This window comes from Heteronotia binoei, chromosome 8 (assembly GCF_032191835.1).
Source record: "Heteronotia binoei isolate CCM8104 ecotype False Entrance Well chromosome 8, APGP_CSIRO_Hbin_v1, whole genome shotgun sequence".
Taxonomy (NCBI): domain Eukaryota; kingdom Metazoa; phylum Chordata; class Lepidosauria; order Squamata; family Gekkonidae; genus Heteronotia; species Heteronotia binoei.
Window position 1 is genome coordinate 99,018,593 of NC_083230.1, and position 144,179 is coordinate 99,162,771.

General features: G+C 42.8%; 1 protein-coding gene across 1 annotated transcript; it reads left to right on the top strand.

The window, feature by feature from the left end:
* Positions 1-32,458: 32,458 nt before the first annotated feature.
* On the top strand, positions 32,459-117,582 carry SYT10 (synaptotagmin 10). Its single transcript, XM_060245695.1, has 7 exons — positions 32,459-32,594; positions 64,125-64,497; positions 86,834-87,398; positions 108,129-108,249; positions 110,794-110,965; positions 112,876-113,005; positions 116,164-117,582. The coding sequence occupies exons 1-7, from the start codon at positions 32,459-32,461 to the stop codon at positions 116,233-116,235; spliced, it is 1,569 nt and encodes a 522-aa protein (XP_060101678.1). The 3' UTR covers positions 116,236-117,582.
* The last annotated feature ends 26,597 nt before the right edge of the window (positions 117,583-144,179 follow it).

Consider the following 144,179-nt stretch of genomic DNA (forward strand, 5'->3'; position numbering starts at 1 on the left):
CCTCGCACTCCACCACTCGCTCAATAACACCCTTGTTGCCACCAATGGCAACAGCTTTCTGACCCACACTTAGGCTTACCTCCTGCCTACTGCTGGCCCCATCACTTTCCTAACCCCTTCTCAGCAATCAAGATGGGCCCCTGCCAATCTGACCCATCCTCTAACCATGCCAATAGCACCCCACAAAAAACAGCCATCTACTGTGGACATACTGGCCATTTCCTGTATCACTCCCATGCGTCCTTCCCACCCCTAAATGGGGCCCAGATTCAGCCTGCACCAACACACCTACAGGGCACTGTGGACCCTTCTGCTCACATTGCTCTGCCATGGCTTCCCAACACTAACCTAGAGCCTGGGGGAGACATCCAGTGCCCACTCTTCTGGTTGGGGTGCCATATGACTGATTGCTGTCATGACCCCTCACCGATGACAAGCCCTCTGGTAACACAGCCCCACTCCCAAGTTCTCTCCATCCACCTCAAGGGCATGTACCAACTTGCAGGGCCCCTTCTATCTCTCTGGTCCATGCCATTATGGAGAGAGGGGCAGCTGAAGCCTCTCAGGGTGCCACAGTAGGTTGGGGAGTGAACACACAGGCAGGGGGAAGGGAGAGAGAATACTTGGCCTCCACCACACATCACATCAACACTTCTAGGTCATGGGTAGATGTACTGGCATGCCAAGGGTGTGGGGGTTATTGAGAGAAAGAGCTGGTTGGGGGTGGGTTGTATTAGGATGGGGGAGTGGGAAGTGGTGGGGTTGGAAGACACCAAGGGTGAGGGGGAGTGAATGAATTGACGTGAATGGGTGGGAAGACATCAATGGTGGGGGGGGCCTCATCCAGATCCTCTTTCTAGAGCCCATTGCATTTTGCCCGACAACAGGCCTTATTCCTAGTCAGTAATAAAGACAAATCACAATTAGGAACTGCTTAGAGGAAAGCAAATTTCGTTTGGATGAGAGATGTGCTCCATAGTTTACTGAACAATGTACAGCAGCCAAAGAAAAGTCCCTTTTATGCCAATTTAAAGGGACCCAAAAAAATCCCTGCTCAGCCCTGTAAAACAACTAGCTAATCTCACTTATTCAAAAAGCTAGGATGAATAGGTCAGTTTGTGGAAATGTCTACAAGGAAAAATCAAAGCTGACCTATAAAGCTGCCTGCCTTTGGCTGGGATGCAGAACTCAGAAGGTTCAGCCCTGGTCCTATAGGAGCTGCACATTCCCAGTCACAAAGAGAGGCAGGCACAATTGACAAACAATACTCTGTGAGCACGGAATGAGTTTATCTTCTCAGATGAACTGCTGAAATGATTCTAGTAGCACTGCCTTGGCAAATTCTGGAAGATTTTAAGGCTGATGCCCAGAGAAGATGGAGTTTGAGAAGAATGTGACATCATTTTTGAGCAACGTTCTAAGAATTTCTCCTAAACTCCCTGGTAAAGACACAGAGGCATGAGGAAATTTCTAGAGCATCACTATGGAGGCCATTTTGTGGACATTTTTTTTCCCCATTCAGTTTCTCAAGGGCAGGGGATTAAAGCTGGAGGGGTGGGGTTATCTTCAGCAGGAGGGCAAACGGTAAGCCAAGATTCCAACAAGCTATGAGTAATTGGCAAAGGTATAACAAATTGCTAACATGGTAAGTGTATATACATGAGAGCTGCTGTATTTTAAGAAATCAGATGCATGTTTTTCAGATCAATTGCCCAGCACTTATTGCATTCTGGAGTCAACAGCATACTAGTACAGGCAGCCAGTCTTCTCTTCGTTTCATAGACACTAGATGAGGTTGTGGTACGTAAATCTGTTATCATATTTCTTCATTTTTCAATTTTATTTTAATTAGATTAAACAGGGTTTTTTTAAAAAAAATACATTTACCACTTACCTATTCTATTTACATTTCTAAGGTATAGATCAAATCTACCAAAAAAAAAGAAGCCACAAGAACAAAGAAAAGGGAAAGGAAGAAGAGAAAGAGAAAAAGCAGGACTTGCTATGCAACAAAAGATATGTTTCTAATCTCTAATTCTCTAAACTCTAATTTGGTATTTGCTCTCAGATGCTAGGACATTGTATGCGCAGTTGTGGAAGCAAGAAAAAATACCAGAGAAATGGGATTGGATTGTGAAAGTTTTATCATGGAGCGAGATGGACAAATTAACAAGAACTTTAAGAGACTATGATTTGGATGTGTTTTAAAAGGAGTGGAAGAAATTTAGAGGATATATAGAGAAAGAGTGGAATGTAAAAAGACATTGGACAATTTTTTAACGTGAATATGAGAAAAGAAAGAAATTGAACTTTGATTGGTTAAGGGTACCTTTATAACTGAACTTAAGTATATAACCTTGGCGGGAGTCTAGTAACGGAGGGAGGGGGGATTGGAAAATATCATATGGGTTAGAGATAGTAATGATATAATCAGAATTTGCTACCATATGTTATCAATAAAATTGTTTAAAACCAAGAGCTTGGTGGAGAATGACATTAAAACTGAAGAAATAAGAAAAGAGCAAACAGAAATGGAAAAAGTTCTGCTTGGAGACAACGAAAAATTAATTTCAAAATTATATAAATTACTTTTAAAATGGTCTACAGAAGATGAAGTAGTGAAATCGCAAATGATTAAGTGGGCAATTAATGTAAATAAAGAAATACAGATGGAAACTTGGAATATTTGTGGAAGAACTCTATGAAGCTTTCGACGTGTCATAGTATTAAAGAGAACTGTTTTAAAATGATGTATAGATGGTATATGACTCCTAAGAAATTGGCAAAGATGAATAATAAGATGCCAGACAGATGTTGGAAATGTAAAAAATATGAAGGTTCTTTCCACCATATGTGGTGAACTTGTGAAAGAGCAAAAAAGTATTGGCAGATGATTCAACAAGAAATTTCTAGGATCTTGGGATATGAATTTAAGAACGTCGCAGAGACTTTTCTGTTGGGATTACAAATGGAAAAATTTCCAAAAGAAGATAGAACTATAATTTGGTACTTGCTTTCAGTTGCTAGGACATTATATGCGCGTTGTGGAAGCAAGAAAAAATACCAGAGAAATGGGATTGGATTGTAAAAGTTATGACATGGAGTGAAATGGACAAATTAACAAGAATTTTAAGAGACTATGATTTAGAAATTTTTAAGATGGAGTGGAAAAAGTGTTGGAACTCAGTCCTAAAAATGGCTGACTGACTCCATCTTAGTAATAGTAATGTTGTTTCTGCAATGTCATGCTGAGTCATGCTGCATCATGATCCAGCTGTTACCTGTTACTGAGGTAAGGTGGGATGACCTCACCTGTAATTAGGCTTTGTGCAGACTCACAGAGCTGATGCAACCTTCTGGTAAGATTGCATGATTGGTACGTGTACTTAGGGAAGCTCAGTGAGCCTGCTCAGTCTGCCTGTAAGGATTGTGGGTACTGTGCGGCCCACTGTCTGGGTGGCAGCAGACACTGCTGGTGTTGGATCCTAGGCTACTGTGCTTGGATCGTGCTGTGTATACTTACTGCTGTATACTGTTATCTACTGAAGTGTGTACTGATTACTGTGTATGACCTTGGCCTGGCAACGACTCTGAATATTGGATACTATCCTGGTAAATATATCTGCCATTGAATACAGCTGTTTCTCTTGTCTATTAATTCCTGTGTTTTGCCTGTCCCTCTCCTTCAGCTCTTCTGCTCCGTGCAAAATACTCTAACATTGGTTCTGGGCCCAGAGCTCCCGGTGCTCCCAGTGTTTCTAGAGGTGCTGCTGTTCTGAAGACAGAGGAGGCAACACAGTGTTTTGGAAGAGACGGAGGCAGACTGCCAAGTTGCCCAGGTGTCCAGTGATAAGTAGCAGAGATGGAAGCTGCAAATGTTGTTTCCTTCTCTGGGCTCAGCATTACTAAGCTGAACGGGACTAACTATGCTACGTGGTCCCAGAAGGTCAGTCTGTTATTAAAGCACCAAGAGCTGTGGGAGGTGGTGGCTGCTCCTTTACGGGGGTTGTTGGCAGCTGCTGAAGACAGAAAAGCTGTAGACCTTTTGCGTAAAAAGGATGTTAAGGCTTTGTCTTTAATAGGTCTTTCTCTAGACGACTCCCAGCTGGTGCATATAGCAGGACTGGAGACGGCTAATGACTGCTGGAATGCTTTGAAGGAAATTTACGTCCGAGGAACTGTTGGTTCTCAGATTCATTTGGTGAGGAAGCTTCTGCATACCAGGCTGGCAGCTAATGCAGATATGTTATCTCATATAGAGTCTATGCGTAGGATGTTTCTAGAGCTAAGAGAGCATAACCAAATGTTTTCTGAATCACAGGAGGTGTGCATACTTTTAAGTTCCTTAGATGCATCATATGACGCTGTGATAACGAGCCTGGAGGGTTTGCCTGAGACAGGGTTGACCATGAACGTCGTAACTGGACGGCTTCTTGATGAATATGGCAAGAGACAGTCCAATTCCTCTCTACGTGCAGAGAGAAAGCCTGTCTGTAAGCCAGAGAGGGGCAGTGGATTTACTGTTAAGGAGGATCCTGACTGTCAAACAGGTAATGTAATGGCTGTAAGGAAGAAATGCTTCCGGTGTGGCTCATCTAGACATTTGTTTAGGAATTGTCAAGGCCAGAAAGGGAAAGAGAGACGGTCTGGAATGAGGTCTGCTGATAAGAGTGGTAATGTGCATCTCGTTACTACTGGTAAGTCAACTAATCACACTCAATCTTTCCTAATTGACAGCGGAGCGTCGGAGAACCTCTGTAGAGAGAGGAGTTTGTTTACTTCTTACACACCTGTTGATAACCAGTCTGTTGTTTTAGCAGATGGAGTTAAGGCAACTGTTTTTGGCAGAGGGAAAGTGTTCCTGCCAAGCCTAAGGAAGGAGCTTCAAATGGGTTTTGTTCCTTCACTTAAGATGAATCTGCTGTCTGCGTCTGCTCTGTGCAGGGAAGGTTTCAAACTGCAATTTGACACCTCGTGCTGTGAGCTGAGGACCAGTGATGGTGTGTGTGTCAAGGCAATGCTGAAGGAAGATTTATACTTCTTGCATACCAAGGTACAAACGTGTAATAACGTCTGTGTGAATAAACCAGTGCATGATAATTGCTGTCATCTTTTACACAGGAAATTAGGCCATGCTGGTTTTCCTGCTCTAAAGAAGACTGTGGAACAGGCAGAAGGCCTTAGACTTAAACCTTGCAAGGAATTTCTTGACTGTGAAATCTGCAAGCTTGTGAAGTCTACAAAAGCTCCTGTGCGTACTCCAAGTAAATTTACTAGTAAGAAACCTCTTGACCTAGTGTTCTTAGACCTGATAGGGCCCTTTAAGGAGTCAGTGGGCGGGGCCAAATATGTCTTAAGTATAGAAGATCACTATTCAAGGTATGGTTTTGTTTACCTGTTGAAAGCTAAAACTGAAACCTTTCAAAATGTGCAGAATTGGCTAAGGTTTGTTAAGAAAAAAACTGGAAATGTGCCTGCATGCATTATTTCTGACCGAGGCTCTGAGTTTGTTAATAAACGTTTTCAAAGTTTATTTGCAGAGCTTGGGATTGAGCACAGATCGACTGCTCCGTACAGACCTACCCATAATGCTTTTTGTGAGAGAAGAGGCCGTACATTGCAAGACATGTGCCAGTGTATGTTACGTAATGCAGATATGCCCTGGAGATTTTGGGCAGAGGCTATGTGCTGTGCCAACTACAACCTGAACAGAGTTTGGTGTTCATCTACTGGCAAAATACCAGCAAGCCTATGGCATGACAAGGTAACTAACTTGGCAAATTTGCATGTATTTGGAGTTACAGCTTTTGTTCATATTCCTCAACAGCTCAGACGTAAAGGCCAACTGAAGGCTAGACGTATGAGGTTTCTCGGGTATGAGAGGAACGGGAGCTGTTATCGTTTTGGCACACTCGACAGTCGTGAGGTGGTGATTAGTGCTTCAGCCACGTTTCTGGAGAGATCAGAGGGCTGGGATCGTTGCACCCAATCGCCAGCGTTCTGTCCTGAGGATGACCAAGGAATCCGGTTACAAGTCAGCTCGATGCCTAGCAACCCAGAGGAGGGAGAGGCGGCTGAGTTAACCCCAAAAGAAGAGATGCCTGACGAGGAGGAGACGGATATGATGCCTACTCGTGAGGAATCATCCGGGAGGAATGTGCCAACTGATGAGCCTGCATTGAGGAGATCTACACGTGAAAGAAGAGCTCCTGAGAGATTTAGTCCTGTAATGTCTGCTATACATGAGCCTGAGAAATATACTGACATTTTCTCTTTGTCCAAGGAAGAGCAGTGTAACTGGAAGGCTGCTATGGACGATGAACTTTCTTCCCTGAAACGTTTAAATGTTTATGTTGAGACTGATACTGTACCTGCTGGTGTAAAACCCATAGGCAGTAGATGGGTATACAAGGTGAAAACAGACCAGTCTGGGGGGAAAAAGTATAAGGCGAGGCTTGTAGCACAAGGTTGCAGACAGACTAATGAGACTTATGACGAAGTGTTTGCTCCAACGTTAAAGAGCAGTTCACTTCTGACTGCGTTAACTGTGGCAGCCAGAGAAAAACTCCATTTTACCCATTTGGATGTCTGTGTGGCATACCTAAATGCTAATTTGGAGCACCAAATTTATTTAAAGAGACCAGAGGGTATTCCTGGTACTGGAAAGGGATACTGGTTGCTTAATAAGAGCTTGTATGGTCTAAAGCAAAGTGGTCATCAATGGTCAAAATGCCTAGTGGGTACACTTAAACAGCTAGGGTTTACCCAGAGCATTGCTGATCCATGTGTGTTTACCAAGGGAAGTGGTGAAACAAGATGTATTGTTCTTACTTTTGTGGATGACTTCGGGATTCTAACCAAGACGAAGAAACAAACTGATGATATTGTTTCAGCCTTAAGTAAGAAGTTTAAACTGAGAAATCTTGGTACTGTACAGACCTATGTGGGTGTAGATATTGCAAAAACTACACAAGGTTTTAAACTGTCACAAAAACCTAAAATCATAGATTTGTTGGACAAGTACAAGATGACTGATTGCAAAACTGTTTCAACCCCTATGGTGACTGGCTTTGTAAATGATGTTACAGATAGCCCACCATGTAATGTTGAAATGTACAGGTCATTAATTGGTAGTCTGAGCTATATCAGTAATTGGACACGGCCAGACATATCAGTAGCCTGTAATCTGTTGGCAAGAGCTACCCAGAACCCTAAGCAGAATCACTGGATTGCTGCTAAGCGAGTGTTGAGATATTTAAAGAACACTGCTGACTGGTGTCTTTATATCGAACCTAGGGGGGAGCTAGCACTGAAAGTGTATACAGATGCAAGTTTTGCAAGTGACTGTGAAACCAGAAAGTCAACAACAGGTCTTTCCATATATTTGGGAGAGGTATTAGTATGCTGGAAGACACAAAAGCAGCGTGTGGTTGCCTTGTCCACCACAGAAGCAGAGTTCTGTGCCCTTTCTACCGCTTGTACTGAGGTAGAATGGTTTAGACAGCTACTAAAGGACCTGCATATAGAGGCAGAGAAGCCTGTTGAAGTTCTGGAAGACAATCAAGCTGTGATTGAGATTGCAAAAGCGGAAGGAGTAAAGACAAGGAATAGATACACTGACATAAGGTACCAGAATGTCAGATCATGTATCATGGAAGGGTTGATAAACATAAGGTATTGTGATACTGGCCACAATACAGCAGATATGTTTACCAAACCCCAGACTATGGAAAAGCATAATGAGCACTGTAAAAGGCTCGGATTGAGAAACGAACAGAACTATTAAGAGGAGAATGTTGGAACTCAGTCCTAAAAATGGCTGACTGACTCCATCTTAGTAATAGTAATGTTGTTTCTGCAATGTCATGCTGAGTCATGCTGCATCATGATCCAGCTGTTACCTGTTACTGAGGTAAGGTGGGATGACCTCACCTGTAATTAGGCTTTGTGCAGACTCACAGAGCTGATGCAACCTTCTGGTAAGATTGCATGATTGGTACGTGTACTTAGGGAAGCTCAGTGAGCCTGCTCAGTCTGCCTGTAAGGATTGTGGGTACTGTGCGGCCCACTGTCTGGGTGGCAGCAGACACTGCTGGTGTTGGATCCTAGGCTACTGTGCTTGGATCGTGCTGTGTATACTTACTGCTGTATACTGTTATCTACTGAAGTGTGTACTGATTACTGTGTATGACCTTGGCCTGGCAACGACTCTGAATATTGGATACTATCCTGGTAAATATATCTACCATTGAATACAGCTGTTTCTCTTGTCTATTAATTCCTGTGTTTTGCCTGTCCCTCTCCTTCAGCTCTTCTGCTGCGTGCAAAATACTCTAACAAAAAGTTCAGAAGATATGTAGAAAAAGAGTGGAAAATAAAAGAACATTGGACAATTTTTGATAATGATTAAGTCTTAGAAAAAAGAAGAATACTAATTTTTGTTTTTATTAGTTAAGGGTACCTTTAAACTTTAGTACTTTAAGTAAATAACACCGGTGGGGGTTAAGTAACGGGGGGAGGGGTGGGTAGAAAGTAATATATGGGATAGATAAAAAGTTATTAATGATGCAAGAAATATAATTTGTTACCAAATAAAATTGTTTTAACCAAAAAAAAAGTTTTGTATGCATGCACACTTCATCACTTCATACTTCATCACTTAGTTTGCATGCACACAAAAGCTTATACCCAGAATTAAATGTTGTTGGTCTTAAAAGTGCCACAGGGCTCAAATATTATTCTATTACTTTATATCAACATAACTACCTACCTGGATCTACACTACAAATAACCAAGTCACACTGCCATAAGAGGTGCCCACATGGTACATTGGTACTGATATGGGTTCTATATATTTTCTATACAGGACAAACAGAAAGGGGGGGTAGATCAGAAGAAAATGTTAAATGTCCCTCTCATCAAGTGCTGCTTACCTACAATTATTACACTTTTTTAAAAAAGAAGGGCTTATTTGACCCTTCAAAAGAACTTTCTCCCCTGCATTCCATGCATGAACACGTTCCCTATGAAGAAAGGTTAAAACGCTTGGGGCTCTTTAGCTTGGAGAAACGTTGACTGCGGGGTGACATGATAGAGGTTTACAAGATAATGCATGGGATGGAGAAAGTAGAGAAAGAAGTACTTTTCACCCTTTCTCACAATACAAGAACTTGTGGGCATTCGATGAAATTGCTGAGCAGTCAGGTTAAAACGGATAAAAGAAAGTACTTCTTCACCCAAAGGGTGATTAACATGTGGAATTCATTGCCACAGGAGGTGGTGGCAACTATAAGCATAGACAGCTTCAAGAGGGGGTTAGATAAAAATATGGAGCAGAGGTCCATCAGTGGCTATTAGCCACAGTGTGTATATATATGTGTGTGTGTGTGTGTGTGTGTGTATAATATATATATAATTTTTTTGGCCACTGTGTGACACAGAGTGTTGGACTGGATGGGCCATTGGCCTGATCCAACATGGCTTCTCTTATGATCTTATAATGCATTACTGGAATTATCTCCATTGCCACCTTTTTTTCTAAGAGATTTAAAAGAAAAAGAAAACAGAAAGATTTCCTTCAGTAAGAGAGAAGTGCAAATATAGTGTTATTCCCCTGAGAAATGTTGTGCTCTTTCCAAGTGTGTACTTTTCAGATGTGGCACATAGATAACATAATAAGATTTTTTTTTTTCTTGACTCAAAGACTGCAGCATCTTTAAGAGACAATACTCCTCAGTCACCGTGAGAATGTAATTGAAAAGAGCCTCAAGCTTCTGTCACTAAGTGATAGAGCACCAGGGAAAGTCTTCAATGGACAATACACAAGAGTTTCAGGTGCTGAGAGGAGCTGGCCAACCTGTTCTGCCACCAAAGCTTCATATTCACAGTTGTCACGAATCAGAGTACACTTCACAGTCTCCTGTTCCTAATCAACCAGGATCAAAGAGCTACCACTTGATTTTATGCATCTCATCTCCTTTATGCAAATACTTTCAAATTTATCTGCCTTCAGGAAAAGACATTGATTTGTATTCCCTAAGGAAGACAGGAAACATAAAGCAACTGGATTAAATGCCAGTGTGGTGTAGAAGTCCTGAGTGTTATAGTGGGATCTGGAAGATCCAGGTTCGAATCCCCTTTCTGCCATGGAATCTCGTTGAGTGACTCTTGGCCTAGCTAGGCTATCTCACAGAGTTGTTGTAATAAAATGGAGGAGAGGAAAACAACTTTGAGTCCTTGTTGAGGGTTAAAAAAAAAAGGTAAAGGTAGTCCCCTGTGCAAGCACCAGTCATTTTTGACTCTGGGGTGATGTTGCTTTCACAATGTTTTCACATCAGACTTTTTACGCGGTGGTTTGCCATTGCCTTCTCCAGTCATCTACACTTTCCCCCCAGCAAGCTGGGTACTCATTTTACCAACCCTGGAAGGATGGAAGTCTGAGTCAACCTGGAGCCGGCTACCTGAACCAGCTTGCACTGGGATCGAACTCAGGTCATGAGCAGAGGGCTCTGACTGCAGTACTGCAGCTTTACCACTGTGCACCACGAGGCTCTTGTTGAGGGTATGAATGTAGTAAATAAAATAAAATTTATGGTTGAACTTGATCATCAAAGCACTATCTCTGATTTTTAAGAGTTGGTTGCTGCTAACAGGCAGCCTCTAATGGATACCAATTTTGTGGGTAAGCCTACCATGGCTTCAAACTTGGGCAGTGTTACCTACAGCTTTGTTCATCCTTACTAGCACATCAAAACTGTGCTGAGAGGTATAAAGCCTTCCCTTCCCTTCCCCCTAGTATCTAAGGGATTTGGTTGATGCTGCTCAGTACCATTCAGCTTCCCAACCCGACAACCAATCCAGCCAATGATGGACTGGCTTCAGAAGTGCTGTGGCTCAGTGGAAGAGCCCCTGTTTGGTGTCCAGAAGGTTCCAGTTCAATCCCCAACATGTCCAGTTGAAAGTACCAGGTGGTAGACCAGGAGGAAACCTCCTCCGGAGACTCTGAATAGACAACACTGACTTTGAATGACCAATGGTCTGATTCAGTATAAGGTAGCTTCATGAGGACAGTTCTTTGTCCATAAATGCCTCAAGATGCTCACCAATTAGTCCTACTTATGATGTAGGCATCAGCAGAGCTACTCCTGCATACTGAATTATGGCCTAATCAGTCAGTCCCAAAACCTTTTATAGACATCCCACCTACATGTCAACTCACTGTGTACCACCACTTCCAAGACTCATCTTAAAATCTTCCCAGTGCAGTTTGGGTATCACTCTGCATACGTTTCATTTTGCACATTTTGTCACTTCACTGCCTGCTGCCTTTGTTAGATAAAAAGCATAGAAATGCAACCTGACAATGCATTTGCCTTAATAAATCATTTTCTATGTATTTAGAGAAAAATCTGTAGCAATCATTGTGCTTTGTATTAACTTTCTTGGTTGTGCTTTATAATAGTACAAAGCTACAAATCTGAGACACAAATATGTCATTCAAAAATGGCAATGAATTGTATTGAGCCATGTGTTTTTCTAATATAGAAGAGCAGCTACTGCATGGCTTTTCCCATCCAAAGAGGACCACTTCAAAAATCCATTATGAATGGGAAAAGGATCACCTACTTGGGTTCAAAGAAAACAATTATTTCCTATATGTGATTGTGAACTGTTAGCAAAGCAATTATATTCTAATAAAAGAAGTGGAGCTGGAGAATGATGCTAGGCAATTCTGTGAAATGCCACATTCAATCTGCCCTTAGAAATAAGAGAGAAATTTAGAGTCATTTTATGCTATCACCTTGCATTTCTGTTCATGTCCCAAACGGTCCCTCAAGTAGGCACGTCCTCGGCCATATAGGGCTTTAAAGGTGATAACCAGCACTTTGTAATGGACTCGGTACACCACTGGCAGCCAGTGCTTGTTCAAGGCCCTAAATGCCAGTGTTTAAAAAATAGTCCGTCAAAGCCCAGTTGATCAAAGGGAAAGCTACAAGTAATTTTTTTTTTCTGTGAGAGCTCTTATTTTGGGTTTTAACAAATGATGCCTCTCTTGACTCAATGCTCTATTCTTAGCAGTAATAATATCTTCTCAATATCCTTCAACTACTAAGCAAGCTATTCACTTGTACGTGAAAACCATGAGTCCCAGAACAATTCTTCCTCAGCTGCAAGAACTGATGATCAGATAAGCTGTTCCATATATATCAAGGGTGGGAGTGATATTTCAGACACTGGTTCCTCTCTATAGGTTACTTTCTACACTAAAACCATAGAATCATAGAGTCATAAAGTTGGTTTCTCTGACTCTATGATTCTAGTGTAGAAAGTCAGTTTGGGGATAGAGTTAAACCAGGATTAAAGCTCTAGTGCGAAATCGGCCTTAGAGATTCATGGATCATCTTGGCACACACTGCACAAAAATCATAATAAATATAAATAATTTTACCCTTGATGTTGATCAACAAGAAAATTGAGCTCAGTATCTGTAGTTCTATGTTGTGTAAAGATGTCAATGACACACACATGGGGGGCAGGACTTGATTTAAAGTTATTAAACTCAGACATGGATTGAACTCCCCTGATCTGATCTGAACATTCTGGTTCAAACAGTGACAGTGCAGTTCTAAACAGAGTTACACCCTTCTAAATCCATTTTGGATTACAAGGTAAAACTAGACCCATCATTTCCCACTTTCTTTACTCTTGAATGGGAAGAGTTGCTTGTATTTTTTTCTACTTCCAGGATTAAGGAGATGTTGGGTTGGGGTACTTTATACCAGGAAAAAGAGCAGGTGCTTGTGTTTTTACATGAAATTATAGACATGGAAATGTCTCAGATCCTGAATCAGTTGTTCTGTCGAATATCAATAATCTGGTCACTGATCAATTGCCAGCCTCCAGGTGGGGCCTGGAGATCTCCTGCTTTTACAACTGATCTTAAGGTTGTACTCTATGGTATTATACCATACTGAAATCCCTCTCCCCCCACCCCCCCTACTTTCCTCAGGCTGCACCCTCATATCTACTAGCAGGCCTCGGATTCAGTGGGAGCTCACAGGAGCACAGCTCCTGAACCTTTCTGAGAGTTCCTCCTCCTCCTTCTGAGAGTTCCACCTCCTTGTCCATTGAATAGTAGGTGCAGTTGCATAGCAGGTGCAGATGAGTTCCACCACCTATTTTTCTGCAAAATGACCCCTGTTTACTAGTATTTCCTAAAGCAGAGCTGGCAACCCTAGATCAGTGAAGGGAAATGGTGTAGAGAAAACAGTGTAGGTACATGACTTCCCTCAGGCTATGGTCCCATTTGGAATCAGATCCCCAAACAGCTGATTTTTAAAGACAAATTCTGGGAATTTCATTCACAAAACTGATCTGGTTAGCCCCTCAGGCAAAAAGAACTCATTGCTACATTGAGTCAGAAAGCCTGCAATGAGCCTGAGAAATGGTGCAATAAACAGTAGAAAAAAACACGAAGTACAGAAATACCAACTGAGATGATCCCAGCTGGCAGGAGCTCTTCCAGCTGGACAGCGTCTCCCTCATGCCCACATTTTCTGATGCTGACCTGCTCTCTCCGGTATTTTCTCCTGCTCACTACCTGGGAAGACAAAACCAGACAATGCACATATGATGCTGCTGACTCTGAATGACTTTTTCCTCTCACTGTCCCAACCTCTCTTACTGTCAGGGAAATTGAAAGCAATCAGGAAGACACCAGAATGACTATCGAATCAGAAGGCTTCCACCTCCTCCAGAATGTCAAAAATAATGTTGACTAGAATTAGAAATCTCTCAGATATTTGTGGCTATGGGTCAGGCCAGACTTCCATAAGTAAATTTCCAAATGCACATTCTTAACTGACAGGTTGTCTATCCTGAATGTTCTAAATATGAAGAGGAAGGTTGTTATGTCTGTGCCTTAAAGTATGTACTTCCTGCTGGATCATTGGAGCCAGGAAAGCAGAGCTTGGGGACTGTATAACAATGGGTAGTGGGATCCAAATACCTGCCACTCTACACCAATCACAGACCCCTGCCTGTTTGAATGAACCAATGGCAAGCTAGCATGGGGGATTAGAGTTGTATATAGGTTTGGCTCACAGGCCCTTAGTCAGTCTTTTGTGGAAGCAGCCATCACCATGCTGTCCCTAATAAAGAACTGTCCTCACTATGATCTTGTCTCTGCAATGCTTTAAACCCACCATGTAATAAAGGTGCAAAAGAAAACAAGTAAAATGCTAACGAGAAAGTATATTTTTTAGTCCAAGTTGGTAGCTCTGCAAAAGATGGATCAGTATAGGATTTCTAAGTCCATGTTGAAAGCTTTATACTTTGTAAGCTTTATGCTTCATTCAGAGGGGGTATATACACTTGTACACTGAACAGATCTACAGGGAGAAGCTTGTACACCATAATGCCATTTAATACACTTTCTTTTCTCACATTGTTTTGGTCTAGAATTTGTTCTGAGTGCCCTCTGCTGAAATGTATGATGAATCTGTTAATTATTTAGTACCCAAAAGTGCAATCCTTACAAAATATATTAGTGTTGATATTTGGAAGCTGATCATTAAAAGGTGGAGAAAAACGATTTGCTAATAAAATGTGCAATGTTTGAAGCGTGCTGCTAATGCTTTCAAATCATAGCCTATATTTGATGTGAATTGGTTAAGATTTATCTTTCAACTCCAATGGCATGTGTTCAACCCAAGTTGTGTTACATTTAAGTAAAACTAATACCCTAATTTTAACACGTTGAAGGCTTGTTTTTGTTCTTCCAAAACCATTGCAGTGAAATTTGGATGGCCAGAACTATGAAGACAGATCCAATCAAGCTGGTCATTCTTCTCCTATCACTACCCTCTCTCCTAGATAGACAATAAGGATAAGACCTTTAAGAGTAATATGGCTAGATCTGCAAAACTGCAGGGGTCTGTATTGCTGTGGGAACCTAGGAAGCTTTTTAAGGTGTCCTCAGGGGAAATGCCAGTGTTGTTCTTCGAAACTAGGGGCGTTAAACATGCAGCCTGTGGACCACATCCATGCCCTGCAGGGCTGGTATCCTGCTCATGAGCAACTGGCTGTCTCCTCCTTCTTCTTCCCAGCTGCCACTGCTCCTGCATCACCAGGCATCTTTGAGGGAGAAGGAAAAAGAGAGTGCATGCACATGCAGCAGAGAAATACTTCCTTCTGCTTCCTTCACAGGAGCAACTCTTTTCCAAGCCCCTCTTCCCTCCTTTAGGGAGGAAGAAGGAAAAAGACAGTGCATATCTGTGCACTACAGAAAAGCTCTCTCTTCTCTCTCATGCTTCCTTTACTGGAGCTGCTGTTGAGTTACCAAGCCTGTCTTCCCTCATTTGGAGAAGGAGGAAGGGAGATGGAAGAAAAGAGAGAGAGAGAGAGCACAGGAAAATACACTTCCATGGCCTGGAAAGTTTTATTTTATTAGGACCAACAAAGTTTTATTCCAGGTATAAACTTTCCTGTGCATGCACACTTCTTTAGAGGGGAAGGGAAACTCTTGACAAGCCCTGCTCTGCTGTTTACTTTGAGATCTGATCACACACACAAAGGAAGGGGGGCAGGAAAGAGATGCATCTGTGGTAAGGGGAATTAAAGAGAAATTACTTTGGCTAATTCTGAAAATATTAAGAGTAGATTTCTATGTTCCTATCTGGGATTTTATTTTCTTTCAGAAAAACCCTGATTAGGAATTATACTTGGATTGGATTCCATTGTTTAATGACTGGAAGTAGATGGCTAACAATTTAAAAATACACTTATGGTTCCGTATATTCCAGTTCAACATGTGATCTCCCTCTCTCCACTCCCACCTCACTGGCTGCCTTTCTTCACATTAAACCCCCCCCCACACACACACACACACACTTTTTAAACTTTTTATTATCATCACTAGCAGTGAGTGGATTTGGTCCAATCTGAAAGCAACAAATTATTTTACTTGGAGAAATTCCCCCTTCCAGTTCTAACAGATTAAAAATAATAAAAGAAATCAAACAACACAGTTTGCAATCTTTATTAGTGGGAGATAGCAAGAGTCCAGTAGCACCTTAACAAAATTTGAGGCAAGGCATGAGCTTTCATAGTATAATAATAATAATAATAATAATAATAATAATAATAATAATAATAATAATAATAATAATAATAATAATAATAATAATAATAATAATAATAATAATAATAATAATAATAATAACTTTTTAATTGTATCCCGCCCTCGCCGCACAAGCAGGCTCAGGGCGGCTCACAACATGTAAGTGCAATACAATATAATAAAATCATATAAAACAATAAAATTATCTTAATCAGTGTACAGTTACATTTAAAATTAACATTAAGGTGCTAAACACCTAGTTTCTTTAAATGAAACTAAGTCCTCAGGGCCAGATGAACTGCATCCAAGGGTACTAAAAGAGCTTGCTTATGTAATTTCTGAGCCTCTGGCCATTATTTTTGAGAATTCTTGGAGAATAGGTGAAGTGCCAGAAGATTGGAAGCAGGTTGTCCCCATCTTCAAGAAGGGGGAAAAGGAGGATCTGGGTAACTACCAACCCATCAGCTTGACGTCCATACCTGAAAAAGTTTTAGAATAAATCATCAAACAGTCAGTCCTGGAACATTTAAAAAGGATGACTGTGATTACTAAAAGCCATTATGGGTTTCTCAAGAACATGTCATGTCAGACTAAGCTGATTTTTTTTTTTAGAAAGTTACTACCTTGCTGAATCAGGGGAAAGCTGCAGACATAGTTTATCTTGGTTTCAGTAAGGCTTTTTATAAGGTTCCACATACTATCCTTGTTGACAAGTTGATAAAATTCCTCTGGTCTTCTTGAACAAAATTGTTTATTCCAGTTTGTTTGTGGAGTATCAAAACTGCTATGCCTCTGCAAAAGACAGTAGAGTAAACTTGAGGACAGGGCCAGCTCTATAATGAGGCATGGTAATGCAATGGACTCAGGCAGTGGATTTTGGGAGGCTACAGCCTCTGCCTCTTCTGTTACCACCATCTTTTCCTCACCTCCCTCTGGCCTTTGGTCACTGCCTCTGCCAGCCAACACTAGAGCAGTTATCACTTTCCTCATCTTGATTTCCTAGGCAAATTGAAAAACATTGAAGTAAACTGTATGTACACAACAGAACTTCCCAGTCCCAATAATTCAGGAAGCCCTACTGAGCATGTATGCTTTGCCATTAAGAAGGAGTGTTCACTTCTCTGGCTACAAGTGGAAGTAAGTGGATATTGGTAGGGGCACTTAGGTGGTATCCCTTGTTGAGCCACCACTGCATAAGCCTGCGTAAGCCTGATTGATACTGAAAAATAAAAACATTATTTTTAAAAAAATTGATTGGATCAGGGGAAGTTCAGCTGCATTTTGTGTCCTGAGACATCTTTGTGTATATTTTGCCACCTTTCTAATGCACAATGAAAATCCAGTCAGTATTTATTGTACTTATCACAATAAAGCCAGCAGCCTGCTGTACAACACAAACTCTGGTTGTTTACAGGTTGTTATTCATTAATTTAGGCAAGATACACACACCCAGTGAATAACATTAAACCATAAGCCACCTCATTTGCCTTGTAAGACAAGGCCTTTAAAACCCAGGCCTCTTGTTTCCTGCAAAAACCCTGAGCTGTGCTAATGAAAAGAATGGTGGTTGCTCCAACAGAATGACATTTCTGTTTGTGGAGGAAGATGTGCGATTTCCACCAATTCCACCTCCCATTGCAGCCCCCCACTTTGTCTTCTGTGCTGTCCACTGATCCCCAAGAAACAAACCGGGGGTGGGGGAGATGTAGTGGGCTTCAGCAGAAAGGGGAAGCAGAAAAGTCCTGCTTCACAAAGTCCAAGGATGGTTGGATACACACCATTACATACAATATTACATAAATACAGTATGTCAAAATAACAGCACACTTTTCTACCTGGGATGAAACCAATGCAACAATGAGCATAGGCCTTCTTTAGCATAATCCCCTTTCTTGTACCAGTCTCTGTGCCACATGGTGCATGGTTCTTGATGGCTTCTTGACTCTGCATCTGCTCTCATGAAGCATGTAAAACTGCTCGGGGAAGGAGAAGGCAGCAAAATCATCTCTGTAAACTGTCTCCTCCATTCATGGGACTGTGAATGCAATCCAGGATTTCTTCAATCAGTTGGCCCTGTTTGAACAGTATGACCAATTTCGCACTCACCTTACTCCACTCTCACATCCATCTTCTCTGCACGGCGTCCTCCCGATTTCCCACTATTTGTGCCGGGGTTGCAGCAAACATTGCAGTTTTTGTGTAGCAAACGGAAACCGCTAAAAACCAGTTTCTGTTTGCTGCACAAAAACCGCGATGTTTGCTGCAGCCCCAATGCAAATAGTGGGAAATCGGGAGGATGCTGTGCAGAGAAGACAGACGTGAGGGCGGAATAAGGTGAGTGCAAAATTGGTCATGTTTCTCTAGCACCTCTTTGGGGTTAGTTCACATTTAAACTACATTTATCTTCTCCTGTTTGAAATAGATTCATACATATAGCTGCATAGATATTTTATTTTTATTAATATAGGGTGATCCTTAGTATTGGTGAGTTGTGTCCAGATTTGTCAAATTCTGCTTTTGTGTGCCATTTTTGTAATGTTCCCTTTTGCTCACAAATCAGGAATAGTCATTCAGGTTCCTGCTCTTATGTTTAACATCCACCTAGCATGATGTTCAGGGATGGCAGCAACTGTTTCGAGGTCTGGGGAGCTTATGCCTCCTGCTATTTTGACAGACAAAACTAAAGAGTAGGAACCCCATGAGATTAGACCAATGCACACATATATTTGGGGGGGGGGGCATTGTAATGTATATGATAAATGCACACAATCTTGAGTCCCCCTCAAAAGGAGAAAAGTATGAGACAACTATATGTACACACACACACTTAGATACAGACTGTAGCTGGAAATCCCTTTTCTAATGTAAAAATTGTTAATAGGATGCAGGGTTCCAAAATCCTCTTCAAACACAACACTGAAGTGCAGATTTGCATTGTTTCCATGCAACGAGTTATGCATAGGTGTTCCAGTTCCAGATTTAGAAATTCCAGGATATCTTTTGGGTGGAGCCTGAGAAGAGCTGGGTTTGGAGGGCCATAGGCCAATGCCTATTTAGCCTAATTGTTAATCCAGCCCTGCTAATCTCTGTAGCCTAGAGATCAGATGCAAAAGCAGGAGATCTCCAGTCTCCACCTGGAGGTTGGAAACCTTTGCTATATATGAAATTCACTGAAAGAGAAAAGGCTTGGGAAAATAATTTATAATTTAGAAGTGGTATGTGGACAAAGGTTTACTCACCCCTCCAATCCCCTTACAATTTTTCTATATCATCCATTTCATAATAGCTCTCTATTAAAAGAGAGAGAGAAAGCATTACAAGCATTTCCATGCACTATAAAGACAACAAAAGGGCTATTTACTTAATTGGGCTATGGTGATCTAGCTAGTGCCTTCCTTCCTTCCTTCCTTCCTTCCTTCCTTCCTTCCTTCCTTCCTTCCTTCCTTCCTTCCTTCCTTCCTTCCTTCCCTCCCTCCCTCCTTCCTTTGGAAGCCCCCAAAAGCTGTTCAGTGGTACAACAGAAAATGGTGGTTGTAGGAAGCTGAGGCAAGGGAAATGGTGCCAATGGAGACTCCCCCTTCAAAAATCTGTGCCTTCCCATCCACATGGCATACAAAGGCACTTCGATATTTTCTAAAAGTTTCTATCAATGCAGGTTTGGAAAAGATCGCATCAACACAGGGAAACCCAGAAAGTAGGCTTGCTTGTGGCCATTCCGCACCCAACCTTTCAGTTTGGATGCCAACCAGATCATATTCCCTGTGTAAAGTATACTTGGCCTATCCATGCTCAAAGATTTAGCTTTCTATCCATTATCAAAATACCCTGTAGTGTTGTGTCCCCATGGCTGAGCAAAAGCCAAAATATCTTTATGCAGAAGTGCATTTCCAGATTGCAATTAATGAGTAAAGATAAAACCCTTTCAAATTCCCATCTTAAAACCAAGCCTGACATAGGCAGGCTTAACTCCCACTGACACCACCATGGTTTTAGTTGATGAAGTCAAGCTATATCTGGCCACTGCCATATGCAGAATGCCCGACAGTGTGGTAGTGGAGATAATTAAGCAATAATGTCAGTGGACCAGAATAATGTCGTAGAATAATGGTCTCCTGCTGCTCTGAAAATGTTGAAGTGCAGTTCATTTATCAAGAAGAAATGTCAAGGCAAAAAGAATGGGTTTTTAAAGCATGCCACTTTAATCCTTTCTTTTTGACAATGGTCCATGTTCATTATCTACATTTCTATCATGCAGAAATGGAGAAAGATGCTTAATAATTTAATTCCACTGATAAAAAGGCAATTTTTTTCAACATATTGTTCACCTGTGGGTTGTTTCTTTTTTATTCCAACCCATAAAGTTACACCAATATAAAAGAGCACACAAGTGAAACTCTTCATCATCCCAAAGCCTCTCTGTTGAAATCAAAGCAAATCAGGGAGAAGGATGGGTGATAAGAATGATGGGGAAATATCAACAGTATTGTCTTCCTAAAATCCAACCCAATATTTCTAGGGTTTTTCATTTTAAAAATTCAGCAGCATTCTTATCAAGGAGAGAGTTGGCCAAGTTAGAGTCATGAATGGGCTGTCTTAGAGAAGATTCTAGTCTGTAGATTTCTCAATAACGGCACCTTACTGGTGGAACCAGCTGCCGGAGGAGGTGCGGGCCCTGCGGGACCTAGGGCAGTTCCGCAGGGCCTGTAAGACAGCCCTCTTCCGGCAGGCCTATAACATCTAACTGACAATGAGAACATCTTCTGGATGGAACAAAAATGCATCTACAGACCGCTGGTTTTATCCCTATTTTGTTTTATCAATTATGGTTTTAACTTATTTGTAAATGTTTTCAAACCAAATCTATGTAAATTATAATGTTGTAAGCCGCCCTGAGACACTTCGGTGAGAAGGGCGGGATATAAGTCCAAATATAAATAAATAAATAAATAAATAGATTTCTAATCTAAATATTCTAGTCTGTCTGCCTTTACCATGCCTTTATTATGAGTCATAAATGGTTACTGGGAACTATGATCTCTGGCCTTATTATGAGTCACAAGTTTTTACCAGGAACTATGTTTAGTGTGTCACCATTTCTCCCAGAGCACATTCAAGAGCAATCCTGAGTAGGTCTACTCCGAATCCTACTCAGATGTATTCATTGGGGCTTACTACTGGGAAAGTATGTCCAATCAGCAATTGAATGCAAGTGCACTAAACAGTGGGGTAGTCATTCTCCAAGTAGCTTTCCTCCAATCTAGGGAGCCGTTCTCCAATTTAAGTGGCTCTTCAAGAACCACTGAGGTTGTGGGAAAGCTCCTTAGACAGAAGAAAGGCCTAAAACTTGAGTCAAATGGGAAGGCAAGGTATAAATATTTTAATAAATAAACTTTGCTTGGTGGAATGGTAGAATGGGGTAGGATCCATCCCACTATGCCACATATAATAAAAGTGTATAATATCAACAACAAATAAGGATTACAAAATTAGAGAACCAGTGCAACAGTATGGTGTATATGACAAATAAAGCAATGAAAATTACCTTTAAAATGTACAGATATTAATTTGACCCTATTCTCTCCATAAAGAGAATACAGAACAATTCCATTTTATACATTGTGTGGAATGTGCCAGCTAGGCTGTTAATCCCTCAGTAGTGGTATATGTCACTCCACCCCCGGCTCCCATTTTCCCCTACTGTTCTGAGCCATGGGGGAAGTAATTTTTTTTTTAATTGTCATTGAACCTATGGCATGAAGCCACTTCAGGGAAAAACTCCAAACATTATGTGAAACCTCTATAGGAATTGCCAAAAACTCTATGGTATTCTATCTCCATGCTAAACACTCTATGGTTTCTGGCAATTCCTAGAGTGGAATCATGCCACCCCCTTTTTAGAATATCCAGCATAACTAAGAGTTTTGGGGAACTCAGAATCTTGCATATAGTTTTGCTTTAGGATTTTGCTTTGCTACCTGCAACTTTATTATAGGGCTTAGCTGAGGTCTAATTACACAATACACTGGGAATTCTGGGTATTTGTATTTTCAGAACAGGACAAACAGTACTCCCTGAGCCATTTTTTATCAGTAAACTGATAGAAGCCCACTCCCCTCATGTTACGGCCTTTTGACCCTCACGCACCTGTTGAGTTTCTAGCTACACTAGGAGTGCCATATCCAATGTCCTGTGCAGTACAATTCTGAGCATCATTGCACCCTTCTAAGCCCAATAACCTCTATGGACTTAGAAGAAACTAACTGTGTTTAGAATTGCACCGTCAGTTTATTAACTGGTTAAGCATTAAGATGGTAGAATGTGTAGAGACCGAACTATACTTTACTGCCATATGATATTTGTTTTGCAACAGACCGTGTAATCATGCATTATATTTTTATATGTCTCTTTTATTTCCTTAGTCTTTTCATACACGTATTACCTTCATTGGGCTTTAATAAGCCAGTAACTTGTTTCATTTCGACAATTGGGCCTGTGTGTTTCTGCTGGTTAAGCGGTGCCTGCTGAGATGATAAAGGACCCCGATTTTCACAGCCGACTCCTGAGGATATTAACTTCATGGTGAATTATTGGGTGATCTCTTATTTGCAGACCTTTTGAATGTGCTGCTGTATCCATGTGATAAGGAAGGAAAAGTGATGCTGATTTGCGAACAAATTTCATTTGGCCTACTGAGAACAGAGCACGATGTAAGCTAGCAAGTTTCAGTTTTCTTTGGAAAGAGGGAAAAAGGACTAAAGATCTAGAGATTCAAAACTCAGCCACAGAAACCAATCCAACATAAATGCATCAGCCTCATCAGACATGTGTCTCTTTCATTTCTTAGAATGGCAAACAAAATGGCAAACTTGACATGGTGCAGAATTGTCACAAGATTCAAGTCAATCCACTGTTTCATTAAGCTGGTGAAAAGAACCAGTTCACAATGTCAACACCTTTTCAACCTACATATTCTTTCCTATTAGGCAATGTGAAAACTGAAGGGAAACAAGGGAATTTTAGGGCTGTTGCTTGTAATACCTGCTCAAATGTCACACAGTCTCCACTTCAAGAGATGAGAAATTCCATTGGCAATTGTTTCTGAGTTGTTCTCTTTTGGAGGAGAGACCACTGGAGCTTTATGGCATTGTGCCTGCCACTATGTGTGGCACTTAGAAAACAGTTTTAAAAAATGGGATCAGTTTACATTTAAGGTATGTCTAATCTAGGTAAAACTATCTTGAATATGACCTTTAGAAAAAATGTTTTGCTGGATCAGACCAGTGTCTATATAATCCAACATTCTTTGCAAGAGTGCCAACAACCAGAATGCTGGTAGGTGGCTGCAACAGACAACAGGGATATGCATGCTGAGAGGCAGTGCATGCGAGTGACATCTCATGGAACTGCAAGTGAGTGACAGCTCATGGAACTCACTCTGATTGGTGAACTGCTTCTGTCAAAAAAGGGTGGCAGTTAGACAGCTGTAGAAAGCAGTTACAGAGCTGAAGGAATTGGAGAGTGACTGGAAAAGAAAGTGGTGGTCTTTGTGATGCTCTCTAGTATGTGACAAGAGATACAAAGCGGTTTGATTCAGAGCCCATGTGGGGTAGCTTTGAATAGTGGAAACTCTGGTGGGAGGCTGTCCCCAGGAGTTAAGAACAGTCTGTGTGTGTAAAACACAGAATCACATCTTGAGAAGGAAAACAATTTCCTGTATTAAGCTTAGTGTCCAAGGGAGAAAAGTCAGTCTGGCAGATCAGGCTTTGGCAAAGTTTTGAGTGAAAGCCTCTCAAGAGGTGTTAAAGGGAAGTTAGTAACAATCTTGCCAGAGAAGACCTTAGTTTATAACCAAAGAGACAAGGCAGGGAACACTCAAGATTGTATGATTAGAAAGTGAGAAAGGTAACTGGAAATCTAGAACAGTTAAAGATAAACCTTTAACTTTGAGGATATCTTTAACGAAAGTTAAACCAACTGAAGGGTAACATTGTATCTTATTTATTTATTTATTATTTATTTATTTATTTATTACATTTGACTTATATCCCGCCCTCTCCGCAAGCGGACTCAGGGCGGCTCACAGTATCTTGTGAAGTCAGTAACCTCAGGCATAGTCCTGTGTTGTTTTAACTGTCTGCCTACATCTTCTAAATCCCAAAAACCTATGTAAATATCCCATCCCTTCCCTGCCAGTCTGTTTAAATAACCAAAAACTTGTTTTAAATTGCTACCTGTGCCTACTGTGCCATTTTCTGAAAGGTAAATTTTGACACCTGAAGCAACGACAGGGTGATTATTTTAGTGGAGGTGCTTATTAAAGCAGTCACGCTTGTCACAGTGACCTATCAGAAATGTTTCAGGATTTCAGTGATTGGCCATGATCCAATATCTGCTTATTCCTTTTCCGGGTAAACATCAGCTTACTTTGGCACTCAGAAATAAGAGAATGCCCTGGAACAGCTCTCCCTGGGACTGCGTGTTCTAAGCAAAGATCAATGATAGCAAGCAATTTGCTTTTCAGAGAAATCTGAATACCATTACTGTCCTTCTTATCAAGGATTCACTGGATACACTTTGAAGGAAACTGAGGTAGTGTACTATGATTTCATAAATCATAATGATACACATTTACATATAACTGAAAGCTAAATCACAAGCTGAACTACAAATTTCCTTAACCTTATTCTGCTAGCATTCTAGCACTTAGCAATTGTTTCCCATAGCCTTGAGAGTTTTCTTTAAAAAGAAAATAAAAATCAAACAATTTTTAAAAATCTTATGTTAATCATACATACTGCTACTAAACAATGAGAGACACTACAGAGAGTCTGACATGTCACAGATTGAAAAGGACCCGGAGCTAATCAAATCTAATGCCTAACTCACCAGGAAAGCATACGTTTTACATGTGTAAATTTCCAGATTCCATCCTCAATATTTCCATTTAGAGATTTCTGGTAACATGGCTGAGGTTGCCGAAGGATACAAACCTATGCACAGTTGCCTGAAATAGGGTTGCCAGCTCCCAGGTGCCAGCAGGGGATCCCCTGGTTTTGAAGGCTCCTCTCTGCCATGGACCAGCTGGCTGGTGGGGGAAAACCCTCCCCAAAACAGGGATATCACCAATGCAATGACATCACCTGGACATGACGTCATTGCATTGAGGATGTTATGTGGGGGATACTGATCTTGGGCAAATTCTATGGTTTAAGCTCAAAAGAGTCTGCCCAAAACCCAGAGTATCCCCCCACATGACATCCCCAATGTGATGATATCCCTTCTGAGTGACATCATAATGTTAGGGATGTTGCACAACGTCTCCACCCACCCCTGGAATGGTCTCCAAATCCCCCCGCCAGATGGGCGAGGGGACCTGGCAATGCTATCCCTTGAACCCTAGAATTGTTTCTTTTATTATTATTAATTAGAATAATCTTGAAAATTGGATGTTTTGTTATTATCATAATTAGAGCAGCCAGATCTCCAGCTACAATGGGAGACCTCCTGCTGGCAGCCCCTTCTTCCCACCACTGCTTGGAATGGTGTGGGAGAAAAAATTTAAAAAATAATCAGCATCATGTATGGCATAATGTGCTTGCGGAGTGGGCAGCATATAAATCTAAAGTAAATAAATAATGTCACTTCTGGAGAAACCTAGAAGTGACATCATGTCACTCTAGGAACCACTAGAAATTTGTTAGTATAGGTGTAGAGCCAGTTTGGTGTAGTGGTTATGTGTGTGGACACTTATCTGGAAGAACCAGGTTTGATTCCCCACTCCTCCACACTTAACAGCTGCTGGAACGGCCTTGAGTTAGCCATAGCTATCGCAGGAGTTGTCCTTGAAAGGGCAGCTTCTGGGAGAGCCCTCTCAACCCCACCTACCTCACAGGGTGTCTGCTGTGGGGGGAGAAGATATAGGAGATTGTAAGCCGCTCTGAGTCTCTGATTCAGAGAGAAGGGCAGGGTATAAATCTGCAGTCATCTTCATCTTCTTCTTCCTTGGAGGGATGTCCTCCTTGAATTTAGTTCAGTTTGTATGGGAAGCTATGAAGGTATTAGAGGAGAGGCTTCCATTGAAAGTATTAATAAACAGTAACAAAATTAAGTTATAAAAATGAACTAGCAATAATTAAAGAAGCAATAATTAAACAAAACCATATGAAGCAATCCAATAAGAATGCAGTAGATTAAAGAAATGAAACAAACTCCTATGCAGAATAATAATAACAACAATAACAACAACATGGCATAATATGGCATTGTATGTGGTATAGCCAGGAGATCAGAAGTTCCAATCTTTCCATGCTCAGAAGCTATGAACTCTCAAATAAAGCCTTAAACTTTGTATCAAATGAAGTCTGGTTGATTTGAAGTTCCATTGTCTGACAGATTGGAACTTATACAATTTTGCAGGTGAGGCATTACTTTAAGGAATTGCACATCAAAGGTTTCTAAACAACCCTGCATTCCCAGGCATTCTTAGCATAAAGTGATACATTTCACATGGTCACTTTCTCTTATCTCCTAGTGGTCCTTGATCTCACAGGGATGGCTAGACCGCCTTCCCTGGAGGCATTTTATCTTCAAAGGGAAGTTGCTTTTGTTAGTTCCAGGGATAGGAATTCACACCAATGTTAGTAACAACTATGACTCTCACATCTGCTCTAAGAAGTGGACTTTGCCCACAGCTTCTAAGGCTTATGTGGCAGCTTTGCATTCTACACCTCTGGATGCGTGTTAGCCAGAATTCTGCTCCTTGTGTGCCCAGTCTTGGCCGCTGCAGTGGAAGAAGCCAGGCCACCATGTTTCCAGCCGGTTTCCATGAACCAAAGGCTAACACCACCAGAATCCATCTTGCTTTCCTGACTCCATATCCAACAGCTGCTTCAGCTTTTGCATAAGCTTATCCAAGCATACCCAGCCAGACCACTCAAGCCTTTGTCTAACGAAACCCAGAACAAAGACGGGTGCCAGGAAGAAGATAAGGAAGAGGAAGACCATCTCCTGCATGAGCCAAGTCTTTTGTCTAAACCGGGTGATACCTAGGCCAGTATTTGATTCTCTATTATCACCTTTTCAGATAAGCCCATTTAATCTTAAGTGTTCCCCACCCAGTAATCACTTCTATTCATTTTCCCAACTGTCACCCCATGGCCTGCTCTAATCAGGAAGATTCTTTCAGGTACCCAGGATCCAGGCAAGCTCATTGGTCAAGACAGGTACCCAATTAGGAACAACCAAGGAACTCACCATTGGCTCTGCAAATGTCCAGCCTTCATGGTCATTGCAGAGCCTCCCCTTTCTCCTCCCTGATACCTCCCATCTCCTGAGGGCTCAAGAGAGTCCTTATAACCTCTGACCCAACTCCACTCATGTGTGCTTCTATCAGCAACCCACCTTCCGCTGCATAGATCCATCCCCGATTCCTGATCAGTTTCGGGTCCCTTGCCCATTTCCTCATGTGTCGCCAATTGGAGCCTTCCTCGAAGACTACGATGGTAAATATTACCCTGTGTGTCTACCCTTATATGTTCCCCTATCAATCTATCTGTATTTCTTAGGACTGTGTGAATGTGTGATTGTATTGTATTTTTATCTTGTATGAAAGAACTATATTTTTCTCAATAAATTACAATTGGTTTTATTAAATTAGAGTCCTTTTATTGAGCATCACTCTCTGGTTGGTTGAGCCTTGTATACATTTGGTAAAAAGATTCCTAGTGAGCCAGGTGCCCACCTAACTAATTCCCCAACCTCGTTTTGAGGGCATTTCGGCTTACAGTACCACTGAATATAGATCTTCTAGAAAATTGTCAACATTCACAACAAGTGGAAATACTTTCCTCCAAAGTCCCAAATGTTTGCAGCCATCTACAGCAGGGATGTAGAATTAGTAGGTAAGTAAATGAAAATCTTGAAAGTAGTTCTCAGCAGTGTGGCAGTATGTGTAAGAATACCCCAGAGCTGTTTGCTATGATTCATTCAGCGAACTGTTCTGTGCTGTTTTAAACTGTAGAGTGGTCATGAAATTAGCAGCAGTAGGCACAGCTCAGACTCACTCCAAAAACCTTCAGAGCTTTGATACATCATTTAGTACTGTGTGGGAATCCATACTAGGCTGCAGAATGAGTATGGATAAACTGAACTTTAGACATTTGTTTCCATATCCAAAACTGCATGTTTGATCAATTAGGATCACAGTGGAGAAGGAAAATGCAACCAGCAGCACATGTCCCAAAGTGAAGAACAGGTGAGGTACCAGAAGATTGGAGGCAGGCAAATGCTGTTCCCATCTTCAAGAAGGGAGGAAAGGAGGATCTGGATAACTACTGACTCGTCAGCTTGACATCTGTTCCTGGAAAAGTTTTAGAACAAATCATCAAACAGTCCTTGAACATTTGGAAAGGATAACTAAGAGCCTGCATGGGTTTCTCAAGACCAAGTCATGTCAGACTAACTTTATCTCCTTTTTTGAGAATGTTACTACCTTGCTGGATCAGGGGAATGCTGCAGACATAGTTTATCTTGATTTCAATATGGCTTCTGATAAAGTTCCACATACTATTCTTGTTGACAAGTTCATCAAATGATGATTGGATCTTATTACTGTTAGCTGGATCTATAACTGGTTGACAGATTGCACCCAAAGAGTGCCTGTTAATGATTCCTTATCCTCTTACAGAGGAGTGACAATTGGAGTGCCTCAAGGATCTGTCTTGGGATGTGTTTTGTTCATCATCTTTGTAAATGATTTGTATGAAGGAACAGAGGGAATGCTTATTAAATTTGCAGATGATACTAAATTGTGAGGGGTAGCAAATATAGTAGGAGATAAGAGTCAAGGTACAGGATGATCCTGACAGGCTGGAAAACTGCACTAAGAGAAATAATATGAATTTACAGGGATAAATGTAAAGTTCTGTATTTAAGTAGGAAAAAAATCAAAAGCATAATTATAAGATGGAGACTTGTCTTGACAGTAGTGTGTGCAAAAAGGATCTAGGAGTCTTAGTGGATCACATGAGTCCGCAGTGTGATGCTGTAGCTAAAAAGGCAAATGTGATTTTGGGCAGTATCAACATAAGTATAGGTCATGCGAAATGATGGTATCATTTTACTCTGCTCTGGTTAGACCTCACCTAGAGTATTGTGTTCAGGTTGGGGCATTACAATTTAAGAAGGATATAGACAAGCTGAAATGCTTGTCTATTCAAAGTCCTACAAGGAAAGGTTGAAGGAGCTAGGTATGTTTAGCCTGGAGAGGAGACAACTGAGAGGTGATAAGATAACCATCTTCAAGTACCTGAAGGGCTGTCATATAGAGGATAGTGCTGAGTTGTTTTCTGTTGCCCCAGAAGTTTGGATCAGAACCAACAAGTTGAAATTAAATCAAAAGAGTTTTTGGCTAAACATTAGGATGAACTTCCTGACAGTTAGAGTGGTTCCTCAGTGGAACAGGCTTTCTTGGGAGGTGGTGGGCTCTCCTTCTTTGGAGGTTTTTAAACAGAGGTTGATTCTGTGAACTTAGGCAGATCATGAGAAGGAGGGCAAGAAAGGTTGCATCAGTGCTTAGTTCTCATGGCGCTTCTTACATGCCCATGTAAATGCTGTTCACCACTTTTGAGGTCAGTCAGCAATTTTTATCCAGATCAGTTTTGCCAAGTATCCTGGAGAGGGTTGTTTGTTGTTGGGGGTTTTTGCCATCTTCTGGGCTTGCAGCAGAGGTCACTGAGGACGTGGGGGGAAGTACTTGTGAACTTCCTGTATTGTGCAGGGGATTAGACTAGATGACCCTGGAGGTACCCTCCAGTTCTACGATTCTATGAAAGCAGTTTTTGTAATCCTCTTTGATTCCATGTGAGCAAGGTGGACTATAAATAACATAAGTAAATAAATAAATAAAATTAGGATACTTACCTGAGAGTAAATTCTACCAAATTTACTGGGATTCTAAATTAGACATATTCCCTTAAAGAGCCAATGTGGTATCATGGTTACAATGCTGCACTAGGCCTGGAGAGACTTGGGTTCAGTCCTTACTGTGCCATAAACTCACTTGCTGACCTTGGACCTGTCAGTACATTTGGCCTTGAATATCTTACAGGTCTGTTGTGAATGTGATAACAAAATGTGAAGAAAGAAGCTGTGTACTGAACTTCTTCAAGTAGAATAAAAATCTTACAAATGGCAGAGTTCTGACATTCAAAACCAGGGCAGAAGTTGAAATCCAGTAGACTCTCAGTGCAATCCTAAACAGGGTTTGAACTGGAGGAATTCCAAATGAGATTGCACTGTCCGTCTCAGATGATGTGCTTTTCAAGCTAGGTTGATGGCTGCCTGAAACCTAAGGATGGAATGGGTTAAAAAAAAAAAGTGAAACCATGAAACATTAAATGGTGTCTGGAATTAAAATTACCCCATGCATGCATGATTCTGGTCATTAAACACCATTGCCCTCCTTTAAACAGGACCAGATCTACATGTTTTTTGAGGGAGGGGGGCAAAATAAAAAAAATGATGCCCCCTTATGGGCCCATTGCATGTTATGGGCCCATAGAATAGTATAGACTACATACCCAATTTGGCAGCCCCCCCCCAGCCGTATCTGGGGCAGGCGCCCCCTCTGCTGCCCCCTGCCTTTAAAAGGAGGTGGCGCTCAAACTTGCCAGTTTGGTGTAGTGGTTAAGTGTGCGGACTCTTATCCGGGAGAACCGAGTTTGATTCCCGACTCCTCCACTTGCACCTGTTGGAATGGCCTTGGGTCAGCCATAGCTTTCACAGGAGTTGTCCTTGAAAGGGCAGCTGCTGTAAAAAGCTCTCTCAGCCTCACTTACCTCATAGGGTGTCTGTTGTGGGGGGGGGGGCAGAAGGTAGAGGAGATTGTGACTGCTCTGAGACTCTGATATTCAGAGTATAGGGCAGGATATAAATCCAATATCTTCTTGCTCCTAAACTCTTCCTTACTTCTCATGTAGATGGCTAACTTGTGGTCATTTGATGGTGAGGGGGGGGGGGGGGATCACATCGCACATGTTCAGAGACACTCTTTACAGTTCAGCAGTAAGCTCAACATTGGCTGAGCAATGAAGGACTTTAATAGTTATATAACTAGGAAAATTCCAACAGGTATATAAGAAGTACCTTGTTTGAGTCCACATTCCATCTGCCCCTGGCCTGTGGGAAGCTCTACAGCTTTCCCCACTGTTGGTAGTACCCAGCAGCTGATCTTTAGAGAAACGCTGCTGCCCTATATGGGACGTCTTTGTTGCTGTCCTAACAGACCTCCATAAAGTTGCCTAACCCTTTAAAAAAAAAAAAAACCCTAAACGAGGGGGACCCCACCTGAACTTGTGGCAGTGGGTGGCAGAAGCTAATTAATCCGGTTGGGCTGCGTGTTTTCTTTTCACCGTCCTGTCCCTATTGCCAGCCGCGCCCGCCAAATCCACGGGGTGTACTTGAGATTCAGTAAAGGCGAACGAGGCCTCTTTTCAAGCCAGGCAAACCTTCCGCTGTGGCAGGAGGTAGAAAGGACCTGTTGAGTTCTTAAAGAGACAGGCGCCGAGTCTGCGTCCACAGCTAGCCATCTCCCATCCCAGGTCGCTCCGCAAACTTTACCCTCCCTCCGTTGTGAGTTGCAACGCGGGCTCCCGCCGGTCGAGTGCTTTTGCCATTCGCGCCTGCTCTTTGCGTGACAGCGAAAGAAGAACTTCCCTGAACCCTCCCTCCCCCCTCCGCTCCCCTCCCCGGAATCCTGCAGCTCCTCCCTCCGTTTCCCTCCAGCGCGAGCGGAACCTTCGCGACTTCCCTCGCCCGACTCCACGCGCCTCGTCCACCTGTAGCCCGCCCAAGCACCCGCGCTCTGCTGCCATTTGACAACGCGCCTACCGATCCCTGTTAGGCACAAAAAGGCGTTGCTAAGTGCAATTTTGTCGGAGGGGGGGGCTTTTTTCCCAGTCCCCCCTCCCGATCATCCATCCTGGTCCTTCTGATGTGCATCTTGGCTCACTTGCAACGTGTCAGGTGGACTGTTCTTTCCTCTCCGGCTTCGCAAGGAGTTCTTCTCCCCCCCCCCCTCCTTTCCTTTTGCTGCCGACGACTTAAAAGCCGCTGTCTTCTTTTTCTTTTTGAAATTCTCTCTCGCGCTCGCTCTTTGGATGCTTCTCCATCATGCCTTTGATAACCATCCAGGAGGAAAACGGGGGAGAATGGTGAGGCATCCTTTCCCCTCCAAGAAAGCCATGACTTAGTTCAAGGAAGGGGGTGGTGGAAAAGAAGGCTAAAAGGGAACCAACCCCTACATTCAGGAGGCGCAGGGGAGGAACGGCAACAACAAAAATGAGTTTCCATAAGGAGAGCGGGATGGGCAGCTTGTGCCACAAGGCGCTGCAGATCATCTCCGAGCTGTGCCTGGGCGGCCAAGTGGAGTTGGAGAAATGTTCCGGCATCTTCCCGCTGGAGACCACCAACCAAGGTATAGGCGACGCAGGTAGAGTAAAGCCTCCGGCGCGTCCTCCCGCCGCCCCGCTCGCTCCTTTGCCTCGTTCGTTTCTGGCCCTAAGTCCGTGTCTCCTGTCGATCCTTCGCCTGGCTTCCCGAAAGGGGAGGGAGGACCGGCGAAGAGAAGCGTGGGGGGCAAGACGCTGCCTTCCGCTAATAGCAGCCGCAGCGGCAGGCTTTGAGTGGGCGGCTGCAAAGTTGAACTTTTTTTCCCCCTGTCTCGCTTTCCCGGGCTTGCGGAGCTGGATCAGGCTGGTAGCAGACTTCCAAGGCAGCCTCGTCTGGGGCTCGCACTTTTCAAACCCTGAAAAAGGGGACATTTCCCAGACTAAACAAACGGGTTTTGTTGCGGCTGTTGGGAATCGGAGGGGAAACCGTCGGGGAGCCACAGTCAGGGGGGAAGATCTCCAGAGGAGCGGGGGGGGGAGTGCGGTGTGGGGGCCATTTAAGGACACGCAGGGCGATCCAAAGCCAGGACGCAGTGGAATTTGACTCCCTTTACTGCTGGCTTGGGGGAGGAGCGTGTTGGGATTGGAGAAGGGGGCAGTGGGGAGAAGCAAGCATTCAGAGTTTGGGCTTAAGGCTACTAGTCCCCATTCTCATAAAACCAAACTCCAGGCACTAGTAGGTGTTTGGGTGGGTGGGGGGGGGGGAGGACTTCAGTCTCTGCATTTGTTTTTTATAGACTCCTTCCACTAGTACTTCCTCTGAGAGAAAGATCGGCTTCTATTGAAGAATCAGATAAAAAGGGGCTGATATTCCTATAAACGATGGCTTAATTGCTTTCCTAAAACATGTTGAGGCTAAAACCTGCTTAAAATTCTTTTGTGTGAAATGGGCTACTGACTTTTTCCGGACGGCGGCTCTGGGCTTGATTTTAACAGCTGTGCTGCAGGAAGAAATGCAACAGGTGAAGCTCAGAGCTGAGGGAAGTTAAATTTCCATTCCACTGAACCTACCGCTGTCAAAAAAGCGATGCTAAAAAGTTAGCTGCTGTGATGAGAGAACTGTGTATTTTTACATGTCTTCAGAGGCTCTCTTTAATGCTGCTTTTCTCCTGTGAAGAACTTAACCTTGGGACTGGTTTGTGTCTTGAATTAGGGTCTACTTCCCCCCCCCCCTCTCTTCTTTTAAATGCACTAATGCAAGTGGCATATTGTCTGAAGCATCTAAGAGTTGAGAGGCATTCACTGCCTCCTTAAGCTCTTATTCCACTTTTCCAGCAATTCTGTTGTTAATGGCCTCTAAACCAAGACTTGCTATCTGTTTTGAAAGAGAATCTCTTTTGTGTTTTCTGCACTGATTTTTATCTAAGGAAGAAAAAAAAGGAAGGGTGAAGTTGCCTAGGGAAGGAAGGTTTTTATTGTTAAAAAAAAACTCCTGTCCTTGCTCATAAGAACTTGAGCACTGTAAAGTATGGAATGTTTGTAATTACATTACAATTACCATTTAAAAAAAACTATACATCTTTCTCTAACTCTGACTTTTGGTGTGAATAGCTGGAACTTGTGAATAGCTGGAACTGACTGCACGCTTGCAAAGGAAGCAACAGGTGGAATGAGAACAGCTTCAAGTAACTGTTGCTGTGGGAGAGAAAGAAATGTTCCTTTGTGTGGGAAGGGGATGGAGGCTGAATACCATTTCATATGATTTGCTTTGATGGATCATGTAGGCCACAAAGGCTCCTACATAAACTCCACAGTTATTTATTTATTTATTATGTTCAATTTCTATCCCGCCCTCTCCAGAAGTGGACTCAGGGCAGCTATGGGATAAGAGGACAAGTGATCTTGTGGTTTAAAAACTGATTAACTGGAAACAGTGTGTATAAATGGGCAGTTTTCACAGTGGGAGGTGGTAAGCAGTGGGGTACCACAGGGCTTGGTACTAGGTCTGGTAATTTGTAACTTGTTCTTTAATGATTTAGAGTTGGGAGTAAGTGGTGAAGTGGCTAAGTTTGCAGATGACTGAAAACCAGGGAGGTCTGTGAGGTGCTCCAGAGGGATGTCTCAAGGCTGGTTGAATGGGTGTCAGCATGGCAACTGAAGTTCAATGTGGGCAAGTGCAAAGTAATGCACACAGGAGCCAAAAATCCCAACTATAAATACAGGTTGATGAGGTTCAAACTGACAGTAACTGACCAGGACTCATGGTGGATAACTCACTGAAAAGGTCAACTCAGTGTGTGACTGCAATAAAAAAGGCAAATGCAGTGCTGGGAATTATTAGGAAGGGGACTGAAAACAAATTAGTCAGTATCATAATGCCCCTGTATAAATAAAAAAAGATCAAGCATTGGAAAAGGTGCAAAAAGGGGGCAACTAAAATGATTAAAGGGATGGAATATTCCCTATGAAGAAAGGTTAAAGAGCTTAGGGCTCTTTAGCTTGGAGCAACAACAACATGATAGAGGTTTACAAAATTATGCATGGGATACAGAAGGTAGAGAAAGAAGTACTTTTCTTCCTTTCTCACAATACAGGAACTCCTAGGCACTTTGATGAATGTTGATGAACAGTAGGTTTTGAACAGATAAAAGGAACAGATAAAACAGTAGGTTTTGAACAGATAAAAGGAAGAACGTCTTCACACAAAGAGTAATTAATACATGGAATTCACTGCCACAGGAAATGGTGTCAGCTACAAGCATAGACAGCTTCAAGAGGGGAATGGATAAACATGGAGCAGAGGTCCATCAGTGGCTATTAGCCACAAGGTGTAGATGGAACACTCTGTGCGGGGCAGTGATGATCTGCCTTCTTGGTGCTTGGAGGGGCCATCAGTGGGAAGGCTTCTGACCCCACTGGTGGACCTCCTGTAACACCTGGGGTTTTGGCCACTGTGTGACACAGAGTGTTGGACTGGATGGACAACTGACCTGATCCAATGTAGCTTCTCTTATGTTCTAAGCTTCTGCTGGAATATCATGTTATTAGTCTGTGAGGTGGCTCAAACTGTGATCCATCAAATCCAGGACTTTTCCTTCCAAGCATATCCATCTGGATGCTTCTGGATTCTTTCGAGTAGGGTATGAAGGGGATGGCCTACCTCAGAGTTTGGCCCCAGGACCTGATATTCCAAGACAAACTGTCTCTGAACATGGACGTACCATTTCATGATTGTTTGGGGGGAGGGGATGCAAATCAATCTTATTTTACGAGGAATTGTGGCAACAGGTAAATTAATAACGGTGCATAAACAACACTGATAAACAACACTTTCAAACATAATATACTTTTAAAAAGTATTATATAGACAATAAGGACTGCCTACTCCATTCTGAACATACCTGACCACTATAGGAAATTTCAAAGGCTCTGCTTCAAGTGCCCTCACCTTCTGAGATTAAGCAGGTGGCAACCTGAGGGAGGGCCTTTTTGGTAGTGGCACCAAAGCTCTATAACTTTCTTCCCAGGAAGATTGTCTGTTTCCTTCTTTTGCCGTCTTCCTCCAGCAGGTGAAAACTATTTATTTTCCTTTGGCATTCCCTCAGTTATCCCTCCTTTCTGCCCAATGTTTTGTATTTTTATGTCATTGTATGTATTTTAGTTCTGGTTTTTATTCTTTTAATTATGTGTTGTTTTTGGTGGGTTCTAATGGTTTTAAAATGTGATTTTATTACATAACATAAGAGAAGCCATGTTGGATCAGGCCAACGGCCCATCAAGTCCAACACTCTGTGTCACACAGTGGCAAAAAATTTTATATACACACATACACTGTGGCTAATAGCCACTGATGGACCTGTGCTCCATATTTTTATCTAAACCCTTCTTGAAGGTGGCTATACTTGTGGCCGCCACCACCTCCTGTGGCAGTGAATTCCACATGTTAATCACCCTTTGGGTGAAGAAGTACTTCCTTTTATCCGTTTTAACCTTTCTGCTCAGCAATTTCATCGAATGCCCACGAGTTCTTGTATTGTGAGAAAGGGAGAAAAGTACTTCTTTCTCTACTTTCTCCATCCCATGCATTATCTTGTAAACCTCTATCATGTCACCCCGCAGTCGACGTTTCTCCAAGCTAAAGAGTCCCAAGCGTTTCAACCTTTCTTCATAGGGAAAGTGCTCCAGCCCTTTAATCATTCTAGTTGCCGTTCTCTGGACTTTCTATGTTTTAATTTGTTAGACACCTTGGTGGCAGTTGTAAGGGCAGAAAGGCAGGTTATAAAGTCTGTAAAATAAAAATAAATACTAAAAACAGATGGGTGGGAGAGTCATTCACTCTTTTGCGGGACAGTTGCAGGTATCTTGCCTCTTATATAAATTATGTCAAATATACACTTGTAGATCTCCTTTTGTATCAGTTTTTTGTACAGCTGAAATTAGGAGAGAACAATTTAGACTTAAAGCACCATAGTACCATGGCACTTTCATAGTTGTGGTTGGGTTGGGTTTTGAACATTCAAAGCTCTTCATATACATTATTTTGTTGTAATCCTTATACAGCCTTCCAGGGGTAGAATTCTAGCAAGAGCTCCTTTGCATATTAGGCCACACACCCCTGATGTATCCAATCCTCCAAGAGCTTACAGAAAAGAGCCTTGTAAGCTCTTGGAGGATTGGCTACATCAGAGGTGTGTGGCCTAATATGCAAAGGAGCTCCTGCTAGAATTCCACCCCTACAGCCCTCTATGGTAAGTGAGCTTTATCGGAAGAAGAAGATATTGGATTTATACCCCGCCCTTCACTCTGAATCTCAGAGTGGCGTATAATCTCCTTTACCTTCCTTCCTTACAACAGACACCCTGTGAGGTAGGTGAGGCTGAGAGAGCTCTCACAGAAGCTTCCCTTTCAAGGACAGCTCTGTGAAAGCTATGGCTAACTCAAGGCCATTCCAGCAGCTGCAAGTGGAGGAGTGGGGAATCAAACCTGGTTGACGGCACACTTAACCACTACACCAATAGTAGTGGTAGATGGTGGGAAAGGTAGAGAAGAAACATTTCAATAAATTTATTAAATATTTTATGTATTTATTTTTAAAAAACACATTAGCTGCCTTTTCTCCCTTGTGGAACTCAAGGCGGCTTATATTATAAATAAAATGATTATTTTAAAAAGTGCAGAAAACCCAAAAAACAGCTGAGTGGCAGAGAGTGCCTCCTCACCATTCAGCTGTTTTTCAGTTATAGGGGCTTTCAGGGAAATGAAAGAAGAAAGAGGGGATTATATGTCCCTGAAAATCCTTGTGTATTAACCTCTAATTATATAAACCTCTTGCTGCTTCTGCATGGCATTTCTCAGACTAGAAAATGGGGAATAAAGCAAAAGGCCTTGAAGAAACCTGTGCAAGTCAGTGCCTTAGTGGTCAGCAATTCTCAGGCAGCAAGTTAAGTGCCAAATTCATTCATGGCAGAGGTAGACAGGGGCCAGATTCCTGCTCCCTCCCTCCCCCTTGAACACAGATTGTTACCTCAGTGACTTTTTTGTGTACTATCTGCTTTCCCACTGTCTTTCCTTTCACAGCCCTTCAAAGAATGAATAGGGAGGAAAGGTTGGCTCTTTGTCCTATTGGTCTTTTGTATGAATTGAAGCTAAACAGATGGGAGCCATATGTGAATCTTGAATCATAGATTAGCCATTCCTAGTGTAAAAACAAACTTTTAGCATCTTTTTTGACATGGCATGCATTTCTGTACAGGCAGCCACACTCCTGCAAATCAATGCTAGTTAAAGTTCAGCAAGGCTATTTCTATTAGTATTTTTTTGTGGTGGGGGGCTCTCTGTAAGCAGAATAGTTTTCTCAGGTATGTGAAGCACTGAGATATTGAATGTTACTTGCAGATTCTGAATGTTTACTTTACTTGGGTAATGAAACTAATATTGGGGTCACTTTAGAAGGACTCTTTTCTGCAAGATGTCCATTCTTCTGATATTACCATCTGCTACATAGTCTATTAGGAGCCCCATGGTGCGGAGTGGTAAACTGCTGTACTGCAGTCCAAGCTTTGCTCATGATCTGAGTTCAATCTCAGTGGAAGCTGAGTTCAGGTAGCTGGCTCAAGCCTGCTGGGGGTAAAGTGTAGATGACTGAGGAAGGCACTGGCAAATCAACCCATAAAAAGTTTGCCAAGAAAATGTCATGATGTGATGTCACCCCATGGGTTGGTGATGTCTTGGTGCTTGCAGAGAGGACTACCTTTACCTTTTTTCCATAGTCTATTACAGTTTTATACATCATATAGTCCTCTTCTAAAGCTAGACCACTAAGTTTCCCTTTCACTGACAAAATTGATTTTAAGCATTCATGAGAGGGGGAAGAAATTGTGTTTATTTACATACACGTACAATTTTCTCTACTTCAAGGCAGAGCTGTCCAATGATAGTTGTCAACCATGTTTACTCTTCGAGGCATCAAAAGCCAAATCCCGCTAATTAAAACTTGCCTCTCAAAGTGGTTTTCCACAGTTAAATGACATGAAGTAAGGAAGGCAAATATAAAGCAGTCAAACAGAGCTCACTTGCTAAAAGCACTTGTAAATCCAAAAGGCTGAGATGCAAAAGGTGTCTTCAGAGCTCCTGACTAATGCTCATTGAACAGCAGTAATTATGGCGTTTAGTCAGAAGGAGTCGTCCATATAACACCAAAGTACATTTACACTTTTCTTGTCCTGATGATTACACAACTCCTTTCTAAAGGTAATGGCCTGCCTGTCAGAAGAATGGAATACCCATAGGTCCCATTAAGTTCAATGGTAGTACTAAATATGCTAAAAAAGCAAACCCCAAAACTTTTGTTCTTTTAAAATAGCATAAATGCGGATGAATTATACTAAAGTTTATTTCATTTTGTGGAGGGAAAAACAGGATTCTCATTTTCCTCCATTTGTAATTTTCACATTTTAACCTCTTATCATTACAGCGCCGGACACGAATCTTTCCTTCTCCATTTTCACTTTACACTGACCCTATGAGATAGGGTAGGCTAAGAGAGAATACCCAGTTCAGGGTTGCCCAGTGAACTTTGGGAATGAGCAGGGGTGTGAGCCCTGGTCTTCTCAGCGCTAGTGTCACATTCCAATTGCTGTCTTGACATTCAGTATATGCTGAGGTGAAGTTCAGGGATGACAAGGAGGATCATACCAGGAGAGGTGGTCTGATGGTCTTGGTCAATGAGGACCAAGGCTTTTTTTTTTTTAGCAGGAACTCCTTTGCATATTAAGTCACACACCCCTGATGTAGCCAATCCTCCTGGAGCTTACAGGGCTCTTAGTACAGGGCCTACTGTAAGCTCTTGGAGGATTGGCTGCATCAGGGATGCGTGGCCTAATATGCAAAGGAGTTCCTGCTACAGAAAAAACCCTGCTGAGGGCACATGTTTATCCATGGAGAGCAAAGAATCAAGTCATACTTCCAAATTCCTGACAGAGTTCGCAGTAGAAAGTCAGATCCCATTAAGGGTCAGCAAATGTAGTGAAGGCATTGCTGTGCTATTTTTGATTTTTAAGGAAGTTTACAATAATTCATAAAAGCACAACAAAACACATTATATAAGAATATAAAAAAACAGAAAAATGCACTCAGTACCTAAATTATATTTCTCAACCATAAAACAGACGTAGCTCTAGCCATTGTTTACACTATTCTTGCAAAAGAACTTTTCTCAAATACCCATGTAAAACTGCCGATTGTATACCGAGTCCAGTACAAAGTGTTGGTCGTTACCTTTAAAGCCTTATATGGCCGAGGACCTGCCTACCTGAGGGACCGTCTTTCCCCATACGAACCCCAGAGAGCACTGAGGTCAGTCGGGAAAAATCTAATGACCATCCCCGGGCCGAAGGAGATAAAATATCAGAGCACCAGAGCACGGGCATTCTCGATTGCGGCTCCTACTCTGTGGAACCGACTCCCCGAGGAGGTGCGGGCCCTGCGGAACCTTGAGCAGTTCCGCAGGGCCTGCAAGACCGTCCTTTTCAAATTTGCACACCCGGACTGTTAGGAAGATCAGAAATTAAGGAGCCGCCAACGCGGTTGAAGAACTATACCGCAGAATAACTCTATTTATTCAAATGGTTTTAATGTTATTAAGTTTATTGTTGATGTTTTATATTGTTAAATTTAAAGGTTTTATTATTATTATTGTATGTTTTTATAAAATGTTGTTAGCCGCCCTGAGCCTGCTGAGGTGGGGAGGGCGGGATAGAAATAAAATTTATTATTATTATTATTATTATTATTAAAAGTAAAGGAGCCCTCTGCATTTCTTTTCACAAGCTGCTTTAAAGAGTTGTACCAACAACTGAGGGAGCTTGTGTGTGAGTGCTCTCAGTGTGACATGTTCAGTGGGAAAGGATATTGAGAAGGCACTGACCCAGTGGCCCAAATTCCACTTTAATCCATCATTTCAGCTGATTGATGACTATCTAATTGGCTTCTAGTCAACCTAGATTGCTTCCACATGGAGAATCTTTAACATGTCAATGGAGTAAATTGAAGAATATCTTAAGCATTCAAAATCTACACAGTGTCAGCAACACATCTTTTGAGATATTTTATTGCAATAACAGGCAGTAGCAGCGTTAGAGCCAGCATGGTGTAGTAGTTAAAAGTGGCAGACTATAATCTGGAGAGCTGATTCCCCACTCCTCTTCCATATGATGCCTGCTGGGTGGCCTTGGGCTAGTCACAGTTTTCTCGGAACTCTCTCACAGAATCCCTCACAAGGAAAGAACTCTGTGGAGAGGAGGTGAACGGTGAGTGAAAGCTGCTTTGAGTAGAGAAAAGCAGGGTATAAAAACCTTTTATTTTCTTTAGTTCAAGAAAGTGGGGATGCTTGAGGCCACTGTCACCCACACCACCCTTTCCCAAGAGCAGGAAAAGTTAATTCTCTTTCCTTCCTCATTCCTCACATGTAGGCCCCATGCCTCAAAAGCCCTTGGGAAGCCCCTACTTCCCCACTTGGTTAAAGACGCCTGGGGAACAAGGAGGGAAGAATGGATTGTTAGGTGTTCTGGGCCCTGAATGGAGAGTGAAGAGTGAGCGAGAAAAGTAATGACAGTAATGGCTCCTCCCCTCCCCAATATGCCACATGATGGCACTGCTTCACCTTGCTGCATTATAGAACCAGTCATGAGCACAAGTGACTTCACAACCCTTCTTACAGATAATGACTCTGTGGAATATTTTCTCAAGCATTGCATGATTGTACTGAGTTTAAAAAGGCACTGCTGGCTGCTGTGTTCACCTGGGAGCAGCTGCCTGGTGGGCTGAAATTGGCCCAATGTTTTTTTAAGTCAGCCACAAACAGCTTGAGATCATGTTGCGAAAACCCTTATATTGTGGTCCACCGAGTCCTTACAAAAGAATGAGGGATAGCTGTGCTTTCAAAATGCATTGATCAATGCAGTTGGAAATGAAAGTCAACCTGACCCAATCTAACTAGTTATTTGTAAGCCTAAACACAGGGATAAACAAATGTTTCACCTGGGCAAACAATGAAAAGCACAATTTAGAAAGGAATCAAGTGGGAGAACAGTCAGTATGTCCAAATGTGCATATTAAAGGAAACAGAGTGATGGAAAGTCAGCAAATTATAAGATCTCTGCTGCAGGGATTAGCTTGGATCCTATGCAAACTGGGAATGGGAAAGAGCTCATGGAACAGGACTTTCCTTCCTCCCTGTCACACTGCTGCCCCAATAAGCCCATTCAAAATTCTTTCTGAACCTCCTGAACAGCATAGGGGGAAAACTGGTGGTCTGCAACTGAAAGGAAAATCAGCACCACTTCCTTTCCACCAAAGGAAGTACCTCCCCCCCATTGAAAATGGGTCATAGGATCCCAGCTGCTGTGTTTTGGTTAGGATTGGCTAGCATCTGTACCCACTGAGACAATGAAAATGCAAAACATCTATTCAATTTGGAGAACAATGCACTAACAAAATATTATTCACCATACATGGCAAAGATTTGTTCACCATGCATCATTCAAGCTAAAGCCTGCATGGCAGAGAAAAGTAAGACTGAATACTAGTTAACAGAAAAGGGAATACGATTAGAAAAACACACTTCCTTGGACCAAACAACTTTTGGAAATACTACAGAAAAATATTTGGGCTTGGAGGAGCATTTCATCAGACTTGGAAAGAAAATCTTTCCCTATTCATATAATATTGATCAGTTAAACAAGTTATCTGTGGAACTTCAGGAAAGGAAAGGTCCCCTGTGCAAGCACCAGTCGTTTCCAACTCTGGGGTGACGTTGCTTTCACGTTTTCACAGCAGACTTTTTACGGGGTGGTTTGCCATTGCCTTCCCCAGTCATCCACACTTTCCCCCCAGCAAGCTGGGTACTCATTTTACTGACCTCAGAAGGATGGAAGGCTGAGTCAACCTCGAGCCGGCTACCTGACAACCCAGCTTCTGCCGGGGATTGAACTCAGGTCGTGAGCAGAGCTAAGGACTGCAGTACTGCAGCTTTAACACACTGCGCCACGGGGCTCTCTTGTGAACTTCAACCCTAAATCAAATGTCACTGTTCTTCATTGGATAGTGAGGTAGATGGAGTGACTTAGAATGGTGTAATTCTGCTTAGCATTTCTGATTGTCATCAAGTGCCCCATGATGAAGATCGTTAGGGTGCTAGATCAATGTTCTGTCACGGGTTGGATGGGTGAGATAGCAATCCTCGTCCTTGATAAGTGCAGAGCTGAGACAGTGCAGACTTGAGAACATTAATCCTGGGCTTCCTCCTTAGGGATTTATACTTGGAAGACAAATTTAGTTGTGGTATTTGCAGGCTTCTTAGAATTCATAGGAAGGAACATCTTGTTTGTGGTTTCTCAAATATTTCCTGACTATTTCAAGAAAAAAAAAACCCATTCACAATTATTTTATAGGGTTGCCAGGTCTATGTTGGAAAATACCTGGAGACTTTGGGGGTAAATCCAGGAGAGGGCAGGGTTTGGGCAGGAGAGGGACCTCAGCATGGTATAATGCCATAGAGTTCACCCTTCAAAGCAGCCATTTTCTCCAGGGGAACTGATTTCTGCCAGCTGGAGATCAGTTGTAGAAGCGTGAGATATCCAGGCCCCACCTGGAGACTGGCAACCCTATATCCTACTCCATATCTTATTGTTCTGTGTGAACTGGTTATGAGCAAATGAGTAGAGCAATGTCACAGTCATAGCAGCAGGCAAATTCAAGCACGCTTGGCCACAGATGGGGAATGACAAAGGTGTTAGGGAAACTGCTCTCAAAATGAGATTGGGGAATTAGATTGAGAGACAGCTAGCCCCATCGGAATCTTTTATTATCTGTGTATACGAGGCTCAACCATTCAGATAGTCAATGCTCAATAAAGGACTCTAATTTAATAAAATCAATTGTGGTTTATTTGAAACAATAGTTCTTTCATTCAAGGTACAAAATCAATCACACATTCACACAGGTCTAAGAAATATAGAGAGATCGATAGGGGAACATAAAAGGATGGACATACAGGGTAATACTACCTCTCGCAGACTCCAGGGAAGGCTCCGATGGCGACGAATGAGGAAATGGGGGAAAGGTCCCGAAACTGATCAGGAATCGGGGGTGTAACTACACAGCGGGAATGGGGGTTACTGAGTAGAAGGCACACCTGTGGGTAGCTAGTCCACAGGTTATATAGAGTCACCTTAGTCCTGAGGGGATGGGAGGTGACTGGGAGTGGTAATGGGAGGTTCTGCTGATGACCAAGAAGGCTGGACATCGGCTGGACCAATGGCGAGCCAATGGCGACACCTGATTGGGTGTGTGCTTCAACCAATGAGCATCACCTTCATCCTGGGCATCCTGGAAACTTCCAAGTTGCGACAGGGCCTGGGGCGGCTCCAATGATATCAGTATGTAGATGGTTGGGCGATTGGGAAGAGATGGGATTAACTGGGAAAGGGATAATAGAGAATCAGATATGAACCTAGGTATTCCGGTGTAGACAAAAGGGCTTGGATGTATCAGGAGAGATCCTTCCTCTTTCTCAGCTCTCCTGGGTGAAGACAGTTGTTCAGGAAATCACTTGGCAATCAGGATTAATAGTGGAGCCATTAATCCATTCATAAACTAGATAGGTTGCTTGCGGGCTAGGAATGACTCCAGGCGTGTACGTGAGGTTCCCACTTAGAAGGAATGAAGCCCAACCAGGCAGGAAGATGGCTACAGGTGGTGTTAGCGAAACACAGTGGTTTCCATGCTTAGCGCGTCAACACCATTCGCCTGGACAGCTCCGTTGCGGCGTAGCCTCCTCCTCGCCATGGCGGATTCCACGCGGTAGCGGGGAAATGTTTGTGTGCGGCTGCAGACACTCTGTGCCCGTCTCAAGTACTTGTATACTTTTTAATAGGTACACGGGAGTCTTACACAGTCCCTGGATAGCTTAGCTCGTATTCACTGGCCAGGCGGATGCAAGCTTACTTCTCCAGGCGCCCTGGCAACCATGTTTGTGACAGAGGGGTCATTTTCTCACAAAGGAAAAATACTACTATTGGTGGTCAGATCCAAGAATCTGGAAAATTATTACCACCTTGGAATGCAGTTGCTGTATACTGTGCATATTGAATGCAACTTTGTCCCAGAACCTAACTGGTGGTAAAATTAATTAGTGGAGTATAATAAGAACATAACATGAAGAGAACCCTGATGGATTAGACCAGTGGTCCATCTAGTCCAGCACTCTGTCTCACACAGTGGCCAACCAGTTTCTCTGGAGGGCCAACAACAGGGCATAGAGGCTGAGGCCTTTCCCTTATGCTTTGAGGAGGGATGGCGGCTCAGTGGTAGAGCATCTGCTTGATAAGCAGAAGGTCCCAGGTTCAATCCCCGGCATCTCCAACTAGAAAGGGTCCAGGCAAATAGGTGTGAAAAACCTCAGCTTGAGACCCTGGAGAGCCGCTGCCAGTCTGAGTAGACAATACTGACTTTGATGGACTGAGGGTCTGATTCAGTATAAGGCAACTTCATATGTTCATATGTTTATGCTGCTTCCTTTCCTAACACTGGGATTTAGAGGCTGAACGCCTCTGAACATGGAGGTTTCCTTTCATGACCATGGCTAGTAGCCACTGATAGACCTATCCTCCATGAAGCTGTCTATGCCCATAGCCACCACTACATCTTCTGGCAGCAAATGCCACAGTTTAATCACTTACTGTGTAAGAACATTTTTCCTTTTGTCCATCCTGAATCTACTGCCCATCAGTTTCATTGGATGCCCTTGAAGAAAAATAGCTTGGGAGCTCTACAAAGAATTGGAGCCCACTGCAAGGACTGAGCCATGGTTAGGGAGGGGGCTGAGCAGGACGCTGGTCCCTTCATGAGCTTGGGTGTGCACATGCCGTCTCTTCCTGGACATAGGGAGAAGATTGGAATTCTTAAGCCCTCAACACAGTTGGTACTTCAGGGCTAAAAACTGCATGAAAAATCTAAGTTCTGCTGCTTCCTTCCCACAGAAAATGGGAAACTGGTTCAGAAACCAGAGTAATATTGAATAGAGGGAAAGGGCAAAATAGCATTGCCCACAGCCTATTGCTGTAAGTCAGGGGTTGGTAGTGAAGGGCTCTGAGGATACCAGCCCTCAATATTAGCTTTGTACAATACAGTCCCTTCATTACTGGATCCAGGTTGTTGTTTTTTTCCCAGGGCAAGCTTGAACAACGAGGAAAGAAGCTCAGCCTCTGAAAGCATTATTCACAATACATGCTCACCTAGGAAACTGAATCTCTTACCTTTGACAGCATTTCCTAACAGAAATTTCCCTGCTGGGTATTTGGAGAGATTTCTGGATCTCTTTTGACATCTTGGACCATCAAGGGAAATACATTTAGAAACTTTCACATCATAGCCCCAAGGTTTTGGACTTAGACCACACGATGGCCCCCTGGGATCAATCTGCCACTTACTTTGTAGACAGAATCAGATCCACTCTGGTTTAGAAGCTGGCATGGATGCATGTACCTTATGCATCTCCTGGTCTGATGTTAGCTTGTGGAGCCCAAGGATGCGGACAAGATCCTTGGACAGGTGAGACCTAGCACCTGTGTTCTCTTCCTGGCTAATAAAAGATGTCAGTAGGGTTGCTGAGAGTCATCACTGCCCCCCACCCAGACAAAATTACCCATCACTGCTCCCCTTTCCTGATACAAAACAAATGATATAACAAAACAAATCACTTGACTTTGTGTTACTGTGAATAGAGTAATAATTGTTACCTGGGAACAAGCCTCATTGAATTGAGACATCATTCTCTCTCAAATATTAACAATCTGCAAAAAAGACTTTTAAAATATTTCTGCTATTCCAAATATATATATATATCAAAAAGCAGACTTACAGGTTGCTTAATGAGGGAGATGTGAGAAGCTGGTTTCATCATCCAGGGAGAGAAAGCAGATGAGCCATGTCCTCAAAGGGTGTTGTTTACTTAAACTTAGACTACCTTTAGAAAGCAATTCTGGTCTCCAGATGCTAAAATCCAACTACCTCCAGCTCTCAGTTCCCTTTCCATTCCATTCCCTCCTCTCCTAGGGTTGCCAGGTCTGTGTTGGAAAATACCTGGAGACTTTGGGGGTGGATCTGGGAGAGGGTGGAGTTTGGGGAGGGGAGGGGCCTCAGCATGGTACAATGTCATAGAGCCCATCCTTCAAAGCAGCCATTTTCTCAAGAGGAGGTAACCTCTGTCAACTGGAGATCAGTTGTAAAAGCAGGAGTCTAGAGATTATTTCCAGCATGGCCCTATCCAAGCTATCAGGTTGAAGGTACAGATCCTTAGCAGATGAAAGGGTACAGCGCTGGGTATAGAATGGACTACATCTCTGGGGAGTAATCCTAAGCAGTTACCCTTAGAAGTCCCATTTTATTCAGTGCAGTCTAACGCCAGTTTTCTATTTTCTGTTACATGTAAGCCTTTACCAAGTTTACATATAATATATACTAATTGCAAAGTATTTTAGCTCTGTTGCTATTGGGGATTACAATGGTTTGCTTCCTTACTAACAGGCCTCGGATTCAGTGGGAGCTCACAGGAGCACAGCTCTTGAACCTTTCTGAGAGTTCCACCTCCTTGTCCTTTGAATAGTATGTGCAGCTGCATAACTACCCCTGGATGAGCTCCACCACCTATTTTTCTACAAAATGACCCCTGCTTACTAACAAACATTTTTCTCATATGTGTAGCAATATCTGCAGACTGAAAATTCACTTCATGTATCAGATTCTAACCATGAAAGCTGGAACTACAATACATGTAGGTTTTTTTATGGTGGCACATGATTCCTTTTTGGTTTTGCCACAACAGACTAATATGGCTACCCATCTTTTCTCGTTACTCAGTTTGTACAAAATTCTCACTAGCCTAAGAATTTGTTTTCAACATGGGCTGAGTTCTTGAAGAAAAGTTCTTCTGGGCATGCATAGAATACCTTTCCCTCAACATTAAAAAAATTGCAGTCTCCTTTCTTCCCACACACTTTAATAATTTAATAGTATCCTTAAAAGACAAAGCCGCCCTGAGCCTGCTTTGGCGGGGAGGGCGGGATAGAAATTAAAAGTTATTATTATTATATTATTATAAAGAGGAAGCAATGAGATCACTGAAGCCAGTCTGGTGTAGTGGTTAAGTGAGTGGACTCTAATCTGGGAGAACAACGTTTGATTCCCCACTCCCCCACCTGCTCCTGCTGCTATGATCTTGGGTCAGTCATAACTCTCTCAGAGCTGTCCCTCTCAAGAGCAGTTATGGGAGTGCTCTCTCAGCCCACCTACCTCACAAGGCTTCTGTTGTGAGGAGAGGAAGGGAAAGTTGATTGTGTAAGCCATTCTAAGACTCTGAGTGCAGGATGGGGTTTAAATCCAGCATCATCATCTTCTTAAATAATATTTTAAATCCCTCTATAAAATGATGCTAGGATAACTACATGCCCTGTATCTCACATAAGAATAAAATAAGAGGCTTGCTGGATCACAACAAGGGTTTTTGCAAGTCCAGTATCCTAGAGTTGCCAGCCTCCAGGTGGGTAGCAAAACCTGGTGGGACCTGGAGATCTCCTGCTTTTACAACTGATCTCCAGCTGGCAGAGATCAGCTCCCCTGGAGAAAATGGCTGCATTGAAGGGTGGACTCTATGGCATTGTACCATGCTGAGGTCTCTCCCCTCCCCAAACCCTGCCCTCTCCCAAAGTCTCCAGGTATTTTTCAACACTAACCTGGCAACCCTAGTCCTATTTACCAAACTACCCAGCCAGATGCTTCTGGAAATTCCATCAGCAGGGAGTAAAAGCAAGAGCCACCCCAAAAAGTCCCCCTCCAACTGGTATTCATGACTATACTTCCCCTGAACATGGAAGTTCTATTTGGACATAGCTAATAATCACTCATGGGACCTTTCCACTTCCATGAATCTGTCGAATCCTCTTTTAAAGTCTTCTGAACTAGAAGATGTCACCTCATCATAGTTTATTCAATGAGTTATGAATTAATTATGCAGCAAGTGATATAAACTGAAACTAAGGCGGAGTAAGACGAGGCCCTGCTTGTGAAGTTCACTCACGGCCTCAGGGACCCGAAGGCACGTTGGAAAATCGCGTCAGAATCAAAGCCGACCTTGGAGAAGGCCGTACAAATAGCCACCACAGCCGAGGATGCGGGAAAGGAGAAGGCCTGCCACCCGGGAACCAGCGCTCACCAGCTGCAACCGGCCATGGAATCGGACGACTCAGACGGGGACGATGCCCTCAAGCTGCATTAGGCAGACCAACAAAAGTCAAGGCCATGAGCGATGGAATCGACCACCCCCGAGACCTGCACCAGCTGTAAGGAGCCACATAAGCGGTGCACATGCAAGTTCAGGAGCACGACCTGCCATACATGCGGAAAGGCCAGGCACATAGCTCGGGTGTGCAGGTCGGCGGCGCTGTGCCAAGGAAAACTTCCTCGCCAACAGAATGGCCACCGCCACAAGGTCACACTAGTGGACGACATCCAAGCACTCGCTACTTCGGGGACCCAGGTATGCCAGTTGCCCCTTCCCTCCCCGGATAAATATTACGTGACTGTGTTCATGGAAGGCAAGCCCTGCAAAATGGAGGTAGACTCCAGGGTGGGCCAGACGGTCATTTCGGCCTGCACGTTCAGGGAGATGTGCCCCAGGGGGGAAGCTCAGTTACAACCAATCTCATTCATTGTCCGGAACTTTCAGAAGCGGGAGGTTGCAGTCCTGGGAGTGGGTCTGGTCCACATTAGGTAGGGAAAGTTCAAGGGCGAGCTCCCCTTCATCGTGGTGGAGGGTAATCTGTGCAGCCTTCTAGGTTGGTCCTGGTTCCAGGCCCTGGGCATCCAGGTGACGGGGATCCATTTCACCCCTGTTCAAAGAGATTTTCAAAAGGTGTGCGAAGAGTTCCCCGCTGTTTTGGGGACATACACCGGGGGCCCCATAGCATTACAACTGCACCCCAATGTGCAGCCCATACAGCTGAACACCAGGTGCGTGCCACTAGCTCTTAGGCTGCAGATCAAAGAGGAGCTTGACTGCCTCGTGGCCCAAGGGGTTCTGGAACCAGTAGCTAATGCGAAGACTCCCATAGTAACTCCGATCAAACCCAATGGCAGGGTATGCATCTGCGCTGACTATAAATGCACGATTAATAAGGTATTGCAAAACCATGCATACCCCATCCCGGTGGTGAGCCACGTGTTAGCATCCTTAGCGGGAGCAAAAGTTTTTGGAAAACTAGATTTGGCATAGGCGTACCAACAGCTCCCCGTGGACGCCACCACAGCAGAAGCTCAAACTATCGTGACGAACTGGGGGGCCTTCAGAGTTAGACGCTTGCAGTTCGGGATCAGCGTGGCTCCAGGACTGTTTCAGAACTTGATGGACTCCGGGACTTCCGGGGTTGGAAAATGCCAAGCTCAATTGCTTCTCAGAAGGGGAGCAGGCTGGGGCTTCTGTTCGGGGTAGTGGAGGGCAATTTAAGTAGGCCTACTGCCTACTTTTCTCAGTCAGAGAACAGTCCAAGATATGCACAGGAAACTCTGAGGAGATTTACCTTGGCTAAAACAGAGTCCCAGGGGGTCTCCTTTGAGGGGTCTCCGGAGACGAGTTGCATATTCATCATCTGCAGAAGCTTCCAGAGTCATTTATTTGACATAAGCTCGACAGGATCCTAACCTTCTTTGAGACTGCTAAACATCTAAAGCTATACAAGACCGGTGTTGGATCTGGATAACTGCAGAAAAAAGGTACTGATGACTATCTTCATTCCGGGACTATTTAAATTTAAACAAAATAAAATCAGAAGATGAGAAACAGAGATTCAGAAAGTTTTGGAAGAAGAAGGAGAGAAGGGGCAAAATTTAAATTTTGTAAATTTAAAGGACAATGCTAAAAAGTGGAAAGGAATTTATTGTTTTTTCTACTTGCGGTTTTGGTGAAAAAGCTCCATCGTCACAGATTTGCAGCTCTCACAGTCAACACAGGAAATACGTCAAACATCACAAGATCTTTTTACCAGTGAAAACGGGATTTGGTGACAAGAAAAGCAGGAAGTGTCGGATGGAAAAGGGAAATCATTGAAGCAGCTAGCCTACTCTAGGACTATAATATCATAGAAAAACATTGGCGTTTTTAAAGTGTTTGGGACATTAAAAATTGGTGAAGCTGACAGGTGACAATTATAAGGTAAATACTATTAGACATTATCGCTGATAATTATTTTAGAAGCCTTTTGAAGGAAATTTTTTTTAAGGGAAGCAGAAAGTCGCGACTGCCATTTTGGAAGAAAGAAAAACTTTAAAAATTAATATCTGAGCCCAGGAGGCTCTGAGGATGGCGAAATTAGGCTTATTGAAAAGGCCTTACTCTATCAAACCTGATAGTTTAAATTTAATTTAGAGAGGTCAAAATTTTTGGTGTTTTTTTAAATGTCAGAGCATAAGTTAACCAGTGCAAGGACTGCCTTAATGGAGAAAATGCAAGAGCAATTAGAAGCAAGGATGATGAAAGGGGTGAGAGACATAACTGCTTCTAAAAAAGACATTAGAAAAGACATTGAAGAGCTAAGGAAAGATATAGAAGATCTCAGAAATGAGACTGTGGTAACATCAAAGAAAGTGCAAGAGGTGGAAGAGAGAGTGAAAGTACATGATTCCACCTTGCTAAAAATGCAAGAAAAGGTGGCAATTCATGACTTCAAATTGATGGAAAACCAGATACGTCTGAGAGGAGTACCTGAGGAGGAAGAGACTGATTTGAAAGGATATATAATAAGAATAATCACAGAATTTTTGGAGGAAGATCCTGAAGGAACTAGAAGCATGTATGACTATATGTATAGAGTGAATTCACTATATGCCAAGAAAAATAATCTACCAAGAGATGTGGTTATAAGATATAGGACAAAAGAAATGGTGGGAAAAATCTTGAATAAAAATTTTGAAAAGACATTGATAGTGGGAGGCAGCAGAGTAAGAATCATGAAAGAATTGCCAAGACAAGTGATAAATGACAGAAAAGCATACAAAAATTGACAGAAAACCTACGTGACAATGAAATGAGGTATAGATGGATAATACCTGAAGGTCTTAGCTTTGAGCTGCAAGGTAAAAGGATTACAATTACAAGCACACAGGAACTATGTAGGTTTTATGAAGAACATAAAGAATTTGCACCATGATGGGTTACAAATTATTATCTTGGAATGTAAATGGACTAAATACACCACAAAAAAGAAAGGCAACGTTTCATTAGATTTAAAAGCAAAATTGTAATATAGTTTGTTTACAAGAAGTGTATATCAAACAAAAGGATTACAGATTTTTATGGAATAAACAACTGGGACTAGAATTTTATTCATTGGCTGAACAGAAGAAAAGGGGAGTGATTTTCTATATTAAACAAGAATTGGAGCCAAAATTAGTGTTTAAAGATAAAGATGGAAGATTTGTAGCGGTAGAAATAATATTAAATGCCAAAAAATGTTATTGGGACTGTATGCACCAAATGGTGCAAAGGATGCTTTTTTAAAAAGACATAATACAACAATTTGATGAACTGACTTATGACCAAGTTTTGATAATGGGGGACTTTAATGGAATAATTAAGAACACACTGGATAGGTCTGGGGGTAAAAAAAATAATAAGGAAGGAAAATTGCTAAAGTCTTTTTTTGAATTGGTCAAACAAGAAAATTTGGAGGATATATGGAGGAAATTTAATCCTGAAGTGTGGGACTATACCTTTTTTTCAGCAAGACATAAAACTTTTTCCAGAATTGATATGTTGTGGGGCACTAATAACAAAAAAAATAGAGATTTTACCTAAAATTGGGGCTGACTATAACCCAATAATGTGGATTACAAAATTGTCTAAGAAGTTGAGAAGATGGAGAGTGAATGAAGATTTACTACAGAATAAAGAAATAGTGACATCTCTAGAAAATAAAACTAAAGCTTTCTTCCAAATAAATGATAAAGAGAATTTCAGATGGTGTGGGATGCTTATAAAGCAGTAATGAGAGGAATATTGATTACATTGAATAACAAAGATAAGAGGGCAAAAGAAAAACAGATGTTGGGCATTCAAAATGAAATAAAGAAAAAAGAAGGGGAACTGAGAAAAAGGCCAGGGAAAAAAGAAAATTATAAGGGAGATTACAATATTACAAACGCAAATTAGACATTTGTTAAATAAAGAACTGGAACGGAATCTGAAAAGATTGCAGCAGAAATCTTTCGAGGGAGCAAACAAACCCGGAAAATATTTGGCCTGGCAACTGAAGAAAAAGAGCGAAAGTAAAATTATTAATAAAATTGTGGTGGATGGAAGAGAGGTGGTAGATCAAGAAGGAATAAAAAGAGAAATCTTTAAGTATTATGCCAAGTTATTTAAAGGTGTTAACATAAGGAAAGGAAAGATGGATGTGTACTTACAAAAGATAAAAATAGCACCCTTAGCAGAAAATATGCGAAAAGTTTTGAATGATCCAATGGAAAAAATAAAAATTGAAGCAGCAATTAATGCAATGGAAAATGGAAAAGCACCTGGGCCAGATGGATATACAGCTAAATTTTTTAAAACCCTCAAAGAGGAGTTAATCCCGAAACTTCAGAAATTGATGAATATGATAAGAACAAAAGGGAAAATACCAAATACGTGGAAGGAAGCTGTTATTTCGTTGATTCCAAAGGAAGATAGAGATGTTACGAACGTAAAAACTTATAGACCAATTTCATTATTAAATAATGACTATAAAATATATACAAGAATCTTGGCAGAACGGTTTAAACAATATTTGATAAATTTTATAAAGGAAGATCAAGCAGGGTTTCTTCCCAAAAGTCAAATAAGAGACAATATTAGAACTGTTGTAAATACTGTAGAATATTATGAAAGACATCCAGAAAAAAAAGTAGCATTATTCGTTGCGGACGCAGAGAAAGCATTTGACAATTTAAATTGGGATTTTATGTTTGCAGTAATGGAGAAAATGGAGCTGGGAGAACGTTTTCTAAGAATGATAAAAGCAATATATACTGAACAACGTGCAAGGCTATGTATGAATGCTGATCTTACAGAAGACATGATAATTAGTAAAGGTACAAGACAAGGTTGTCCACTTTCCACACTGTTGTTTATAATGACTCTTGAAATATTACTGATGCAAATTCAAGAAGATAAAGAAATAGAAGGATTAAAAGTAAAAGGATTTACTTACAAATACAGAGCATTTGTAGATGATATAACGTTTATAAATGAAAACCCCATACAAGTCACACCTTTGTTGTTAGCCAAAATACAAGAATATGCGGAGTTGGCAGGACTTTGTATTAATAAAGAAAAATCAAAACTTCTATGTAAAAATATGCAAATAAATAAGCAACAAGAATTGCAGAGACTAACGGGCTCTGAAGTTACCTCCAAGGTAAAATATTTGGGTGTGGAGATAACAATGAAGAATATTGATTTGTTGAAAAAAAATTATGAGAAGCTATGGCGTAAAATGGATGAAGATATGTTAAAGTGGAATAAACTTAATTTGGGTAGAATAGCCGCAATTAAAATGAATATTCTACCAAGAATAATGTATTTGTTTCAAACTCTTTCGATTGTGAAAGACAGTAAACAATTTAATAGATGGCAAAGAAAAATTTCAGAGTTTGTGTGGGCGGGGACAATTAAAATGAAAATTTTAACAGATGCAAAAGAGAGAGGCGGATTTCAATTACCAGACTTAAAATTATATCATGAAGCAGTTTGCTTAGAATGGATAATGTTGTTAAACAAAAAACTCTTAGCGTTGGAAGGTCATGGAAATAAATTTGGCTGGTACGCTTATATGTATTATGCGGGGAAAAAGACAGATGGCTTTTTCTCTCACCATTATATAAGAAACAGCTTGCTAAATACATGGATGAAATATAAGAAATATGCAGATGTGAGAAAACCGTTATGGATAGTGCCAGCCAAAGTGATAAAAATAACAGCTGAGACAGGTGAAGAAAAGTGGTTGTCATATAATCAACTATTAAAAATACAAAGTGGCAAAATAGAATTGAAAACTGCTGAAGGGTTGAATAATAAATATGATTGGTTTCAAATGCAACAAATAAAGAGCTTGGTGGAGAATGACATTGAAGGAATAAGAAAAGAGCAAACAGAAATGGAAAAAGTTCTGCTTGGAGACAACGAAAAATTAATTTCAATATTATATAAATTACTTTTAAAATGGTCTACGGAAGATGAAGTAGTGAAATCTCAAATGATTAAGTGGGCAATTAATGTAAATAAAGAAATACAGATGGAAACTTGGGAATATTTGTGGAAGAACTCTATGAAGCTTTCGACGTGTCATAGTATTAAAGAGAACTGTTTTAAAATGATGTATAGATGGTATATGACTCCTGAGAAATTGGCAAAGATGAACAATCCCTGGGCCAAGAGAAGTTAGGTTGAAGGCTACTAGGGAGCAGGCCTTCTCGGTGATAGCCCCTCGTTGGTGGAACGATCTTCCGGAGATGGTGCGAGCCCTGCGGGACCTGAACCAATTCCGCAGGGCTTGCAAAACATTTCTTTTTCAGCTGGCTTTCGAGATAGAACCTGATTAACCCAACGAGCAGACATCTAGCCCTCTTGTGTACATTATGACTACAGCACTTAGCACCTATTTTATATATTTTACCTATTTAAATAACTTATTTGTAATTGATATTTAAATTGTTCATGTTGTTTTATGTGAATCATGGGACTCCCATGTCTGTTAGCCGCCCTGAGCCCGCCTGGCGGGGAGGGCGGGATATAAAAATAAATTATTATTATTATTATTATTATTATTATTATTATTATTATTATTATTAGATGCCAGACAGATATTGGAAATGTAAAAAACATGAAGGTTCTTTCTACCATATGTGGTGGACTTGTGAAAGAGCAAAAAAGTATTGGCAGATGATTCAACAAGAAATTTCTAGGATCTTGGGATATGAATTTAAGAAAGTTGCAGAGACTTTTCTGTTGGGATTACAAATGGAAAAATGTCCAAACGAAGATAGAACTATAATTTGGTACTTGCTCTCATCTGCTAGGACATTATATGCGCAGTTGTGGAAGCAAGAAAAAATACCATAGAAATGGGATTGGATTGTAAAAGTTATGACATGGAGTGAAATGGACAAATTAACAAGAATTTGAAGAGACTATGATTTAGAAGTTTTTAAGATGGATTGGAAAAAGTTCAGAAGATATGTAGAAGAAGAGTGGAAAATAAAAGGACATTGGACAATTTTTGATAATGCTTAAGTCTTAGAAAAAAGAATATTAATTTTTGTTTTTATTAGTTAAGGGTACCTTTAAACATTAGTACTTTAAGTAAATAACACCGGCGGGGGTCAAGTAACGGGGGGAGGGATGGGTAGAAAGTAATATATGGGATAGATAAAAGAAGTTATTAATGATGCAAGAAATATAATTTGTTACCATATGTTACCAAATAAAATTGTTTTAACCTAAAAAAAAAAAAAGAACTTGATGGACTCCCTTCTTAAAGGCATTCCCGGGGTCCAGCCATTTTTCGACAATGTGCTGATTGCAGCAGCCACCGAGGACGAATTTGCCGACCGCCTCCAAATGATGCTGCAGCATTTCGAGGGGGCAGGGTTAAAGGTAAAATGGGAGAAATGTGTATTGGGGGTGCCCACCATAGACTTTCTGGGGTATATGGTGGACGCGAGCAGCATTCATCCAGCCCAGGACAAAATAAAAGCCATTTGTGATGCGCTGCCTCCCACCAACAAGGCAGAACTCCAATCGTTCTTAGGAATTCTTCATTTCTACCATGCCTTCCTTCCCCACAAGGCGGCAGTAGCAGAGCCCTTACACAGACAACTGGAAAAAAGGGCACTGTGGGTTTGTGGTCGTCAGCAAGCTGCCGTTTTCCAGGCAGTAAAAGACAGTTTAACTTCAAACAGCTTGCTGGCACACTTCGACAAGCGGCTATCCATAATGCTTACATGCGACACCTCGCCTTATGGGGTCGGTGCCGTGTTGCCCACAGACTGCCGGATGGTTGCGAGGTTCTGGTAGCATATTATTCCAGGACATTACAGAAACCAGAGCAAAACTACGCTCAGATAGACAAAGAGGGCCTGGCTATTGTGGCAGGGGTAAAAATTTTTCACAATTACCTATACAGCCAGCCCTTTACCTTGACATACCACAAGCCCTTGTTGACAAACTGAAAAACGCCCCAAATGCTTTGACCATGAATGTTGAGGTGGTCCATCTTCCTGGCAGGTTATCAGTATGACCTTAAGTACCGCCCAGGGAAAGCGATGGGTCATGCTGATGCTCTGAGCCTCCTGCTGCTGCCCTCCATTGACTGCCCCAGCATTCGAGATCATGTCACTGGAAGCCCTCCCGGACCACCTGATGCATGCAAAGAACATTGCCCACCGGGACAAACTGTCTATGCATAAAGGGTGCCTGTTGTGGGGAAGTAGGGTGGTGGTGTCCCCGGTACTGCGGCAGCGAGTCCTAATAGTGCTGCACGAAACCCGTCTGGGAACGTATGAAAGCGCTGGCCCGCAGCTATGTATGGTGCCCAGGAATTGACGATGCCATTGAATCCTGGGTGGCCCGATGTCAGCCATGCCAGGAGACCCGTCCAGCACTGCCCCGTGCCCCAGCCCAACAGTGGGAGTCCATTCGCAACCCCTGGTCCCGCCTGCACCTCGACTTCACAGGCCCTTCCAGGGGCATATATTCTTCCTCATTGTGGACTCCTACTCCAAATGGTTAGAGGTAGTGCCAGTAGCCTCCACCTTCTCTTGGGCGGCTTTAGGGGCGCTCTGCAGGGTTTTTGCCACAGACGGCCTCCCAGACACATTGGTACTTGATAATGGGACGGCCTTCACCTCGGCTGAGTTTCAGGATTTCTGTGACCGGAATTTAATAAAACACATAAGGTCGGCCCCCTTTCACCCAGCCACAAACGGCCAAGCAAAAAGAATGGTGCAGGCTACAAAGGAAACGCTTCGCCACATCATATATGGGGAGTGGGAAGCATGCCTCGCTGAGTGCCTCCTGGCGCAACATCCCACCCTCAGTACGGTCACCGGTCGCAGCTCAGCAGAGCTTCTCATGGGCCAGCGGCTGACAACCCTCCTGAATCGCATGCACCCGGATCGCGTGCCCGAACTACAAGAGGTACCAGAGGCCATCTGGGCCCCCTGGGGGTTCGACACAGGGGACTTAGTGTTTGCCAAAAACTTTGGGGGAGGGCCAGTATGGATACCAGCACAAGTATCCTGTGGACTAGAGGTCATCATGTACGAAGTAATCTCAGAGGGGGGAATCCCAATAAGGTGACACATTGACCAATTACACGTGCGAGAGGTGCCCGGGAGGGAAGATGAGGAGAATGCAACCACCCCGGCACCTGCTCTAGGCGAAACAACCCATGAGCCAGAGAAAGCAGAAAAGCCCACAGCTACACCCGTGCCAGCACCAGCGGAACGTACGGGACCACCATCAGCGCAAGAGACCTCGGAAGACCCAGTCCAGCCGGCGGATTCCCCCTCGGCACCAGGGCCTCCGCCAGTAACGCCTGAAGCAGAGACCACGTCACCACCAACTCCAGTGCTCAGGTGGTCAATGTGAAAGCACTGCAAGCCCGCGTAACTTAAAGACTATGTTCACCAGGTAGGGAGGGATGTATGTGGACTCAAGAGAAGACTTTGGATGTTTCCGCCTGGCTCATTGAAGCCATATGGACTGAGCTTGGGGACTTGGGAACAAAGGGCTGCAGGATTCAAATCCCTGCAGCCCAGGACCAATCACAAGCCCCACCGGTTTGAATGACCCAATAACGTGCTTGCGCGGGAACCCAGAGATGTATACAAGTTTGGCCTGTGGGGCCCCAATGCCAGTCTTGTAATGTGACCTTATACTATGTCACTCCTGTTAAAGAGCTTATTATCACTTACTCTGAGACTCTGCCATGCATAGAACCCACTATATTATACCCATGCTCAAGGAGACAGTGATTAGGCCTGAAAAACAATATCTATGAGCCAACTACGTTAGAAATTTTTCAGCCAATCTTCCATTCTTGGGCGAGGTGCTAGAGTGGGTTTTGGCCTCTCAGTTCCAGGAGTTCTTGGAAGAGAAGAGACTGATTTCCTACACCCATTTCAATCTGGCTTCAAGTCAGAATCTGAACATAAGAGAAGCCATGTTGGATCAGGCCAATGGCCCATCCAGTCCAACACTCTTTTTCACATAGTGGCCAAAATCCAGGTATCATTAGGAGGTCCATCAGCAGGGGCAGAACTGCAGAAGCCCTCCCAGTGTTGCCCCCCAAGTGCCAAGGATGCAGAGCATCAGAGACTGCTTTGGTTGCCTTGATTGATCAAGAATTAGACAGGGAACTTGACCTCTCAGCAGTCTGATACTCTCAACAAAAGTATCCTATTTAGCCTCCCCTGAGCACTGGAGCTAAGGGACATCATATTACAATAGTTTTTGTCCTATCTTGAGGGGTTGGTCTCAGAAGATAGTATTGGGGGATCCCTGCTGTGGACTATGGGCTTTGACCTGTAGGGTACCAGAGGTTTCTATTTTATCTTCTGTGCTATTTAAAACACATATGAATCCATTGGGAAAGGTTATCAGGATATATGGGCTGCAGTGTCTCCAATATACAGAAGATGCTCATCTCTCCTTTACTATCCCACCTAATTCCAAGGATGCTGTTAATGTTCTGAACTGGTACTTGGAGTCAGTAGTGGGCTGGATGAGGGTGAGCAAGGTGAAAATTAATCTTGATGAAACTGAGGTTCTCTGGGTTAGTAGAGTAAGGCAGACCAGGGATGCCCAGCTGGATCAGACCTCTGCTGTCTTGGATGGCATTATACTCCCCTTGAAAAGCCAGGTTCACAGCTTGGGTCTGCTGCTTGACATAGGAGTCACTTTGAACACCTATGGCCCAGAGTACTTTTGCTCACCTCTGGCTACTCAGATGGGAGACAGACCAAGGAAGGCTCTGCAGAGGAAGGCAATGGCAAGCTACCTCTGTTTCTCATTTGCCTTGAAAGCCCCTTGTTAGAACCACCATAAGCCAACTACAACTTGACAGCATTTACATATGTGTAATATTGTGAGCTACTGAGTTTAGGGTTGAATTTCCTGATCACGCTAAGGACCAGGGGTGGAATTCTAGCAGGAGCTCCTTTGCAAATTAGGCTCTAATTTAGCCAATCCTCCAAGAGCTTACAAAGCTCTTGTAGGATTGGCTACATCAAAGGCTATGGCCTAATATGCAAAGGAGCTCCTGCTAGAATTCCACCCCTGCTAAGGACAAATGCTGATACAACTGATTCTGTGTTTCCAACCTGAAATGATAGAACCAATCACAAATTGCCCACACATGAGGAGCAAAGATTTACAGCAATGGTCAAAAGTGGATACTTGGCTATATTCCACATTACATTGCCAAAAAGTGTGTTTTAAGAACATGTTTCAGAGTACTTGTGTATATATAGTAGCTAGAGATATGGGTGTTCTTGAAATGTTCTAGAAATGGGGAAATGCTCTCTAAATTGTACTCTTGAACTTGGTTTTTTCTTCTCACAGTACAATCTCAGAGTATAATCCACTAGTAAGCCATCCTACATCTGGCAGAAGGAATGGAAGAAAAGCAAAAGCCATTTCCGTTAGCTTGTCTGGGACCAACTGTGAGTTGGCTTTCTCCCTTCTCTAAGCACAAACCATTAGTGACCAGACCAGACCACCCTGTAGCCCAGTGGTCCTCCATGTGGTGATCATGAACAGCATGTCACCCACACAGAAAGTCAGTTTGGTATGATGGGTAGGTGCACAGACTCTTATCTGGGAGAACCCTAAAAGCAAAGAGCCCATCCTTGCTTTCTTTCAACTCTTTGGAACAGTAGGTGCCTCAGAAGAATGCAGGAGGCATTACCATTGTGTCTGCAAAGAGCACGCATTCAGAAACATCTGCCTGAATTATAGGAGGAGGTGTATCTTTTAATGTGGTTGACCTCAGCATCCCACATCAACCATTTTGTTGTACCCCCTACCTGTTCTTAGGGTTACCAAGTCCCCCACGGCCTCTAGCAGGGGACTTTTTTCAGACATGCATAGCATGTGTGGCGCGATGACATCATCATGCCGGCAATGTTGGCACCAGCCACTCTAGGAGCTTCTGGGAAAGCTCTATGGTTTTCCTGGATGCTCTAGCAATTGGAGAGTTTTCCTCCCAAATTTCTAGAGCGTCCTGGAAAACCATAGAGTTTTCCCAGAAGCTCCTAAAGCGGCCGGCGTGCGATGTCACCGGCACAATGATGTCAGTTACGAGTGACATCATCGCACCGACAACATGGGGAGGAGATCCCCCCTACTAGCCCACTGTGGGCCGGCAGGTTGGGGACCCCCAAAGTGGGAGAACCCCCACCCCGCCTGGGAGCTTGGCAGCCCTGCCTGTTCTCAAAATTCAAACACTCAACAGCCTTGCTGCAGTAGAGGGAAAGAGAGGGAGAACTTTTCTGCTGTCTACTCAAAGATCTCCCTTAACCTGTATCGTAAAGCTTTCTAATGGGCACTGGAAATAATTACATTTTTATCCTCATCGTGCTCACTTTGGGGTGTTCTTTGGAGAAAGACAGAACATAAATATTCAAAATGCATAATTCAACACATTATTACAGTTGGGTTGAAAACTTGAATATGAAGCCTCAAGTAGAAAAATATCAGTGTCAAACACCATCTGAAGCAGCCCAGCAAAAGTATATGAAAAATGTGAAAGTGATTTTTTTTCCCAACATGTTCAACATGAATAGGAAGAGTGTTGCCAGAGTGGCTCAGCTAATGTGGTGTTTAGTGGCTAGGGCAATCAACAAAGCCATAGGATAAAATTGCATACTGTGGTATGCAGAAAAATGGGGCAAAAATGGGGCACTTAATGGGGCATTCAATTCTCCAAGGACAGTTTACATCCTGGTGTGTGAATGGAAGAACACTCAAACACAGGATGGAAGCTGCCTTACTGAGTTCGTCTGTCAAGGTCAGTATTGTCTACTCAGAATGGCAACGGCTCTCCAGGGTTTCAGGTAGCAGTTTTTCGTATCACCTCCTGCTAGGGTTGCCAAGCCCCTCCACCACTGCAGCGGAGGACTGTTCTCTTGCATGCACAAAGCGCATGTGGCATGATGTCACCTGGAAGTGACATCATCATGCTGGGGATGCTCTAGGACTAGCAATAAAACTCTATGGTACCATAGAGTTTTATTGTGAGCCCTAGAATACTGTGCCAGGGACGCTCTAGGATTTGCAATAAACTCTATGGCACCATAGAGTTTTACCGTGAGTCCTAGAGCATCCCCAGTGTGATAATGTCACTTCCAGGTGACATCATCTCACCGGGGATGGTGTGCAGCAACAGGGCTCTTCACAAGTGGGAATCCCCCCAGTTGCCTGTTCCCTGCCGGCAGGTTGGGGCTCTCCAGACCGAGGGATCTCCCACCCCTAGTGGGAGCTTGGCAGTCCTACTTCCTGCCTGATCCTTCTAACTGGAGATTCCAGGGACTGAACATGGAACCTTCTAAATGCAAAGCAGACCTCTATCAATGACCCATAGTTCCTTTCCAAGTATGGTAACTGATTTTCTACACTTGAGAACTGAATTTTGGATAACTGATAGCTGAATGAATTAACTAATTTAACTGAAACACATTTATCATTGAGGCATAAGAGGTGATACAAAAGTTCCAGTTGTGACAGTGCATACAGATATGCAAATTAAATGGCATTCATCAAATGAAAAATATATATGAATCAATCAAGCCATGAGGATTTAATTTAATTTGTTTAATCATTTAGGAGGGAGGTTTTTGTGAATTTTCTGCATTGTTCAGGGAGGTTGGATTAAATGACCCTGGAGATCCCTTCCAACTCTATGATTCTATGATTCATTTTAAATGATTCATGAATCATTTATATCCCCATCTGAAACCTCCTCACACTCTGTTATGTGGCCTAAAGATATTATTTCTCTCACAAATGTTTTTTTTATTTGTTGTGCATTTATAACGTCAGATACTGTGTGACATTCTAAATTAAAAACCCCATGGTTAGTGGGAAAGGCTCATTGTACTGAGTCATATGATCAATGGATCGTTCTAACCCAGTGTGACCTGCTTTGACCACCAGCTTCTCTCCATGGTCTCAGACAGGAAAATACAGGGTCTTTCCCAACTTCTGCTCTCTATAGTCCTTGAACTGGAGATGCCGTGAATTAAACCTGGGGCGTTTTCGCACTGACCTTAATCGGCAGCGACGTCCCTCTTCACCGCGCAGGATCTGCGCGGATTTCGCACCAATTGCTGCGGAGAACCTGGAAGAGCTGCAAAGTCCCGCGGCTTTTGCAGCGCAAATGGAAACTGGTTTTTGGCGGTTTCCATTTGCGCCGCAAAAGCCGCGGCTCTTCCAGGTGCTCCGCAGCAATTGGTGCGAAATCCGCACAGATCCTGCGCGGTGAAGAGGGACGTCGCTGCCGATTAAGGTCAGTGCGAAAACGCCCCTGGTCTCAGGCAGGAAAATACAGGGTCTTTCCCAACTTCTGCTCTCTATAGTCCTTTAACTGAAGATGCCGTGAATTAAACCTGGGGCATTCCCATGCAAGTGTTTGCTTTTACTACTGCCATCCTCTCATGAATAGTGTTTAGTTCACTCCTTATTACAGTAACATACCATAATCAAAGCAGCTCAAACAATAATCACATGTGACCTTAATTTGCTGTTCTACTGGGTAAAATTTCTCCCCAGAAATGTTCCATCTATGTACACCTCCACGGAATTATGTTCCACTAAATTCAGTGGAACTGATTTTTCAGTAAACAGGCTTAGGGACAGAAGCATAAAGTGATTAGTTTACCGATTACCCCAATTGCTGTTTGGATTAATCCACCAATTAAACAAATTAACACTGTCTTGATGATGCCTTTTGCCTTCTTGTTATTTGCAGACATCTCCGTCAGCCTGCTAGCAGTTGTTGTCAGCTTCTGTGGGCTGGCCTTGCTGTTGGTCTCTCTGTTCGTCTTCTGGAAGCTGTGTTGGCCGTGCTGGAGGAGCAAGCCAATGAGTTCAAACCCCGCAAGCATCCCTCAGAGCACCTCCAGTGCTCCCACCGAGGTTTTGGAAACAAACGAGAAAGAGAAAAAGGAAAAGGAAATGATTAAAGAAAATGGAAAGCCCCCGACAAAGACGATGGAGGCCGCAATGAAAATTAGCCACACGTCACCAGATATTCCAGCTGAAGTCCAGAACGCATTGAAAGAGCATCTAATAAAACATGCCCGTATGCAAAGGCAGATCACAGAGCCCACGTCCTCATCAAGGTAAGCGGGAACATAAGCCTAAGGCTGATCATTTAGATGAGAAGTTTTTTTAGAAAAAAAAAAGTGAAAATGGATGAGTGCCATCTGCAAATTCTTGGCATATCAAAGAAAAGAATTAATATAGAAAGAACAAGCACAGTGGGACGTATCTGAAGATTTCAGCAAATCAGTACTCGCGTATACAAGAGAGAGATGAGATGTTTGCTAGACTCACTGTTTTACATTTAAGCAACTGTCTCCCCCAGGCATGCATCTCTTAATCTACAGGTTCTCATCATTATTAAAAGAGAACTAGTGCTAGACTTGGCTTTAAAGAGACTTCTACAAAGGGAATCAAAAATTTTCTTTCACTCTGATCCCAAACTCCACAATTTGCATAGCTCACGATTTGCTCAGGTCATGATTTGGCCAGCAGTATTTTTGGATACACCTGTGGTCCTGTTAGGGTTGTCAACCTCCAGGTTGGACATGGAGATCTCCTGTTATTACAATGGATCTCCAGACTGCAGAGAAAAATTCCTCTGGAGAAAGTAGCTGCTCCCTCCTCTCACAGCAGTCCCAAATGACCCTAAAATCTTGCTCCTGGGGTCTCCTCTCCCCAGAAACAGGGTACTGGGGGCATTTGGGGCTTCTGCTGAAGGCAGGAGCTGTGAATTTTGTGCTATGTGAGTAAAGTCCTTACACCGATAGAAACATGGCACCCCACTCACCACATTCTTTAAAAGAAGCATGCAGATTTTCAACACATGCTAATCGTGTGCTTCTACATAAGCAGGGAGCTTCAGGGGAGGGGGGAGGATCTGACTGAGGCACCCTTCTGGGGTGGCAGGCCAATCAGCACCCCCTCAGTAGGGTTCCCAGGTCCAACTCAGAAAATATCTGGGGACTTTGGGAATGGAGCTGGGAGACTTTGGGGGTGGAGCCAGGAGACTTTTCCATTTGCTAAAATAAATAATACAGTAGTGCAGTTCTCCTGAATACAGTCTTCATTTCCTTGTCCCCCAGCAGCTACACTTCCACTAAATGAAAGTAAACACACATTCTTATAAAGCAGCCAAAATAAACACAGTTAGCAAGCACAAACTTTTGTGATCTCACTGGGGCAATTTACTCATTTTGCTGAATATAACTTATCTGCAGTATTTCAACCAACTTCAGACTAAGAGGAACAATGAAAGCCTAGGGGGTGGAGTTTTCCTCCAAACAATCAGAAGGACTGAAAGCTGCATGGCTCTGTCTTCACCTCCTCTGTAACTTTCCTCCTGCTAAAATTTAAAGGCACACATACATTCAGAAACACAAACAGTTGTAAGCCTCTTCTAAACCTACCAAGGTTTGAAGGCACATGGTGGCTGTTGGGATTCCCCCCACTGGCCAGCTGGCTGGCAGTGGAGAGAAACCTGAAAAACTGGGGGATCTCCACCCAAACCTGGGGACTAGCTAACCTACCCCTAGCACACCTCTCTCCACTAGCCCCCATTAACCCTTAGAACAAGAAAGGTACTTCCTACTACCAACCTGTTTGGGTCATTTTCATATAACCTGGGGAGGTCCTGGGTTGCCCCCCTTCCTTTAGAATTCCTTGGCCAGAACCTCCTTGCACAGGGGAGATAGTGCCTAGTTATGCAACCTGATCTGAGATGTGAAAACCCCTGCAGAGTTTTTAAAGGATCTATTAAAGGATTGCATTTAATACAAAGGCAAAAAGTTATTGATAACTTGCAGTTTTCAGAGCAGTTTGTTTGAACTATGGTTACAGAAAAATATCCTCGTCAATTAATAAAGGAGGGAAGGCAAGAAACTAGCAAGTTTTTCACTGATGCGACAGTTTTAAACTATCTATCTAGCTATCTATCGTAATCATCTATCATCATCGTCACTTATCGTCTATCATCTGTCTGTCTATCTCTTTCTCTTTATCTATAGATACACAGACATATTCTCCAGAATTGTAGATAGTCTAATTAAGGGGATTTACACAGATATTGAGCAACATGGGAAGTAACACAGACCCTTGTGGCTTCCCTAGATATCTACTCCTAAGGGGATCATTTCTTATGTCCCCCTGCAACCTTTTCTGACCACCAGAACCAAATTGGCACTGCTCCCCTCACATTCACTTAACTCAGTCAGAGCACCCTGAGCTTCCATTGCACATATGTCCTGCTATCTCCTCCCCACAACACACGCAATAAACATTAATATCTGTTCCAGGATCCAACTCCCTCTCTGAAGAGTGGAGATCTTAAATGGATAGCCCTTAGGCTTGCCAACTCCAGGTTTGGAAATACTTGATGATTTGAGGGTGGAGCCTGGGAGGGTGGAGTTTAAGGAGGAGAGAGGCCTTGGTAGGGTATAATGCCATGCAGTTCACCTTCCAAAGCAGCCATGTTCTTCAAGAGAAGTAGAATAAATGTCTTAAATAAACAAATAAGTGATTTATGTAGCCTGGGGATTAGTTGTATTTCCCAGAGATCTCCAGCCCCCACCTGGAGGCTAGCAACCCTAGCTTCCTTGCTTGGAGCTTTGCATTCCTTTACAGTTTGGTGTATCTAGACAAGTTTGATGACATTTACAGCAAGAGGGAACCCATAGTCCTGAGTTTTTCAGGGAGCATGTGATCATTCTTGCAGCAGGAGTGGGCAGGATGCAATCTTAGAAGGTTCTGCATTTGAGTTATCCTAAAGGTATTTGGTCTTGTTTCCTGAATCAGTATCAGTGGGTTGCATGCCTACTTCCACAGTCCATGTTGAGAACTCCTCCTCTTCAAAGCCAGTCTTGGTCACTGTTCATCATGAAACTCTCATCCAAGGGATATTAAACTTTGTAGCACTGCCCCAGGAACTTCTCATTACCAGGAAACACCTAACAAAAGGCAAAAATTGTTATTGTAGTTCAGTGTATTTTTTTTTGGGGGGGGGGGGGCGCGTTGGCTCCAAAATTACAGTCACCAAATATGTGAGGTGAAGCATTATATTAGGGCAGCTATGGATTTAACCACATTCAGATAGCAAAGTAGATTTGAAAAATAGCAACTCTCAACAGTTCTTTCCCCAAGTGAGACTTCAAACTACAAGACAACATAACTTAAGAACAATATGAAGGCACATAGCACTACATTTAGTATCAATCAAGAGGGGATTTTATGAACAGAATAACAGAAGCATCTAATTTTAATGTGTAAAGAACGTTATGGAGTGAAATACATAAATCCTCCCCTACATTTGAAAGAAGTAGTGCTTTTTGAGACACAGTAAGAAAAAAAAGATAAGAAGAAAGTTGCTGGGGTCACAAATTATTGCCCATACATAATATCAGAAATGTCAAGTCCCTTGAAGTTCTGCACTTTTGTTTGGCAAATTGTTTTCATTTTTATATATATATATATATTACTGATTTTGTTATTTAGCATGCATGACTCTTTACAAAAGAGAGACTGATGGGTCCTTGATCTCAGAAGTAAAACTTTATGTTAGGGAGACAACAACACTGTGGGAAGAGAAGCAATGAGAGTACATATATACAGATTTTTGCATTTGCTCTTTTTATACTTGCACTAGAACAGGGGTCCTCAAACTTTTTAAATAGGGGGCCAGTTCACTGTCCCTCAGACTGTTGGAGGGCCGGACTGCCGTTACTGTACAAGGCCGCCGGCCATCAGTTCTCCGTCTTCTGCATCTCTTTCCCTTCCCCACACCACACACCCCAGCCTGGGAACTCACCTCACCTCGGTATCACCTCACACTCTGTCTCCCCCGCCTCAGCCCAGTGCCGGAAGTGTGCGTTGCTAATGTGAGTTTAGGTCGAACGTCACTTCCAGTCTGATTTTGCCATAACCCAGCGGGCCGCATCTGGCCCGCGGGCCATAGTTTGAGGACCCCTGCACTAGAATGTACTGATACAAATGTATCCAAGAAGTTGCAACATAAATCTTATGGCAGTTTGATGCTTCCTTTCCATGGAAATACTAAACATGGGGATGAAGTCCCTTTAATCATAAGCACTTGTCCATTATAATTGTACCTATTGGAAATAAAGTGCAGGGGACATAAATTGGTGTGGTTTGGTCCTAAATGAGAAAACAAATGGCTAAAGGGATTAAGGATGGACACAAGCAGATATGAACCAGGAGGTTGGTTTGTGAACTGAACTCGTTTGTAGTGATTCATGAACCCTGCTTTCTATTCCCTGCCACTCAGTTGTTTTTTGTGAAGAGCAGAAAGCAGGGGTTTAAATGGCTAAGAGCCATTTAAGTCACTGTTTTCCACTTGTTGTGTATGTGAACTGGAATGTGTGTATTTAATGGTGTTCCTGCCTGGCTCATTGGAGCCTATAGGACTGAGCTTGGGAACTCGGGAACAATGGACAGTAGGATCCAAATCCCTGCAGTCCTGCTCCAATCACGCCCCCCCTGCTGGTTTGAATGGTCCACTAGCATGCTTGTGCAGGAACCCTGAGTGTATATAAGTTGACCCCATTGGCCCAGTTCTCCAGACTTAAGAGTGAAACCTCATACTATGCTGTACTACAATAAAGAGCTATGATCACTACCACCTTGCCTCTTCCTTGTGTTGAACCCACTATATTAGAACAAGTTTGGTATAGTGGTTAAGTGTGTGGACTCTTATCTGGGAGAACCAGGTTTAATTCCCCACTCCTCCACTTGCACCTGCTGGAATAGCCTTGGGTTATCCATAGTTCTTGTAGAAGTTGTCCTTGAAAGGGCAGCTTCTGGGAGAGCTCTCTCAGCCCCACCCACCTCACAGGGTGTCTGTTGTGGGAGAAGGAGATAAAAGAGATTGTAAGCCACTCTGAGACTCTGATTCAGAGTGAAGGGCAGGGTATACATCTGCAGTCTTCTTCTTCTGTTATACTGCTCTTCATGAACTGCCTTAAAATTTGTGGAACTGTGTGACAACTTTTCAGTTCCCAAACCATAAACCAGTCAAAATCCATCATTAACATATATTCCTGAACTGGTTCATGCTATTCCTTGAAGGGACTGGTAGAGTGGTTTATAATGACACAAGGAAAACATTTAATTTGTCTTATACCTTTGTATACACTTTTTGCAGTGTGGTATGCAGCCCCATGGAGCAGAGTGGCTAAGCTGCAGTGCTGCAGTCCTAAGCTCTGCTCACAACCCGAGTTCGATCCTGGTGGAAGCTGGGTTCAGGTAGCTGGCTCAAGGTTGACTCAGCCTTCCATCCTTCCGAGATTGGTAAAATCAGTACCCATCTTGCCAGGGGGAAAGTGTAGATGATTGGGGAAGGCAATGGCAAACCAGTAAAAAGTCTGCAATGAAAATGTCGTGATGTGACATCACCCCAGTCAGAAATGAGTGGCGCTTGCACAGGGGACTACTTTTACCTTTTTATGTTGTGATTTGGTCAGAGTGTGAGAATGCTTTTTTTCCCTCTTCTTGAATATTGACAGGGAAGGTTACTTGGGAATAATGGAATTCCAACTGGAATAATGTGAAGCAGGGCATTGCAGCTGGAATAGATAAATGAATTACAAATGTTTCTGTATTATTTTGCTAAAGTGAAGCAGTTCGGTTTTTTAAACCAAGTTTCTAGTCCTTTTGTATGCAAAGACAGGCTTCTGCATGAGTAGGAGATGTCTAGTGAAACTGCCAAACCTAGAAGGTAGGCTCCACAGGATTTTCAATTCTTGGAGGACAAGACTCCACCATCTTGCATAGTTTCATGTGCCAAAATTAGAATATGTAAACTTATACAACATGAGTCCATAGATGCAAACTTACTTCCAGTTTGGTGTAGTGGTTAAGTATGTGAACTCTTATCTGGGAGAACCGGGTCTGATTACCCACTCCTTCACAAGCACCTGCTGGAATGGCCTTGGGTCAGCCATAGTTGTTCTTGAAAGGGCAGCTGCTGTGAGAGCTCTCTCAGTCCCACCCACCTCACAGGATGCCTGTCATGGGGGAAGAAGATAAAGGAGATTGTAAGCTGCTCTGAGAATCTGATTCAGAGAGAAGGGTGGGGTATAAATCTGCAGTCTTCTTCTTCCTTTGTGAAATTGACCCAAGTCACAGATTCCATTGAGGGAGGGAGAGAGGGAGGTCTTGTTGATGACTGTAGGATCTTGGGATCATGATGACAGTAAGAAATGCAAATGTAAATAAGGAACACTTTTTCTAGTTTCTCTGATGAGTTTGTCTTTTCTTAATCAGCACAGGTTCTGCTGTTTTGGCAAATAAAGACCAGGACACAACCCCCCAAGCCGATGCTCCCTTAGGTTATCCCAATATTCTTTTCTTCCCCAGTACATTTCACTCATATTTCCTGTGGGACTGGATACATCCCCTTTCTTGAAGGACAGATCTCCCTGGGAAATCTGCATCCACCAAGTGACTGCAAAGGCAGCACAAGCTCTAACTAGATAGCAGTCCCCCTTTGACTGACTTTCTAAGCATTGAAATCAAGTCCACATCAAACAAAATGCTTCTCATTGAGCAATCATGTTGGCCACTCCACATGGCAGAATATTGATGTGCAGCAGCCCAACATGTGCCACAAAGTCTACAGCTCCCAAAACTGCCATTACTCTCTGAAATGGTCACCTCCCCTTTTCTGAAGTTTCATTGCCACAAAATAGCCCTGTCCTCCATTATATTCATATATAAGTACCCACACTCTTCTCTTCACTATTACTTTCTCTGTATAATGTATACTTCCTCCAGGCAAGACTTGTGTCATCGCTGTGTTTTGTACAGCACCTCATTTACAGTAAGTCACTCCTGAATCATAGAGTTGGAAGGGACCTCCAGGGTCATCTAGTCCAACCCCTGCACAATGCAGGAAACCCACAAATACCTACCCAAATTCACAGGATCTTGTGATGAACACCTTCTGATCTTGGAGGGGGAAAAACAGTAGATGCACACTATCTACTTTTAGAACTTAGTAGATGTACACTATGATTTTGGGGTGGGGGGGACAGTTTAGAAAACATATATCAAGTGAGACTATTAGTCCATTTAGCTCAGTATTATCTGTTGTGACTGACAGCACTCCAGGGCCTCAGAAAATATCCCCCCCCCCAACACTTTGTTTTTCCTGGAGATGCCAGCATGCTCCTTCTAAAGTTAAAGCAGATGCTTTAGCTCTTACCCACAGCCTCTTCCAAACTGTGGGTGTGTTCACACAAGAGATAGCCTGACCTAGCCATGCCTCCCATTCAGATTAAATCTGCACGATCACACAAGCGCATCTGCTCTCCAAGCCTCACCCATTCTCACCCCATCTCCAGACGCCTGCTATGTGGATTAAAAAGTCACCTGGATCTTCCCGGTACCTTCCTCCCGAGTCGCATTCAGGTCACATATTCACATGCTGGCACAACCCATAAGCAGAAGAGTAGTGTGATCACTCCAAGCCATTTCCAGCATGTTCTGGGGGTTCTTTTCCTAACCCCCCAGCACTTGTGTGCTTTTCTGCTTGAGTGCATACACCAGGGGACTGTTTAAAGAAACAACCCTTTCTGCAGCAGGTCTGTGGTTGAGGTGCACTAGCAGTGTGAATGCACAATCACGGACTGCTGCCGGGATCCTGCCACTTCAACGGGGGGTGTCTGATCCCTCTGAAACGGACCTAACTGAAGCAGTTGGGGTTTTTTTCAGGATGAGATGATAGTGGGTCAATTTCCCAGTGTGAAAGCACCCTAGGATTCCTCCCAGGTGTCTTTTGCAAGGATTTTCTCTGTTCTGGATGTATCTTTCCTTCTGACGGGTCTCACACATGAATACATGAAGCTGCTTTATACAGAGCGAGACCATTGGTCTATCAAGGCCATTATTGTTTTCCATGACTGGCAGCACCTCTCCAAGGTCCCTTTCATATTGCCTACAACCTGATCCCTTTTAAAAAAAAAATGAAGGTGTTGTGGATGGAATTTCAGACATTTTGCAAACAAAGCAGATGCTCTGGTTAACATAAGAACATAAGAACAGCCATGTTGGATCAGGCCAACGGCCCATCAAGTCCAACACTCTGGGCGTTTTCGCACTGACCTTCAAGTGGCGCGACCACCCTCTTCACACCGGAGGATCTGCCCGGATTTCGCACAAGAAGCGCCGGCGCGCCCAAAAGAGCCGGCTACTTCCGTCGCGAAACCCGCTCAAACGTTTTCCTGCTTCTTGGCGGTTTCCATTTGAGCGGGTTTCGCGACGGAAGTAGCCGGCTCTTTTGGGTGCACCGGCGCTTCTTGTGCGAAATCCGGGCAGATCCTCCGGTGTGAAGAGGGTGGTCGCGCTACTTGAAGGTCAGTGCGAAAATGCCCTCTGTGTCACACAGTGGCAAAAATTTTTATATACACACATACACTGTGGCTAATAGCCACTGATGGACCTGTGCTCCATATTTTTATCTAAACCCCTCTTGAAGGTGGCTATACTTGTGGCCGCCACCACCTCCTGTGGCAGTGAATTCCACATGTTAATCACCCTTTGGGTGAAGAAGTACTTCCTTTTATCCGTTTTAACCTTTCTGCTCAGCGATTTCATCGAATGCCCACGAGTTCTTGTATTGTGAGAAAGGGAGAAAAGTACTTCTTTCTCTACTTTCTCCATCCCATGCATTATCTTGTAAACCTCTATCATGTCACCCCGCAGTCGACGTTTCTCCAAGCTAAAGAGTCCCAAGCGTTTCAACCTTTCTTCATAGGAAAAGTGCTCCAGCCCTTTAATCATTCTAGTTGCCCTTCTCTGGACTTTCTCCAATGCTATAATATCCTTTTTGAGGTGCAGCGACCAGAACTGCACACAGTACTCCAAATGAGACCGCACCATCGATTTATACAGTGGCATTATGATACTGGCTGATTTGTTTTCAATTCCCTTCCTAATAATTCCCAGCATAATTCCCACAGTTCTGTGCCACAGTTCCCTCCCCTGGCCCCTTCAACCTATGTATAGTCTTTACATTCTTTCATTGTGCAGAGATGGCAGCATCCTATTGGCATTGGCATTTCCAGTCTCCCTGGCATTCTAGAGAACATTCCTAAGGCACTCCCTTTTGGAAGATACTTTTGTATATTCTCCTCCTCTCTCTCTTGCCAAAAGCAAACATATATATATATTTATCTTGAGAAGCTGGAATCGCCCCTGGAATCCAGCTTACAATGTGCTGCATGCAGAGCAGAATTAAGCAGGATGCCTCTCTGCTAAGACTGCAAATATGCAAGAGCCTGAGAGCTATACCCTGGCCTATAACCTTTCCCCTGCCAATCAGCCAAATTCATAACTGTTCTATACCTACTGGTATCAAAGTGTCCAAAGGGAAGTTGTATCTTTTGTCTCCTAATGTAATGGTAAGCCTGTGCCATGCTGAAAGACTCCAGCTAGGACAGAAAAACGGCTAAGAAGCCTCTGATCATGGTTTTCAGATTCATTTTTCAATATGGAAGGCTCATTGGTGTGGAGGGAAATGAATATAAGCTGTCTTAATTGGAATATTTTATATATGCTCTTTTCATTTTGCACGATTATGAAAGAGCCCAGCTTATGAAACAAAAGTCATTTATCAAGCCTCCTGATCCCAAACAAGCCATAAATGACAGCAGAATAAGGATATCAGGCATCGCTGATGTACACCTTCAGAGTGTAATTTGGCTTCAGCTGAAAATGTATGCCAAGCAAAAGAATATCCTTGGGGAGACAAGAGAGAATCAGAAATGTTTATGACTGAAAGGGGCTTTTGGTACTACCTGGTTCTGACCACTGCATCAAGACAAGATCCAGTACATTCATTACAGTTGCAGGTTTCCTCCTAAAACAGTCTACTTAGATTTCCTCACACATTGTTTTTATGTTGAGCAGACTGATCCATAAAGTGTGTGTTGGGCTACCTTAAGCTACAGGTCCAGTTTGAACAACTTGGACTACAATGTGGGTTGCAAGCCATGTTCCCTCTGAACTGCAGAGTATTGTGAGCAAAAATTCTATCTTGTGAGCTTCTGGCATTAAAGTTATGAGCTACTGCATAAATTAGTGCACTCTGGGGTCATCCTTCCTGAGCCAAGACAAAAATGGAGGCTAAAAATCTGTGAGCTAGCCAGGCCTTGAGCTAGCACAGCTCCTGAACCTTTCTGATGGTTCCCCCTCCTCCTCCTCATTTTGTCCATTGAATAGTAGGTGCAGCTGCATAACAATCCCTGGATGAGCTCCACCACTTATTTTTCTACAAAACGACCCCTGGAGCTCGCTCACGCTAACTCAGCTTAGAGGAAACACTGGTTGCAAGTATGTGGACCTGATGTGATCCTTCACTGAAGCATGGTCAACTCAGCAGAGTCTCCATCCAGCCAATAGAGAAATATATTTTAATATTGAATTTTGACTCTTTGATGTTAGCCTTTACAACTCTACAGGACTCAGCCCCAGCCTGGTCCTTATAGAAGACAGATTTCCTGACTGAGTTGCTTAGTAGATGCACACTGGATTTTTAATTTCTTTTAAACCTAAAATATGTCTTCATCCTTGGTGATACAAAAAAACTGGGAAATGTTGCACTCATAATTAATGGCAGATTGGCTGAACTTCATGCTCCTTTTTATAAATTGATATTAAAAAATCAAATGGATAGCAAGCAACAAATACCAAAGCAAGATTAAAAGTAAATGACACAAACAGTGCGAGTTCTCAGGGGAAGTAGGATATTTGCCAAAGGGCTTAGCAATCTAAACTGAATATGGTCTGCTTATTACAGCCAATCAAAGTGATTGCATCAGAACTTTCTATTAGAGAATTTACAATCTCCATAGATTTGCAGAAAAAAAACCTGTCCACATATTTTGTTTATTTTACAGATAGGGAAGAAACGTGGAAGGTTGAGAAGAAAAATCCCAATTCAACTCATCAATTAAGCCTTCATTCACATTTATCACTTATTAAAGTATTTTTGCATGTGTTGACAATCTCTTTCTAAATAGAAATCTCCATAAACTATGGGCTAGTTCAGACAAGCCTGTTCATCCGTTGATTTCTCCTCTCTTCGTCACTTAACCCTAGGTGACTTGCAGCTGAACTTTTGAATTGGCTCTGCTGGAGAGCATCATATTTTCAGATAATACAACATTTTTATCTTTGGCATTTCATCAACGATGGCTCGTTCGCATAAGCAAACCTTCACTTAAGGCTCTGTTTTTTCATGCTTGTGCAAATTATAAAATACTTAATTCTTCTGCAGAAACATCTCACAGGGAGAGATTGCCATTCTAAATAAGCTAGTGATTGGAACATTCTGTTCCCATCATGTTCAGGACAAGTGGTAGATCAGGTAGAGAAGAGAAAAGATGCTTCTAGTCACAGCAGCTACCTGAGATTCTAAAGCAATGCAGGATCAAGAGGCACTCTCGATAGATTGTGAACTGAAATGCCATCCATCATGGACATTTTTAGAACCCTGAGTCTCTTGCCATATCATCTTGATTCCCTCTTTAGTCTGCTTGAGCTCAAAATCCCAGAATTTGGTTCCAGTTTTCTGCTACCACATAATGACCGATTGTGTTGGACTCAAAGCATGAGGATGAAATCCAAAGATGACCTTCTGCTCACAAAAGGAGTCTTCCATTCACAGGAATCTTTCTACACACTGGACAAGGCCTTCATGAATGAAAGGGTAATGTGGCATCAAAGCTATAAAACTGAGTGTCATCAAGATATCAATCATTTACAGTACAATCTTTAGAAGCTTAGTTGAATACATCTAAGTAGATTTCTGAGTAGACTTGTTTGGGATTGCTCTCTTTCAGAACTAAGACAGAAATCTTAAGTAAGTCTCCTCATATTGGATGGACTTCATCAGAGGCTTCATATGAATGCTGAAGAATTTTTGAAACAAGCTGGACTCTCATGGTTGTCCATATGGAAGTTCTCCAGATGTTGAAGAAAACCTGACCATCTCTACTGTCTGATCAGTGAGAAATTAGTGGAATTGCCACTAGGGAAGGGCACAAACCATGTTTTTCCAGTTCAGCTCATAGTTTCTGGCCAAACCCATACAAACTGAGAGGTTGGTTCATGAGCCATCCAAAATTTAAACCTCTGCTTTCTGTTCCCTGAGAAAAGTGACAGGAAGTAGAAAGTAAATGGCTCTGAGCCATTTTAGCCACAGGTTTCTGCTCACCATGGCTTTTGGTGGCAAGCAAAATGCAGGAATGAAATGGCTGAGTCAATTAAAACAAGCCACCGAGCAGCAGGGAGTTCCCATCCCTAATTTTTAGAGATTTTTTTGTGCAGAGCAGAAAGCAGGGATTTAAATGGCTCGGGGCCATTTAACCCCCTGCTTTCTACTCTTCACAAACCACCATGAACTGCATCAAAATTAATGGAAGTTCATGACAGCTCTTCAGTTCACAAACATGGCTCCATGAACCAGCCAAAATGTATGATGAACTTTAGTTTGTGAGTTGGTTTGTGCCCATCCCTAATCACTACTGAGGTGTATGCTGAGCAAAAAGCAAGAAAGTAACTATGCAGTTCTCATACAGCTTAGACAGTTTTCCATAAATAAAATAAGATAAAAACTGCATAGCCACTTGTCATAAAATCAGAACAGGTGGTTCTAAACAATAGACTGGTGGACCCTCTCTTTTAGATAAACTAAACAAGGATACGGGATTAAATCCATACTAATTTCTCCCCTAACAGAAGGCACTTCAATAATCAGAACAGAATATTTCTGTCTACCACCTCCTGCTGCTTCCTACTTATCTCCCCAAACTGCTGTTCCTGGTGGACAGGGGACCTTCTAGAATAGTATGAGTGGCATATGGGGATCTGTAGCAGAAGGGGAAATCAATGGAAACGGTTGCTCTTGATTAAACGGAACGTTTAATCTGAAATCAACCCATTGTGTGCATGTAGTGAGGAATGCAATAGGAAATGTGATTCTCCAATTGCTTTGTATTCTATTGAAGAAATTGACAAGGATGCCTACTGGAAATTTGAGTTGAGACCCAAGTATTCCTTCCTATCATGGGCTAGAATCAGGGTTCATTGCCCCACTCTCTAGCCAGGATTTTAGCTGAACTGTTGGTCTTCCTGAGTGTGCAAGGGAGCAAAGCAGGAAAGGACCTGATGGATTCAGTTTGCAGGCCAGACTGAAGGAAGGATAGCAGTTCCACCTACTGAGATCCATGGCTTCATGGCTTAGTAAATGTACTGCAGTAGCCCAACTACTGAATTTACACCTAGTCCTAGGTTCTCCTATTCTGCTTTGTAGAAAGGGGCTCTAATAGCAATTTTCACAGAGATCCCATTGCCTATACTGAAATTTGCTTCTTTTTAACAGATTGCAGCCTTTACCACTTTATCATTTCTCAGGATTTTTTTTTTTTTTTGTACTGTAGGTTCTAGCACTAGCAAGGGGTGCTATTTTTATTTCACCCAAGGATCCAACAGAATGAAGCCAAGCCCTGGGAAACACAGTGAATCAGAGTGCAGAGACTCAGCAATACTGTGCTGCAGGTGTGAACAATTAACTGTGCCACATCCCTGCAACCTAATTGGTTGAGCTCCTGGTACTTTAGCAGGGCAATCATCTTAATCCCATTGTTCCTGCAGACCAGAAAAGGATGTCTGTGTTGCTATGGGAACTATAAAGCATTTAACTAATTAACACATCAATTAGCTGTCTAGCTGAAATGTTGTGACTCAGAACCTACGCACACTAGCATGTCATTAGGCCACTGGCTTAGTAGAGCAAAAGTGGCACTGTTTGTGTCAGTTCCCACTGGGAGTAACCTTTTAGTGGCTTCTACCATAGTAGTTATATTGATGTCAAAAAAATGACACAGCTGGCAATATAGAGTGAGAGAAATATTATAATAGATTCAGGTGGGTAGCTGTGTTGGTTTGAAGCAGCAGAACAAAGTTCAAGTCCAGTGGCACCTTTAAGACCAAAACTTGGTCCAGCAGCTTCATGCTTCATTACTGAGTGGATATTTGAACCCAAGTTTCCCTGGTCCTAATTTGATGCTCTCTAATCATTACTCCCTGATCTGGATGGCCCAGGCTAGCCCAATCTTATCAGATCTCAGAAGAAGAGGATGATGATATTGGATTTATATCCTGCCCTATTATCTGAATCTCAGAGCTTCAGAGCAGTCACAATCTTTTGTACATTCCTTCCCCCCCCCCCCCCCAACAGACACCCTGTGAGATCAGTGGGGCTAAGAGAGCGCTTACAGCATTTGCCCTTTCAAGGACAACTACTACAAGAGCTATGGCTGACCCAAGCCCCTTCCAGCAGCTGTAAGTGGAGGAGTGGGTAATCAAGCTAAGCAGAGTCAGCCCTGACTAGTATTTGGATGGGAGACCACCAAGGAATACCAGGATCATGATGCAGAGGCAGACAATGGCAAACCACTTCTGTTAGTCTCTTGCCTTGAAACCCCTTCAGAGTCAGCACAAATCAGCTGTGACTTGACAGCACTTTCCATCACCAATCATTATTCTTTACTCATGCAAAATACTGACTGGAGAAATATATCCACATGATACTGCTTCCTGGTTAGTAAAGATCTTCTTATTTAACAACAGGTAAGACTTTGTCAGGCCTTGGGGCTTTTGGACCAGGTTATTCCACAGGGTGGACCTCCAGGATACAGATATTCCTGGGCAAGGACTACCCCCAGAGCATCATAATTCAGGTTTAGCAACCTTGGAGTCTGAACTGATGCAGCTGCCCCAGGAGGGTTCAGCAAGGCAGGTCAGAGGCAAGGTTCCAGAAAATAACCAAAGTCCAGTCCAAAAACCAGAGATTTCAGAGACCAGGCTTACCAAAATCCAGTCTAGGGTCAAGGAGTTCCAGGTAGCAAGTCCAGGGTCAGAGGTTCCAGAAAAGCCGGTTTTCAGCTCCAGTAGCAGCAAGGTTGGTGGTTCAGTAGCAAAGTATGCTTGTTGCATCCACGAACTACTGCTTCTCCTGACTGAATTTATAGCCAAGTCTTAATGAGCTAAACTCCTTGGCAGTCTTTGTGAAACTAACTCATCTCTTCAGCTGACGACAGACCATGAGTCTAGCATTTCACCTCCTCTCTTGCAACTCTAAGCATCTCTGACAGCATCGGCACTACAAGGGTGCTGGTGATCTAGGTGGACTGGGAGTAGCTTCTGAAGGCTTGTTTACTGCTTCAGAGCTACAAGGTGTTGGTTCAATCTCAGCTATAAGCTGTGACTCCCAATCAGCTGGTAACCTGATCTCTTGTTGTTCTCCTTCTGGCTCAGCTGCAGCTGGGTATTCAATTAATGGCTGAGAGCTGGCTGCAGGCAGCTCTTCATCTGATGAGTCCATGCTGTCACTGAGCACAAACTAACTTATGACGGTCCCTCTCTCCCATTGTCAATTCTGTGTTGTCCCACTTCCTCCCTCTCTGCCATCAACAATGTCTCCAAGAGCTCTATGCTCTTTCTCCCCAGCTCAAGTTTTGAGATGGGGACTGACCCCTTTCCCACCTCCCCCTTGTGCTACAGTATTCTCAGCTACCTAAAATTGTGCCCCTATTGATCAGTGGGCACCCAGGAACATGATAAAGTGGGAGGATGCAATGAGAAAAGAATCACCACAAAAAACTTGTCTCCCCCCTCTTTTGGGAGTGAGAGGACCCTTCTGTGAGGAAAATAGAAGTCTAGGATTCAAGCCAAAGACAACAAAATCTTCCAGCCCCCCCCAAAAAAAAAAATTAACAAAAGAATAAGAATGAAGAGGAAACCAATGACATGGGTGACATGTAGAGGTGAAAATGAACAAAAACCTGTACTTTCAGATATCACACTTAGCTCAGTCTAGCATTCGTGTACAACAAAAAAGGACAATCAGAGGTTTTCCATTTAGCAGACACTTGAGGTGTAAATAGAAACTAGGCTCTTTCTGAAGGAAGATGTAATCATTTCCAGATGGACAATTTGTACTCCCCATATGAAAGAGCTGAAGTTGCAGCTGAGTCCCCTCGGTGTATCAGCCCCCCTTTGGATGAAATTGAGGAGCATGGTGCATGTGCTAATGCCTCTCTAAAGCATGCAAAAGCAGAGGACAGCCAAGAAAACTTTCCTTTAGCAGCAGTACACTATATATGCACTGACAAAAACTGGTAGAGAATGTCTTTAAATGGCAAGAAAATTGCTAGTGGAAATGAAATAACAATAAAATGGCATTGACATCTCCCTCATGGGCTGGGATCCTAAGCACCCTTTCTTCTCACAGTACGTACTTTCACTCACAGAAGAGGGAAATTTTTACTGTTCCCTCACTTTCACTGAAGTCACCCCACTATGACTCTATGATGTTTCTGAAGAGCTACTGACCCATGGGGGCACAATTTCAGGAGGGACAGATGACTGCTGTGCTCCATTCATGTGGCACACAGTCCTGGCATGGCAGAAGACTGAAGCACAATCCATGACTGGCCTTTAAAGCTCTAAATAGCCTAGCACAGCAGTACCTGAAGAACTGCCTGCTTGTGTGTGTGAACTGGAGTTGCCAGCAGTGGGGAAAACAAAAAAAAAAAACATTGGTATCGCATGTACAGTGATGCCACATCCAGGGGAAACTCGGAAGTGATGTCAGGCAGCTCTAGAAATCACCAGAAACTTGATGGTACAACTGTAGAGCTTCCAACAATTCCTAGAGCTACCCAAGCATCACTTCTGTGTTTTCCTTGGATGTGATGTCATTGCACACTCAGTGTGTCCCCCCCCCTCCCCCGGCTCCCACTGGTTACCCTAGTGTGAACCTTCTTAGTTGTGGCAACAAAATTATGAAATTCCCTCACCAGGGAAATTCGTCTGTCTTCTTCTATCATTGTCTTCCACCAGCAGGTGAAGGCTTTCTTGTTTTGCTTGGAATTTCCTCAGTGATTCTCATTGACCCTTCCTCTCATCCATGTGTTTATGTGTTTTGCTTTAATGTCTTTAAATTATTTTCATATATTTACATCTGATTTTAATTCCTGGTGTGGTAATTCAGGGAACAGCCTTAAAGTGGTTGTCCTCCTTCCTCTATGGTCGGGGACAGGGGGTGGCACTTGGGGAGAGGGTTTCCCCAGAGTACTCTATGGTATGTGGTGTCCTGCAAGGGGCACTTCTGTCCATGATGTTATTTAATATATATTTGCACTCCCTTGCCCATTTTATCTGGGGGCTTGGGACGGTTGTCACCAGTACGCTGATGACATCAGCTATATCTGCTGATGGACTTTGCCCTGGATGCCTTGGCTAGGGTGTTGGAGGCTGTGGATGAATGGTTACAATAGAGCTGGCTGAAACGTAATCCAGCTAGAGGTTCTATTCCTGAGTCATGGATGGATGGGCTCAGGAATCTGACTCCCTACCTTTGATGGGACACCATTGACACCAGCGCCAACAGTGAGGAGTCCATGGAGGCCCAAGTCACTAATGTTGCCAGATCAGCCTTTTATAATCTTCAGCTGGTCAGTAAACTTGTTGCCTCCAGTTTCTTGGCAACAGTGCTACACACTCTAGTCACTTCCAGGCTTGATTACTGTAACTCACTCTACACGGGTCTACCCTTGACCTTGACCTGGAAGCTCCAGCTGGAACAAAATGTGGCAGCACACCTGCTGACTAGGACATTTGAGCAGGTGCACATACAGCTTATGCTGCACCAGCTGCATTGGTAGTCAGTTGAATACCTAGTCAAGTTTAAGGTTAGGGTATTAAGCATGAGCTCAGCAGACAGTGGAAGAAGAAGAAGAAACTATTAACTGAGCTGCCAGTAAATATTTAAATTGACTAAAGTTTAAATTGCTGAGTAAATCTTTTAATGAACTGTCCTGTTTAATTAATGTATGGTTTTATTGTTGGATAATATGTTGCAAGCCACCCTGAGCCGACTTACAGGGTAGGGCAGGATAAAAGTCCTGTAGATAGACAGACAGACATACTATCTTATGGTTTTATTTTTTGCTGCCTTGGGAACCTTAAATTGGGTGGAAAGCAGGGCCAGATCTACATATTTTTTGAGAAAGGGCAAAAGTAAAAAATGGCGCCCCTTATATTTTTTTCTTTGTATATACAGTACGTATATGATCAATTTCTTTTTTTTAGGTAAAACAATTTTTTATTATTCAGCAACATTAATCAATAATCCTCCAAAAATAAACATCAGACATATTGCATCACATTTCCCATCTCCCTCCCCCCCTTTTTATGACTTCCCCGGTGCATTCAACTTAAAATACAAAAAGAATAAAAGGTAATATGGTAAAAAGAATAAAAGGTAATATGATCAATTTCTTAAATATAGCTATATAATATTTTTTTAATATAGATGTATAATAAACAACTCCAGAGGAAATGAAACAACAAACTAATGAATTATTTGTTCTTTGACTTTTTCAGTGACGATGGAATAACTGTATCAATTCTAAATGTATATATTTGTTATCTATTGTTGTACATTGCCCAGAGCTTGGCACTAGCTGGGATAGGGTGATTCATTAAGTTGAAGCAATCAATCAACCAATAAATTAATGTAGTGCTACTTATCCTTCTAAGTATGCACCGGACTATGTAATTACACCACTGTAGAAAAAGCTGTAGAAAAGCTCATTCTTTGCTTCAGTTATGTAACGTGTTCCCTCCAAGCTGAGTTTGTGTGAGCTAGCTCACAGTTTTTTAGCCTCCAGCTCACACATTTTTGTGCTAGCTCAGGAAAAATGGCCCCAGAGCAAACTAATTTATGCAGTAGTTCACCATTTTATTGCCACTAGTTCACGAAGTAGAAGTTTTGCTCACAAGACTCCACAGCTTAGAGGGAGTATTCTTCTGTTTGGGCAAGGCAGTTCCTTCAATGGGACCTTTGCAAAGAAATTGCCTGTCAGATGAGGGACAGGGTAAAAGCCGGAACGGGCCGGAACAGCCCAAAACGGGCATCAAACAAATGTTAGCTGCCACAGAAAACACTGAGATGCATCACAGACACTTGAGAACAATATTCTAGAACAGAAAAAGCGGAACTCACACATCCTTATTACCCTGTTCCGGGCCAAAATGTCTCCAGAACACCCTGGAACTGGCTGGAACCGGTATCAAACAACCTGGGTTTCCACAAAAAACACTGGGATGCATCACTGAAGAACAAGATTCCAGAAAAGAAAAACTGGAACTCAAACACCTTTATGAGCCCATTCCAGGCTCCAGAACATCTTCCAGAACATCTCGGAATGGGCCGGAACAGGCATGAAACAGGCCTGTTCTGGGGTGTTCTGGAGGCATTTTGTCCTGGAATGGGCTCATAAAGATGTCTGAGTTCCAGTTTTTCTTTTCTGGAATCTTGTTCTTCAGTGATGCATCCCAGTGTTTTTTGTGGAAACCTAGGTTGTTTGATGTCCATTCGGGCCTGTTCCAGAGGCATTTTGGCCTGGAATGGGGTAATAAGGATGTGTGAGTTCCACTTTTTCTATTCTAGAATATTGTTCTGGAGTGTCTGTGATGCATCCTAGTGTTTTTTGTGGCAGCCCAGGTTGTTTGATGCCCGTTCCAGCCAGTTTCAGGGTGTTTCAGAGGCATTTTGGCCCAGAACGGGGTTATAAGAACTTATGGGTTCCGCTTTTTCTTTTCTAGAATATTGTTCCCAAGTGTCTGTCATGCATCCCAGTGTTTTTTTGTAACAGTCTACATTGTTTGATCCCCGTTCCGGGCTGTTCCGGCCCGTTCTGGCTTTTACCATGTACCGTCAGAGGATGCTTTAGCATGGTGCTGCCTTTGGATCTGATGTGATTCAGAAGAAAATGCAACCAACCATTTTCCATACAGGCAATAGAGTTGCACTGTGCTAAATGATTCACAAAGTCACTTAGAAAAAATTATCAGGGACTGCAGTCTATAAATGCAGAATATTTTCTCTTGCTTTGTGGACTGGTCTTTCCTCCCTCCACTAGAAAATTCACATGCCAGACATTGACTCCCCCCTCCCCAAGAGAAAGTGTTGGGAAAGACCTGCTGCTGCCGGAGGTATTGGAGAGCTGCTGTTAGTCAGAGTAGACAATACTGACTATGGTCTGCCTTGATATGAGGCAGCTTTATATTACAGTTCATATAGAGCAGACATAGCCATCTATTAAAAACATTCATTTAATTCAGTTTCTCATGTAAGCATAATCTTGATTTCCATACTATGTTTTGAGGGCCACAATCAACAGGAATTTTTGTTTTCTTTTGATTCTGGTGACCAATGGGTTTAGAGGATTTTGTTTTGAAGTTGTCTTGTGAATGCTGCCCAACCCGCATCCGAGGTGATTGCCAGCTTCTGCCCCCCCCTGCCCCCCAGCTGTCCCCCCTCCAAAGCCACAAGGCTGCCTTACCCCATGGCTGGTTGAGAGCGTGCAGGTGTCTGGCACTGCCTCCTTGGCCCATCCAAGGGCAACTGGCTTGCTCCTCCCTCCGCCTTTTGCAGAGGCTGGGGGGGGGATCTTTCTACTACCTGGGAGCCGCCACAGGATGGAGACCCAACAGCCAGCCAGCCAGGCATACCGCGGGGGGAGGACTGAGTGTGCACAGACACGGGGTTGTAGGGAGGTTTCGGAACGCTGCTTGAAGGAGAGAGGAGGAGCTTTAGGACCTCTCAGACAGATTTCCAGCTGCCTCCAGCCATCCAGCCAAAGCCACTTCCCAAAATCCAGTATTTAAACAAACTGCAAAATGAACTCCAACTCTGAATCTGATTTATTTTACACGCAGACAGAAAAAAAACTTTGTTTGTCTTAAGGTGCCACTACACTGCCAGCAATGCACACAGACCCATGGAGGAGAAAGGGGGGATTCCCTCGCTTTCTCCTCCCCGGTCTGTGCACACACAGCGGCGCCCTCCTCAGTTCCTAGGGCAGTGCAACCACCACCAGGATGCCCTGACTTTCTCCTCCCTGGGTCTGTGCACACAATTTGGCGCCCCCCCCCCCCGATGGCGCCAGGGGCAGGCATCCCCTCTTGCCCTCCCCTAGATCCGGCTCTGGTGGAAAGGCAGCTTAAAACTATTTTAAATAGACAAATAAAAACCTGGCTGATTATTAAGATCTTCAGCAGATGTGTACCCTAGTCCTTCGGAAACAAGACTGGGGCTACCAGAGACTGTGCTATTTCTGTTGCAATCCCTTGCCTGTGAAATTCCTATCCTGCATCTGTTCATATGGCACCTGTTCTTTTGAAGGTTAGGAGCCAGGTGAAGAGTCTTTTTTTCCCCATAGGTCTTTGGAGATAATCATCTGCTCTCTCCCTTCATCGTCTGTTCTCTTGTTCTTTGTTGCTGCTTATTTGTGGTTAAAGCCACTCTCACTTGATTTTAGTAGATGATGTGAACTTGTCTTAAAAATTATGATCCAAAGGGGAAAGGACCAAAATGTTTTAAATAAAATTTGTATCAAACAATTAAATGAATCATTTGAAGCCAGGTTGCCCACTGCTGGCTTGAGTGGTGATAAAAGAAAAAAATTAAATCCCAGCATTGTGGGTACTGTGACATCACTTCCAGGTTTACTATAGAGTTTCTGGTGAAAATAAAATAAATCGTCCCGCAATTTAAGCATCTTCAAGTGGTGGATTGACTTTTCCCGATTGGAATAACCTCTGATTCTAGAGGTCATGTGACTCTTTCTTGTGATGTCCAATTTCTGTTCTTTGTTGGCCGCCATACTTTGAAAACAGTCTAGGAGGCTGTGGCTCAACAGCAGCTTTGCATGGAAACGGTAAAGGTTCATATCCAGGCATCTCCAATCTCACAGTCTGAAAGACCTCTACCAGAGACCCAGGAGTGTTTCTGCAAGTCAGAGCAGACAGTACTGACCTTGATAGGCCAGTAGTTTGACTCAGTAGAAGGCACCTTAATGGGTTCATGAGCATTCTCTTTTCTGCAGAGAGTTTCAGATGGTAACCATATCGGTCTGCGCTAGAACATCTGGATTCAAGTCCAGTAGCATCTTAGAAACCAACAACGTTTTTGGGGAGATACCTTCTGATAAAGGAAACTTTGACTCCCAAAAGATTATGCCCCAAAAATCTAGGTGGTCTTTAAGGGGCTACTGAACTCAAATCTATCTTTTCCACAGGTTAGATGTGCCTATTCCCCTCAGCCTGTCTTTACCAGATTTGCCTAAAAACCTTTTGTAATTTTTTTTACAACTGCTCTGAAGTTTCTTCCACATTGCCTATTTCCTTTTATCCTGCATCATTGTCTAGTTATTTCTCTCTCCAGAGAATTATAATGGAAACTTGTTAAATACGAACTGTAATTTACTCCCCCTCCCCCATTTTAGCCTTGTTTTGAGCTAATCCAAGTTCTTGTTTTTGTGTATGCAGGCACAATTCTTTCCGGAGACACTTGCCAAGGCAAATGCAAGTGTCCAGCGTTGATTTTAATATGGGAACAGATCCAATTTTACAGCGGGGGGAGACAACTACCAGCATTGGGAGGATAAAACCTGAACTTTACAAACAGAAATCTGTGGATTCAGAAGGCAAGAAAGAAGATGTGAAAATCTGTGGGAAACTTAATTTCACCCTTAAATATGATTATGAGAATGAACTGCTGGTTGTTAACATTGTCAAAGCCTTGGATCTACCTGCGAAAGACTTTACAGGTACTTCAGATCCCTATGTGAAAATTTACCTTCTTCCAGACAGGAAAAAGAAGTATCAAACACGGGTGCACAGAAAGACCTTGAATCCTGTTTTTGATGAAACCTTTCAGTTTCCTGTAGCCTATGATCAGCTTTGCAACAGGAAACTGCATTTCAGTGTGTATGATTTTGACAGATTTTCTAGGCACGATATGATTGGGGAAGTTATTCTGGATAATTTTTTTGAAGTCTCTGATCTCTCCAGAGAAGCCACAGTATGGAAAGACATCCACTGTGCCACTACAGTAAGTAGTACTGGGTCTTTAAAATGTCACATTATTATATGTCCTTGTCTCCTCTATACTCGGTGGAACCACCAATACACTTGGTGCTATAGTGGTTCAAGTGTTGGAAAAGGATCTGGGACACTCACTTAATCCTCAGTCATCCATGGAAGATTGCTCAGTGATCTTTGGCCAGACAATCTCTCTGTCAGACCATCTCTCGAGAGCCAGTTTGGTATAGTGGTTACATGTGCAGACTCTTATCTGGGAGAACCTGGTTCGATTCTCCACTCCTCCATTTGCACCTGCTGGAACTGCCTTGGGTCAGTCATAGTTTTCATAGGAGTTGCCCTTGAAAGGACAGCTGCTGGAAAAGTTCTCTCACCCCACCTACCTCACAGGGTGTCTGTTGTGGGAGGGGGGGCAGGTAAAGGAGATTGTGACGGCTCTGAGATTCAGAGTATATGGCAGGATATAAATCCAATATCTTCTTCTTCTAACTCACAGGGCTGTTGTGTGGATAAAACAGAAGAAGGAAAATAATGTTGTAAGCTGTTCTGGGTTCCTGTTGGGAATAAAAGCAGGATATAAATATCTAAATAAATAAACATGTATGCAGTTGAGCAGCATACTCCTGACTGCAGATTTTATTTTCTTTCCTATAATTATAATGTCCCTGTAGAAAAAAGGAGAAATGTATTTAACTGAATAGCGGATGCCACGTGGAGCCCTGACCTGAATAGCCCATCAGATCTTGGAAGCTAAGCAGGATTGGCCCTGGCTAATACCTGGATGAGAGACCACCAAGGACTACCAGGGTTGTGCCATGGAGGCAGGAACAGTAAACTACCTCTGAATGTCTCTTGCCTTGAAAACTCTGCAGGGTTGCCATAAGTCAGCTGTGACTTGACTGCACTTTCCACCACCATGACAGATGGAAATAGAGCTTTTCTCACTTCACCCTATTCCAAATCATATAAAAATGTGCCCTTCCCAATAAAGACACACATGGGACCTCTGGCTCTCTCTTCCTCATTCAAAAATGGTCAACTTATCCCTACCATTTATTCCCTGTCTTTCTCATCCCCCCCAAAATGACCTGTGGTTATCTCCTGGCTGCCCAGAAGCAAGTTGTAAAAGACATTGTCAAATGAGGTTAGGCAGGTGTGGAATTACAGGAATACATACACTTAAGGTTCAGGGAAAATTTAAAATATCCTTACTGTAATCAAAATTTGGATTGGTTTGGTGAATAGCTAATGTTATGTTAGTCACACAGGGATCCGCACACTAACAGGTAATTTCAAAGAATAAATGTTTAAGGAAATAATTTTATGAAAGAAAACACAGAAATCACAAGATCTGAAGGTGGCCTATTTGTATGCTAGAACTGGGTCACCACACTGGACTTCTATGAAAGGTGGGTCAGAGGTGGGAGATATGGATCCATGAACACGCATGAAGCTGTGTTATACTGAATCAGACCGCTAGTCCACCGAGATCAGTGTTCTGTACTCAGACAGGCAGTAGCTCTCCAGAGTCTCAGGCAGAGGTCTTCCACATCTCCTACTGCCTAGTCTTTTTTAACTGGAGATGCAGAGATTGAACCTGGGACATTCTGCAAGCCAAACAGATATTCTCCCACTGAGCCACAGCTTCTCTAAAAGGAGGGAGGATGCTGACCTCTTTTCTTGCATAAGTTTTTTTTCCCCCAGAAACAACTTCTGCCTAGTCACTTTTCCCAAATGTTGGAACTCCAACGTCAGACATAAGCCCTTTCAGAAGAACGACTGAGTGGGAAATAATTTCAGAAGCAAAAACTCAGGCAGGGGGAGGATTGAAGCCCCCAGTTCCACCTATCTGCCCTGGAATGCCTTTCTCTCATCTGCCTATTCTGTCAAGTTATGTCATCAGAGTTTGCATTTACCTAACTCTGGATTCCAGTTTGCCAGATTACAATGTTTGGCTGCATTATGAACTGTTTCTCCAGATGTTCTAGGAATATCAACCCAATGAGTCTCAGGTGCTCCACGACAGCAGTCTCACAGGAGCATGGTAAACAAAATGTTCTGGGGTGTCTGAGTCCTTCATGGATATGATGCACTCTGGAAACTACATGTCCCACTTGGGAAGCTGTTGTGTTCATGCTCAGCAATATCTCACACAGGCCTCAGATTCAGCAGGAGCTCACAGGAGCACAGCTCCTGAACCTTTCTGAGGGTTCCCCCTCCTCCTTCCCACCTTGTCCATTAAATAGTAGGTGCAGCTGTATATCCCTGAATGAGCTCCACCACCTATTTTTCTACAAAACGACCCCTGGTACCACATATGAGGAAGCTTAGAATACCTTATTTTTCAAGGCATTTGATTCAGTGCTAAGGGCCCAGATGCTTAGAGAGGCAGGGAATAAGGGAAACTTCAGAGAGGGATGCACCATGCTTGGGAAAGGTATTCAGACCCTGTTGTGCTTCTGATTCTGTCACTGGGAGCATGGCAAAGTCTGAATTTTAGTCTGGACTCAGAAAAGACCAAAATATTTTCTGGTTTCTTTAAGCAACGAGAAATTTAGGTTGATTTGCTAAGGTCCATCAGAAAGCAAGACAAAAGGGATTTGCCCATCTCTACTATGCACTTAAAGCTGTCTCCCTATTAGAAATTATGGGGACAAATCATAGCTCAGCAGTAAAGCATCTGCTTGGCATGCAGAAGGTCCAAGATACACCCCCCGGCTTCTCCATTTAAGCAGATCAGGGATAAGGTGATTTGAAAGACTTCAGCTTGAAATGTTGGAGAGCTGCTACCAACCAGAGTGGGTAACATTAACTATTAGAGACTAATGGTCTGACTCAGGGGTGGAATTCTAGCAGGAGCTCCTTTGCATATTAGGCCTCATACCACTGATGTAGTCAGTCCTCCAAGAGCTTACAAAAAGAGCCTTGTAAGCTTTTGGAGGATTGGCTACATCAGGGGTGTGTGGCCTAATATGCAAAGGAGCTCCTGCTAGAATTCCACCCCGGTCTAACTCAATGTGAAGTCAGCACAATCCATTTTCTGCAACACTGTGTAGTTAGAGCCTGGCTGCAGTGCAGGTTCTTGACACAGAGTTACCCACAGGGTTCCTGCAAAGGATTTGATTAGATTAAATTTAGGTATAATCTCATCTTCACAAGTTCCAACAGGTCTCTGGTGGCCTTTGGTACTTAGAAATAGTTCCAAGCCAGAGACAGTGAAGTTCATGGCAAGAAAGGATTTGAAGCCATGTTTCTTCGATCTGACACTAGAGCCATTGCACAGTTTGCTAGAGGCTGTCAGCATGATGATGGAACTTGAGAATTTGTGCAAGGGTCAGTTTAGTGGCAAAATACATATCTGGTCCTTGATCACTGTCCAAACAATAGAGTGATAATAAAAATGCTAGCCTGAGGAAAGGTAATAGCTCAGTAGTAGAACATCTGATTGCATTCAGAAGGTCCCAGAAGGTTTAAAGGCCTACTCAGTCTTCCGTATCTCCAGTTAAAATGATCAGGTATAAAGCCTCTAGGTGAGATCTCAGAAAAGAGCTGCCAATGTAAAAGCAGCTTCATATATTCATGTATTAGGCTTGCCAGTCCACAGGTCCTGGTGTGGGATCCCCCAGTTTTGTAGGCTCCTCTTTGCCACCAGTTAGCTGCCTGGTAGGGAGCAGCCTTGCCACAACAGCCGCAATGTGCCTTTAGGTCTCAGGCAAGTTTAGAAGCGTGCAAATGGCATTTTTGGAAGGTGTATATGTGTGCCTTTAAATCTCAGTGAGACTGGAGCTACAAGGGGGTGGGGTGAGCAGGCGGAGTCACATATGTGAGAGCGGAAGTGAGAGAGCACAGCCCTTCTGTTGCTTTTGCATTCTTTCAATAGTTGTTTGCATAGTAAAACGGATAGTAAAGAGTTAGCTTTTGAGAAGACTTTGGAGGATGGTGAAAGACAGGAGGACCTGGCATGACTTTGTTCATGGGGTTGCAAAGAGTCGAACTCAACTATGCAACTGAACAATAAAAAAAGAGTTAACTAGAACTTAATTATGGGATAGAAGAAAACTCCACCCCTTAGATCTCTCTCTCCTTAAGTTGGCTGAAATACAGTAGATAGTTATGTTCAGCAACTCTTGTGAGTAAAGCTATCTATACCGTTGCACCAGGGGCATGCAAACTGTTTATTTTGGCTGCTTTGTGAGTGTGCATGTGTTCACTTTCATTTAGTGGACATGCAGCTGCCAGGGAACAAAAAAGGCAAAAAGAGGATGAGGAAATAAAGACTGTATTCAGGGGAACACCGCTGTTGTATTTTTATTTATTTATTTGGAATGGGAAAATCTCCCAGCTCCACCCCCAAAGATCCCAGATATTTCCTGAGTTGGACCTGGCAACCCTATCATGTATATATCCTGTTCCAAACTATGCATTATTGTACAAAGCATTGTATAAGTGCACAACTGTTGAACTATGTCTGAAAAATACAAGAATTTGCAACATTTTCAGAATTCATGGACTTTCATGTGACTTGTGATGTGAGGACACATAAGCCTTTACCTTTAACTCTCCCTAGAAACTACAATGACTGAACTAAGGCTATCATAGTTTGGTCACATTATACAAAAACAGGAGTCACTGGAAAAGCCAACAACGCTAGGAAAAGTTGAAAGCAACAGGAAAAGAAGACCCAAGATTAGTTGGATTGACTCAATCAAGGAAGCCATGATTCTCGGTTTGTAAGACCTGACCAAAGACTGTTGACAATAGGATGTTTTGAATATCATTGAATCATAGGGTTGCCATAACTCACAATGTGCTTGACAGCGTTTAACACACATAAGTCTTTAGTATGCCAGGCAAGGGTTGTTGAAATACATAATAAAGGCCCACTAGTATGCAGAAAGGAGAGGACTGCAGTCCGAGCTCTCTGCTCACAACCTGAGTTCTATCCCGGAGGCAGCTGGGTTTTCAGGTAGCTGGCTCAAGGTAGCCGAGGTCGGTAAAATGAATACCCAGCTTACTGGGGGAAAGTGTAGATGACTGGGGAAGGCAATGCCAAACCACCCTGTAAAAAGGTCTGCTGTGAAAATGTTGTGCTGCAACATCACCCCAGAGTTGGAAACGACTGGTGCTTGCACAGGGGACTATCTTTACCTTTTTTTATTTTACTTTACTACACAGAATGGTCCTAGAGTTTCAAGGCAGCCTCGAGGGCTGGCAAGCATTTTTTCTTGAGGAAGAGTCTGGTATTGTAGGGTGCCATTGGCTGAGTCTTGCTAATACACATGCAACTAATTATTTATTTATTTGTTTGTTTATTTTATTACATTTGTATCCCACCCTCCACTGATGGGCTCAGGGCAGCTAACAACAATTAAAACAACATAGAGCTAAAATAAAACCATTTAAAACATTTCATACAATTTAAAACATTCCATTCAGTTTCAATTTCATTCCTTAGAATCCAAGATGGCATGGTTAGTTCTTATTGAGCACTACATATTGTTAGATGTTGTTTGGCACTGTACATTTATATTGGGATGAGTTCAAATACCAATGCTGTGGGATGGTGAAATAGTGGTCCCCTCCCCATTCGACGTTAAATACCAGCCTACACAATTCTGTCTTGCAGGCCCTGCGGAATTGTGGCAAGTCCCGCAGGGCCCTGATGTTTTGGGGGAGGGCATTCCACAGGGCAGGGGCTGCCACCAAAAAGGCTCTAGCTCTAGTGGTGGTCAGCTGAGCTTCTTTTGGCCCAGGGTTCATGAGAAGATTTTGTGAAATTGATCGAAGTGCTCTCTGAGGCTCATATGGGGAAAGGTGGTCCTGGAGGCAAACAGGTACCAAGCCATATAGGGCTTTAAAGATCATAACCAGCACCTTGAAGTGAAGGAGGCAACCAATACAATTATTCCAGCGCAGATTGAATGTGCTTCCATTAGGGTTGCCAATCCCCAGGTAGGGACAGGGTTTGGATGCCTTCCCCCTCTTCAGGGTCATCAGAAAGCAGGGGGAGGGGAGGGAAACGTCTGCTGTGAACTCTGTTATTCCCTATGGAGATTTATTCCCATAGAAAATCATGGAGAATTGATCCGTGGGTATCTGGAGCTCTGGGGGAACTGTTTTTTGGGGTAGAGGCACCAAATTCTCAGTATAACATCTAGTGCCTCTCCCCAAAGTACCTCCCAAGTTTCAAAAAGATTGGACCAGGGGGTCCGAGCCACAAAAGAAGGTGCCTCTATCCTTCATTATTTCCTATGGAAGGAAGGAATTGAAAAGGTGTGCCGTCCCTTTTAATGTGATGGCCAGAACTCCCTTCGAGTTCAATTATGCTTGTCACAGCCTTGATCTTGGCTCCACCCCCAAAGTCTCCTGGCTCCACCCCCAAAGTCCCCAGATATTTCTTGAATTGGACTTGGCAACCCTAGCTTCCATAGAGGTAGCTCCATTAGCAACCTGGCTGCTTGTTGCAGCTTCCGAATTTGCATCAAGAGCAGCCCCATGTAGAGGGTGTTACAGTAGTCTATTCTCGAGGTGACCGTCACATGGATCACTGTTGCCAAGTCGCCACGTTCTAGGTATGTGATCAGCTGCCTTATCCGCCTAAGATGATAAAATACAGATTTGGCAGTGGCTGCCACCTGGGACTCCATAGTTAATGAAGGCTCCAGGAGCACCCCTAGACTCTTGACCCTAAAAGCTGGCACTAAAGGCACCCCATCAAAGGTCGGTAAAAGGATCTCCATTCCCAGACCATCAGAGCTTAGGCACAGAACCTCTGTCTTTGCTGAATTCAATTTCAGTCGACTCTGCCTGAGGCATTTCACTACAGCTTGCAATGCCAGGTCCAGGTTTTCTGGGGTGCAGCCGGACTGGCCTCCCATCAATAGATAAAGCTGGGTGTCATCTCCATACTGATGGCAGCCCAGCCCAAATCTTCAGACAATCTGGGCAAGGGGGCGCATGTAGATGTAAAATAATATCGGGGAGAAAACCGCCCTCTGAGGTATACCACCTCTGGGATGATTGCTCCCCTATAGCCACCCTTTGTCCCCAGCCTTGGAGAAAAGAGGTAAGCCACTGAAGGGCAGACCCTTGTGTCCCCATGTCAGATAGGCAGTGAGACAGTAGCTGGTGATCAACTGTATCAAAAGCAGCCAACAGATCTAATAGCAATAGCACTGCCTATCTGCCTCGTTCCAGATGTCTCAAGAGATCATCTATGAGGGCAACCAGTACCATCTCCATCCTTTGGCCTAGGTGAAAGCCGGACTGAAATGGGTCTAATGTGGAAGTGTCATCCAAAAACCCCTGTAGTTGTGTTGCCACAGCCCTCTTGATAACTTTGCGCAAAAAGGGTGAGTTCGACACCAGCCATATGTGGTGTGCCTTAGGGGGCGGTTCTCTCCCTGATGTTATTGCTGTTTTTAGTTCCTGACATTAGTACAAGTCCCTTCAGCACTATGAGACACACAAAGCCAATTAGGTCATGTGGCTTACTGTTGCGGAATCTTGATTTGGTGTTAATGAACTGCTGTTTTAGAATTTTAAAACCTAACCCTGCCAGTTTATTTAAAAAACACAGAGAGAGAGAGATTGGAGAGATCAAGCCATTCAGCTGGAAAAGTTCTTCATGCAGTAAAGCAAAAATTAAACTAGTTTTGATTATATCAGTACAGACATCTCTGTGCATTGGTCGCTCTGGGATTTTAGCAAACTTTGGCGTGGCATCTTTGGTGGGCCCCCTTAAATTGGAAGAGGGAGGGCACACAAACTGAGCATTTTCCCTCACTGCCTCATTTTGAATATCATACAAAGCCATGGTTAGCATGACAGCTTGAATGCAGGCAACTCCAATAACTATGGCTCATTAGGACCTATCAAACCAGAATCTGAAAAAATTGCTTCAGTTGAAGATGGTTTATTAACACTAACTCTTAACTGCATAATAAATCCACATGGATATCCTAGCTTGTTCCCCCAGTACTACCAGACTTTCTACAATGGGATAGGGGCCTGGCTCAGTGGTAAAGAAGCTGATATGCATGCAGAAAGTCTCATGTTCAATCAACAGCATCTCCACTTAAAAGGATCAGGTAGCAATACTCCCTCCAAACTATGAAGTGTTGTGAGCAAAAATTCTACTTTGTGAGCTACTGGCATTAAAGCTGTGAGGCACTGCATAAATTAGTTTGCTCCAATGCTGTTTTTCCTGAGTTAAGGCAAAAATGTGTGCGCCAGATAGCGCTGCCAAGCCCCTGGGCCAGGCAGGGGGAACCTCCCCCAATGTCACCGGCACAATGACATAACCTGGAAGTGATATCATTGCACCGGCCGCTCTAGGCATTTTTGGGGAAACTCTATGGTTTTCTTGGATGCTCTAGTAATTTGGACACTCTAGTAATTCTAGTAACTCCCAAATTGCTAGAGCAGAGGCCACAGGGGACTTGGCAACCTTAGAGCCAGAGGCTAAAACACTGTGAGCTAGCTCACACTAAAAGCTTAGAGGGAACACTGTCAGTTAGTAGGTGACATGAAAGAACCTCTACCTGAAATCCTAGAGAGCTACTGCCAGTTACAGTTGACAATATGACCATTGGTTTATCTCAGTACAGCAGCTTCATGTGTGGTCATGTGTTCAATGAAGACAGGATACACATGCTGGGTTTCTGCAGGGTAAGCAGGGGGAAGACCAAAGTGATGATGTCCGGGGCTTTTTTGTAGCAGGAACTCCTTTGCATATTCGGCTACACCCCCCTGATGTAGCCAATCCTCCAGGAGCTTACAGGGCTCTTCTTATAGGACCTGCTGTAAGCTTTTGGAGGATTGGCTACATCAGGAGGGTGTAGCAAAATAGGCAAAGGAGTTTGTGTTGCAAAAAAAGCCCTGATGATGTCAACATGTTATGAGGCAAACCAGGATCTGAACAATCGTCTACAAGCCAAACCCTGGTTTCACAAACTAACAACACTTAATAAATTGTGTTGACAGAGCTTGTCTGAACTAAACCAGTAACTCTGAGTTTGGTTGGTTCTCTATGTAAAGGAACAACTGTGAGGGCAATGAAATCTTTGCAAGAAATTGCACCCCAGACAATGTCCAATCTAGCCACGTTGTCTTTCCTAAGTGGCAAATATTTTAGGTCAGCTTTGCCGCCAGGGACTTCTAATGTCATCAAAGCACCTGCTTGTTCCATTCTTTGTACTGCTGTGTAGGGATTGGCACACATCAGCTCATGAACTAAAGCTCATCATGAATTTTGGACAGTTCATGGTTTGCGAACCAATGTTTGTGGAAGGGCATTTCATGAATTTGGGTGCTGTTTGTGAAAAGCTCATAGCAGCTTGTGAATGACATTTCCAGACAGGATGTATCCACTCAAACCATTTACAAAACTCCAAAGCAACAGATGGGACAGGATCTCCAACCTTGGAAACACCAACAGGAGACCTCCAAAGCTTAATAGGCACTGCTGGCTGCCAATAACAGAGTTCCCATCCTGTTCTGTGGGATCAGAATGCTATATATATGCTCTGCTCAGCTTCACAGCCTTTCTTCTATTGGCTGTTCACAGTTACACAGACAGGCAGGGAACTTGTTAAAAGTGGGGTAGGAGAGCACATAACTTATATATTTGCCTTTTCTGTCCTTCAGAACCTGCCTTTGGAGACTTGGGAGACTGTGACCATAGGGGGAATGCTTGCCTTGTTTCCAGGGTCTGAATTGGAGGGGGGGGGGGTTGCCCAGGTTTAGTTGCGCTAAGAGTTTGGTGTCCCTGGCTTGTTCTTGAGCTGTTCCATAGATTCCCGTAACTGCAACAGTCTTTTCCAGAGAGAGCATTGGGGAGACATTTTTTGAAGGCCTGTAACCTCAGAAATGTATTCCACCCCCAATTTGGAGAGATTGTAGAGGAGCAGATGGCTGGATGAGGTACCCTGCTTGTTCGGTGTGTGTAGCTTGCATGGGGTCCATTCTATGCACTTTTGAACCTGTGCCTGACATCTCCTCCCAAAGCACTTTTCTGGCTTAAGCTTAGTCCTGTTTGGTTTGCACTGCCATAGTGGCACTGTGTCATGAGTCAGTCAGGGCTCAGTGATAACAAGGACTCCTCAGGAGAAGAGAAGCCTCAGGCAGGCAGCCTTGAGTTAACAGAAGCTGACCAGCAGGAAAATTAGCTGCAGGCTTGTTAGGCCAACAGCTGGTGCACAGCCACCAACACCCTCCAGCCCTGATTCAGCAGGTGAATCTCAGTTGGTCACTCCCAGCCCACCAGCATCACTTACAGCTTTAGAGCACTGCAGACAAAGGCTGAGAACATAACTACAGACAAGATGGCAAAGTACACTCCTCCTAGCTCAACTTGCTAATAACACAGATGAATAGTTGCAGAATTGCTTTTGAGAAACTGGTTGCAAGCATGACCTTTAGGCATGGGGCTATAAAATCATCCAAGAGAGGCTGTTAGGTGTGGACACAATGCATACAATAAATGCTAAGCCACCATTTCTGCCTTGCCTGACTTCTGGACCCCTCACTTTGGATTGAATGATTCTGTTTTTCCTGACTTCTGGGCCCCTGACCTTGGACTAAACCAATCTGTTTTACCCAACTTCTGGCACCTGATACTTGGAGCCTGCAAGCCAGTACATACTGGTTCTCCTGGACACATTGCACTAGTTCTTCTTGGGTTGCAGAAATGCCCCCCCTGCCACCTCCAGTTTCTACTGCATTGATTCTCAGGGACTTTGATTCTGTTCTGCTGAACTTCTATTGCCCTTGCTTTGGGGGCTGTTTTTTTCCTCCAGTGGAAACAATGGAGGATTGGGGCACCTTCTTTGCGGGGACCTAACTTGAACTCTGTAAATCCAATTGTCACCAAACTTGGAGGGCAAGCAAATGATCATCAGATGGATGTCCACTGTGTGTTTGGTGTCTCTAGCTTGCACAGAATCTGTTCTGAACCTGCCCTGTTATTTCCCCCGAAAGCACTTTCCTGGGGACACCTTTTTGGAAGAGGGGGCTGTAACTTGTACCCTGTAAATTCAATTCTACCCAACCTTGGAGGGCAGGTAGAGGAGAGTCAGCTGGAGTTCCCCTGTGAAATTGGTGTCCTTAGCACACTGGGGAGGGGGTTGTGTTATACATATCACAAACTGAGTCAGTTTGTGTAGCGCAAAAAGGTTTGTGATAGTTTGGGTTTGTGAACCACACATGCCACGAACCACTAACCAAACTGCATTTTCCCAGTTTTGTGCCCATCGCTACTTCTGTGACCATTCCTGCAACCATCATGCACATTCTTTGGCTACAAATTTCTTCTTTCACACTTCTCTCTCATCTGGATAAGCATAGGTAAAAACACTGGGTTTTAGGCCCTTTTTGGAATGATTATTGCATTTAGTTTTAAATTATTTTAAATTTTATTTAAGTGTTGTGCACAGCCCTGAGCCCCAAGTATTGGAGGAGGGTGGTCTAAAATTTATATATAAATTTCAGCTATTTCTGCTTGGTGGACTAAGAGCCATGACTGCATGTTACATGTTTTTTTTTCCCTGATCCTTCCTGGATCCACACAATCAAATGTATATTTTGAGTTCCATGCTGGAAATTTAATCCCAGGCATGTGCAGGCCTGATTTGTACCAAGACTGTGTTGTGTGAAGACAGGGATCCTCCCCTAGGATTGCAGACTTACAGAGAGGGTCTGGAAAATGCAACATCAGGAGCAGAGAAAGCAAAAAATCCAATTCTTGTTTGGATTTTCTTATAACCTAGTCCAGCACTCTGACCACTACACCACATTGGCTCTTATGTGGTTGATGGCTTTTGGTCACAACTGTTATCTGTAACACATCCCAGTTGCAGGACAGTCTCAGGTACCCACAGCCAAACAGATCTCCCTTTACTCCTGTAGATCCTGCCCCATGCCCAGACACTTATGGTTTACTTGATCTCAGTCCTGGAAACTATTTTCAGTGCCAAGAAAATGTAAGTCTCTTGATAAAGAAAGTATAAAGATAAAGAGAGCATGCACAAGTGTGCATTTTCCTCTCCACCATAGAATGATTGCCACTCCTGTACACTTGGGATCAGGAAACTGGACTTCCCCATCAATGGTTACATTTTCTACACCAATGGTAAACTTTTAGAAAATTTATATGAGCCCTGGAGCCTCTTGGGACCATTTCCCATGTTACAGAACAACAAACTTGGGATTGCCACAAACTGTTCACACTCTGCAGGGAGATGCATTCTGTGTCCTGATAAGTGCAGCATGCATTTCAAACTTGTGTTTTGGCAAACTAACACAACATCTTTATGCTCACCCTTAAAAATCATTAAGGTACACTTAGGCTGCAATCATGCACACTAAATAATGCACTTCCAATCCACTTTCAATGCACTTTCTAACTGGATTTTGACAGTTCACACAGTAAAATCCAGTTGGAAAGTGCATTATATAGGGTGTGTGATTGCAGCCTAAATATCCTAACAGGTGAAGAGGACCTAAACAGTTTCTATCTGTCACACATCCATGTTTATATACCTTCCTTATAGCCTGCTCTTCTCTCCAATAGGGCCCCAGTGTGACTTACAACATTCTCCATTTGGGGAGGGATGGTGGCTCAGTGGTAGAGCATCTGCTTGGTAAGCAGAAGGTCCCAGGTTCAATCCCTGGCATCTCCAAAAAAGGGCCCAGGCAAACAGGCATGAAAAACCTCAGCTTGAGACCCTGGAGAGCTGCTGCCAGTCTGAGTAGACAATACTGACTTTGATGGACCAAGGGTCTGATTCAGTATAAGGCAGCTTCATATGTTCATGTTCATATGTTCATTTCTCTGTTTTATCATCATCACAACCTTGTGAGGTAGGTTAGGCTGAAAGTGTTTGATTGGCCTAAGGTCATGCAGCAAACTTCCTTGGCCGATTGGAACCTGGGTCTCTAAGATGCTGCTCTGACCCAAACACTCTTTGTGTATATAGACAGTGCCTCTCCATATGCAGTATTTTCATAACACGTAACAACCATGGCAGATGCACTTCTACAAATCATATTCTCTTATGGGCCAACAGGTGCCTTCTGGCTGTTTTTTATCTTTTTGTTCTGGTATGAATCACTGGGATAGTTGTGCTGCTTTACCGCAGTGAAAGTGCCTTTGTTGCCTCCAGTTTCTCTGGTGCGCATCATGAGCCTATTCTATCCATTTCACAGCAGTTCTCCCAGTTGGCAGTTGTTTTACAGCCATTTTTCGAGTACCGTCTTCTTCTCCCAACAGGTTTTGTGTGCGTTTCACTTTACTTACATAGCACAAACAAAGCTGCTCTGAAAGGCTTCCTGTAAACTGCAGCCACATCAACAATGGCCTGACATCATGGGCAACAGCTTCCAAATATTAAACCACAGGCAGTGTATTTTTTTTTTTTACAAAATCCATCATAACAAATTAGCCATTTTGTGCCAAAAGCATGCTTTTATTTGCTACGATCACAAAAATTCATGCTGTCAAATGATTTTAATGCCTGTTGTTCTCAATGGATGATGTATGTAATGTCATAAGCTAGAAAACATGTCCAGCATGTATTGCTGGTCCTTGTCCCCCTCTAAGTAACACTATTTTACATAAAATAATTATTAATTTCACATGCGGATAATGCACTTCCAATGTGCTTTAGCAATCCTCTGCAGCTGGATTTCCCTGTACAAAACAGAAAAATCTACATGCAAAAAATTGCAAAAGTGCATTGAAACTGCATTACTCAACATGTGAGAAATTAGCCAATATGTAAGACAAGAACATAAAGAAATTTTGGCTGCAATCTCACACATACTTAATAATGCACTTTCAATCCACTTTCAGTGCATTTTCAACTGGGTTTTACTGTGTCAGCTGGCAAAATTCAGTTGGAAAGTGCATTGAAAGTGCATTATTTAGTGTATGTGAGATTGCAGCCATTATTTAAGACAAGAGTAGAGCTGGCATGGTGTAACAGTGGCTAGAATGCTGGACTAGGATCTAGGAGAACCAGGTTGGACTCCCCACTTCCTAGGGTTGCCAAGTCCAATTCAAGAAATATCTGGGGACTTTGGGGGTCAACCCAGGAGACTTTGGAGGTGGGGCCATAAGAAAAGTTGTGACAAGCACAATTGAACTCCAAAAGGAGTTCTGCCCATCACATTTAAAGGAACCGCACACCTTTTAAATGCCTTTCCTATGTTAGAATTAATGGATAGGGGCACCTTCTTTTGGGGCTCATAGAATTGGATCACCTGGTCCAGTCTTTTTGAGACTTGGAGAGCATTTTGATGAGTGTAATTAGATGCTTTGCTGAAAATTTGGGGCCTCTACCTCAAATAACAGCCCCTCTGGAGCCCCAAATACCCCCAGATCAATTTTCCATTATACCCTATGGGAATCGATCTCCATAGGGAATAATGAAGTGCCCAGCAGACATTTCCCTCCCCCTCCTCTGCGTTTCTGATGACTCTGAAGAGGGGGAGGGATTGGAGTCTCTACTCATGAGTTGCTGAACTTCCAAGCCTTCAGAGGTGGAAAGGCACATGGTGGCTGTGGGGGCGGGGCTTTCCCCTGCTGGCCAGCTGACTGGGAGTGGGAAGGAGCCTGGGAAAGCGGGAGAACCCCCGCTGGGACCTGGGGATTGGCAAGCCTACCACTTCCCCACTTGATGGCTGATCATGGGCCAATCAGTCTTTCTCAGCCTAACCTACCTCATGGGTTGTTGCGGTGATGATAAAATGGAGCAGGAAGAATGATGCTGAAAGCAGCTTTTGGTCTCCATTAGGGAGAAAAGTGGGGCATAAGTACCTAAATAAAAAAGTACATTTCTGAGGGTTGGCATTTAACTCTTCCCCTCCCACAAAGTGCTAGTGTGGAAGCTGAGCTATGAGCTCTTTAAAGGAAAACAAAATAACCATGCAGTGTTTGCCCCTCTTTTGTTTTTAACTACATGTGAGAGACCACTTAGATGAGATTTGCTTTTTAAAAATCCTGAGAAAAATCCTGTGATTGCTCTCCTGGCATTTCTTGTCTTTTGAGCATGTGCATGTACACCCCCCACCCCCACCCCCAAGCAATCACAGCCCATCTTCATTCAATTAAAGGACAAAGTCCAATCAGGAGCGGCTGCCAGGGGTCCCATCCAAACGTGATCCTTGGAATTCCTATTTAAAAAGAAAAGCAAAAAAGCACTACCCTGTCCTTTCTTGACATTTTTCTCAGAATGTAGTCCACAAAACTGCACCATTTTTAAGGTTTATAACTTATTGATGATAATTTCATGTCATTATGTACTGTTTGCTAAAGTAGTACTGGCTACGGTTGCCAGTCCTCCATCCTCCTGTTTCCTGCTCCCGTTTGGAGAAGCAGTGGGAAAAAGAATAATAACATGGCCAGTGTGCCAAGGGGTGATGTCGCTTTTTCATTGCTCTTAAAATCATATAAATCCAGGGCTTTTTTTGAGCAGGAATGCACAGGAACACAGTTCTGGCTGGCTTGGCACCAGGTGGTATGGTCTAATATGCAAATGAGTTCCTGCTGGGCTTTTTCTACCCAAAAAGTCCTATATAAATCTTTCACCTTTTACTCTCTGGTTTTCCCCAGAAGTGACTTTACAGTAAATCCCTAGGATGTTCAGCAATTCCTAAAGAAGACTGATATCATTTCCATTAAAACTATAGAGTTTTTCAGTGATTCCTAGAGAAGACAGGTGTCAGTTCTGGGGAAAGGCCAAATGTGATATCAGTCCTGGCTAGGAATCACCTTAAAGTTTCTGGGGATTCCTAGAGATCTGTGATGTCACTTATGTTTTTTTCCAGAAAGTGACATCACACCAGCACAGACAGCCAACCTCCATGTCCTAGCCACCCTCAGCTCCCAGCCAAGCCTGATAACCCTAGTACTTGTACTCTGTCATCACTGAATGTGTTAACTGCATGCATCTTGTTAGGGAAACTGCTCTCAAAATGAGATTGGGGAATTAGATTGAGAGACAGCTGGCCCAATAGGAATCTTTGTTATCTGTGTATACCAGGCTCAACCATTCAGATAGTCAATGCTCAATAAACTGGACTCTAATTTAATAAAAACCAATTGTAATTTATTTAGAATAATAGTTCTTTCACACAAGGTACAAAAACAATCACACATTCACACAGGTCTAAAGAAATATAGAGAGATCGATAGGGGTAACATATAAGGATGGACATACAGGGTGATACTACCTCTCGCAGACTCCAAGGAAGACTCCGATGGCGACAAATGAGGGAATGGGGGATGGACCCGAAACTGATCAGGAATCGGGGATGGATCTATACAGCGGGATAAGGGGGTTGCTGAATAGAGAGCACACCCGTGGGTAGCTAGTCCACAGGTTATATAGAGTCACCTTAGTCCTGAGGGGATGGGAGGTGACTGGGAGTGGTGATGGGAGGTTCCGCTGACGACCAAGAAGGCTGGACATCGGCTGGACCAATGGTGAGTCCATGGCGACACCTGATTGGGTGTATGCTTCAACCAATGAACATCACCTTTATCCTGGGCATCCTGGAAACCTCCAAGTTGCGACAGGGCCTGGGGCGGCTCCGGTGATATCAGTATGGGAATGGTCGGGTGATTGGGATGAGATGGGATTATCTGGGAAGGTGACAATAGGGAATCAGATATGAACCTAGGTATTCCGGTGTAGACAAAAGGGCTTGGAGGTAGCAGGAGAGATCCTTCCTCTTTCTCATCATCTCCTGGGTGAGGGTTGTTGTTCAGGATATTACTTATCAATCAGGCTCAATAGGGGAGCCATTAATCCATTTATAAACCAGATAGGTTGCTTGCGGGCTAGGAATGACTCAAGGTGTGTACGTGAGGTTCCCACTAAGAAGGGATGAAGCCCAACCAGGCAGGAAGATGGCTACATGTGGTGTTAGCGGAACACAGTGGCTTCCATGCTTAGCGCTTCAACACCGTTCGCCTGGACAGCTCCGTGGCGGCGCAGCCTCCTCCTCGCCATGGTAGACTCCACGCGGTAGCGGGGAAACGTCTGTGTGCGTCTGCAGACACTCTGTGTCTGTCTCAAGCACTTGTATAATTAGCAGTTGGTACACATGAGTCCTATGTAGTTCCTGGATAGTTTTACTCGCATTCACTGGCCAGGCGGATGCAAGCTCGCTTCTCCAGGCGCCCTGGCAACCATGTTTGTGAAAGAGGGGTCATTTTCTCACAATCTGAACAATGAATTGTTTTCAGCAAATTTACTAACTTGCTACATCCTAAATCTTCTTGCTGCTGGTTTCATTGTTATTCACCTATTTCTCCTCATTCCTATCTAAAGGAGGGTAAAGCCTTGATCCCTGTTTCTTTGAAGAGGCATTTGGTGTATTAGGGCTGGAGAAGGGCCTTTTCAGAGGAGGAGGAGGAGGAAGAAGAAGAAGAAGAAGAAAGTGATGATGGTGGTGGTGATGGTGATGATGGTGGTGATGGTGGTGGTGGTGATGATATTGGATTTGTATCTCGCCCTTCAGCAGCTCACAATCTCCTTTATCCTCCTCCCCCACAACAAATACCCTGTGAGGTGGGTGGGGCTGAGAACACTCTCACAGAAGCTGCCCTTTCAAGGACAACGCTGCGAGAGCTATGGCTGACCCTAGGTAGCTGCAAGTGGAGAAGTGGGGAATCAAACCCGGTTCTCTCAGATAAGAGTCCACACGCATAACCACTACACCAGGGGTGGCCAACGGTAGCTCTCCAGATGTTTTTTTGCCTACAACTCCCATCAGCCCCAGCCATTGGCCATGCTGGCTTGGGCTGATGGGAGTTGTAGGCAAAAAACATCGGGAGAGCTACCATTGGCCACCCCTGCACTACACTAAACTGTCTCTCAGCACAAATATCTCTGGGCAAGCTTTCCATCTTGCCACTTATTCCATTGATCTTTTTCCAGCATTATTTATTTAGAAGAAGTTCATCGATCACCAAATTGGTGGAAACATTACTGGCACTGTAATGCCGGTTTTAATGCTATTGGGTATTAGATTGTAGCATGTATGTGTGATTTGATTATTTTCTTAGTGTTTAATTTCTTCATGGGGGTTGTTTTAATCATGCCTCTTATGTCTCATATGAAGAACCATTGTGCTAGATGACATTCTGCCAGAGGCTGAGGGTGAAACAACATCATCTTGGCAAATGCATTCACTCTCAAATCTACATTTGCTGAGAAAATGTAGGAAATAATCAGGTGAGAGGAAGGGTGCCTAACCTTTTTCTGAGGGGGATGTGTGTAAAACCACCCCTGCCACTGTTTGAGCAGAAACATGGCTCTGTAAAACCACATCCAAAATGTTGAGCAACAGGGCAGAAGGCCCAGTGATGACACTGCCATGCAGTCTAATGGCAGCATGTTAGGTAGGGAAGCAGCAGAAGCAAAAGACAGATCCATTAAGACAGGGATGACAAATGTGCAGCCTGAGGGCCGTATCAGGCCGCCAGAGGGCTCTTTTCAGGCCCACAAGCAGCTCACTATCATCTCCTTCCTTCTTTCTCTCTTGCTTCCTTCTCCATCACAGCTTGCTTTGCCAGGCCTGCTCAATCACACAGGAACTACAGAGCAAAGCCTCTATTTTCCCCATTGGCTGACCAGCACACTAAGCAACTTGCATACAAAAGCTCGCGATGCCCAGCCATTTCATGTTTCCCTTGGATCTTAGGCTCAAAGCACTGACCATGAGATTTCTGTAATGAATGTCAATAAATGTAAATAAATCAAAAGTTTAAAGAAAACGCAATGGCAGTTTAATCAAGTGGAGAAATCAGCCAGCACTACAGAAACCACTGCTGTTGTCAAAGTGTAACCCTTTCTAATTGGGGGAGGGGTGGTTTAAATCAATAAATGACAGCACTTTTATGGCTTGGCAAACAAATGTAAAATTGCTTCAAAAGTGCAGAGAAAAAAACATTCAAGTTGTTAAATGGTTTCCAATATAACAAACATTTATTATAAACCTAACAAGTTGGAGCAACTTTATAATTAAAGATAAAACTGAATGATGATGTCTATGAACATATCAACATTTGAAGAGATAGGAAGAGCAATCAGAAGAAAGGCAAATTTGAGCAAAAAGTATCCATTAACACAAGGGAAAGAAGAAAGTCCAAAATATTAACTTAAAGAAATGAAGGGCTGCTTCTTCCCTGTATGCTCTTCAATTGTGCTTGCTGCTGTTTAGGATTACCATTCCTCAGGTGGGGTGGGGGATTCCACAATTGCATGAGCTCCTGCTCGCTGGTGGCCAGCCAGAGGAAATTCTCCCCACCCCCCAAATGGTGACATCATGTGCAATCACTTGGAAATGACGTAAATGTGTCAGTGACAGAGGGGTGGCTCTCTGGTTTTTGGACAAAACTCTATGGTTTGAGGGTGATTTTCCCATAGAGTTTTGCCCAAAAACCAGTGTCGCCCCTGATGTCACAGGTGTGGCTATGTCACTTCCAAGTGATGTATGCAAGTCACATGACATCCCCAACCACTCCCAGAATACCCTCCCAATCCCCCTGCCAGTATGAAGATTGGACCTGGCAACCACCGGGGATCGGGCCTTTTCAGTGGCAGCCCCCTCCTGGTGAAATCAATTGCCGGAAGAGGTTAGGGCCTTGTGGGACCTCGCTCAGTTCTGCAAGGCCTGTAAGACCATTCTCTTCCAGCAAGCCTTCGATCAAACGTAGGAGAATTCTGGAATAACTGTGGTCCTGAGAATATGAGTAACATCTAATTTGTTAGCACCAACTGTATATTGTTTTAACTTATATTGTTTAATGAATTTATTGTTTTTATGATTGCGATCATAGTATACTATAATTTTGATGTAAGCCACCCTGAGCTCGCCACAGCGGGGAGGGCAGGGTATTAATTGAATTAAGCATAAACATAAACCCTACAGCTGCTGCTGCTCTGGAATCCTTTCTCTGACTTGGGCTCACAAAGAAATTAGCAGTTTCTCTCAGTTAGCCCTGGCACTAGCAGTTCTGCTGCTTCAGGCAGAACCCTCCACCACCACCCCATCTCCATTCGTGCACACGCAGGATGCAATAATGTCACCTGGAAGTGATGTCATCACACCGGTGCACTTTTGTGAAGTGTTCTTTCTCAGCTCTGATTGCTTAGAGCCAAGAAAGAATGCTCAGCACATACCTTGCCCAGCCCTCTCCAGGTTCAGAGGGCACTGGGCAAGGGGTGCATCATTTTTTCTCGGCTCTGAACAAGCATTCTTTCTTGGCTCTGATCGCTCAGAGCTGAGAAAGAATGACGCAGAGAATCAGGGACAACGCAAGCAGAGACGGGGAGGGGGTGCCTGCCCCTGTAGCAAGGTGGCACCCTATGCAGCCGCCAACCTCGCCTACTCCCACATGCCAGCCCTACCTTCAGTTAAGCTTTGGCCTTCTCTCTCCTGCTTCAGGCCAGACTGACTGAGGGGGTAGGGCTCTTGCAGCTTATAATATGTGAGCAACTTTACCAACTGCTTATACCCTGTGACTATTTGCATCCTGGGCCTTAATTCTAAACTGTGTAATTTAAATAAAATGTTAAAATGAAAACTACATGTGTTACAAAAACACTTTAAGGAGACCAGTAATTCTGCAAACAAAAATGTTTCCCCTTCTTGAAATTGTTATAAAATCAAGGTGGTTTCAAGTGCAATCCTGCTGCAGTAAACCTTCTCCCACATTGTTTCCTTTCAGGAAAGCATAGATCTGGGGGAGATCATGTTCTCTCTTTGTTATTTGCCTACTGCGGGAAGGATGACACTCACTGTCATCAAATGCAGAAATCTCAAAGCCATGGACATCACAGGTTCATCAGGTAAGGCTACGTTTTTTTCACTTTAGCTGCCAGATTCTGTTTCTGTGGAGAATAATTCTATATCCAGGAATTCAAGGCACTTGAGGCTGAGGTCAGAGACAGGATAGCAAATCATCAGTTGGCTTATTGCCTCTGAAGAAACCTGACATCTTTACACAGAAGTGCCACCTAGTGGATACAATCTTACTTACACACAGTGCAAAACATAAGCAAAGGGCTGTTCTGCATTCTCACATGTGTGTCCCTATTGCTTCAGGGTGGGGGGACGTGTCTTTTCCACATGTATTTTGCTCCCTTAAACAGTCAATTCAATATAACTTTGTTCTACATCCAGCATATCTCCCTGCAGATTTAGACTACAGGTTTTTATTCTGGACATACAATGATATAATATCAAATCAGCCACTAGAGGGAGTAAAACACATGCAGAAAAGAAAAAAGCCCAAAGCAAGGAGGAAACGCAAGTGAGGAAAATGAGAATGGGGAAGAACCAGGGATCATTTTGTAGAAAAATAGGTGGCAGAGCTCATTAGCATAACTCATTAGCATATGCCTCCGCCAGCCAGAAGAGATCCAGCCAGCCCAAGCGGGCCTCACTCGCCTGGGGCTCTCCTGGGCTGCCCCCTTCCAGTCAAAAGGCCAGCAAGACCCAATGCCCAAAATCACATAAGAAGTGGAGAAAGTGTGGTGTGGGTTTCTCCAGGGGTTAATGAGAGCTGCTGGGGGTGTGGCAAAGCCCTTGGTGGCTGGCTGGCTGCCTGTTTTCCTAATCCAGGGATTGTTATGCAGCTGCACCTACAATTCAATGGACAAGGTAGGTGGGGAGGGAGAGGGGGAGCCCTCAGAAAGGTTCAGGAGCTGCACTCCTGTGAGCTCCTGCTGAATATGAGGCGTGGGAAGAGCTCACCGAATTAAATTTTTGCATCATCATTGTTCTGAACTGTTAACATCAACTGTATGGAAGAAACTGCTTTGAGGTGCAATCCTATGAATTATTAGAGCCCCAGAGATTTTGGAAGGCCACATGATCCAGCAACCTTGCTGATATTCGGCAAGCCCCTGCCACCTTTTAACTTCAAATGCCAAACCGATGTAGCACCATCTGTGAAGATGATAGTTTCATTGACTGTGTTCTACTTGCCTCCCATCCCACTAGCAATCTCCAAGTAGGAAAGGGATCGATCAAGATATTAGAAAACAATGTGTATGTAAAGGTTCCTTATACTAAATCAACTCACTTAGCTCTTTAGTATCCTGGGCAGAAGAGGGTCTTTCCCAACATCCACTCTGTGAGATCTTTTCAGTGAGCATGCCAGGAACTGCACCTTCTGCATGCAAAGCATGTACTCTGCCATCAAGACAATGGCTTCTGTTTTATTGTTTCTTCTGCACTCTGTCAGCTTCAGCAGCTGGCAGCGTTCCATTCTTTAACATTAATGCAACATACAGGGTGCACTTGGCTCAGATGCTTCAAGCCAAGATTCCCCACTGTGGTGCCTGAGAGTGCCATGGTGCCCACTGACACCTTTTCCGGTGCCCACCAAGTGTTTTTAGAAAGCGGGTGGGGTTCTTGCCCAGGAAGGTTTCTGACTGGCTGTCTGCAGATTGAAATAATGTTGTTTTCACAGCAGCTGCCACCACAGTGTTCCTTTTACTTTCTTTCCCAATGTGTTCTTTAAATTACCCCTCTTTCCCCTGGCACTTAGGCTTCCTCTGTGTGTGACTCCCTCTCCTACAGGTTGCTCATAGGAACATAAGAACATAAGAGAAGCCATGTTGGATCAGGCCAATGGCCCATCCAGTCCAACACTGTATGGCACACAGTGGCCAAAAATCCAAGTGCCATCAAGAGGTCCACCAGTGGGGCCACTAGAAGCCCTCCCTCTGTTGGCCTCCTCCTCAGGCACCAAGAATACAAAGCATCACTGCTCCAAACAGAGAGTTCCATCTATATGGCTAATAGCCACTGATGGGCCTCTGCTCCATATGTTTATCCAGTCTCCTCTTGAAGCTGTCTATGCTTGTAGCCACTGCCACCTCCTGTGGCAGTGAACTCCATGCATTATCACCCTTTGTGTCAGAATTCCAAAGGTGCCCACAGGCTCAAACAGGTTGTAGACCCTTCCTTCAGACCATTTTCAGCACCTGTTAATGTGCCACTCAGTAAAGATGGTCAATGGAAGGCAATTGTTTAAATTAGGAATGAACTGCAGGTAAACAAGAGGGTGACTGGACAGTGGAATGTTTCCAGTCTAGCAGACCAGGTGTATGGGCAGCAAAGTGGCAAAGAAACTTTAATGATAGTGTAAATGGCACAAATTAGCAAAACATTCAAAAACTTCAGAAATGTTCTGAGTCACTGATGGGGACCAAAGCTGCTGCATCTGTTTTAAAGGAGGGTTTTTTTTTAAAGGAAATATCTTGATCGTAATCCTTTTGAGGATCATTGGTGTAATTGCTTGATGCAGTCATGATTTTGTTAGCCCCCTGGAACACTCTAGTGGAAGGAAGATTGTGGATAAAGGCCCCTGCCTGTTCCCCCAGATCCATATGTCAAAGTATCCCTGATGTGTGATGGCCGGCGATTGAAAAAGAGGAAAACAACAATAAAGAAAAACACTCTCAATCCAGTATACAGCGAGGCCATCATCTTTGACATCCCTCCAGAGAACGTGGACCAGGTCAGCCTCTCCATCGCCGTTATGGACTATGACCGGTATGAAGCATTTGGCTTTTTTCTTATGATTATATTTTGGCAAGCTTTTTTCTCATTTGGATATTGCCATTTATGGATATCAGGTTGGATTGGACCCAGAGCTCCACAGTCTTTGCCACTTCATCCTTATCAAAGCGACTCCTAAGCCCCACTCCTACCCCCAATGAAAAGTTGTTCCTGAGTAATAGGAAACTGTCAGGAATTATATGGAATGTGGCACAGGGGGGGAGCTACTGTAAGGACAGGAAACTGATGGGGAAAATCAGGAATGACCCATTTCCCAGGAAAGGCAGCTACAGTGGTAAGGGAAAGGTGGCAAAGATCCACTGGCTTTGTCCCATCCACAGTTAATATCTAAATAAAACACTTTAATTTTTATAAGCATTGATTAAAATATCATTCTGGGGTTGGATTTAATGTGTCTTATATTTGAGTCTGTTTCATTATTTTTTACAAAAATATATCTAGAGCTAGCTATCTAACACATTTTTATCTATTTGTCTAATACAGGGGTGGGGAACAGTGGCTCTCCAGATGTTTTTGCCTACAACTCCCATCAGCCCCAGCCAGCATGGCCAATGGCTGGGGCTGATGGGGGTTGTAGGCAAAAAACATCTGGAGAGCCACTGTTCCCACCCCTGGTCTAATACATTGTGTGTGTAAAGTGCCATCAAGTTGCAGTCAACATTCAAAGATCCCATAGGGTTTTCCTTGGTGGTCCCCCACCCGAATACTAACCAGGGATTGCATAGCTTAGCTTTTGAGATCTGATGAGACTGAGATAGCCTCGTCCTTGGGAGGGACAGCGGCTCAGTGGTAGAACATCTGCTTGGTAAGCAGAAGGTCCCAGGTTCAATCCCCGGCATTTCCAACTAAAAGGGGTCCAGGCAAGTCGGTGTGAAAAACCTCAGCTTGAGACCCTGGAGAGCCGCTGCCAGTCTGAGCAGACAATACTGACTCTGATGGACCCAGGTCTGATTCAGTATGAGGCAATTGCATATGAGTCCAGCTAGGCCCTGGCCTGTGATTTGATGGCACTTTCCCCCAAGGAGCTCAGAATGGCAAAAACTTTTCTAATCTCTATTTTGTCCTTACAGCAGGTTAGCTGTAAGGTTGTAGGTTAGCCTGAGATGGCATTGCCAGGTCCTTATCTTGCACTGCTGTTGGGTAGGGGGGAGCTTTCTGAAAGTGGAGGGTGATGTCACAGTGTGCAATGTCCCTGATGTGATGACATCACTTCCATGTGATGTCATCACATCAGAGACGTCACACTGGGTCATGGCTGTTGGGGGCAGGCTGGAGTTCACAAAATCAAGGGATCCCTTGCTCCCTTAGGGGGAGCTGAGCTCTGGGCCCAAGGTCACCTAGCAAGCCTCATAGCTGAACAGAACCAGGATCTCTCAAATCCTAATCTGACATGCTAACCACTAGCCCAGCCTGGCTTGGAATCTCAAGATTTTTTTTCCAATACTAGCACACATTTGGAAGTGTTGAAAAGATTTAATTTGTGTAAAGATAATTATACACATAGTACTGCTGCCAATCTGCTGTCATGACATAACAGACAGACTGAAATGTGTGCATATGTGTTGAAATTCCATGGAAACCCGGGGGAGGGGGGGAAGCAAAAGAAATGTGGTAGCAGGTGCAGAATTCAGCCAGATAAGCTGCCAGGTGTTTCTGTGTCCCACATAACTCCTTGGCCCTCCCTGTGATTCACAAAATTAAATTAAATCATGCAAGCAAAGAGAAATTTGATGAATTTGCAAAAACCATACAGACTGCGCAGCTACCCTTTGGCCACAGAATTTGGTTATCTGGCCAGCATTTGTTTTGTTAACAGGCCACACACAAGGCTTTCAGGGTAAAGAATTAGATTGTGACTTAACTTTCTCCTTCTCTAATCCTAGAGTAGGACACAATGAGGTGATTGGGGTCTGTAGGGTTGGACTTGATGCAGAAGGACTTGGAAGAGACCATTGGAATGAAATGCTGGCATACCCCCGCAAACCAATCACTCACTGGCACCCCTTAGTAGAGGTAAGAGAACACTAATACTGCTGCAGCCTGCTGCTCATTTTTACTAGCCTTCTGAACTGAATACCTTCTGCCCAAACAGGTCTCTGTTTCATAGGAGAGCATTTTTGTAAGCCAAACCTTAGGAAAAGAAAAGGTAAACTACACTATGAAAGTCAATGGGGATGAAGAGTCTAAACTCGGGGGTGGGGGGGTTTCCCCACAAAGAAAACACCACAGCTTCACTTAGGCACGTGATGAATAATTCACTTTCAAAACACTATCAGGGCATTTTAGCAATTGCGTACTATGGATATTGCCATTTAACACAGTAAAATCCAGTTGCAAAAGTGTACTGAAGGTGGATTAGAGGTACATCATTCCACAAGTGTGAAGCTGCTGCTGGTTTTGTATTTTCCAGTGCAAATGCTTCAATAACTACAGCATCCATTTCTAAAATAGCTTTCTATTCCACCTGTTAACCAGAATTGCCTTGCAATTTTACACAGCTTTCATTTTGCAAAATTGCCGGAGCTATCACATTTATTTATCTTTAAGATGCTATTCTAAGAAAAGTTACACTCTTTTAAATCTATTTGAGTTAATGGGATTAAAAGAGTGTGCTTCTACTTAGGACTTCGCTGTTATGTAACATTTGTCATTTTGGAATCTCCGAGTAGAATGTGCAGGTCTTGAAGTTTGCTTATCTAGACACTTACCAGGGCAGAGACCTGCTTAGTTTTAACAAAAAGCAGCATTGTGTGGCACCAGACTATATGCTAACATCAGTGTAAATTCAATAAAGGAAAATACATATAAGAGAAAGAACAGTGCCTTAAATATAGTCTGCATTGCAATGCAAGGTTTCTGCTCTCAAAGCATGTCCTTTTAGAATAGTACTATTTGTCACTTCTTTATTTAAAATGTTTACAATCTGCACTCTTCATTTTTTTAAAAAAAATCCTTCAGAGACAGTTCACAGGGCTTTTTTTTGTAGTAAGAACTCTTTTGCATATTAGGCCACAACCCCCTGATGTAACCAATTCTCCAAGAGCTTACAGTAGGTCCTGCACTAAGAGCCCTGTAAGCTCTTGGAGGATTGGCTACATGAAAGGTGTGTGGCCTCATATGCAAAGGAGTTCCTGCTACAAAAAAAGCCCTGTATACCAGTAGAACAGATTTTTTTTTAAAGGAAAGAAGGGAATAATCAATGAGCATCACTGGTGAGGAAATGCATCAGTGCTGAGTCATTACAATCTAATAAGAAAAGACCATTTGGATGTCAAGAAATATGCATCTGCTCTGTCCTCAATGGGATGTAATCAATGAATGGATTCTAGCTTTCCAATATTAGGAATCAGGTCTTCACAACTTCTTTTGACTGCCAAATGAGAGCTTGGGCTTGGTTGGGATGTTCAAAGACCTGCGAGGCAATGGTTCTTGTAGCAATTGGCATCCCCCAAAAGGGCACAAATATAATACGGACACACACAGGTTCTCCCATCACCTCCTTCTGTGCCATCTCTGGGTCTCTCAGCCTGGTCACTAGCAGCACAGAAGGCAGCTGTGGGTGTCAGATGATGTCCATTGTGGCCACTGCTTGTTTGGTCAGAACTGAACAGTGGCCACATCAATTGCCAATTTGGTGCAGTGGTTAAGTGTGCGGACTCTTATCTGGGAGAACCAGGTTTGATTCCCCACTCCTCCACGTACAGCTGCTGGAATGGCCTTGGGTTAGCCATGGCTCTGGCAGAGGTTGTCCTTGTAAGGGCAGCTGCTGTGAGAGCCCTCTCAGCCCCACCCACCTCACAGGGTGTCTGTTGTGAGGGGAGAAGATGTAGGAGATTGTAAACTGCTCCGAGTCTCTGATTCAGAGAGAAGGGTGGGGTATAAATCTGCAGTCTTCTTCAATGTCAGCACCAGTGGGACTCACCTTCTCCTAGCTGCCAGGGCAGCAGTCTACTGGGAATTTTCCCTTTAAATTCACAGGGCCATCCTAAGATACCTTTCAAAGCTCACTGATAAGTGGATTTTAAATAGTATAATCTATTTAGGATGACACTGTTATGGGCAGGGGTGGAATTCCAGCAGGAGCTCCTTTGCATATTAGGCCACACACCCCTTATGTAGCCAATCCTTCAAGAGCTTACAAGGCTCTTTTTTGTAAGCTCTTGGAAGATTGGCTACATTAGGGGTGTGTGGCCTAATATGCAAAGGAGCTCCTGCTAGAATTCCACCTCTGGTTACGATCCAATCCACCTCTGAAGCCAAACCAAAGTGTTAATTAAAAAAAAAGGCAAAAACCTTTAATTTTGCTTCAAAATAGAGGGACTGACAAATGGATAGTAGAATACATTCTGCTTGGTGGGTATCAGGCTGTAGAGGCCTCCTGCAGGTGGGCTATACTTAGTAGTGAAGTTGGATTTGGATTACTTAATGCTGGGCAGCCACATGAGGGGGAGATTTGGGTCTTTATTCCCTGCTTTGGGGTTTGAGGTAAGACTCTGGCTTCAGATAAAATCTTGAATCAAGAGAGAACAGTTATCAAGATAGAATCACCAAGTCCACTAACAGATATTGATATCTACTAGTTACCTCAATCAGCTGTTGCCGCTGAATGCTACATGCACAGGCCAAATATACAAGCACTTATGTTTTAAATGATGTTCTGACATGAAAAAATGAAAGGTGACTTAATTTAATACCTACAGTCTACCGACTGAGTAGGCTTCATTGCAAATAATTTCCCATGTTAATGGTGGTATAAAGCAGGGGTGGCCAAACTTGCTTAACCTTAAGAGCCACATAGAATAAATGTCAGATGTTTGAGAGCAACAAGACATGAATGCCAGATTTTTGAGAGCTGCAAGATGGGAGGGAAGGAAGGAAGGAAAATAGAAAAATAGATGGGGGAGGGAAAATGGAAAGAAAGCAACTTTAAATTTAAATGCATTCTCCAAGCCGCCAGCTGGCTTGGCTTGGAGAAGTGATTTAATGAAACAAACGACTTCTCCAAGCCAGCCAATGGGGCAGTGGGGACTTCGAGAGCCACAGAATATGGAGCCGCAGTTTGGCCACCCTAGTATAAAGTCTTTCCATACTGCAATGAATGAATCGTATGTCTCTCAGTTTGAAACAAATACATGGGAATATCATTTGTGAAAAGATATCATTCATTCCAGTTGCCGGGCCGAGCAACCAGTTTTGACAGTCAAGGATCTTGCTCTTCACCAAAACCACCACTTACGCCCTAGACTGAACAATGGGTTCCAGATGTCCAGCGTAAGGAGCTCTTCATACTTATATCATGACTGAAGGTTTGGCTCCAAATGATTAACGGTGTCCATATTTCTGCACTGCAACATGTCATATCTCTACTATATCATTCCATTGTTTCCAATCTTTAACATCCCATTGAGTTTCATTTGAGCACTTAAATGTGGATGTCATGGGGAAAAAAACAGAGGTTAGTTATCATTTGTTCTTGGTATGAACAAGGTCTTAGAACCAACGTAACCTTCCATGACAGCACAATATGGGTCATTTTCTTTTTACATCCAGTCCAGCCTCTTAAATACATGATGCACTGAGTTGAATAATCGGTAGGGAAAGTCAGCCAATTGTGCAAGTTCCTGTATGATGCATGTTGGTGAATGTCGCATTCATACTTTACATTTTAGGAGTGTGCCTGTCTCTCTCACAATTGTCTGATCACACGCAACCCATTTCTGAATGTTCTCTGGTTTCTGGGCCTCCAATACAGGGTGGGATTCAAAGAGCAGCCCACGGAACTGCATCTCACGTGCTAAGACTTCCAAGGACCTTCCTGCCCTCTGAATCTCCTTTGGCCCAGCCAGAAGCTGTTCCAAGAAGTTGGGAAACCTGTTGCCTCTGAATAGGTTACTGCTATTTGACTTGGTGTGGAATCTGGGGGCCAAGGAAGGGCAGCCACACAGAGCAGAGACAGCAGCAGCAAGGGAAAGGCTGGATGTGGATGTTTTGTCCTCTTCCCTGTTGCTACCTAGCTGCAAAAGCTGATTGACTCCTCTCTGGCCAATCCTTGAAATAAAGTTATAATTGTTCATCTACTGATGGTCCACCTGGCCACTCTTCATGCCCCAAGCAGGGTCTCTTGCATCTGTTCCAGGGTGAGTCTTACTACAGCTTACGTGTCAGTGTATTAAATACGTCTGCAAGAGTAATGTGTGAAAGGGTTCTTGTCAGCTGGGTACATAATCATCTAAAGCCTCTGAAATAGGTTGTTCTGGCTTTATTGTGTCCAAAGGAGAAACTGTATCAGTCATCTGACTTTCCTGGAAGACTCATCCATTAAACTTTTAGGTAAAGAGGAATTTGACTTGTGCGTTCTACAAGATGAATTACAGAATCTGGGCGCATGGAATGGCAGAGTCCATAGATGTGGTTGCCAAGTCATTTTATCAACTGGAAATTTGATTCTGATGGCCATCAGGGAGAGCCTACAGTGTATTCCAGCACAGGAGTCACATATCTTTATGCCAGCAATGCAAGAAGACTAGAGTCCTGCTTTCAAAATGGCACCAGGCTACAGCTGGTTCTGGGCTGCAGCAGCGGTGTCATGAGTTAGAGTGTAAGTTACCACCACATACAAAGCTCCTCCCTCTCACCTATATAGCTCCTTTACTACACAGCAGGTCTAAAAAGGATGCATTTTACTGTGGTTCTGTGCAACAGAAGTGAGCGAAGCATGTCATACTGGCTATTAGAAACAATGACTGGCTACCGCATCCTGCCAAACTTTGTGGTCCACTGCATTGCTGTGAGATTGCCTCAAATACTATTGTCTTGATTAATCCTTGGTTAACCCAAGGGAAGCAATTCTTGTCATGTTTGCATGGAAAGATCAAGGATCTTTGTCATCAGGAGGACTGTTCCAAAAGGCATGACCAACATCACGGGATCCAGCTTCAGCACTAAATCATCTTTGCAAGAAAACTCTCCCTGAAATTTGTGCTTAGCCTTCATTCGGATGGAAATTTGTGCAGTAGCCTTCATTCAGATGGAGGGAGTGCTTCAGCGCAAGCCTAGAGTTGCATATCAACACATGGAGGATTTCTACTTTTTTTCTTCTATCATTTCTCCTGATTTATTAATTGATCACATTTGTTTGCTAAATTATGTATGGAAAGCCTTTGTATGGAAAGCTTGTCCAGTAGATTTGATTTGCAATGTTTACATCTAGCTTCATAGGATACACGCAGGGCCACCAATGAATATTTACACTATCACGTTAATGGAGAATTTGAAAGGGAATCTCTAAAGCTGCTTTAAGCTTGCCAAAAAAGAGCATGATGGCATTCATCCCGGATTGACCCTGCAGTTGGAAGATAACAGGTTTTCTCCACATAAATAAAGCCTCCTTGCATGGAGAAAGTTAATATGCCAGGGAACAAATGAATCTAAAACCCTATGTTGCCAAGGATTTTTTAAAAAAATATATCCTATACCATATAAAAAAAACAAATAAGCCTTTAAATACTATTCACTAGCAGTTTACAGTGATACATGTCTGTTAACACCTATGAAGTTAAAGCAATGAAAGCAGTCCAAGTATCACCTTTTTCAATCCTCAGACATCATTCCACTGCTGAATTCATATAACCTGCCTCTTCAGGGTCATGAAGATTTGTTTGTTCAAAACTAGGGCATATATCTATATGCTGCTATGGCAATTTGAAATCTTTTGAGTTTTTCCTCTTCATATATAACCTATAAGAAAAGGAACTGCGTTTTTGATGCTACATTTTTTGTAGTGAAATACTGTAAGATTCAAATTGCATACGCTTTGCACTGTTTTGCACCTATCCCCTCCCCACAAAATACCTATCCACAAACAAAATGTAGCATTTGTGTTCTGCAAAGAACATCTATATTGTATTGTCTCATAGTTTTTTTATGAATAAGGGAATGGTATTCTTGTACCGGGGAAGAGGTTTAAAGTTGTTTTTGTATCTAAAATTATTATTATTATTATTATTATTATTATTATTATTATTATTATTATTATTATTATTATTATTATTATTATTATTATTATTATTATCCAGCACCAAAGGAATGTTTCAGGGTATGCCCTATGCCTTGGCTTTTTTCATTTAGTGCTGTCGGTAGTCCTATGCATTTTGCTTTGTCACTCCCCTTGAACTTAGACTTACTTCTAAGGATGAGTTTAGACCTATGGGTGGCTATCAATTTCCATAACAGGGCTCTGGGGCCCTCTCTCATGGATAGAAAACATGTTCAAGATAGATTTTCATCAAGAAACAGCTGACTTATGATTAACCTTGGGGGGAGCGGTCAAAGCAAGAGACATTCAGAGGTGGTTTGCCATTGCCTGGCTCCGCATAGTAACCATGGCATTCCTTGGTGATTTCCCACCTGAGTACTAACCAGGGCCAACCCTGCCTAGCTTCTGAGATCTGAGGAAATTGTGCTAGCCTGGGCTATCCAGGTCAGGACATGTTTTACATGGGGAAAAAAGAATCTCGCATTCGGTTCTAGGCTTCTCCAGTTTGAAAAATCTTGAGTAGCGGGTTTGGAAAAGCTGGCAGCTAGGCTCTTTTAGGAACAACTTATACAACAACCGCAAACAACTGTGGAAAATAACAAATAAATCCTGAAAATTACTTCAAAAATATAAATTATTCTTCAAACACTACAAAATTACATATCATTCCATATTATCAATAATTCATGAATATAAGGTTTAAAGTACAGAGAATAAATTTTCAAAAGTGCTTTCAGTTCATTATGCCAATTTCCAACTTGGGACGCTTGAAGACTATTCACACGACCCCGTGGGACAAATAAAGTGCCAGTGCCGACCGTATTCCTAATGCAGACGATTTTGATTTTCAAAAATATTTCTTCTGTTTCCAGGATCTTACTTTAAACTTTCATCTTTTAAAGAAGCTTTATATACAGTGGGTAGTCATCAGCCTCTGACTGTAAAGCGGCCTGTAGTACAGTTTCAAGTTCCTTTGTCTAAGAGGCGTATCCCACTTATCAGCACACACCGAAATACATTCCTGTAGCACTAGCTCTGGATTTTTATATTCATGAATTATTGATAATATGGAATTATATGTAATTCTGTAGCATTTGAAGAATAATCATCTATATTTTTGAAGTAATTTCCGGATTTATTCGTTATTTTCCACAGTTGTTTGCGGTTGTTGTATAAGTTGTTCTAGCCTCTGGAACTCTAGACTTTATCAGGCTCTTTTAGTAAGCAGGACTGAACTAGATGGATCCATTATCTGATCTGACTCAGGGCTCCACTAAATGAAACTCTGGGAGTTCCATGAAAGGAGTTCCATGAAAAGACTTTCTTCTCTAAAGTTCAGTTCTGATCAGAACCAGAGCTTGAGGGGGGGCGGCTTTAAACATCCCCTCTCTGCAGTCATTCCAGTCTGAAATGATCCCAGTCTTTTCAGGCAAACATAAATTTTTATTTATTTATTTATTTATTTATTTATTTGGGATTTATATCCCGCCCTTCCCACAAGTGGCTCAAGTGGCTTCCCACAAGTGGCCCTTCCCACAAGTGGCTAAAGACAAATTTCCATATGAGTAAGTTTACCAGCTCTGGGAAATTCCTGGAGATTTTGTGGGTGGAGCCTGGGGAGGGAAGGGTTGGGAAGGGGAGGGACCTCAACAAAATATCATGCAGTAGAGTCCACCTTCCAAAGCAGCAATTTTCTTTGGGGGAACTGTTCTCTGTAGCCTGGAAATCAGTAATTCCAGGAGATTCTGTAGCCTGAAGATCAATTGTAATCCCAACCTTAAGACTGGCAACCCTAATAGAAAGTGGTTGGAAAGGGGGATGGTCTTCAGCAGGGGATACTTTATTTAAAAAGATTTATACCTCCAAGCTGCATTTGTCTCAAGGGGTGCTGATCTCTGTAGTCTGGAGACCAGTTGCAATTCCAGTTGGGCTGCCAACCCCCCAAGTCCAGGTGGGGGATTCTGCGCCCAGACCGGGGGCTTAGCAGCCCTACTGGAATTGCAACTATCTCCTGACTACAGAGATTGAGCCAGTGGGGGGATCCTCCCCTGACGTCACCGGCACAATTACATCACAATAGGTACCATAGAGTTTTCCCCTCCCAAATGGCTAGATCATCCAGGGAAACCATAGAGTTTTCCCAGAAATGCCTAGAATGGCTGCCACGCAATATCACTGGTGCAATGACGTTACTCACAGGTAAGTCCCCTGCCAGAGGTTCTGAGAGACTTGTCAACCCTAAATTCCAGGCAGTCTGTAGACCTCACCTGGAGATCAGCAACCTTAGCTGTTAATGTCTGTCTCTTCACCCAAAGAACAAATGGTGGCTCCCCATGATCATTTTAGGTCATAAATATGGCTCTGGGGAAGGCTGAAATTCATCCTCTCTGGGGCTTTTTTGTAGCAGGAATTCCTTTGCATATTAGGCCACACACCCCTGATGATGCCAATATCTTACAGGGCTCTTCTTACAGGACCTACTGTAAACTTTTGGAGGATTGGCTACATCAGGGGTGTGTGGCCTAATATGCAAAGGCGTTCCTGCTACATAAAAAGTCCTGATTCCTCTCACTTCATGCTGTAATCTTGATTGAAGATTTAGTGCCTCTGAATGTGGAGATTTCACTCAGTCACCATGGCATGTGTACAGAGAAGAAGGGTACCCTATCTTCTCCTCAGCCATGCAAATAGATCACCACCCAGGAAAGGTGCTTTTGTAAATATGCATAGTAGTCAAGTGCACAGTTACATGTGTGTAATTACAACAGGATAACAGGTTCTTAACCATAGATAAGAATGTACAGAATTGCAGCCTAAACCCCTGATCCATTCCTTCAGGGATATCTAGGATGACTACAGGGCTCACACAGACATTGAAATGAGCAGTCACCTCCATTTACTTTTACTAGAGAATGTTTCACATACGGAGCATTTAATAAGCAGAGCATGGCAATTCTTGGCTGTACTGACTTCCGTGTGCACATCAGAATTCCACAGTGCTCTGGACAGGAACTGAAGGGTACAGTCCTCTTTCACGTGGATAATCCTAGTCCATTTAAATGGGACTGGAGGCCAGTACACACACAGCAGAGTAGCATAGTTTATTCATGTAGTACAGTGTAAAATCAGGCCAAGGGCTCATACATCCTCTCTCACTATACAATTTGTAATTAAGAGAGGCCCACATGTAGTGATACAAACAGGATCTCTTGGCATAAACTCTCAGTTCTTATCACAGGTTATACACAGTGGGAAGAGTGCACGAAGCCACCTTCATTCCAGTGTCCAACCATGAAGGGAGCCAATAAGCTATGTAAAAACTGGCACTTTTTATATATATCTAGGATTGCAATCTATGGTGTTTATAGTGGCTCTTGTTCTTTTATGAGAATCAACATAGATTGTTTTTCGGTGTGTTTCCAAAGTGTTAAAGACAACTGAAAAGGAGATTATTGTCCGTGGGGTTTTCCTTTGGATTAATTTTTGCTTCTGGTCAAACAGACTTGGTAGGTTTTTGAAGTGTTTAAAAGAAGCCTACAGAACCTGTTTAACAGAATTTGTGGTGAAACACAAGTCAAGTGTCCGCACTGTGCAGAAGGGATGCCTCTATCAAACCATTTTCTTACAAATTAGTGTCTATCTTCAGTCTTGCAGCACAATCCAAAGCAGAGCTGTACCATTCTAAACTGATAAATCAGTGAGCTTAGATGTGTGCAACTCTTTTTAGGATTGTACTGCTAAATGCCTATTTCCCCCCCCCCTCCAACTTTGGAAACAAAATCTCCACTGTACTGTCATGGCTATTCAGTCAGTGATATGTTTCAAGAATGTAATTGTGGATATTTTTCAGAAAAGAATTCCCCACGCAGATGCAGTTTTCAAATAAGGGATCTCTCACTATAGAGAAATGCAAACAAATCAAGGGAAATTATTCAGCATGTTTCTGTATGCATTTGACAAGGTGCTTCAGAAACTATTTAAGCACCCTAACAAATGGACAAATAGGTTGATAGACTGTATGTTTTTAATCAGAATATTTTGGGGAGCAGTTGAAAATCTAAAAATTATTTTCTGAGGTGGATGCATAATCTATGTGAAAGAAACAGGACCACAGTGCCCTGTCACTGTGCTAAATTTGCATTTATTTTTGGATTGCGGAAATTCTATTTGTGTATATATTTACTGGCATGCTGAGAGACAGAAGTATCACCAAAACACAGAGCTGGCATCTCTGACATGCAGTGCCACTGTTATTTCCCTTCTTCCAGATGAGATGCCTTGGCTCCGTAGAATTTAAAAAATAGTTTTCATTCATTCGTTCATTTATTCCTTCATTCATTTTATTCATGTCTGCCTCTCTCTCTGAGACTTAAATTAGAAAACAATGCAATAAACAACAGTGCAAGGCAACCAGTGACAAAAAAAACTGGATAAAAAAATCAGAAAAATGTACAATAAAAAAGATAATAATACACTAAACAGTGCAATCCATGACATCCCTATCCCCTTCATAAAAATGTCCACCTCACCAATTCCATTTTGCACATTCTATGGGCAGGGCTTTTTTTGAAGCAGGAATTCCTTTGCATATTAGGCCATGCCCCCCTAACATAGCCAATCCTCCAAGAACTTACAGGGCTTTTAGTACAGGGCCTACTGGATTGGCTACATCAGGGAGGTATGGCCTAATATGCAAATGAGTTCCTGCTACATAAAAGCCCTTTCTATGGGACAACAGAACCATGGGAGCCTTCCTGGTGGGAAACATAGCAGAGAGTGCTCAGGTACAGGCCGCTCTCACCTTTTGGCAGAGAGGCCCCTTCAGAAAGTTTGACTCATATGAGTGCTGCCATCACAGCCAGAGGGTTTCAGAAGAGGTGGTTCTTTAGCCATGGCTAGGAACTATTTTGATCCAGTTTGTGGCTGAACCACAAACCAAACCATGAACTAAATTGGGAGGCTTGTTCACCAGCTGAACTGGTTTGTGTGGTTCATGACCGTGCAAATTGAGGTCCCTTTCAACAGAATTGTATCCTTGAGAAAGCCTCAAAAACAGGATGCCTCAAAAACAGATGACTGTTTCAGGCTGTCTTGTGCAGTACTTGGACTGTCACTCCAATTGTCTAATTTGGCCATTTTAAAAATGGCTGGGGGGAGGCTGTTATGGATCAGGCTCACAGAGTATTTCTAGACTGTTTCCTGGACAAAATGTGCCCTTCAATTGCTTTTAACCCCAGGACAGGGGGGAAACGAATGCATGAAGAGGTTCCCTGCTGTTTTTTCCCCCCTACCAGGGCTTAAACAGACCACAGCAACCATTTTCAGTAAGAACAACAGTGCAGGCAAGGAACTAAACTTCTATTTTCCCAGCACCATATCTGCAGTTGACTTGCAACTGCTTTACAGGATCTAAATTATACCTTCAGGGTGGCCCATGAAAAGTAATTCAAAGTCTCTCTCTCTCTCTCTCTCTCTCTCTCTTCTTTTTGCTTGAGTAAAAATTTGAACTTGGGTAATTCCTGAAAATAGTGTGATACTTTGTCCACCACACCACATGGGATATCAATAAATGCTTCTTGTAGTAAGAACATAAAAAGAGCCCTACTGGATCAGACCAATGCTCCTTCTGGTCCAGCATCCTGTCTCACACAGTGGCACAATTCCTCTGGAGGGTCAACAAAAGGGAAGAGAGGCCGAGGCCCTCCTCTTATGTTGCCTCCTGGCTCTGGGTCTGTCTAAACATGGAGGTTCCCTTTAGTCACCATGGCTAGTAGCCACTGATAGGTCAATCCTCCATGAATCTGCCTGATCTCATTTTAGAGCCATCTATGCCTGTGGCCATCACTACATCCTCGGGCAGTGAATTCCACATTTTAATTACCATTGCCAATACATGCTCAGTTGGGCTAAACATGGGGGGAAGGGCTTTCTAAAACCATTTCCCCTAAGGACAACCTTAATTTGAATAAGGATTTTCTATGCTCCATGTGACACTGAAACCTAGCCTTAATCACATCTGGAAGGAGTCAGGTCCTGTTAACATGTAAGAAGATACACAAATATCAGTTCCATAATGAAAAAGGATTAAATTATCAGCAATCAAGAACAAATATCTGTTTTGCACAGTGCCTTCTTTTTGTTTTAAATTTTGATAACTGGAGGGCTGGCGCATACACAGATGACAATACAACATTAGTGGGAGAAGCCACACAATGACTATGTCCAAATAATATAAACTGTGACTTAAATTACTGTGGAACCTAATACATACAGTTTATTATCAACAATTAGAAAATATATCCATACAATATCCACACACTCAATAATACATAAATAATAATTCCTCCAAAAAAGTTTGATAGTCCATTGAAGACAATGCTCCTGATAAAGTTGATATGTCGATGTTTATGCAGTGCCAGCTCAAATTTCCATTAATCCCCTGAAGTATTAAATATGTTGCTACAGGACTGCTGACTTCCTTTTCCTGTTTCAAATATTTTGTCAGGCATGGGACTATTAAAAAGATTCAGATAAGTCAATAAAGACATAGACTTGAAAACATATTCCTGTTGGGACCACCGGTCTCCAAAAGATTCTCCAATAGGCAATTGCTTAACAGGCTCAAGGCCATATATAGATGAGGCATGATATTGTATGGGAGAACAACAGCAGTGACATTTAAATTTGATTTTCCTAGTGCCTCTCTGCTTACAACATTTTGTATAAACTGTTGTTTACATATGCTTGAGGTGATCTGAGCCTATTAATTTCTTTTTTTGTTCCCTATGTTGTCATTGTCAAATTTCAGTTCATCAGATTTTTATGACTGTCATTGATGAAACTTCTGCTTCTTTTGCACCTTTTTTATGCCATCTATGTGCCACTGATGCCAAATGAATGTTGAAAAATAAATGAATATGAATGAAAAACATTCAACCCAAGAAATGAGTCCAAAAGTAAGAATTCTTGGGTTCATTTGAGGAGAAACTAAATTGAAATGGGGAGATATAAACTTGCACCAGCCAACTTTGAAATTCAGTCTCATTCCTAGAGTGCCATTTAAAAAAAAAAAGATGTGTAGATTATATATCCAAGGTATTCTCATGTATGAATGCAAAGTCTGCAGGCCACAAAAAAAGGCATTCTTGTGTAGATCCGACAGTTAGGGTAGCCATCCTCCAGGTGGGGCTGGAGATCTCCAAGAATTACAATTGATCTCCATAGATCACTTATTTGCTTATTATTTATTCACTTAAAAACATTTATTCCACTTCTGGAGAAAATGGCTGCTTTGAAAGGTGGACTGTATGGCTTATATCCTACTGACTTCTCTCCCCCTCCTAACCCACACGCTCCTAGGCTCCACCCTCAAAAATCCGGCTGTTTCCAAACCTGAAGCTGACAACCGTAATCCAACTAGAAGAAATAATAATGAGTGTTGCGTGACTATTTCCAGATGCTGAAACACTTGATTCAGGAACACTAACTCTCCATTAAATAGTCTTCAGTACTACCACCAATCCATTTGGGAGACAGGAAATGGAAGGCTGGATTTATTCTACCCCCAGTCCAGGCTACATTACCTACACTACTTTTTCACTTTGCTTATGCAACTACCAGTGCCATTCTGAACAGACATGTGCTCTTCTAAGCCCATTGACATCAATGGACTTAGATGTGTATAGCTCTGTTTAGGATTGCACTATGTGACAATCCTATCTGCGCTTACTTTGCAGTGAGTCTCATGATGAGAAAATGTTTAGTGGATCAGGCTGCTAAAATAGTTATAGTGTCAAAATTCTGCAAGAAATTGAGCGCTCTCTATTTGGGAAGCCTTTTCCCAACTAAGAAACTTCACTGCATCTGGTTCTACTAGCTAATGATAATAATAACAATGATATTAATGATAAATTATTAATGATTAATAATAAATTAATGATAAATTATTCATAGTAAAATAGCAGAAAACACACAGATAAATACTGTAATTCAAAGAATAATTTAAGGACAGCACAGCACAAAGTGTTTACTCAGTTTTGAACAATAGTACACAGTGCACACGGTGGTAAGGAACTGTTAACAATACCAACAGTCTTTCCGCTAATGTAAAAACTGTAATATCGTTTTGAAATGACAGCTTTTAATGTCTCTTTGCAATTGTGCTTTCTCTGTTTGCAATAGTTGGTCTCATGTTAAATTGAAAGAAATCTGTTTTTTTACAAAGTATTTTTGAAAAAATGGATGGCTTATCATACCTCTCTTTCTTTGGAACCAGGGAAACAATGAATGTGACGTGAAAGGCCATATACTGGGCATTTATTTATTTATTTATTTAAATGCAATGGTTCTCTTATTGCATTAATGAGGATGCTGAAAAAGCATAATCCAGTTTGAGTGTTGCAAGAGTTTGGTTGATTTGCCAGGACAAGGCAACACAGTGTTGAAATTTGCTAGCATGGTTTGTGCGTGTGTGTTTGCAAGCAGTATGCTCAAAGAAGCATGGATTTGAACATGTCTCTAGGAGGTATGTTTAATATCGACATTCCAGATTTACAGATGCTGCTCCTGTGCAGTACTCATTCACTGAACAGAGCTCAGGACATTCTCCTGTGAAAGCACTGCGGAAACGAAAGGCAGGTTGCCGAGGAAAGGATCACAGATTATGTGGTCAAAATGATGACACAAAGGCATGCACGGGGCTGGTGACCCATGACCATTTTAATACAGGAAGTGCTTCTGCAAACTCAATGAGATGTGCATCTAGGCTGACCACCTCTGTTTGAGTGACTGGGAAGCTACAAAGGGTAGGGGAACTCTATGGATGGAAATATACTGATGGCAGCCAGTCCACGCCTGGGAACTCTGTTTGCTGCTTCCCCATTGCAAAGTGGCAAGGTGTGGGTCTGTAATTTTCTACAGACAAACACGTGGCAGAAGGGTATACTTATCTTTTCCCCTGCCACCCTGCCTCCAACTGCTGTCTTCACTTGATGTACAAAGCTTAGGACTCTTGCTGGCAGTTGGGTTAGAGAATGTGGAAGGGGAAAGTATCTGGTAAAGGAAAGGTTAAATGCATACACACGTGCCCATCATCCTCTTCTCCATTGAAACAGCCATCCCATCTTGCTCTGTCATAACAGAGAAGTGACAAGGAGAGGTTCTCAACTGTGTTCACTTGCATCAGTATTGTTCCGCGATGTGCATGCATCAGTACTTCCTCATCTGCGGAAGAACTGGCTGAACCAGATTTGTGCCTCTAACCTCCAACGCATGCAATATTTTTTTTTTTTTAAATCATTCATGCTATGATGGTGAGTGCTCAACCAGAAACATTGGCCTTGGTTGCCTGAAACAATAAAGAAATGTGTAGGATTGTCGTAGCCTGATGTTGAACTCTGGTGTGTTGTATGTTATGAAACATTGTTCTCCCTGTAATCAGTAGATGTTGTTACAGGGACTTGTTTGCACTGAAGATTGTGGGAGTGTCTGTCCTAAAAGTAAGCACTGACAGAGCCCTGCCTTGCACATGTAGTAGAAAGCACTTATATTCAATATCTATATATTTTTACAAAAAAATGAAGAAACAATTTTTTTTGATAATGATGAAAGAATAAAGTCTATTTCTTGTTTTACAAAAAAAAAAAGAAAGCTATTTCTTAGAAATTCTACTATTTTCTTCTTCCAAATTTTTTGCCAACCTTTGTCCACCTCTTCTATGCCAGTAGAAACAGTAATGGATCGACACATAGCATATTGGCCCTGAAAATGCACGAATAATTTCCTAGTAGTGCACATGGGGAAAGGTTGGTATGGTCCAGGTTGGTATCACAGATAGCGCTGTCATTCAGGGCCCCATGTTTGGGGAAGGGCAAGGCTACTGTGCAACCACCAGGGCTATAGCCTACCCGTCCCCTTCTCTCGGCTGTGACATAAGGTCTCTCTGGCCTGCCCACCCTTCCTTTCTCCTTTGGTATAAACACTACATCCACCACAAGAACAAGTACTTAGTTAGTTTAAAGGTGACCTAGTTCTGTCTATGTTCACAAAAAAAACTCCATCACACAAACATTTAGGTGTGTCATAACCACCATTATATTCTTCAGAGGAGAAGCCAGAGAAGTAGATAACGAAATTTTATTGTCCAAACAGGTTGTACCATCATTGTATATCAGCTACAAGATTACAAGTTTTCCTAGTGAATCTACCTTTTATAGAACTGGTTAGAAGGGAAGTGCTTGTAGCTACAGACAACAGCCAAACTGATTTCTCTCCACTTAGTTACACAGGGCAGTGAGTGTAGCTTAGTACCAATTTTTAAGTATACCTACTACATTTTTCTTATTTCTGAAATCAAATTCGGGGAATCTACTCATGGGACTGAGGTGGACAAAGTCTGGCTTTTGATATTACATTGTATTCACTGAATACTATTTTGGTTAAATGCACAGAAAAAAATATATAGAATATATATGCTTATTTTTTGCAAATTGATTTGTAAGGATTAACAATACGAAAAGGCAAAATCCAAGCAGGGATATCTGGCTGCGGGAAACCTTTAAGGTTGAAAGATCTACTAATACACTTTTTATTCAGTCTTTAAATTGTTACAAAAATTGCCACATTACAAATTAAAGCCTGATACAATGCCCACTGTAGATTGTGGAACGAGTTGTCCTCACAGTCAGCAGTAAAGATCTTTTCAGTGGATTTACAAAATATTTGGATTGCCATTTTCTACCACTAAAGTCAATGGCCAATTTTTAAGTTTTCCATGGGACTCCATATGTGGCCTAATGGAAGTTCCTTGTGGGAAAAGAAAAACTAGCATACATCTCCTGCATGGGTACACATGTTGTGGGAATCATTCTCTTCCCCTTGGCGAACCAAAGGTTAGCACATTGTCTGAACATTCACAACTGTTTTAATTGAATTTGGGATTGGCAACACCCACAGTGGTTTTAGCATCCAGAACTTTTGTAGGGGCAATTTGCTATCAGGCTCTAAACAGTCAAACCTTAACTAAGCTGCCTATCTACGGAATAACCTAAGTCACAAGGCCAAGTCAAAGTAGCCTCTGACAAGCTGTATTGTTCTTCAAACCTTCCTAGTATGTGCTATTTGATGTTGGCTGAATGGGATCTCTTTTGGTACCCTTTAATCAGTATTAATTCTGTGACTTTTTTCAAGGCAGCTTGTGATTTGGTACTTAGCCACTGTTCATGTTGCTATCTTCAGCTTCTGCATTCGATAGACAGATTTTCAGAAAGCACACACTTTTCCTCCCAACACCTGTCCCTGGCTTTTCGTATGTGCTGCTAAACAGCAATTTGTGGAAACTCGAGAATATATTATTGTTATTAACAATATAGTAAATGTTTTTGTTTCTGTTTTGCACTAGCCTTTAAGAAATGTATAACACGTTTCTGTATTTTTACAATATATCATCTAGAAAGTGTGAAAAATCTATTTGTCAGCTGAGAGGAAACAAACAAATATGTAATGACAACACCTCAAAGATACATTACGAAGTGTACAGTTTGTGATAATTTTATATATAAAAGGCAAAACCAAGAAATATTTGATATAATTTTATTCCATTTGTTTCATATGTATTTTGAACAAGAAATAAAAGTGATCTAAAATGACGTACATTGTCTTCAAGTCTTTTTCAGGTTTGACTTCAGCAATTGGAAAAGGCTGGAATGGAAACCTCTATCATCTTTGAAGACCATATGAAAGCCTAGATGGGGAGGGGGTGGGGGGTGGGTGTAAGTAAAGTACCATCAGGTCATTGCCAACTCATGGTGACCCAGCAAGAGCCATTCAAGGCAAGTGAGAAACAGAGGTGCTTGGCCATTGCCTTTCTTAGTAAAGTCTTCCTTGGAGGTCTCTCTTTCAAGTACCAGCTTTGCTTAGCTTCTGAGACTAGGCTCTACCATGTTGTCCTCCCTCCCTAGATAGATAGTCAAAACTAATACATCCATCTTCGTACATGAGTGATTACTGAGCTTCTAGTCTGTCTGTAGGGCACTGTTGTGCATGCTGTTTTAATTGTGCAGTTGTTATTGTTATCTTGTGGTTATGAATGTGTAGTTTATTGTTATCCGCTCTGATTGCAGGAGAGAGCAGGATATAAGTCATTTCAGTCGATAAAAACAAAGTTTGCTTGGCCTCCACAAGACAGAATGGTCCTTAAATTGAAACACACATGATCAAAAGAATGCAGAATATTGAACTTCCTCAAAATAATACTAAGTCACTATGATAAAGTGGTAAGGATGTTGGACTAGCATCTAGGAGACCCAGGTTCAAATAACTACTCAGTTACAAAGTTTTCTGGGTGACCTCGTGTCAATTACTCTCTGTCAGTGTAATTTATCACCAGAGTTCCCTCTAAGCTGAGTCAGTGTGAGCCAGCTCAGTTTTTTAGCCTCCAGCTCACACATTTTTGTCTTAGCTCAGGGAAAATGGCCTCAGAGCAAGCTAATTGATGAAGTAGTTCACAAATTTAATCCCAGTAGCTCACAAAGTAATATTTTTGTTTGCAAGATGCCACAGCTTAGAGGGAACACTGCTTATCACTCTGGGTTATTGTAAGGATGAAAACAGGGAGCACCTCAAAACGTCTTTGAGGAAGGGTAGCATGAAAATGCATTTGGCTGCTTCAACCCATTTTCATCTCTCTCTCCCCCCCCCCACCTCACTACCAACACAGACATTGATTAAAAACATCACAAAAGAAAAAGAAGCCTATGATTTGACTGCACATTCAGTTGCATCAACATTCGATTGGATCAGTCTTTCATTTATGTGCATAACTATATGCACAAACATATCAGAAATGGATTGGTTGGTTTGTTGCAGCATTTTGTCAATGTGCATGCACACAATAGCAATAGAGACATAGGCAGAGGAACAAAATAAAAACTGCAGCAAGCAGGGTATGCATAGCCCTTTGTATAAAGTTTGGAAATAAACTTAGAACACTGGAAAGATTCCAAATGCACCTATTCCTGTTCAGAAATAAGACAAAGTAACTGGGACCAAAATCCAGGCAGAAACCTGGAGAGAAGAGTTTTAGAAGTATCCCTGAAAGTGCAGCGGACAGCAGAATAATAATAATAATAATAACAACAACAATAATTCTGACTGATTCTGACTGTGAGAAAACATTGTATCTACTCCCCCCACTGTTTCCTTAGCTTTTGATTGAACAGGTTTTCAGCGGTGGCAGTTCACGGATTAGTCTGAAAGTAGTCTGGTGCTGAATGATGAGTGGTTGATTAAATAAAAATGATTCCTGTGAATTTGTGAACCAGCTCTAAATGCTTTTTTGCACATGGAAGGCTCCTATCATTCAGGTAGACATTAATGGACAACACTAATCTTAAAAGAAAAAAGTCCCATTTTTATATAGAGCTCTTTGTCATCACCTGTCCAAGAGACTGACAAAGTCTACCTCTGGTTACCTTCTGTAATGTGGTGCTGGAGTCAAGTTGCAGCCAGTTTATGGTGAGCCCCTTATGGAGTTTTCAAGATAAGAGATGGTTTGCCATGGCCTACCTCTCCACAAGACCTCTAGGCTGCGATCTCACACTCACTAAATAATGCACCTTCAATCCACTTTCCAAGTGAATTTTACTGTGTGAACTGGCAAAACCCAGTTGGAATGTGTATCAAAAGTGCATTATTTAGTGTGTGTGTGATCGCAGCCATTGTCTTCCTTATCTCCCATCCAAGTATTAACCCAGGACAACACTGCTTAGCTTCCAAGAGCTGTCAAGAGAGGGCTAGCCTGGGCCGTCCAGGTCAGGCCATCTGACTAATCGCCATCAAGTCATAGCCAACTTATGGAAGCCCCAAAGAGTTTTCAAACCAAGAGATGAACAGAGATGCTTTGCTGTTGTCTGCCTCCGCATCGCAACCCTGCACTTCTTCGGTGATCTCTCATCCAAGCACTAACTCTTTGACACCTGTTCTCATTAACGTCAGCAAGCTTTACAAATGTGCTGTCCTTTCCCAGTTTGGGTAATCCTGCAGAGTAGCTTGTCTCATGAAATGGTCTGAAGTCTGCAGAGGAAGGTACCAACCGAAGAGACATAAAAAATAGGGGGAGGGAGAGAAGAGAAAAGCAAGCTCCGTCCTCTCTAAAAGAGATGGTGTTGAGTTGACATGAAGGAGAGGTTCAGTTCGTTTCTTAATTTTGTTTCATCCCGTGGGGTCAGCAAGAGTCTGGATGAAGGGCATCTTCAAAGGAGCACTGGAATGGTAAAAGCCAGCAGCTGCCACAGAAAGCCACAACAGGTACCCATCATTTCATCTGCAAACACTTCCTGCATAATGGCTGATGGCAAGTCAAATCACATACTGGTGCTGGCCAACAGGGGCTGAAATAATGTCTTTTTGCTCTGCTCTACCTGGTGTTTCAGCATTCAGTTAGTCACCAGCAGTATGCAATTCCTCTTGCAGCTGATCGCAAGGGGTTTTTGCTAAGGTCGATATAAATCAAAAGGCCCCAGGGCAGGAATGCAAAAATGTAGGTACATTTTCTTCAGCTGTTTTGCCCAGGAAGGATGAAATTGAATGAGTTTTGCCATCCATCTTTTGTAGCAATGCTTGGTAACAGCAGTTGGAATAATTTCCTTTGCTCTTCTGTGTCGCTTCACATTATTTAAAGTTAATAAAGCAACACAGCTTTAATAATACATCTGTACTTGGAGGGGGGGAGGTTACTTGAATGCAGAAAGTCACATTATTCAAATGGTGTTTTACTTGAAACAGATGATTGGATCCCCCAAAGTAAGTTACAGAAACTCAGATTTCCTCTGCAAATGTGAAGCTACATTTTCTTTTTCCAGCAGTGTTCAGTTTGTATTCAGAAAACAGAAAAGGGTCTGTGAAGTGTCACAGTTTGGGCTGCATTGGTTTGGGGATGAAGGGACACCTCCAGCCTTTCTACTCATCTGTCCAAATCAATTAGAATGATATAATAAGCAGGTTTGGGTCCCCACTAGGGAATAAAATGGCTGCACGTGTCTGAATGAATAAATGCACATCATTGGATGCTGTTCTAGATGTTTTATTGCAGCCTGCATTAATATTTAATAGGTTATAAGCCACCTGGGGAATACATCAGGGCCAACAGGTGGGATATAACTATTTTAGTAAACAACTATCAGATGCTTTCTCCCCACTACAATCAGGTGTTGACATGGAACCTCACTTTTTACAAAAAGCATGGGATAACTGGAGGTAGCATGAAACTCTTTTGGAATTTCAAACCCTTCTTCCTCCCAGCAAACTAAATTTTTTAGATATTTATTTTTGCACTTCAGGCAAATGAAAATGGGAGAATCTCCGCATGGGCAGTTCTCCCATTCCTTTCCCCAGCTTTTTGCACAACGATGACTAATAGAAACTTGCCCATCACACAAGCTATTCCAAACCCTGTTAGAGTAATTATTTCCTGGGATGTGCAGTGTAAAATGTGCTTGGCTTTAAACCATTTGTTCCAACAAACAACACGCAGAGCTTGGGAGGGGGGGATTCTTGGCACTGCTGCTGTCTTTCCCTGGCAGTTTAATTGCACCACTGTCAAACGCATCACAGCTAATACCTCTCCTCTCTTATCAATGGTGCTTTAATTGGTCTTTCTATAGAATGTTTGCGGTTGCAAAAGTATTACAAAGTGGGGAGCCATGAGCACAAAAATGGAGATGTGAAATCAAGAAAGGACTACGTAAAAGGGGATGGAAGGGGGAAGTTTAAGAATTAAGTGGGAATAGAAATAATATAAATGGTTCAAAACTGATTTTATTGGTTGACAAGTGTGTCCTACAATTAATAAAATATCAGTTTTTAAAATCCCGAGGAAATGGTCCGTACATTTGGTTTGGTCAGTCATTTCCACTCTGAACTGTGGTTTGGGCCAAGAAGGTTATACGAGGATGCTGCTGTATAGTCCCTGATTACCGCTCGATGTGCCATGCAGCTGAGAAAATCAATTGAACAGAAGCGAAATTTCATAAAAGTCTACTTAATGCCATAAAAGCCATTCTCATAAATTCCAGGAGGAATAAACCATAAAAGCAGTAGCGATAAATTCAGCCACCCCAATCCGAGAGATTTTAGTACTACCCAGGGCCCTTCTGTATTTGAAGATCGGAAAACTACAGCTGAAAAGAAGCAGAGATGACTTGTTTTTAAAAATCTGTTTGATGTTATGGATGTGCCTCCTGGGTCTACTCTTTTGGAGCTGACTTTTGGTTTTACATTTAGATCTAGAAACCATAAAGAACTGTGCATGTCACTTTCAAACAAAAAGGTTGGCCATAGGGATATACACTACAGCAACGGTGAAGAAATGGAAATCTAAACATGAAATGCAAGCAACTGTTGGCTTGAATCATTCCTTGCCCGCCTGTTTTCCAGCAGCCTGCTGCTTTTTAAAGATAATTTCATAGGTCTGTGGACACAAACAGGCTCCTCTGCCCTACATTTGTTTCTATTAGCTATTCCCTCAATGAAGAACATTTTGCTCTAAGTGCATTGGGAGCTTTGGAATTGGTTTAATAAATCTTCATGCACTCATAGGACTCTGCTATTAGCTTTAGCAGGGTTGGTTGGATTTCAGTGATATTTATTTGCAGTATTTCTACATTGCCTCAATACCAAAGTTCCCAAGACAGAACAAGCTCTGATGATATGAAAGTCACTTTTTCTCGCTACTGTGAAACAAATATCTGTAGCTCCCCAGACTTTACAAGGGGACTGAGGATGAGTTCACACATTCAATGCTTTCACACTAACTGTTTGCAAGTGGATTTTGCTATTCTTACACAGTAAAAAATCCAGTTGCAAAGCACCTTATTTAGTGTGTGTGAATACACCCATTGTGTTGGGCTGAGCCATTAAAATGGTCCAGAGACAAGCTGAGCTAAGGGACCCCAGTAGAGGTTTCCCAGTTTGGACAGCAACAATAGGCAGAGGACTGCTCATCATGTCCTCCCATGCCACTGCCTGCTGGGCCAAAGAGCCCCTGAAGTCCTGGCTGCATCGTCACTGACGTAGACTTGATCTCTAGCAATCTTCCTGGGTGGGAGCCCACCAGGAGCCCAGTAAATTAAAGGCTCAATCCACCCTGACTCACATTGTAATTGTTGAATGAATAATCTGAAGATGTGAAGAAGCCTTCTAACCAGTTGCCCTGTGATCACCAATCACACAAGCCTCTCTTGCCTCATTAGGGTATGAGTCAATCTGGTTTATTTGATTTGTAGAATTAATACCCTCCTCTTTGGACATGAGGATGATTTATTAAACAAAATGTATAAAAACAGATTACAAGCAGAAAGAGTAAATCCATACAAGTGAACAAAACTAGCAAGCAGAACAAAGTTGGAGTCCAGTAGTACCTTTAAGACCAACATTTTATTTAGAATGTAAGCTTGTCTGATGAAGTGTGCTTCTTAGCACACAAAAGCTTACACTGTGAATAAAACTTCGTTGGTCTTAAAGGTGCTACTGGACTCCAACTTTGTTCTGTTGCTTCAGATCAACATGGCTGCCCACCTGGATCTATCTAGCTAGCAGTAGGTTTAAAAAAAAAAAGAAAGAAACAGATTTGGGGTTTGTTATTTAATTTTGTTTTTAACTGGAAATGTTTTGTAAGTATTATTGTAAGCCACCTTGAACCACAAGGAAAGGAGGGGTATAAATATTTTAAGAAATAAATAATAAACAATTTTTTCAAAATCTGTTAATCAAGAAGGGACACAAAGATTTTGATTGGCAGAGATATAGCCACAGAGATAGTGCCAAGCAAATGTGTCTATGGAGAACGTTCCAAGGTTTGGATGCTGCCACAGAAAGGGCCCCAGAATAGCTGAAATTCTGTGGACTCAGACTGTGTCATAATTACCAGTTCCAAATATGCCCCCCCCAGTTTATTTATGGCTTCAGAGAATACTCATCAAGCCTTTCATCAGAGTTCACTGGGCAGCTGAACATCTAGCACAACAATACACATGCTTAAACTCACATTCACCTTTCATGCACATGCACTGTTTAATGCACAGTTCAGCAAAGGACTGTGGGAAATATACTTTCCCCCTTGTCCCTGGTCACTCACACTGGCAGCATCTTTATCCACCACCACAACCCCACTCCTGCTCACTCACACACCCCACATCACTTGCAGTTGCTGGAATGGCCTTTGGTCAGTCATGACTCTCACAGAGTTGTCCTTGAAAGGGCAGCTTCTGTGAGAGCTCTCTCAGCCCCACCCACCTCACAGGGCGTCTGTTGTGGGGGAGGAAGATAAAGGAGATTATGAGCCACTCTGAGATGCTGAGAAATGGCATGGACAGCGGGATATGAATCCAATATCTTCTTTTTGCCTCTGGCATGACCATGGCATGACAGTTTTGTTTTTGATAAAGATAAAATAAGAATACATGTGTGTTTTGTTCGTGAATTTTTATACTCATTCATTTCACATGCAAGACACCAAGTCTGGCAGGATAGGGATACATGTCCCCCCCCCCTCCTCGTTTTCCTACATCAATACATTTATCCTAAATGTCTGGGGGGATTCTCTTGGTGTTGATGTATTGGTACATCAGGATGCCAGATTCATCTGGTAATAAGGCCCAGAAAACAAACCACAAGTATGGCTAGTAGCTACTGTGCAGCTGCTTGCCAGTTCTTAAGGAGTTTGTGATATTTGCCACACCAATGAAATAATTCTGGGACCACCTCACCGGAAGCACTCCTGTCAAACATGGGTATATTTGTCTGGTGAACTCATCTGCAGCAAAGTGCAACATCACTACCATAAAGTTCATACTTTACATGATAAAAGAACAGATCCAGGTCTGAAGCAGTAGGACAAAGTTGGAGTTCAGTGGCACTTTTAAGATCAATAAAGTTTTATTCGAAGTATGGGCTCCCGTGTACACACGCACTTCCTCTGATGCCCAGAAATGGAAGTTACCAGTCCTTACATACAGGTAGAGGTTGAACAGCAAATTAGCATACAACATAATGAAAACTGAATGATTGATTTGATGGGATTTCTATCCTGTCCATCCCACCAGGAAGGCTCAGGGTGGGTTGCAAGCATAATACAAGCCGCCCTGAGCCTGTTGTTAGCCGCCCTGAGCCTGCCTAGGCGGGGAGGGCAGGATACAAATAAAATTTATTATTATTATACAATACAATACCACAGTAAAAGCATAAAACCTTCATAAAAACAATGTGTAACAGACAACTTATAACCAAATAGAAGGCGATATTTCCACATCTGCTCATTGACATCCAATTTCTAGATTAAGTAACATGAATCATGAGCAGATGCGAACAGGGCTGAGTCAATTTACAACAACTTTACAGGAGAAGGGCCGATCATATCATATGTCCATGGCTCCAATAAAAGTTTGGCAGAAAAGTTCTGTTTTACAGGCCTGGTAGGTCCTGCAGGAACCTAATCTCCATGCAGAACTCATTCTAGCTGTCAGTACCATAGAGCCAAAAAGGTCCTGAACCTCGTTGAAGTCAGACAGACCTCTTTTGGGCCGGGGACTATTAGCCAGCATTGATTAGCCAACCTATTCGGAACTCTGTCAGCAGCTGGTGTGGTCTACAGAGAACTGGCTGAATGTGCCCCCATAAAAGCATCAAAGATGTTTTAACAGATGCACACAGGAATAACAAGTTAAGTTGATATGGTCACCATTTATTTGGATTTAATTCAGGATGGGGGAAACAGTGAATCAAATAAATATGTCAAAAATTGGAGACAGATGTGTGGAGTGCTAAGAGTATAACTCATAACAACAAGGCCTCAGTCTCTTATATTCAAACAAACCCAAAATAAATGTCGCTACTGGAACAGTGGAACAAAATCATTGAGTGAAAGTTGGATCTTACTTGCTACAGGCATTGTATTGGGAATTGGTGGATCAATCGGCTTTGTTGTTAATTCCTTATATCTGTTACAAAAGAATAAGACATGCTCTATCGTTTTTATAGAACCAGTTCTTATTGATGCTCCTAGGTTGAAACTACTGTGATTCCATTAATTTTCAGCCCTGTAGCTATAAACTCTATGCAGAAATTATTCTCAAAATTGACAGCTCCCTATCTGTGGAGTTTACCACTGTGAATCCACTATCATGCTGCACATTCTCAGGGGATCTAGAATGGGTGCCTTTGTAAATGCCATTAAATAAGAAGCAATGAGTTCATTAGCAATAACATTGCTTTCACTAAGATGTGTTCCAAAGCAGGAACTGTCAAAGTCTATTGGGAAGGTCACTTTGTTTTTCAAATGATTCTATGGACTAGAACTATGTAGATGGTCTGTGCCTCAGTGGCAGAGCATTTGCTTGGCATGCAGAAGGTTCCAGGTTCAATCCCAGACTTCTCCAATTAAAGGATTTGGTAGTAGATGAAGAGAAAGACCTTGATCCAAGACCCTGGAGAGCCACTGCCAGTCTAGGTAGACAACACACAGCCTTTCACACCCTTACCAGGCACCTAAAATTTAGAAGAGGAGTTGCCAGGTGAATAGATGCAGAGAAGGAATTTTATAGGCACCACCTGGGTCCTTTAATCCTGGGGATTAAGTTGTCTAGGATCAGAAGGGACTGCTGGAGAAGAGGAATGTGGGGAAGATCCACAACTACCACCATCTTCTGCCAATGAATTGACAAATCCAGCCCATGTGTGATTTCTTTGTTCTTCTTCACCTGGCTTTGGCACCATGTATAACCAATGGATGGTTTTTAGACTGCTGCTGTTAACAAAGACAGTGGCCAAAACTGATTTGTTGGTGTTTTGCTGGTATAAATAATATACACACACTCCAAGCTCTTATTTTTTTCATACTGCCCTACCATTAGTTCATTTTTCCTAGAATTACTTCTCTATAGAAAGTCTAATTGCAAAAAAAGAAAGTCAAAGCTGAACATTTTCAACAGAATGTAAAGAAATTATGTTTCCCCTTGATTCCTTGTAAGTTTATGCCTGTGCTGGGGTCATGAGCATCCTGTACATGTAAAAGCATTTAGCCCTTTGAACCAATGATTCCTAAAGTCAGCATTGATCCTAGGGGACCACTGTAATGCACTTCAGTGCAGGTTGTGCTCTGAGAAACCAAGGAATGCTAACCATAGATGTAGAGGGGAAAGGAGGCAGAAGTTCTAGATGTTAAGATAGGGTTGCCAGGTCTGTGTTGGAAAATACCTGGAGACTTTGGGGGTGGATCTGGGAGAGGAAACGTTTGCCCTAGAGTCCACCCTTCAAAGCAGCCATTTTCTCCAGGGGAGCTGATCTCTGCAAGCTGGAGATCAGTTGTAAAAGCAGGAGACCTCCAGACCCCACCTGGAGGCTGGCAACCCTATGTTAAGGGGTGATCTAGGGGCCAGTGACAAAGGTGTCAAACCAGGCAAGGTTACATCCAGTGATAGCAATCCAGGATAGCAATCCAAGGTAGAAAAAGTAGAAAAGGAGCAGAAACCATTTTCCACAGGCTTGAGTTACTCCTGGTTTTCTCGGGAGTCAATTAGTGGGAGCCTTCCATCCTTCCGAGGTCAGTAAAATAAGCACCCAGCTTACTGGGGGTAAAGTGTAGATGACTGGGAAAGCCAATGGCAAGCCACCCCACTAAAAAAAAAGTCTGCCATGAAAACGTTGTGATGCAACCTCACCCCAGAGTTGGAAATGACTGGTGCTTGCACAGGGGATTACCTACCTACCTATGGCAGATTACATACAGTTAAACCAGGGGAAAGCATCTTCCCTAGTCACTCTGAAATAGCTGATGTGGGCAAGGAGGGAACTCCTCTGCTCACAAAGTGGTTCCCTTATTTGCCTCTGTTGTATCATGTTAATGGTTGTTTGTACATCAAACAAACTCTGTGCATAAGTGGTGGAAACTAGTCTGGCCAGAGGTATTCCATAATTTTAGTAGAGATTTTTCTTCCAGAAACTCAGAAATGTTTTCCTAAATGCACCAAAAGCTCCAGCCTGCAGTCTTGGCGTCACCAGTTTTTGAAAATGATTACTTGAGAACTATTAGAGGTTATTATTCAGTCAGAATGGCAAAGTGTATTGCACATTGGTTCACATTTCCACTTTGGCCCTAGACACAGTAGGCAGCCTTAAGCAAGGCCCATTTCTCTCAGTAATAAAGACAATACAGTGTAAAAACCTCTTGTACATTAAAATATAATAATAGTGATTATGCTGTAATGTTTTTCAACCCTTTCATGAAGTTCCAAACAATAGTGAAAATTATCACCTCTCATCCTTAATGGTTTACTTGATGGTATATTAGACTCTCTCTCTCTCTCTCTCTCTCTCTCTCTCTCTCTCTCTCTCTCAGCTCTTTAGACAATGACATTACAGGCTTTGACATTTCCATGATCAAGAAAAGATGACCATCATAAGGATTTCAAGAAGCATCAATCAAAATTATGAGGTATTGAATTTTCACAGTGAAGACTGATACCCTATGAGCACAAGAACCTTCCTACAAAAAGAACACCTCGATATTTTTTTCTACAAGAACAAATTCAAAACATTTTAAAGGGGAATATCAGTCACACAGAGATGCAGGATGACCTAGGCCCTGTTTAATTGTCCACATTCCTCAAACACTTATATCCACAGACATGTGACACATTTAGCACAGAACAGGAAATACTCACAGTAAACCAGAGGTTTATAAATAAGAACTGTCTTGATGGATCAGACCAAGTGCTATTAACTGCCCAGCCATTGTCTCATTTAATTTGGTACAGTTTACTCTAATCAGTATGGCCCTCCTCATAAAAGCATTCAACAATCTGTTTCTCACAACCAGTGATAGTCCACAGTGATAGAATCTGAAGCCCAATTCAGATGTTATGAACAAATCTCTTGACCAAGCTAGACAATAACAAGCAATACTGGCTGGCTCCCTCAGCCAGACACATGAGACGTCAAAGAACTAGTCTTCCCAAGAGTCCTGGGACCTAGTTTAGCTTGGTGGCAAAACAGGTGTTGGCCTTTCATCCTGCATAATTTTTCTGAGCTGAAATGACTTGAGGGGATGACCCATTTGCCCTCTTTCAGGGTTGCATGTGCACAGACTGTAGCCCCAAAGTGGGGCACAGAAACGCCCCCCTCCCCCATTCAGCCTTTTCAGTTCAGGAAAATGGCACAGGAGAGAAAGCTAAAGCCCTTCCTGTCCTTGTGCCAAACTAAATGGAGGTTGAAGAGTTAACCTAATTTCTTCCCTTTATGACCCCCAAGGCAAACTGAGGCTGTGTCTCATCTGTTGGAGCCCTGAACTGAGCCAAAGTGGGATGATCATCCACATTTACTTGTTTCTAGCATCGAAGGTCTGCTGCTTCTCAATGTGGTCATTCCATTTCATTTTCAAGGCTCTTGGACAGGCCTCTAAATTTGCCTGCATTTTTAAAAGTCATCTAAGGTAGCAGCTGGCATCCAGTCTTGTAGTAGAGAATTCCGTAAGTTAATTATGTGTTGTGAGAAGAGATGCTGGGTTGGGTTGCACAAATGAATCCTCTCCAAGCAGTGAGATGTAGGATGCCAAGTGGGCTGGGCTGTGGACTCAGCAGCACTGGATAGCAGTCCGCTGAGATGTTTGAGTGAAATGTCATTTGGTCACAGATCCCACTGTTATCAAAGTGCTCTGTGACAGGGTTCTTTTCCCTAAAATAAAAGCAGGAGAAAATGAAAAAGGGAGCGTGGCATACAAGTAGGCTGGTAAACTAGCTCTGCAGGAAGTTGTAGATAATTGCAGACTGGGTTAGATCTAAATTTATCCAACTAATAAGCCCCTTGCTTGATCAGAAAGGCAATCTAAGGACTTTGCTGTCCTGAGTCACTGTCACATGTCACATGTCCCTATCACCCAATGACTTTGATCAGATTATACCATTGCAAAAACCAAGTATGGATTGTGTGCTCAAAGTATTTCTATTTAAATACCATAAATGGAGGCCTTCAATGGATTAAATATAGTATTCATGCCCTCCAAAAACATTCACCAACATAATAACTTCTCCTAAGAACATAAGAGAAGCCATGATGGATCAGGCCAATGGCCCATCCAGTCCAACACTCTGTCACACAGTGGCAAAAAATTTTATATATACACACACACTGTGGCTAATAGCCACTGATGGACCTCTGCTCCATATTTTTATCTAAACCCCTCTTGAAGGTGGCTATGCTTGTGGCCGCCACCACCTCCTGTGGCAGTGAATTCCACATGTTAATCACCCTTTGGGTGAAGAAGTACTTCCTTTTATCCGTTTTAACCTGTCTGCTCAGCAATTTCATCAAATGCTCACGAGTTCTTGTATTGTGAGAAAGGGAGAAAAGTACTCCTTTCTCTACTTTCTCCATACCATGCATTATTTTGTAAACCTCTATCATGTCACCCCGCAGTCGACATTTCTCCAAGCTAAAAAGTCCCAAGCGTTTCAACCTTTCTTCATAGGGAAAGTGTTCCAGCCCTTTAATCATTCTAGTTGCCCTTTTCTGGACTTTCTCCAATGCTATAATATCCTTTTTGAGGTGCGGCGACCAGAACTGCACACAGTACTCCAAATGAGACCGCACCATCGATTTATACAGGGGCATTATGATACTGGCTGATTTGTTTTCAATTCCCTTCCTAATAATTCCCAGCATGGCATTGGCCTTTTTGTATTGCAATCGCACATTGTCTTGACATTTTCAGTGAATTATCTACCACGACCCCAAGATCTCTCTCTTGGTCAGTCTCTGCCAGTTCACCCCCCATCAACTTGTATTTGTAGCTGGGATTCTTGGCCCCAATGTGCATTACTTTGCACTTGGCCACATTGAACCGCATCTGCCACGTTGACGCCCACTCACCCAGCCTCAACAGATCCCTTTGGAGTTCCTCACAATCCTCTCTGGTTCTCACCACCCTGAACAATTTAGTGTCATCCGCAAACTTGGCCACTTCACTGCTCATTCCCAACTCTAAATCATTTATGAACAAATTAAAGAGCATGGGACCCAGTACCGAGCCCTGCGGCACCCCACTGCTTACCGTCCTCCACTGCGAAGACTGCCCATTTATACTCACTCTCTGCTTCCTATTACTCA

Excerpts from the sequence above, each read along its gene's own strand:
- SYT10 (XM_060245695.1), top strand. The coding sequence starts at position 32,459 with ATGAGTTTCCATAAGGAGAGCGGGATGGGCAGCTTGTGCCACAAGGCG. Across the intron at positions 32,595-64,124 it reads GCTGGAGACCACCAACCAAG|ACATCTCCGTCAGCCTGCTA; the intron begins GTATAGGCGACG and ends TGTTATTTGCAG. Across the intron at positions 64,498-86,833 it reads GAGCCCACGTCCTCATCAAG|GCACAATTCTTTCCGGAGAC; the intron begins GTAAGCGGGAAC and ends TTGTGTATGCAG.